General features: G+C 31.0%; 7 protein-coding genes across 9 annotated transcripts in view; 6 read left to right on the forward strand and 1 right to left on the reverse strand.

The window, feature by feature from the left end:
- LOC139491554 (uncharacterized) overlaps positions 1-15,197 on the forward strand; it is a 21,356-nt gene extending 6,159 nt beyond the window's left edge. Inside the window, exons 6-11 of the mRNA XM_071279303.1 lie at positions 5,964-6,089; positions 7,671-7,775; positions 11,409-11,525; positions 12,714-12,833; positions 13,247-13,278; positions 14,090-15,197. Coding sequence (XP_071135404.1) covers positions 5,964-6,089; positions 7,671-7,775; positions 11,409-11,525; positions 12,714-12,833; positions 13,247-13,278; positions 14,090-15,127 — 1,538 coding nt within the window. The 3' untranslated portion in view covers positions 15,128-15,197. The remainder of the gene's footprint in view (positions 1-5,963; positions 6,090-7,670; positions 7,776-11,408; positions 11,526-12,713; positions 12,834-13,246; positions 13,279-14,089) is intronic.
- An 8,994-nt stretch (positions 15,198-24,191) lies between these two features.
- LOC139492857 (uncharacterized) lies at positions 24,192-41,834 on the forward strand. Its single transcript, XM_071281009.1, has 3 exons — positions 24,192-25,268; positions 25,452-28,509; positions 41,812-41,834. The coding sequence occupies exons 1-3, from the start codon at positions 24,192-24,194 to the stop codon at positions 41,832-41,834; spliced, it is 4,158 nt and encodes a 1,385-aa protein (XP_071137110.1).
- Positions 34,062-47,709, forward strand: LOC139491556 (uncharacterized). Of its 2 annotated transcripts, none has more exons than XM_071279305.1 (5): positions 34,062-34,145; positions 41,812-41,931; positions 42,479-42,823; positions 43,838-44,310; positions 46,577-47,709. In XM_071279305.1, the coding sequence occupies exons 2-5, from the start codon at positions 41,839-41,841 to the stop codon at positions 47,547-47,549; spliced, it is 1,884 nt and encodes a 627-aa protein (XP_071135406.1). In that variant the 5' UTR covers positions 34,062-34,145; positions 41,812-41,838; the 3' UTR covers positions 47,550-47,709. The 2 variants fall into 2 exon arrangements, with proteins under 2 accessions (XP_071135406.1, XP_071135405.1); XM_071279304.1 differs by lacking the exon at positions 34,062-34,145 and adding an exon at positions 39,349-39,479.
- Positions 47,710-51,762: 4,053 nt separating this feature from the next.
- On the forward strand, positions 51,763-62,154 carry LOC139491557 (sulfotransferase 1E1-like). The gene is made up of 7 exons (XM_071279306.1): positions 51,763-51,815; positions 54,600-54,676; positions 56,120-56,314; positions 56,587-56,904; positions 57,629-57,738; positions 58,808-58,997; positions 59,756-62,154. Exons 1-7 carry the CDS (start codon positions 51,796-51,798, stop codon positions 59,866-59,868), a joined length of 1,023 nt encoding a protein of 340 aa, XP_071135407.1. The 5' UTR covers positions 51,763-51,795; the 3' UTR covers positions 59,869-62,154.
- A 4,443-nt stretch (positions 62,155-66,597) lies between these two features.
- LOC139492858 (sulfotransferase 1B1-like) lies at positions 66,598-70,957 on the forward strand. The gene is made up of 3 exons (XM_071281010.1): positions 66,598-66,646; positions 67,937-68,254; positions 70,878-70,957. The coding sequence occupies exons 1-3, from the start codon at positions 66,598-66,600 to the stop codon at positions 70,955-70,957; spliced, it is 447 nt and encodes a 148-aa protein (XP_071137111.1).
- A 4,444-nt stretch (positions 70,958-75,401) lies between these two features.
- LOC139491570 (baculoviral IAP repeat-containing protein 3-like) lies at positions 75,402-87,153 on the reverse strand. The gene is made up of 8 exons (XM_071279324.1): positions 85,667-87,153; positions 82,655-83,461; positions 81,424-81,462; positions 80,283-80,416; positions 78,392-78,437; positions 77,659-77,781; positions 76,830-77,057; positions 75,402-75,962 (listed from the first exon to the last, which is right to left on the reverse strand). Exons 1-8 carry the CDS (start codon positions 87,018-87,020, stop codon positions 75,760-75,762), a joined length of 2,934 nt encoding a protein of 977 aa, XP_071135425.1. The 5' UTR covers positions 87,021-87,153; the 3' UTR covers positions 75,402-75,759.
- A 12,590-nt stretch (positions 87,154-99,743) lies between these two features.
- LOC139491571 (uncharacterized) lies at positions 99,744-112,971 on the forward strand. 2 transcript variants are annotated; one of them, XM_071279326.1, is made up of 10 exons: positions 99,744-99,841; positions 101,440-101,483; positions 102,369-102,454; positions 103,060-103,131; positions 103,607-103,748; positions 105,710-105,804; positions 106,307-106,375; positions 109,093-109,186; positions 110,092-110,196; positions 111,681-112,971. In XM_071279326.1, exons 1-10 carry the CDS (start codon positions 99,834-99,836, stop codon positions 112,214-112,216), a joined length of 1,251 nt encoding a protein of 416 aa, XP_071135427.1. In that variant the 5' UTR covers positions 99,744-99,833; the 3' UTR covers positions 112,217-112,971. The 2 variants fall into 2 exon arrangements, with proteins under 2 accessions (XP_071135427.1, XP_071135426.1); XM_071279325.1 differs by lacking the exon at positions 99,744-99,841 and having other exon boundaries at positions 101,395-101,483.
- The last annotated feature ends 1,689 nt before the right edge of the window (positions 112,972-114,660 follow it).

Below are 114,660 nucleotides of genomic sequence, written 5' to 3' on the forward strand. Positions count from 1 at the left end.
AGACATAAATCTTAAACTATTCGAAATATTATTCAAACAAAAGGGGGAAAATGATTTTTAAAATATAGACGAATATATTACATGTATAACGTAAATGTTTAAATCACTATTGCAAGCAGATTTTTTTTTATTTAAAAATTAAACCTAAATGAGACACCAAAAACAAACACGATTTTTTTTTGGTTGATGAATTGGAAACTTTGGGAGTATATTAGATACACATTTTGGAGAAATTCCTACATTTTAAAAACAGACACGCACCATCGCACATAATTATATATAACTATGAATAATTACATTTTGACAACTATAGCAGATGCCATAGTTATCAAAGGTACCAGGATTATAATTTAGTACGCCAGACGCGCGTTTCGTCTAACCTAAGATGCAAAATACAATGTATATGATGTTTTGAAGTTGAGCAATGGTGTTATCATCCATAACCACTTTTATTAAAAAATGAATGACATACAGCTAACATATAAGACACAAGAAAGTTTTAAAAATTTCGACTCGTATCAATACCGCTGCTTTTTGATGTTAGTCGATCAATGTGACCAGCACTACAAACTGCTCAGATTCTGAATTGACCAGTTTTTGTGCTCGACCAGTAAAATCGAGCACACATTTTACTCGACTAGTCTCGACATTGTCTCGACTGTACTTAACTGTACTTAAGTGTACTCGACTAGTCTCGACATTGTCTCGATTGTACTTAACTGTACTTAAGTGTACTCGACTAGTCTCGACATTGTCTCGACTGTACTTAACTGTACTTAAGTGTACTCGACTACGTCTCGACTTTACTTAATTAGTCTGATTCAGTACTTAATGGTCTTTGTGTAGTCTGAAATGGTCTTGACCAAGGCTTGACCTGTCTCGACCTGTCTTGACTAGTCTCGACCTGTCTCTACTAGTCTCGACGCAGTCTCAACCAGTCTCGACCTGTCTCGACTAGTCTTGACCTTCAAATTTAGTTTTGACTGGTGTAAATCAGCCCATCTAACTCAATTAAATATTGATCTTACAAAATTCAAGCTTATAAGGTAGTTTGATTTATTGCTGTTAAATGAAAGAATTTAATTTTACAATTTGTCAATATAAAAATTATCATATAAAAATTCAGATAGGCATCTTTAATTTTTTTTATAACTTTTTCAAATCAACTTGGATTTTCATCAAACTATGCAGCTATCTTAGATATATATCAAGCTCACTGAATCCCATTTCATTTAGTTTTTTGTTGTATTGCTGTAAAATTTAAGAATTAAAGTAATCTTGGTAAAAAAAGCTAGGATTTTCCATTTGGACAAAATAGAGATAGTACACTTTAATTTTTTTTATAACTTTTTCAAATCAACTTGGATTTTCATCAAACTATGCAGCTATCTTAGATATATATCAAGCTCACTGAATCCCATTTCATTTAGTTTTTTGTTGTATTGCTGTAAAATTTAAGAATTAAAGTAATCTTGGTAAAAAAAGCTAGGATTTGCCATTTGGACAAAATAGAGATAGTACACTTTAATTTTTTTCATAACTTTTTCAAATCAACTTAGATTTTTATCAAACTCTACAACTGTCTTTGCAATATATTGATCTTACTGAATCATAGGGTGTTATTTTGTTTGGTGTATTTCTGTTAAATTTAAGAATTTAATTAATCTAGGTCAAAAAGCTACAATATTAGAAATATATCTTTCCTCATAATTTCGGAAAAAGTATATATAAGATAGTTATATAATTCCTTTAATGTTTTATTCATTTTGATATATATTATATAAATATATCAAAAAGGGATGAAACATTAAAGAAATTATTAAAATAGTTCTTCTGATTTGTGGTGATTTATAAAGCAATACCTTCTGCTTGGGGCAAACTTATTAAAATATCACATCTACCAGAGAGTTTTAAATTCTAAATAACATTTATTCAAAGCTGCAACATCCTGTTAAATCTAAATCGCAAGGCTGTTTTAATTCACTAGATAAGTAATACACGAGTTTAAGAAAAGTAGGACTTTCTTTTTACCTGTTAAACTCACGTGTACTGATGTAATTAAATCATGTATAGTGCCATGTCAATTAAATATTTTAAGATTTGATTAAAATAAATTTATACTGTAACTTTGGAACACATTTCTTTTTTTAAAGGTTATCAAGAATTGTCATGAAAGTTCATGATTTTAACAAAAAAAGGTGTTTATTTTGTTTAAGCTGATTTGAAAAAAGTTATGAAATCTTAAAAAAGACACCTTTTTTTTTTGGTTAAAACAAACATTTAATATCATTTATATATGAGGAAAGATATATTTCTAATATCGTAGCTTTTTGACCTACATGTAGATTAATTAAATTCTTAAATTGGACAGAAATACACCAAACTAAATAACAACCTATGATTAAGTAAGATCAATATATTGCAAAGATAGTTGTAGAGTTTATTTGAAAAAAGTTATGAAAAAAATTAAAGTGTACTATCTCTATTTTGTCAAAACTGCAAATCCTAGCTTTTTTTTACTTAGATTAAATTAATTCTTAAATTTGACAGCAATACACCAAACTTCATAACAACCTGGGATTTAGTAAGATTGATACATCACCAACTTAAAGGTAGCTATATAGTTTGAATAAAATCAAAGTTGATTTGAAAAAGTTATTAAAAAACTTAAAGTGTACTATCTCTATTTTGTTCGAAATGCAAATTCTATCTTTTTTTACCTAGATTAATTTAATTCTTAAATTTGACAGCAATACAACAAGAAACAAAATAACCTGGGATTCAGTAGGCTTAATATATATCTAAGATAGCTGCATAGTTTGATGAAAATCCAAGTTGATTTGAAAAAGTTATGAAAAAAATTAAAGTGTACGATCTCTATTTTGTCAAAACTGCAAATCCTAGCTTTTTTACTTAGATTAAATTAATTCTTAAATTTGACAGCAATACACCAAACTTCATAACAACCTGGGATTTAGTAAGAATAATACATCACCAAGGTAGCTATATAGTTTGAATAAAATCAAAGTTGATTTGAAAAAGTTATTAAAAGTATTAAAGTGTACTATCTCTATTTTGTCCAAATGGAAAATCCTAGCTTTTTTTACCAAGATTACTTTAATTCTTAAATTTTACAGCAATACAACAAAAAACTAAATGAAATGGGATTCAGTAACCTTGATATATATCTAAGATAGCTGCATTGTTTGATGAAAATCCAAGTTGATTTGAAAAAGTTATAAAAAAAATTATAGATGCCTATCTGAATTTTTATATAATAATTTTTATTTTGACATATTGTAAAATTTAATTCTTTCAATTCACAGCAATAAAATAAACTACCTAATAAGCTTGAATTTTGTAAGATCAATATTTAATTTAGTTAGATGGGCTTATTTACACCAGTCAAAACTAAATTTGAAGGTCAAGACTAGTCGAGACAGGTCAAGACTAGTCGAGACAGGTCGAGCCTTGGTCAAGACCATTTCAGACTACACAAAGATCATCAAGTACTGAATCAGACTAATTAAGTAAAGTCGAGACTAGTCAAGACAGGTCGAGACAGGTCGAGCCTTGGTCAAGACCATTTCAGACTACACAAAGATCATCAAGTACTGAATCAGACTAATTAAGTAAAGTCGAGACCTAGTCGAGTACACTTAAGTACAGTTAAGTACAGTCGAGACAATGTCGAGACTAGTCGAGTAAAATGTGTGCTTGATTTTACTGGTCGAGCACACAAACTGGTCAATTCAGACTCTGAGCAGTTTGTAGTGCAGCTAAATAGTTAGTGCTTTGAACATGATGAACCTTACGTGATTTGTATCATACCTTTTTTTAAACAATTATCCCGTCCATAAATGAGAAAACAAATTGATTGTCCAACTGAGGTTCTAACTACAACCAAATATACATAAGTAGTTTAGGTCCCTTTGGTCATGTGCATATTTCGGTACCTAACGTATTATATGTACGATGCATTTGAAAATGTCGTTTGTTTCCAGTTCGTCTGATTTGATCTTGATCAATACATGCATAAAAGTAAAACAAAGCTGTTTAAAACTAAATATTATTTTAAACATCATGAAAAGTTTTTTTCCGGCTGTATGCGCATGAATTACATGAATATGTTAATATGCATTTAGTTATAAGAATCATTAGATTATAAATGAAATTTTTCAAAATTTGTATGCAGGATATTATAATTTATATAAGATTTAGTCAAAGATAGATGAATCAATCAGTTAAAATTCTTATTAATTTTAAAATATAAATAAAAAATTAAGTTAAAGTCAGGAATATGACAGTTGTTTTCTGTTCGTTTTATGTGTTTGTGAAGGGACTTTCCGGTAATCGTTGATTTATCATAAGAGTTCTGTTTTTTGTATGTTTGTTAGTTTTCATTTTGTAATACTATTTTGATATATGAGCAAAGTTTTTATTTGTACAACCATTAAATGACTGACAAAAAAAATAAAGTCATGTTTTGTTTTCATTATAAAGAATACTATACCAAATTCATCAATGTAATAGAGAAAATTGAACAATTTGTATTTGCTTGTAAAAACAGAGAGAATTCACAATGTTACACAGACAGTTGGTTTTCAAGGTGATATGTAAGTGGGCGATAGCAGATTACAATCTGAGCATGGTGCGTATACCGACTGCGGGCAGAGAAGGGCAAATCTTCTTCCAACTTACTATACATTGTTATATGAAACCGCGATTTACTATCTTTTCTATATGTTTTAATGCTACAGTTAAATATTGTTATCATGTGTATTAAAAATGAAATCCTCAAAAGTTCTGCAATAGAAAAAGACAGTACATAAACTTTTAAACATACAATATTTACATGTTGTATTGAACTAATTATAAGAGGGGGGTTAGTATGAAGCCTGTAATTGGTTGGTAATCTAAACTTCTAAACAATCTAAAGATTGACATAATATAAAATATTTACAGAAAAGATGTATCGATGTAATAAAACACAGGTAAGCTTCGAGCTATAAATCATTGGTATGTTAACGAAATATGTCACAAAATCAGATATCAGATACAGTATAGCCTTTGATTTAGTCAGGTTTCACGAATTCTGTCATTTTTTCCCTGTTGAATACAATATTTTGTTAATACATTTTTAATATACAAAAAAAAGAGTTTGGCATACTGTGAAATATGTATCTTCCTATTACAGACAAGCCAGGGCAATAGCTTCATCCGGCTTTAAACACTGCTGCATACAACTTCAAATTAAATTTACAAATTTAATAATGATAAAATAAAAAAGTAAAGCAGTAGTTGAAAAAGCTTACCATCGCTACAGCTTTTTCATTGCGAAGTTTACGTTTTTCTTGTTGTTTTCAAGATTATTGTCAGGATGTCCAAAATACTTATAACATATATATTTTTGAAATACTTAAGATAGTATTATAACTGTGGTAGCAACAGGAACTTTCTTAATAATATTGATTTATTTCAATCCGGTTACATTCTTTTATGTTCCCTGCTCTAGGATAAGCTATATACAATAATAAATTAAGTTTAAGAATAGCAAGGAAGGACTTCAGTCTTTTAAAGTATTTTTCTTTGGTATGCCTCACCAGGATGCTCTAACTTCAAAAGTGTTGTAACCAGCAAATTTTAAAGCTGGTGTACATGTTTTACCAAAATGAAACTGCAAGAAATAATCAAGTCATCATTGATCAATCATACCAATTTTGTTGGAAATTTTTCAACTTTAGAATAGGAACAATATCTAATTTTGATTCACGCATTTGGAAGGTTTATCTACAATTAAGTTAGTACCGCAACAATTCACAGCAGCCTGGTACTACGTGGACTGTGTTGAACATGTTCCTAAGAATAAATATAACTTTATTTACCGCTTTCATCTATTATTTTTCACCTCCTTTTTTTTTAAAAAGGAACTGAACAAATAACGATGTCCTTTCTTGTTATAGAAACATATGCACCTCATACACACGAACAGTCAACCGTAGAACTTTCGAAAGACGTAGAAAATCTAGAAAATCATGTTGAGTTGATTTCTGAGTTACCACCTAGTGATAGAAGAGGGGCAAAAAATAGTATGTATACATCGTTTAACGTAGCGTCAGATTTTCTTAAGCCAGTAGTAATACATAATTTATAGTACCGCTTATAATATTCTATAAAATTAAATGATTACAAGTTCTTTTGTAAATTGCACGACTTATAATCTTATTGGAATAGTCAGTATGACTCCGTTTTCGATAGATCATTTGTTACTTTATCGAGAACTTTTATCGTTCAGGTTCGTCATTATGTCTCAGTAATTTTATTTTGTATTTTGAAATGATCAACACTAATAAAGGTAAAAAAATAGGTTAAGAGGAATAACAGGAATACTTTGTATAATGTTGTTTTACTGTCATTATCTAATCATCTTTGTGGTATTTAAATACCTATTGCCTGACCAGTATAAAAAATTATCAACACAATTTGTCCATTGAAATTGTATAATAGGTATTGTGAGAGCTCATCAACAGGTGGTCATTTAACTACCCAGTAAAAAATCTTCACTATTCCTACTGTAAAAGTTAAAAGTTAAATGACTGATAGCTAGCTTGCTTCTCTCATGTATCATGACCAATGTCCTGAATAGACTATTCTATTTAGATATGGGACATTTTAAGCCATTTCTTTTTGTGTCTCTAAATAGTCAAGATGGAAATTTCAATCAGTGAATTTAGTTTAGAAAAAAGTTGATATATGTTTGCTTCATGGTGTTTTTAATGTTGGATGTATTTTAAGTTTCTGATTCCTGATATGGAAAAAAAGTGTTTTTGAAATGGACTTTTTGGGATAGCCCATCTAATTGTGAATAATTCTTCAAGATGAATTATGTGTGGCTTGGCGTTTTCTAATGGGATATATTTTCTTGTTATTATACGATTCCTGAAATTTAGTAGTAGTGATGCGAAGTTTCATTTAATATTCAGGATCTACTTGGAATTACTGTTAAAAAAAATATTTTCAATATATCAAAAAAAAGTACAAATGGCTTTAGTTAGTGAAAAGAAATTTCAGTGCTTTATTCTTCTTTATAAAAGTGGGATTTACCAGCAATGATTTATTTGTGATTGTAAGCGAAATAAATAATTTTACAATAAATATCGTTATTAAAAGAACAAATAGTGTATTAAATGTAAAATGTCCCATACCTAAATAGAATAGTCCATTCAGGACATTGGACACGAGGAAAGCAAGCAAGCTATCATTCATTTAAATAAGCTCTGCCAAAAACAAACCAGGTAAATCTACAGGTAGTTAAATGACCACCTGTTGATAATAGCTCTCACAATACCTATTGTACAATTTAAATGGACATATTGTATTAACATTTTTTTGAACTGGTCAGGCAATGGGTAATTCACTACCACAAAGGTTATTAGATAAGCACAGTAACTGTTTTGATAAATATTTGCTAGTAATAAACATGATACTGTTTTCCTCTACCAATATCAGAAGATTTATAAGATTTAACTAAAGAAAGGAATGTTCTTTTCTTGTTTTAAGAATAATACAAAAAACAGTCGAAGATCAAAATTAATTAGCGAAGATCAATTTAATTAGCAGTGTCACCAAGAGTTTTCAATTATGAAGTTTCAGATGTTTATTCGTTTCAGATATCAACGCAAGCGCCCAGTTACAATTAATTTCTAATCACATCGCCGATGCAACTTATCAAAACCAACTTCCAGTTTTAGATACTGAATATGCACAATGTAAAAGTATGTATATATATGGCTAGTGTATACCCTTCTATAGGAAATTGATTTCTCATAGCTAAAGTGGTATTAGGTGTCAGATTCGGGTTCATTGATTTTACTCGTAATATCGTATTTGGTTTATAACATACTAAAATGTATAACGAAATTACAATAAGGCTAAAATTAGTAATAACAAATTCGTGGAATCAATTCAAGATATACATTTATCATATGTAGTAAATACAGTAGTTTTGCATATTTGATAATTAGCCTGCTGTTTAATCCATATCGCACAACTTTGATGCGCACCCTTTATCGCATACCCTTTATCACACCCCTACTTTTTTTTATTTACCTTAAGTCAGTTTTGTTTGTTTTTTTTTGCTTAAGATGGTACCTAACACTACAGGGAGATAACTCTGTTAAATCAGCAGAACGTTTTAATCACGTTGTGTTCATATGGGAATATTAAGCTTCTCAATGATCAAAATAAGTGTTTGTCAAACTGCTATATAATCAGTGTAATTTTTCTGATTAAATGGTTGGTTCAAATTTTTTGAAATTTTTATATTTTTGTCAAAGGGTCAAAGTAAATACTTTGTCAAAATTTTAAGAAAATTAAACAATGCAAATTAGTTTAAGTTAAAGTGATAGGTACCACCTTAAGAAAAATTTTCCTCAAAGTAGGTCAATTTTTTGAATGACGTCATTGTTTGGGATGTGACGTCACGAACGTCAAGTTTTCATATTATATGTGACGTCACGAACGTCAAGTTTTCATATTGTATGTGACGTCACAAACGTCAAGTTTTCATATTTTTTGGCACACTAAATGCAACTATAAAAAATGCAAAACACACAAATAAATACAATAATACACAAAATATTTTTAAAACAACAGCACTCAAATTGTAAGGTAACCCAGGTGCTTCGGATAAGTAAAAAGTAAAAACACAAAAATACTGAACTCCGAGGAAAATTCAAAAAGGAAAATCAAAAATCAAAAGGCATAATCAAAAGTCCAAGCACATCAAACGAATGGATAACAACTGTCATATTCCTGACTTGGTACAGGCATTTTCTAATGTAGAAAATGGTGGATTGAACCTGGTTTTATAGCTAGCTAAACCTCTCACTTGTATGACAGTCGCATCAAATTCCATTACATTGTCAACGATGCATGAACAAAACAAACATACTCAAAGAGTAAAAATGTCAAAAATAGGGGTACAACAGTCAATATTGTGTTATCATCTTAATATCACTACATAAACAACAACTGTAACAAAGTAGCACAAAAAGGCATACATCAAATTTAACATTCTCATTTTGCTTTTCCTATACGGCTGAATTTATCTATGTAAAGTCTACCCATAAATGAAAGAAGGTTTTCATTACTGGTGTAAAATTACGCGTTTGAAATTTGCACAGGTAGACATAAAAATAATTTTGTCGTATGACGGCATACATAAATGCAGACTCACGTAAAGTAGATATAACAAAAAACAGACTTACAGTAAAAATAATAAATAAAATAATGGTGTGGTTCAAAGTATGACGGGATACATAAGTACAGTTTCACGTCAAATACGGTTGAATTTATCTATGTAAAGTCTACCCATAAATGATAGAAGGTTTTCATTACTGGTGTAAAATTGCGCGTTTGAAATTCGCACAGGTGGACATAAAAATAATTTTGTCGTATGACGGCATACATAAATGCAGACTCACGTAAAGTAGATATAACAAAAACCAGATTTAACAGTAAAAGTAATAATAATAATAAATAAAACAATGGTGTGGTTCAAAGTATGACGGGATACATAAGTACAGTTTCACGTCAAATGTATATCATAAAAAACAGACTAAACAGAAAAAGTAGTCTTATTGAATAAAATAGTTTTGTCATTCATAGTATGTCAAGATCCTTAAGTAAAAGTAATATCAATAAATGAAATAATTTTGCCGTTCAAAGTATGTGGTTTTACATAACCACAGAGTCACTTCAAATGAATATCTAAAAAAGACATATACAAGAATACTATAATACGTAATTAAGATGATAACAAACGTCAGTACGCAAAATCTATACTTCAAGACCATCTTGTATTATTTGTGAAGTTGATACGGAATATTTATCAACAAGTTCTGGGTATCTTTCGATGAACTTTTTTAGAAAAAGGACGAGACGTTCTTTGACATATCCCTGGTTCATCAATTTTCTGCTCAGACACTGGTGACGTTTTACAAAGTCTGAATAGGAGCTGCAAGCTCTTGAATACCTAATAAATTGGAAAATGTATATTCCATATGCAGGTGAAGTTGGTATATTACTACTAAGGTGGGGGAAATTGATAATTTCAAAATTAAAATCGTCTCGCTTGTCATAGATTCTGGTACTGAGATGACTGTGTATGTCAAATTCGAGGTATAAGTCTAAAAATGAGGCAGAGGAAGCCGTGTCTGTGGTCTCTTTAATTTCTAGTTCTGGTGGGTATATTAATGGAATCCAATCAGAAAAGTTCGGATTGTTAATGGAAAGAACATCATCAATATATCTGAAAGTGAAATTAAATAACCTGGCTTCTTTGATCTTCTTTTTTTTGACAAGTGTCTGAAGGAACTCCGATTCATATGAAAATAAGAAGAGGAAGAGGTAATAATTGAGCAGTTCTTTTAAGGCCTTTTAAATAACACAAAAGTAGAACTGAAGGTAACCCGGTGCTATGGATCAGAAAACAGTTCATATAATATAATACTCTTCTGTTGAAATAGATGATAAAGTGTATAATACATGGGAAAATCCGGGCCTGAAGGCCCTTGGGCTGATATTGATGTCTCGGGATGATACGACATATGATACGGATTTTGCCATGTTTTATTCTCTATTTATCAGCCTTCTGTCTATATTTTAGTCTATACGCCATCTAATAAACGATATAGATGACATCCGATTTTTTTCAAATGACACATATAGTACAAAAAATGTTGTTTTTTTTCTGATAAGAATGCTTGCAGATATTTTGAAATACTATAATAATTCTTTTTTTTTATATGAAACGCAACTATTGGCGTTAATAATTTCGAATTCTCTGTTTGGAATTAGTAAACTGAAAATTACAATAAATCAGTTGTGTGTGTAATTATTCAGGTGCCTTATGGATACGCACAACGCAATATGATGATGGAAGTGATTAACGACCTTGACTGGCTATACAGCCTTCGCACGGTCGCAACGCAATATAATTAAGTTATTGTGCCTGGCTTCTTTATTTTATGTATCAGTGAAATCATTTTCTTATACATGTTATACCTTCGTCAAATAACAACCTTATTGCAAGTAATTTTTTACATGGTGCTTATATGGTTTTTTCCTTCAAATTCTTAAAAAAAGCAAGCATGATATGAACCCAATTTTAGAATTCGTTCATACGTTTTCGTATAATCCAAAATTTATCAGTTAATATGTGTTCTATAAGGATCACTCATCTTACACGAATGACTAACAACTTTAACATTTCTGACTTTGTATAGGCACTTTCCAGAAAAGAATGATCGGTCGAACCTAGTGATATACTCGTGAAACCTTCAACATACTGCAGTTGTTAATTATTTCGCAATGATAACATAATAAGTACTTTTTTCTTTTAATAGAATATTTCTCTGATATTGAGTCAGAGTCAGATATAAAAGATAGTGAAGACTTTTGTAATCAGCAAAATCAAAGGATACTACTTCAAAGAAATGCGACCGCAGAAAGAGTTCTAAATGGTATGTATAAAAAAAAAGCATAACCAAGTATACTAGAGGTTAAGTTTCAGAGGTATATTGAATATCAGGAAAGAAACAATGATTGTCAATTTATGTAAAAACGTTCAGCAAAAACAAGCCCGATCAATTACCATAAGGCCTAAAAAACAATCTGAAGACCTGGATACATTTCAGATTTATACGTGTTTGATTATTTGAATCGAGTATCTGACAGAATAAAGATATATTAATAATATATCTAATTAAGCATTAATCCAAATTAAGAGTTTCAATTATAATCCTGGTACCTTTGATAACTATCATGTATAGTGTACATATATAATTATTCATATGTTCAATAAGAACATAATGGGTGGGGGCTTCTTACTTATTAGAAGCATCTGCAATCAGCCGTGGCTATTTGTTTGGTTAGTGATGCTCTATTACATGTATAAGTTTAAAAATTGACTTTGGTAAACTTTGTGTCGTTTTGTCCCTTTCGACTTTTGTCATTGAGTGGTAAATAAATATTATAGGTCAAACTACAGCCTTTAACACTGAGCCTTGGAAACTATAAAGGACTTCAAAAAGACTGGTGTTAAACCATTCAAACAGGAAAAACAACAGTCAAATCTATATAAAAATGAGGACCAAAAACATTGATGAACCCACCAACAAACGACAACTTAACGAAAGGGTCCTGACTTAGGACAGTTGAAAACAAATGCAGCGGTAATTTTGTTTTCAATTGATGAGTTTAAATTTCCAGTTGGTATCTTCCACCTCCTTTTAGATACCAAAAAAAAAGTATTAAAAAGGTGGAATCGGATTGCTGTAAAAGTATTTAGATGAGTTGAAGTCTATCAACAGAGTATCCCAAAAGTCACATGTATCAACTCAACTACAATTCAAGCTTCTGTTTCCACCTGTAACTAGTTATGATTTCTATTTGCTAATGAATTCTGAAGATGTAATACCAGATTAAATTTTATTCTACATTCATATATCATGTATATGGTATGAACAATAATAGAAATGTTGAAGTTGATAACCAATGAATTTAAAGGTAGCATTATATATATTCAGTAACTCTTACATCACATCTGGGAACTAATATCTACCTTCGTTTTAAATGTTGTAATTTATTTTATCTATTTTGATCAATCTTGATTTAACCATCAATATCGACGTTTAACTATGTTCCTCTAGATTCTATCAACCTCAATGTTATTGACGCTGTTAACCATACACAGTTGTTAACCAACATGGATCTTTATCGTGTTGGTTTGGAAAGCGAAGAACAGAGAAGCAGCATACAATCGGATGATAGTAATTATTTTGTTTTGTTTGTCATAAAAATATTGAATTAATAATTGATCGATACCACTTTATGTTTTACTTCCTCTTTCTGCTGCAAAATATCATTTCTTTAAATTGATGAAGTCTGACCTAGACACTCTTACAAAATTCTGAAATGATCTGATCATGAGGATAATGTACATCGAAAATTTGATACATAACATTCAAAGTTTTAAGAAGTTAAACACAAAATATCCAAAAAGCCAAATCAAATTAACAAGCTTTGAAATAACATAAAGATTGATAGTTAACAAACTGTAATTCAAATTAAAAGTATATTGCATATAATAAAAAAATGGTACATAACTGAACCAAGCAAAGCTAAATCATCATCTTATCTTAATATTTAGTATGACATAATGCTTATATTTTATATTTTGTAGATACAGCTTCAGCTTTGACTGAGTTAATTAAGGTAACATAGACTGCCTGAAATTAATCGACGTTTAATTTTGTCTCGTCAAATTATTACACATTTTCCCAATTCAGGTCAAGTAAGACTTTAAAAACAAAATACACACCAAGGATCACAAAGAGAATATACATACCGTACCAAACAACAGACAATTTTAACCTCCACAAAACAAGTACATACAAATACACACAAATACAAACGATAATAAACAACACCTTTTCTAGATAGCCTTTCATTAGCACATGTGATGACTTTATCTGAGATATAGCACATTTCCTTACTGTTTAATTTAAGTTTGATGCGACTGTCATCCAAGTAAGAAGTTTAGCTACCTATAAAACCAACTTCAGTCCTCAATTGTCTACATGAGAACATGTCTGTTTCAAGCCAAGAGTATGGCAGTTGTCGTTATTTCGTTTGATGTGTTTGAGCTTTTAATTTTGTCACTTGATTCGGGATTCTGTTTTGAATTTACCACGGAGTTCAGTATTTTTCGGATATTGCTTTTAACAACTTTTACATTTCAAAATGGCAGATGCTTTGTTTATATGCGAATAACATTATATTGTTGTTCTCTTTTTTAAATATCATTAAACTACAACTATAGTAGATCACCATTATACAGACACGCACTGATGTATCTTTGTAAAAGGACTTACTTCTTCATATAATCACTTTTGATATAAATTTAATTTATTTCATATGTTAATTATTTGATTTCGATTATTCAGCTTTTAGTGTTACCGATGAAAATTAATCAAAAAATTTACTTCGAACGAATACATCTTAGAAATTGTTTTTCTCATTTTAGAATGAATCAGATTTATACTCGCCGGTCACCAAAGTTCATTCCTTAAGCAAAGAAACTTGCGTTCAGAGTGGAATCCCTTTAAAGAAATCAACGTTTGTTTTTAAAAGAAATACGAAGGCAACACAAGAAGTTAAATTTTGCCTTTTTGGAAATAATTGTAATCAGTTGTATACACGCAGTGCTGCTCTAACTAAATTCCAGAATTATGCAATATCAACGAAAGACTTTAAGATAATGAAGTTTTTAAGAAGAGACTTTGATGACATCGTTGAGATTTTTGAAAATCAGGAACCATATGAAGGCAAAATAAATGACCTGATACAAATCTTAAAGCAGTTAGAGTCGGAAACATCTCAGCAGATACAGGTTAATGTTCCATTTCAACCTTCTGAGTTTGATTCTAAGTTAGGATCAAGTTCATCTCTAACTGTTGATAAATGGACTGATAAGGTTCTTTCACAGTCCACCAATAGTAGTGAAAGGGCAGAGTTTACTTCCTTTGCAGAAAATAAAACTGAATCTCTGGGAACTACATCCTTAGGTAAAACAAACACTTCTATTTTAAAAGAAACAAATCGATTTAGTGGAATCCTGACAAAAACAGAACCGTCGGAAAATATATCTAGTACGAAAGAGTTAACTTCAGATTCTGAGATTAGAAAATCAATTTCGAAATCAAGAAAGGTTTCTTCTACACATCGAAAATCTGATCCGATGCTGACATCTAGAACAAAAATGGTTGATGCAAAAGTGAAGAAGACTTCTAAATATAAAGCTCCGAAATTTAATATCTTTACAACATTAGATGATGACAAAACTGGTATATCAACTGTTCTGAGAGACGACATAGTGAGACAGGCCATGTATGGTTGGTTTAATAATGAAACGAAAATACAGTTGCAAAGACCATCTATACCTTGGCCTTCAATGCATCCATTATTACCATATAAACTGAGGTACCTAGACGAAGGCCTTGTGGATACTCCTGTAGTTAAGACAAGTTCATCTCCAAATGACTCAACAGATGAAACTGAATAGATATATAACTTTAAATTATTTGTTTTACAATATGTCTATGCTTAATATGAAATACAAGACGTAATATTCATGTAATTGTTGAAGTTCTTTATATTATGTATCATATGCTTTAGTTGTTTTTTAAGAGAAAGAGTGAAAGAAGCGACGTTCAACAGTATTTTGTTGTTCTATTTGTTAAAATTATGTTATTTATCTCGCCAAAAATACAAAGGCAGAAGATACCACAGCCACATTTGAAACTTATAAGTCGAGAGAAACTGACAATGTGGTGGTAAAAAAATAAATAAAATTCACAAAAAAAACATGTCTACCAAACACAAAAAAGACAATAATGTTATATTTACTCTAAGACGCTCAAACTTTACCTGAAATATGAAAAATATGCCATCCTATTTCACTTTCATCAGTGTTTACTCTCAACCTTAATATATATACTGTAATATTACGAAATACAACTTACATTTAAATATTAAGAATGAACACAAATTCGACTACTCCATTTAAGACAGGAACCGTATAAAATGTAACTCTTATGCTAAAGTTCTGATGATTTCAGTAATTAAGCACTTAACTGAACTTAAGGATGCTATGATCAATATATTTGCATTGTATTGTACAAAAACAGCCCATATGTATGTACATGTAGCAGAAGTATTCTACTATCCAATAAAAAGCTAGAAGTTCTTTTGTATAACAACTACATTTGGGGCCAAAAAGGGGTCTATATTTCCTATCGAACAGTGCCAATTGAGGGAAACACGATAACATACATTTTTCGATGTGTCAAATAATTATTAAGTTAATAAATCATCCGGAACATGTATAGTGTATCAACGTATCAGACAGTGTAACAACGATACACTCCAAGACAAAAGTAATGCAGAACGAAGCACTTAGTATGATTTCCGATACGATTTGGTTTAACAGTTATATATTATAGGCAGTGTAAAGAATCGATTATAAGATGTGTCAAAATTGCCCACGTCGAGATGAGCCACTAAATAAATCCATAAATAATCCTACGACAGTCCTTTGTAGAGTGATTTGATGGACCACCTGATATGACAAGTTTAAAACAGCTAATTTTGAAATTTAAGGTCAGAGTTATGTAAAACAAATAAAGAAAGGCAAAATACGACAACCAGTGAATTATATACTACTGATTTTTAACTGGCATATACAGCATTATGCCTTGAAAAATTTGTTTACTGTTGCCAAATATCGTTTTATACATGTTTAATATGTGATTTATTTTACATATATATTGTCCCCAGTGATAGTCTAGTCATTTACCTCTTCAAATATATTATCTGAAACAAGATGACAGATCTAAAATACTAGAATAGATATTCATAGACATGCAACTAATAAATATTTCAATAATGAATTATAATTCCAGTTTATCATAATAGCTATTGATTTTGAGAATGCCATCCTTATTCTTTTTTTCCTTTTTTGTGAATATATTGATATTTCTCATCAAGTATTCATCAAATTATTGGTTAATTTGTTTTCATATCATATTGTATTTGCTTTTGTCATTTCTAAACGTGAGAGTTTTTATTTTGATAAGTCTATTTAATGATATTTGCATAATATATATATATTTAGAAAAACCGTACACGTACACAATTCTCTGATTGGTTTGTTTCATATCCGTTTATTTGACACGTACTGTAGAATGGTATTGTTAACAAGTAAAACTTGTATTCGTTTCTTGAGAAAAGCCTTTTGGAAGTACATGGACATCCTCGAATGGTTTATCCGTCGTATGTTCGAGAAACATTTAAGTAAATTTATTGTGATGTGTGTCCTTAATGTCCATTTTAAGACGAGATATGACTTTGAAATTCATTAATTATGATAAGACTAAACACCAGAAAAATTAATACATAACAGTACATGGCTCTTATGGTGTTAAGTCTACAAAAGCAAATTCCATGCAATGTTAAGTTATTGCTTCACATCAAAGTATTGTAAATAATTTCGTAGGTAAGTGGCCTTAGAGACAAGCCTACACATGGAAATACAAGTACTAGTATTTAAAATATAATATGTAAGATATCATTGTTTCAATTTAAAGCTACATTTACAGAACAGTTTGCTCCCTTCATTTGTAAGTGAATATTTAATTTCAGATTTCGAAACATTTACCAAGAAATATTGTTGTGTACCGATATTTAAAATGAAAGAGCTGTATGATTGACAATGAGACAATAAAAATAAATGGATGTAAAGAATTGTAGGCAACCGTGCGGTATTAAACAAAGCGAAAAACAAACAACGTACAGTCGACTATAAGAGGCCCCATAAAGCAAATAACAACTAAAAAAGAAATCATGTATCGAAGAATTAGATATCAATATAATCAGTATACATCAAACATCCAATGGATTAAGTGTATAGACAGTCAATGTACGTTTTTGATAGTAGATATTGAATTCAGTCATCTGTCCTCGGATCGGTTCGATATCAGTCGTTACTACTCGATCATCATCGTAACGTGTACAATACCACTTAGTATGGGTCTTGCATGAATGGCAGAGTAGATACGATTGATATTGATATTTGTTACCAAATACTTATATTTAGACACAAAACGTAACCATCAATCTGTCAAACAGTAAAAGAGTAAAGAGAAAAATAGGTCATTACTCTGGTTTGATAGCATAGTATCGGGCTGATACCAATGGCAGGGTTGATAAGGAAAATGAGTATATGATAACATATAAATCAAATTATTAACAAACGCTGTAAGGAATATTTCAAATACATTTCATATTATATATAAAGAATGTTAGATAAATGAATAGATTATTGTCCGTAATATATTTCTACCAACAGTAATCAGAAGGAATTTTGTCATACGATGACTTGATTTTTTATTATTGATTTAAAAGTCATAATTGTGTACTTATAAATATTACATACTTTGTATTTAAGTGATCATTTTACGTGGAAAAACATTTAATATCAATCAAGAAAATTGACAACATTCAACAAACTTCACATGAAGTGTTTATAAATTATATATATGTAAGTATATTTGATCATTGTTCTTAAAAGTCCCTAAAAATATGTATATACCAAATGAATATCGTAATGGTTCATTAATATCAAAATTAAAACCTATAACATAATTCTTTTATATAAAAAGCAATCCGCTAGAGTGCAAAACGTTTAAAGTTTTCAATTAATTAAATTGATGTATGAAAAAGCTGAAATACCTTTTTAAAAATAATTGTGAAACGTCAATGGTGTTCGAAAACAAAATCTGTGCATTGTAATTGTTTTTTTTGTTTTTTTTGTACATTTAACTAAATTCGAATCGTATTTATTAATTACCACTCTTGGCATTAAATGGTATACTACTTTTACATTTCATTGCTTATAAGAATAATCATATGAACTAATTTGTGAAGTTAGTATAAGCAATAGGCACAGGCATAACGACAACGAGAACAATCAGAGTCTGGACTCACAAAGAAATTCGACATTTTGCATAAGAAGGGTAAGCATTTTTTTTTTAATTTTCTCGCGTCGCCCTTTCTATGGTTACATACTATAGTAAAGCTGCTTAAAATGGCTTTATCTTTCCTTTCGATTTTAAAATAATAAAATAATACTTAGTCAAGTTAGAACAGAGTTACACAAGTGCAAACTGATATATATACTTATTCTGACTTTAACCCTCTGATTTCTTGCTTTTTGTAAGGTTCGTCTCGCTCACTCTTTAGTTTTTGATGAAGTGTTGTGTTGACATCTTTTGTAAAATAAAAATTCCAAAAGTGCTACGAACTATGTTTTATCTTCATTGCCATTGCCATGGCGGTCGAGTTACATCAAACTTTCTGGTCAGGCCGGGTATTATGAAATCACAGAAAATTCAAGAACAAAATAATCCAATAATCTGTAGTCTTGTTGTCAAAGAAATATACAAGTAAATTCACTAATATATTTATTAAAATTCCATTCCAGGACACTATTTACCATATATATACAGTTTACGAAATGTATAGTTCAAATATTCATTAGCACATTACTTTCACACGGTATCATAAACGGCACTCTGTATAAATTCGACAACAGTGTCCAATACTGTTCACTCATAAAAACCACGCATAGTGTCCAATACTATGCGGACAAAACCACGCAACAGTGTCCAATACTGTGCGGACAAAACCACGCATCAGTGTCCAATACTGAGCGGAACCACACAACAGCGTCCAATACTGTGCGGACAAAACCACGCATCAGTGTCCAATACTGAGCGGAACCACGCAACAGCGTTCAATACTGTGCGGATAAACATATAAAGAAATAATAATAATTCCAAAGCTATCAGTAATCTGCTAAGATGTATCTAAAAATATAGTGGGGGGCAGAATAACAAAAAATCCTTTTTAAATAACTTTTCACATTGTATTGTTCTTAAATGTCTTGCCTTCAATCCTTTTTAAACACTAAAACAGAGGGCTCTTATATATACCAATGATCTCCAAATATTCTCCAACTGACCTAAATAATCTTCAAATATTCTCCAACTGACCCAAATAATCTCCAAATATTCTCCAACTCTTTGTTTACAAAAATAAAACATATAAATCATATAAAAGTATTTACAATGTGACATTAGAGAACATTCCATGTTAATCTCGTATAGAAGGATAGCCATTTGACTTAATGACTTTAACAGACGATAACTAAAACGTTAATATGACAAATTTAATTACAGTGGACATAAAATAACACTTGTACATTCCTTCCCCTCTAAATGATGACTGGCCTCAGTCATCGAACTCTACTTCTATAATGTCTATAGTAACAAAATAAAACTTAAGTAATAAAACAAATTAATTGTTCAAATAAAATCCAGCATAAACACCATTATAAATTGTCTGCACTTGTAAATCTTTTGTCTTAATTTTTTGAATGTTCATCGACGCCAAGGCGGAAAAGTCTATTTCTTCTGAATTCAATCTGTTTGAATATTGGGTACAGCTTCCACACACTGTGTCTTTTACCCCCATTGAAATAAGAAAAGTCTCTTTGTTAATCCATGATAATAGTTATAATTGTTTCATCTATAATAACTTGAGAAGAACTATTCATATCACCAAATGTCAAAGTATCTGATATAGAAATAATGTCATCACCAGTGTTGTCTTCTTTGTCTTCAGATTTGTTGGCACTGTCCTCAACAAGTTGGAAGTCATTTGAGATATCACAAAACCTTTTGTCCAAATTATCTAAATGTTCCTCTTCATCTATTAAAAGTTCATTGTCCGAGACATCACTATATAGAATTAGAGAAATGTTGTATAAGGGTCTTCTGGTAGTGGTTCCTTATCAGAAAGCTCATCAATTTCCTCAAATGTACCAATGTTTGTATCCTTGAATAGTTTAATAACTGGTTTTGAAGTTATATTCAACACTTTAAACACAATATCTTTGTCACAAACCAAACTTTTGCCAAAACTTTTGCCGGTAAAACACTCTATTTTGAAGTTGATTGACATTTGGTTCAACAGTTCCAATCATTCCATCTACATCTTCGTTTATATTTCGAATTAAATTCACCCTGAACACACACTTGATTTGACACTATTTTGATAACCACTTCCTGGCTATGAACTCTACATACATATTATTCCAGTTAGCATTTTCATCTTTCATATCAATCACTATTCGAAATAATTCCATAATATTAGTTCCAATGAAAGCATCAGGAAGCAAATCCATGACTACATATATATTGTGCACAGACACTAAACACTAATTTCACATTCAAGAATTCCAATAATATTAAGAGGCTGGCCAGTTGCCGAAACAATGTGTTTATAATTCGGTTTAACATTTAAAAGTTCAATATTTGGCACCATATTTTTGTTGACTAAAGAAACAACTGCTCCTGTGTCAATTAACAAGGTTGCCTCTCGCATGAAAACTTTTCCTCTTATTTTAATTCCTTGCACATTATCAGGAATAATAGAATTAATTTTAATTGTATCATTAAAATCTACATTATCTACAAAATCACCTTGGAAATGTTGAACATCAGTCCTATTCAAAAACGAGGGATTTTTATTTACACAAGTGGCCGCCTTCCCGTCTATGAAGGAGGGAAGTACCGCGCAATATGGCCTATCTTACGACAGTAATGACATATCGGCTTTCCATCTTCTGACCTTAAACCACTTCCTCTAGGATTTCCTTGTGCGACCTGGGTTGTACTACCCTGCCCTGGATATGATTGAACACTTACACTATTCATTTATCTCTCCAGCATATCTAATTATTTAGTTACATCTTCAAGTTTTTGAATAACACTTGCATCAGCGGACACTGCATTTACAGCGCTAGCAGTACTCACCTCTTCTATGCGTGTAAGCCGTTCATTACACTCTTTCCGTTTGGCAATTCGAAACGCCTGCTCAAAGCTCTGGGGGTCGCACATCATGATAAATCGTCTAAAACTAGGATGAAGTCCTTGCAAAAAGTGTTCCATAGCTAACCTGTCGTGCTCGTCAAGTGACACGCCTCCATGTGCCCGTCTTGCCAGTTTTAAGATTGCATTTCCGTAATCTTCAACACTTTCACCAGAAATTTGCTTCCTCTGAAATAACTCACTATAGTACATACGTTCAAGTTCTTTTGGGCAAAATCTTTGCTTTAACTTTTGCACAGCTGTATCAAAATCATTTTGAATTTCACTATCCAAATCCTCGAAATAGTCAGCAGCTCTGCCCCTCAGGTATGCCGGCATCATTTCTCCCTTTCTGCCATCACTCCAACGATTGACTCGGCTGATCCTATCAATTATTTTAATCCAGCTTTCAAAATCTCCCCCAACGTCTCCAAAAAAATTCGACGGTGTTACTTGTGATTTTATTTCAGGCAACTCTCTGCGCTCATGAGGTGTAGATGAAATTGGTGTTCGCACTACAGACACAAATGGAGCAGGTTAAAGACTTCTATTTCTGGTTTTCCTTGTACGGCCCATAATTACGTATTTAAATAATCATCCAATAATAAAAAATGTAATGACGAAACACTCATAGTTCAGAAATATTTATAAACGTACATCCAAAAGTTATATCTAGTAGTCCATATGTTGAATATTATAATCCACTAGTTGTTCTTGTTGTATCCTACTTCTGACACCAAAAATGCCATGGCGGTCGAGTTACATCAAACTTTCTGGTCAGGCCGGGTATTATGAAATCACAGTGTCCAACACTGAGCGGAACCACGAAACAGCGTCCAATACTGTGCGGACAAAACCACGCATCAGTGTCCAATACTGAGCGGAACCACGCAACAGCGTCCAATACTGTGCGGATAAACATATAAAGAAATAATAATAATTCCAAAGCTATCAGTAATCTGCTAAGATGTATCTTAAAATATAGTGGGGGCAGAATAACAATTAAAAAATCCTTTTTAAATAACTTTTCACATTGTATTGTTCTTAAATGTCTTGCCTTCAATCCTTTTTAAACACTAAAACAGAGGGCTCTTATATATACCTATGATCTCCAAATATTCTTCAACTGACCTAAATAATCTCCAAATATTCTCCAACTGACCCAAATAATCTCCAAATATTCTCCAACTCTTTGTTTACAAAAATAAAACATATAAATCATATAAAAGTATTTACAATGTGACCTTAGAGAACATGCCATGTTAATCTTGTATAGCAGGATAGCCATTTGACTTAATGACTTTAAGAGACGATAACCAAAACGTTAATATGACAAAAAATTAATTACAGTGGACATAAAATAACACTTGTACATTATGGTGTTGTGAATTTTGTTCTTCAAATGACTGTTTGTAAATGTCTTTTAATTTGTTTTCTTGTTAATATGCCTGAGAAATTTGCCACTAGTATGCGACGATCTCTGAATTAAATTACCAACATGTTTGGGAAAAAAATAGCACATTTAAATGGTTGCATCATATTATCACATAAAGAAAGAAAAAATATTACTTCACTTTGGTTAGTTTTTATTTTATTACCTGCTTGTAAAATAAAATTTAACATTTGAATGGTGGGTTATTTTAAGTGGTACAACGTTAAATAAAAATAAACAATGAATTTTAATATCCTTTGAAAAATTTAAGAACACACAATCTGAAAACGTGATTTGATAAAATATAATTTAACACAGAAATCATTTTTTTTTAACAAAAACGTACCGGTATTTTATTTGATCCAATATATTTGTCAATGCCATTCACTGGTAAGAGAGATTTTTTATAATATCATGAATATGTTAGTCTGAAGAAACGATACTTATAAAAGGACACGAACATGAATGAGACAGTTCAATATATTGGACAATTAAAATTAAAGACTGTCTTGTGCTATGACGTCCATTGAAAATGATCATAGTTAACAATTCACTTAACAATAAACACTAAATAGAAGTTTGATGTTTTAGCAATAAAGTGAACAGTCTTAAGTTTCGAATTAATAAAATGAAATACTATTATTTACTTTTAAATGTACATTATACAATTTTAGACTCAATGCAATTTATTTATAACACAATTAACTAAACTATAATTACACATTGAAATGTATTTTATAAATGATAAGAAGGCTATAAGTTGATTCATTCATGTTTCATTTGATATCTTTAACATTTACAGAGTGGTTCTTGGTGTGTGTTTCACCATATTGGTAACATTGAATATACACATATATATATGTTTGTTGAATTTTTTGATTTTATTTTTTTTTACCTTAAAAGAGCATTGACGAAAATTTATAACACCTACAACTCATTTGAGTTTAAGTCATTGATTAAATAATCTGAATAGGGTAAAGTGCATCATGTTAAAATGGCGGCAGGGGTAGGAGTCATGAAATATTGTGTAGAGACTAAAAGTATTATAAAGAAGTTATAAGTGGTGTTATAACACAATGATTGGTTATTTTGTGAGAAACATTGATCAAACTAATGATCCAACTACATTATGAAGAATTTTTTCGGGTATGAATACTAATAAACGAAAAACAACAGATACTCCTTCCCCAAACAAACCAAACAAGATGGCTGACCTGAACGACTCAGGTTCAAAACAGTACTCTTTACCTCCAACACTAATGCAAGCATGTACTAATCAATATTCAACACAGTATACACCGAACTTAAATGATACTCCGCTATCTAGTAATGTTATTTCTTCATCTAGACAAATACTTTATGGAGCAGACAATGGCTATGCATTTACCCCATATCACTTACAAGCTCCACATACAACACCAGCTCAGATGGGACATCAGACACCATCAGTGCCAATCCCTATGCACCCTATATCAACTCCACCTCATCCTGATTTATTAATGTTTATGCATGAAGTCAGAGAAAAGTTACAAAAACTTGACATTTTGGAAGATATATTATCAAGGCTAGTAGATATGGAAGAACATTGTAATAACCTGGACAGTGAAATTTGTGGCATCAAAACTGAGTTAAAAGCCCAAACATCAAATATTGTGTCATTAGACAAGGGTCTTGGTGGTCTACATTCAAAACTACAAGAAATAGAAACACAAAATATAACATTAACTGATGAAAATTATAAACTGCAGGAAAAAATCATTGATCAGCAAACAAGGTCTATGAGAGACAATCTTATATTTAAAGGCATTTATGATGATCATAATCCAACAGAAAACACAGAAGAAACAGTAAAAGACTTTATTAAAAGAGAACTGGGACTTGAAAGTAAAGATATAAATTTTCATGTTGTGCACAGGCTTAGGCCCAGACAGGACAGAGGTCCACGCAATATACTTGCAAAATTTGAAAGGAGAAAAGACAGAAATAGAGTTTTGGAAGCAGCAAAAAAAGAACTTAAACAAAAACCTCAATATTATGTACATGAACAATTTCCAGTAGAAATAATAGAAAGGAGGCGTGAACTTATACCAATTCTGAAAGATGCTCGTGAAAAGGGACATGAAGCAGTATTGGTAGAGGATAAATTGTTTATCAATAAAAGGCGTTTCGATCCACGTCAATGTGTGCCTCAGATAAATCCACAACATCAACAAGGACCCCGACAACCACCAACTGATCATGGACCTCAACAGCCACCATCTGACCAACACATTCCGATGTCTGTACCTGGGAACAACAACAGGACCATGCCGAAGAATCCTATAGAGTCTATACCACCACAGAACACCACAGGACACTAGGACAGGCGTACAAGAGGACAAAGGAAACGAAACAATATTGTATTGAATCAAAATAAACACTTATCTGGACTGAATGTTTATTATCTTAATGTATGTGGTTTACAGTCTAAACTAAAATTTACTGAATTTTCAAATATCTTTCAAACATATGATGTATTAGTTTTTGTTGAAACTAAATTAGATGATTTAGATATAATTGATCTTCCTGATGGTTTTTCATATGGAACAAAGAATAGAAAGGGTGCAACTAAAAAGTCAGGTGGAATTGTAATTATATACAAAAATATTTTGAAACAGTTCATCAGTTTTATTGAAAGTGAAAGTCAATATGTACAGTGGTTTAAATTTCAAAAATGTCTACTAAACTGTGAAAAAGATGTTTTATTTGGTGCTGTTTATATACCACCGGAAAATTCTAAATATGCAAATACTGATGCATTTGAAGAAATTGAAATTGAATTATTGACATTTGCTGATAAATTTGATTCATATGTCTCTCTTATTGGAGATTTTAATGCAAAAACGGGAACACGAGATGATTTTATTGTTCCTGATGAGTCATTGATTGGTATTTTTGAGTTAGAAAGTGATGATGAAATTTTGTCATACATGTTAGATTATGAACAATTGAAGCTTCAAAATATACCGTTATTCCGAATGTCAGAGTGTCATTGCAATATTAATAATTATGGTCATAAACTGTTGGATATGTGTAAAAATCTCAATGTTTATATAGCTAACTCCAGACTTGGTTCTGATATAGGTATTGGACGTACTACATGTAAAGATATCAGTGTTATTGATTATTTGCTTTTATCATCCAAATTGTTCTCTATAGTAGATAAATTTGAGATACTTGATTTTGTACCACTTTTTTCTGATGTTCACAATGCAATACACATTGTTTTTAAATCAGTATTACCACATGATCAAATTACACATGATACATCACAAAACTCAACTTCAATCAAGTGGAACGACAATAACAGAAACGAATTTGTAAATACATTTCACAATAGTCAAGATCAGCTGACCAATATAATGAATGACCTTGAAAACATACACACACGTGATACATGCACTCAACAAGACATAGACAACATCACCGGAGAAATAAATGAGCTTTTCCAAAATACTGCAAAGGCGACTCTTTCAAAGCCGCACTACAAATCACGAAAGAAACCGAACTCAAAACCATGGTACACAAATAAATGTCTCACTTCGAGAAAAAAATTTCATAAAGCCAGAAAACGATATAACATTCATAAAAATGAAGTAACACGCAAACAACTACTAGAGACAAGTAAATCATACAAGATGGTTACAAACCAAGCATACAAAAACTATCAATTTGACTTTGAACAAAAATTGAGAAATACGTCAAAAAAACAAGGGAAAGAGTTTTGGAAAATTTTGAATAAATTTGTTAAAAATAAAGATGAGAAATCTGAAATATCTGTAGAAACATTACATGATTATTTTAAATCCATGAATGAAAATAATGTACATGATGAAATTGATATAGATATTGATGTTAATAATTTACCACCAGATATAGAAGAATTGTTAAATTCTCCAATAACAGTAGAAGAAATAAAATGTGCTGTAAAAAAATTAAAGAATAATAAATCTGCTGGATATGATAATATATTAAATGAACATATTAAATGTACATTAGATGATATGATTAATGTGTATGTAATGTTATTTAACATTGTGTTAGACACTGGTATTATACCAGAATGTTGGACCAAAGGAATAATGGTTCCAATTTTCAAGAACAAGGGTTCCAAATCTGACCCGAATTCTTACAGAGGTATTACTCTCAATTCATGTCTTAGTAAAACATTCACTGCTGTGCTCAATAATAGATTGAATAAATTGTCAGATGAAATAGGCTTAATTACAGGAGCACAGGCTGGGTTCAGAAAAGGGTTTTCTACTATGGATAATATTTTTATTTTACATTCACTTATTTCTCTATATTTTTCATTTGGTAAAAAATTATTTTGCTCGTTCATTGATTTCAAAAGTGCATTTGATACAGTTTGGAGAGCTGGACTTTGGCAAAAGATGCTACAATATAATATTCAAGGCAAAATATTGAGAGTTATACATAATATGTATCAGAATATCCAGACATGTATTAGAATGGGAAAGGATATTTCTGCATTTTTTAGTTGTAATATAGGAGTGAAACAAGGGGAGAATTTATCCCCCTTTCTGTTTTCTCTCTTTTTGAATGATTTGGAGAAATTTTTACTAGATAATGATGTTAAAGACCTTGAAAATATATCTGATAAATGCAAAGAGACCTTATTATGTTATGTAAAAATATTTATAATATTATATGCAGATGACACAGTTATTTTATCTGAGTCAGAGGAGGATCTGCAACATGCATTGAAAGTTTTTGAGCAATATTGTAATGAGTGGAAACTCACAGTTAATACAAGTAAAACTAAAATTGTAATTTTCAGCAAAAAGAAATTCAAGGTTAAAGCAGATTTTGATATCTATGGTAAAAATATTGATGTATTAGACTCGTATACTTATCTGGGTATTGTATTTAATTATAACGGCTCTTTTTGTTCAGCTAGAAAGAAATTATTGGAACAGTCCAATAAAGCACTGTATGCACTATATAGAAAGATAAGAAATATTGCAATACCCGTAGATATACAGCTAAAGCTTTTTGATTGTCTTATTCTACCTATAATGATTTACTCTAGTGAAGTATGGGGATTTGAAAATAAACAGGGATTGGAACGGATGCACTTGCAGTTTTGTAAAAATATTCTGCGCGTGAGGAAAAGTACGCCAAATTTTATGGTTTACGGGGAACTGGGTCGTTATCCCATTGATAATACTATTAAGCTACGTATGGTTATGTTTTGGAATGATATGCTCTCAAGTGAGAATAAATTATCTAATACATTATATAGACTTATGATACAACTTCACCAGAGTAAACCCACACATTTTAAATGGGTTACGTACATTAAATCCATTTTTGATGAATGTGGTCTTACTTTTATATGGAATGATCAAATACCTATGAATAGAGAAATATTGAAATCTCTTGTCAAACAAAAACTTGTTGATCAGTTTATACAACAATGGTTTTCTGTAATTAATAATTCTTCTAGAGGAGAATTCTATGGTAAATTCAAAAGTATATTTGAATTAGAACCCTATCTACTTCGATTGGGAAATACTGATAGATTGTATATGGCTAAATTTAGATGCTCAAATCTTAAATTCCCAATTGAAACGGGAAGATGGAAAAATATTTTAAAAGAAAATAGGATATGTCATCTATGTAATCAAAATATTGGCGACGAATATCACTATTTGTGTGTTTGTTCACATCCTAGTGTATCACTTCTTAGACAAAATCTTGTACCTAATTATTACCTACAATATCCTTCAAGGCAAAAATTGATCGGTTTACTTTCATTTTGCAACATAAAGGTGTATAGGAAAGTATGTACTTTCCTTAGAAAGATTACTTATTTTTTGTAGATGCAATTTTTATACATTTATATATATTTATGTACTCACAATCACTGAACAATAAGAAAGAATTCTGTATATATGTAATCCTCTAAACTCAATAGGTAATGTATATAATGTATATGTCTCAATGTCATGAAAATCACGTGCTATTATCGTACACTACTCTGCTGTCGATTTATATGTATACTTTATTATGTTTTGACCTCTTGTACACGTTTGTGTCTGAGGAAATAAAATATTTTGTCTTGTCTTGTCTTGAAATCATACATATTGCTTATACAGATTTGCGACTAAGTACAATCACGCATTGATACAAAATATATTTTTATTGAAATATAATATTTCAAATATGCACTACGGAAAAGACGATTCGGAACATAACATATAACTAGAACAAAAAATACTACACATATAAGGTTCGTTATAAAAGACATGCATGGGGACACACATAAGGGGTTTGTTAAAACGGCATTCATGGGGAAACACATAGGGCTTGTGTTGTTTATATATCATGTAACATCAGAATGCATGAACGGCATACAACAAATCTGGCTGCTCGTTCTACGTAAGATTCTCAGTACATAAATACGAACAAGATTAACATTAAATACCACTAGTGAAAAAAATATCATTAAACAAAGTTTGATAATCATAAGCTTTTCAAAAGAAATGAAGAACATCACTTAGAATGAATAAACATTGCTCACTTGCTACTCCCAATTAGCATTACCTTTTTGCAATTCAACAAAAGAAAATATCGAGGCAGTGGCAGTCATTTTTCTTGCCAAACAATAATTGGAAAAATAAAATACGACACTTATTTTATAGATTATAGAGTTTCAGGTTCGGTAGTTGCCGTTTGTTGATGTGGTTGACGTGAAGGACGTGAAGGACGTAATTTGACTAAGAATACTTTATTCTCACAAATTGTGACTAAAATGGAGATTTGTCACATTGACACTCATATAACATCTTCTTATACATGTATTTATATAGTATTTTACTAGTTCATCAATACTAGTACTTACTGTATTCTCCAAAATATATGTTTACTCGATATAAATTTGATATTTGTAAAAACCTATTAATCAAGATTTATAATTAATTCACTTTTAACACCAGGCTAAATAACAGATGCATTGATTTGTGCTCACCTGACCAGTGTTTTGTCTACTTGCATTCTAGTATCGAGCTATCAATTTCCTCTTTTAGGGTTTAAATAGACATTCATATATTTATAAACAAAACATATTGTGAATTTATTCTCATTCATATTTTTTTATATTCACTGTTTTTAATGTCTTCTTGATTAATTCTCAAAATCGGTGATAGATATTAACAAAACCAACGTGTTGGACGTAAGTGTATATTAAACAATTGTTCTGCATCTTCAGAACTCAAATGCGTCTTAAACAAGTGTTGGTAAATTGGTAAATATATATCATTTGGAATTGCAGTTTTACAGATAAAATAAAGTGTTATCTTAGAAAGTATTGACTTAACGTTCATGCGTACCATTCGTCAAAATGTAAAAAAGTACGTAACGGTCTACTAAATACTAAAATCAAATCAAACATGTACACCATATAGAAATTAAATAAAAAAAATTCTGTTTCGTTGCAAGCAAAATCAATTTACTTTTTCTCGAAAATATTTGTATAATATAAAAGATAATGCAATGACGGATTTAGTATAATACTATTGTTCACAGTGTAGATACTATTCTGTACGCTATGCGGAAGTCTCGATTTTCGAAGCGAGGATTTCCAACTGGCTAACAGAACGGTTTTGTTTTGGGGCTTTTTCTCATCATTTGTTTACTCCTATATCTATAAAGTGCTTTGCACATCTTCAATGTATGTATAGCATCATAAATATGAGTAACTGTAACAAAAACATGCATTAGAATATCAAATATACGATTGCATCACACCAACTTCATAGAAAAAAGTAAAACCGATGGACAATTTTTCTCTCGTAGTACAAAGCAAATAATCTTTTATTGCAAATATTTGCATCAGTTTACAGTTAAATATATACTGTTTCAATATTCTTACCGTATTTAAGTAGAATGTCCGTATTTCAAATAAAAAATATGTTTTCCTTGAGGATCCCAAACTAAATTACTGTACGATCAGTCTAAAACTGACTGTATTCTAGAAGCGATTTCAGATTTTTTGTCTGTATGACCAGTCGTGATTTTGCAGAAAAAAACCAACGGCAATTTAAAGATATATTCGTGTCTATGTGATATTATGAACTGTCTATGGAACTATAACGTGTAATTTCTTTCATCAGACAATACACATATATTTCTGATGATTTTTGTAGACGGCAAAATAAATATATTTTTGTTCCGTCATTCTTATTTGAAATCAAGTGCCTAAAAAGCAATACATGGTTCGCTTGTAGACTTTGTATTAGTGTGTCGTTGCAGTTATCTGTTTAACTATTACATTTTTAAAGACTATTTACACCGTCTGCCGTTGACCAATTGGTGATAACATACATCAAGCTTGTCTCTTTTAAAATTTCAAAAAATATATAGAGAAAGCTTTGTTTAAAAACTTTAGGTATTGAGGAAAGAATTAACGAAATTATACCCCACCACTTCTATAGTCCATAGATTTTGGGGAAAAAATAAACCATAAAAAAAAAACTAAATTATAGGTGCACAGGGGCATCATTCAATAAAGAATATGAGGAAGTTTTATTAATATATGGTAAGTTTTTGAAAGTTGCATATAGTAAATGGGTACCACCTAATAAGGTAGTGGAAAAGTCCTTATCATGGAAATAGAAAACTGCTGAATTTTCGAAAAATCAAAATAAGAGGTGCACAATTGAATTAAATGATAAGGAATCTGAAAAAGATTCATCAAGTTATGACAAGTGTCTGAAGGAAGTTGTGGATACAAAATAGGTACGCCCAATATAAGGCTATGACAAAGTCCGTATTTTAGATATAGAAACATCAAAAATATGTTTACCAAAAATTCGAAATAGAAGGTCCATAAATACATAATTGATAAAAAAAAATGGAGCAATTTTAGAAAACTTTAACAATTGGTTTTGGAGGTCACGGTTGGAAATACCTGATGGGTGCCCCCATATAATGCAATGTTCAAGTCCGTATCTTATATAAAGAAACCCCATAAAAGATTTTTAATAAAATTCAAAATACATTCCTTTTTTTATATAAATAAGGCCGTTAATTTTCTCGTTTGAATTGTTTTACATTGTCATTTCGGGACCTTTTATAGCTGACCTTGTGGTATTGGCTTTGCTCATTGTTGAAGGCCGTACGGTGACCTATATTTGGTCCGAGTACACAGTTATCGTCCTTTGATTTTCGTTGTCCACGAATATAGACCTTAGTGTGGACGGTGTGTTACTTGCCAATTTTTGTTATACCCCTTCCAAATTTATTTCTCCATGTTTTATGCCTCATATAGCAAGTTAGGGGGGGGGTGAAATGACATTGTAAAAAAAATTGGGACATAAATATTAATGTTAAGTAGTGATTAGGTCCAGCTGAAAAAGGTAAAAAATTAGCACTTCGGAAGCTGTCAAAAGATTTCAAGACTCCCTTAACATAAAATTGTCCATATTTTGAGTTAGAGCTGATGAAGTTTTCTATAATTTTGATATAATTTGTCCCAAAAGTAGTACAACACACTGTAAAAATATTATTGAGAAAATGCATGTGGGATTTTTTTAATTTTCATTTATTGTCTAAAAGAAATGCACTACGAAATAACTGTGTACTCGGACCTAAGAAATGTATGTGCTCTTTGGTCTCTTGTGGACGGTTGTCTCATTGGCAATCATACCGCATCTTCTTTTTCATATTATCATTCATCATACGGAATCCGAGAAAAAATAATTAACAGTTATATCAGTGACGGATTCAAGAAAAATGGGATCCGGCGGTTTGAAACCCTTTTTTAACTATCAATGCATTTGTATGGGAACATATATTTGGAATCCTCTATTCTCCTGGATTAGACCCCCTCTCCATTTAAAAATGTCTGGAAACCCCTATGTATATTAAGTGGTTTATGAGGAGATGCGCTTACTAAACCGGCGAAACATGTTGTACCGGTCCAACGGACGAACGGAAAGACGGACTTCATTATCACTATAAACCACCGCTTTACAAAGTGGTGTACAATTGAGTGTGAAAGAGACAGATCTACATCCAAAACAAAGTGAAGGAACTGTGATCAATTATAGGCTACAGTACGGCCTCGAATGTTTGTAAATACATGCATTTTTATATAACAATTAAATCTGAGTGTTTGTACAATTTTAAATATAACATGGGCCATTTCTGAAACTTATATAAACAACAAACCTTCCTCTTATTTTAGCAACATTCAAACATCCTTATACTTAATGTAGTAAGTCGAGTACACCCTATCAAGCTAAAACATGTTTGATAAGTTTTCAGGACGTGAATTTATTGAAACACATTTGTGCTACTTAGAAAAAATGCCACCTTCTAATGTATCGTAAATATCTTGAAATCACCACTCGAATACAGTGAAATAAAGACTGATCATACAGTTTCAAAATATACAAGCGAGACTGATCGTACAGTGAGAAATTCAAACAAGTGTAATTTTCTTATTTCTGGCTTCAAAGATCTGGCTGAAACTTTTATCACCACTTAAAATATACTTTATTTAGTTAATTAAGTCTGGTTTTTACGTTAATTTGCACAGTAAGGGTGCAAAAAGATTGTTTTTAGGTTCACCGATTGATTTTGCTAAGTGATGCACTAGAAAATCTCTTGATGAAGGCAAAGATACGAATAACGAATGTGCTAAATTTAATTATAAACCATTTGTGAATATCGATGTCAGCTGAATTAATCATTAAGCAATGTACAGATGAACATCTCACCGTTTAATTCAGTATATCCATCAAATTTAAAATGTGATCCAAAAAGTTCTCGCTTCGAAAATCGCGACTTCCGGATAGCGTACAGAATAGTATCTACACTGTGTTGTTGGTATAAGAAGAAACATTAAAAATATTAAGGTTAAGTGGATGTTACAGTGTATGATCTTTATTATTTATATAATGTCATATGTTATAAGGAGATTGATAACTAGATATAAGTTCATTTTTCAAGTGCAATAAATTTATGTTTGTCAAACAATTATAATATAATATTATTAAGTAAATATGTAGGCAGATGTTAAACAGGTTAAAATATATGTTTACTACTTTAAGCTAGATACCTTGGCATTTCGGGCTGGTTTCCAGAGATTTGTAAGTAAATTAGCTCATGGGTAGTTAATAAAAAAAATTGGAATGCTAAATTTGTTCTTAAAAAATACAAATGCACATATGAGAAATAGTATCTTCGAAAAGATAGTTGATGACAATTATTATTTAATCATCATTTATATTTTATTAGATTATGGACATTATAATATTCAAATAGGCAAGTAAAATATGAATGAATTTTTTCTATTTACATTAATGCGGCTTTTCAACACCGAACAACAACACAGTCATATTGACATTTTTGCTTATCCGGAATACTTACTTTTGGATAGAATCGTTCTCTTAACCTATAGTTCTTGCAACAATAACAACAACAAAAATTGGTTCATGCAGTACTTGGACAGCAAATGTTGATAATGAACATTTACAATATATGTTAGTAATATGACAGTTGTTATCCATTCGTTTGGTGTGTTTGAGCTTTTGAGCTTGCTATTTTAAAAAGGATTTACCGTTTTGAATTTTCCTCGGAGTTCAGTAATTTTGTGATTTTACTTTTGTGATTAAGAGAGCGAAATTTACAAAGGTTTAACTATATCACATGTAACGGAAAGATTCCTCATTTGCTTGAAGATTAAATTAACTCATATGATTAAAGCATATAATGTATATTACTAAAGCAGTCTACGAGCCTCGGGGCGAAAAAACGAATATTGTAAAATCACGAAAATACTTAATTTAGAGGAAAATCTAATCGGAAAGTCCATAATCACATGGCAAAATAAAATGACAAAAGACATAAAAAAAGAATGGACAAGAACTGTCATATATCTGACTTGGTACTGGCATTTTGAAATGTAGAAAAGGGGTGGATTAAACCTGGTTTTATAGGGCTAAACCTCTCACTTTGATGATAGTATTTTTATTTTTTTATTACGACCTTTATTAAGGTACATGAACTTCTTTTGTATTGAATAAAAATAAGCCAAGATGTGTTTGAATTCAAAGTTTTAACAGATACATTTTATAGTGTACGAACTTAACTTTATATTATTATTGTGTATGACGTCATCAAGGTATAATAAGCCTGAATAGTTACTTTTCTATAGCTTCCGCTATTGGAGTTTTTGAATCGAATATCAAAATATAATCAATACAATAACTTTTGGAAGTGATGAATTATAGCCATAATCACAGAAATTAAGCCCGAATTGTGGGATTGGTTTATGATTAGGATCAAACATTGTTAATATTTATAACATAAAACTTATTTGACTACAAAAATCAGATCAAATGTAGTTTTTTATAACGTAATTAATTGAAAAGAATAATTTATACTTTTTAATCATGTAAATGATAAATGAAGAATCTGAAGCAATTGGATTCTTTATTTACCCAAATGTATGTTAAATTTATCAAACATGTAAATATCTAAACTTATCATAACAATTGAATAAAACGTAAAAAAATCGATCCAATTTGTAACGTGTAGATCTGTCATGTATTTTATGTTTTCTTGGATAAAATTAGTTGAAAACTATTGTTTTCTTCTGATATACCAAGAAAACTCGAATAGCATATAAATCTGAGAAAATCTATAGAAGGGAATAAAACCTTGGCTGATATTCGGTCTTCTTGACTCATTATATGATTTGTCTGCACGTAGACTATGATTGTTTTTGCTACTTATAAAATTAATGTAAAAGATTAACATCTTGACACAATGCTTCAATAGGACTGTCGAACTGTCAAGTGAAATGAAAGTTGTTGTTTGTTTTAGTTTTTTTTAGAATAAGTGTCATTTAATCATTCAGTCAAACAAATTAAATGGAAAAAATAAATTATTTTGGATTTAGAAAGGGACGATTTTTTTACAATTTTAAGTTCTTATATTTTGTCCACGAGCATCACTGAAGAAACATGTATTGTCGAAATGCGCATTTGGTCGGGAAAATTGGTACCGTTAATGTTATTCTTATGACTATCAAATTCAGTCCATTTAATTTTTCGCTCTAAAAGTAAATGAATATGAATCAATAGAAAAACGATGAGATATTTTGTTACCATTTAAATGACAAACATTAACACAATTTCATATTAAATTCATTTTTTACGAAATGACAAAATATCTGCAGAAAATCTATAGAAGGGAATAAAACCTTGGCTGATATTCGGTCTTCTTGACTCATTATATGATTTGTCTGCACGTAGACTATGATTGTTTTTGCTACTTATAAAATTAATGTAGAATATTAACATCTTGACACAATGCTTCAATAGGACTGTCGAACTGTCAAGTGAAATGAAAGTTGTTGTTTGTTTTAGTTTTTTACCATTTAAATGACAAACATTAACACAATTTCATATTAAATTCATTTTTTACGAAATGACAAAATATCTGCATGTTGGCCAGACTAGTTAACATATCTACTGGTCTTGTAAATGGAATTATTACTTTGGAATTAAAAAGGAAACGATTAAAACACAAGTAAGTTCTTTTAATTGAAATAACTAATGTTTTGTTCGTTGAGTTTTTTTTTTTAATTTTCTTCTTTTAAAATGATATTTTTCTTCCTTGGTTGAATTTGCAATATTTGGATTTGAACTTGATTGACAGAAAGCATGTTGCAGACATTATGTTAAGATACGTATTTCTAATATCAAAATTGCTTTTTGTCAATATTTAGTTTTTAAGTTCACACTTAAACAAAAAAGTTTATTTGAGAATTGAAATAAATGAAGCATCTTAAACACAAACATTTTTAACAGTGTATACAGTACAGGCTTATAATTTAAGCACAACATTAAAGGCAAAACAAATACCTTATTTAAAAGTGTTCACGTCGTAATGCCAATGAAACGTCACAAAAATATAGACATATACTCCCTTTTGTGTTTAAAGCTAGTTCAAAGTAATGACGTTGGAATCTTAACTTTACGGACGCCAACACGAGTTGGTTGACCGTTATGGAATAATTGTTTTGCAGATGACAATGGGTGTAATCTTATACTCGTAATCATTATCAAAGCCTTTTTTTCTAATATGACCTACCGAATTGATTATTTACTAGTTTGTTCTTTGACGGTTGCTACATATTGAGCAAACTTTACTTACTCTTACGCAATGGCCGATTTATGTCTTTAGCAATTTACAGAACAATATGTTCTCTTTCATAATTATTTCAAGTGTTTTAACATTTCAAATATATCTTAGAACAAAAAAATTGATTTTAAATTTATTACTGATTCCATTTTTTTTATATAGCAATGCCAAATATCGCCTTTTGGCTAAGTCATTCACATTTTAAATTTGCAATTGTTCCATCTATTACGAAAATTTTAAACATTATATTAATATAGATATATAATATGTTAAATATGTTTTATTAGTAACCGGTCTAAAGGTAGAGTATGATAAGCTGTATTCCCTGGGTATATCTTCTGTAGTTTTAAAAAGAAAAAGTTAGTATCTATCATGACTTCGTGATACATTTCTTCATGAAAACATCAATGAAGTTAAATCATCACTAGACAAATTATTAAATAGATATACAATTTGGACGTGAACATTGATAAAATAATATATACAAGTTGTTTGTTTGATCAGGTAAAATTAAAATATAGCAACACAAATATATTAATACAAAAAGATATATTTGAATTGAAATTTATCATTTTATTGATTATTCCATGACATTTATTTTCAAAGCTCAATAAATGCGATGTCATTTACCATTTAAATGCTTTTATTTGTGTGATATTTAAAATATTTTTAGTCCAAGATTATTTTTTGAAAAGATGTTTTATTATTGATCCAATAGTAAAATCAATATTGATAGATATATATTATTTAAACCGAACTTGGCACGTATCTCATTGTGCACTACCAATGACACATCAAATTTATAATTTGAAACCCGTCATTTTACCTCTTTCATTATAATTGATCGAGGGGTAAGCTTAAGTTTACATTTATACAACAAAGGATATATCAGTCAGTTATTGTTTTTCACATCTACACATTCGTAAATAGTATCGGATGCAATTTCTCAACTTCTAAAATTAACAGCATCAAACTATTATTAAAATAAACACATATTGTCTATTGTGACACCCTTAAAAAAACAACACGAACTGCGTTTAAGTAAACATGTCAGAGCTGAAGTATATTCATTTAGCTCATGTACTCAGATAAAAGCATACATATATATATATATATATATATATATATATATATCAGGTTAGATAATCCGGGTGTCAGCAGTCAGGTTAATAGCATAATTCATTACAGTTTCAGGACATTTTCTTGATATCTGGTAATTAAAAATTAATTAAATTATACATGTTGAATATAAAAAAAAATCGGTAAGATAATGCAAAAATAAGAAAAATATATATTGAATACAATATTGTGGACCGTCTTTTCTATTGGAGCTTAATCGTATCGCAACCGAAGTAGTTGAACAATGGTATTGTGGGTTCGTTTACTTGTTACATTTTTATTATTCCGCACTGCACATATTTGAAATAATTTTGTAATTGATTTGACCTTTATACTATTTTGCAAACAACAAAAACTAACATGAAATAAATGACACAAAGTGTAGGTCAAAGAATATTCGCATTTACTATGATTACTAAAGTCTATTTCAAAGCCAATAACTAAGTATCAATTGGCACATTTTCACTTGCTTTAGGTTTAAAGACGACACATACATGTTTAGTATGTGAAAGGCTGAACACTTAAAAAAAAAATTAAACACGTGTAATCAGAAGTGACGACAAATGATCATCATCTGATTAGCATAGTCAGAGATGTTAATCGGGTATGTAACATATCACTTGAAGAAAAAATACGAGAAGCTTTTGCTGATATATTATATGTACACTGCATATCATTTCTCTATGTTCATGTGGTGATACCTACATCTTGATCTGTCCGTGACTTGAAAAACAGTTATTATATGTGGCGGACACTAACATTCACGAACAATTTTTGATATCTTGATTTCCCTCATGCAAAGGTCTGGTTTTGGGCCCACTTAGGCTAAACTTATTTTTAACTATCTTTTTTTTTTATATCAGATCGGTAGTTATAAAACACTTTAATATTAAAATATATTGGCTTCTGTCATCGCAAGAGAGAGATTTTAGCCGAAATACACATGAAGTAAAATTTGTAACGTTAATTTTGTTAAATCAAAATTATATATTTAAAAATATATTTCATTAGTTCCGGGTGTTCTTTTTATCATGTTTAAGTACGATTAAAAATTTATACGTTATAACAAATGTATGCGCACTATCCATAAGGACATGTTTCATTCGACATTTTACGGAAAAAAAAACGTTTTCCGACTGATCAAATTACTAAAAGTAAGTATCTTAGATTACATAATATGTAACAATTATTTAAAGGTTTCAGGGTGATACAATTTTGTCACTCGGATATTAAATTACTACAACAATATCATTAACACCGACATATTACTGCATTAAGCAATTCAGTCGTGAAAAATTACTGCGTGCATTTCGGAGGATTTCCAGTCCAGTTATCATCAATGACCACTACAACTATATGACACATTATACTGTACGATTATGAACGTAGAATTTTATCTATTACAAAAAAGCCTCATGCACACCTATTTAGTTTAGCATATTTATTTATAGTGGATTGGGAACAAGTTATTGGAACTAATATCAATCCCTTTCCGACTTTGCGGGTGCGAGTGATGCATTGTGGCAGCATTAACAATGATCAACTTGCTCTCTTTCGAAATCTACAAGGGTTTCTTTTACGAGTAATAGATATAGTTCACCTATTTAAAAATCAAACAAATGTATGGCTAAGGCTTTATGATAACACAATGTTATAGGGATAACTATCAACAGTTTCATATGTTTCTTGTTAAAAGCACATACTAGTTTAAATGGAAACAATTTGAATTTCTTTAATTAATAATTGGACCAATACTAAACCACTAAATGATCTGTAGTCTATAATCTGCAATAATAAAATAGTCTGACCATTGATAAAGTCAAACACAACAAGGTGTATGGTGTTAAACGGAATAGGTTTATTTCGTGTCGCTAAACAGATACAACTTTCTAATTCTATACTTTTTGAAACAAATAAAAAGTCCATATATCTGACTATTTATTTTGAAAAAAAAACGAATGAAGTAGAATATTCCAAATTATCATGTAATATAGGATTAACCGAAAATGTCCGAATGAATCAGTACATGTACCAAAGCAAAATATTGTCATTGACATTAATTTTTAAAAATCGATTGGTTTTAAATCATAACATCATATGAATATCATCTGACGAATACCTTTTATTTTCATTTGATAATTTTACAAATAAATTAAGATAAACTTCCTTGTGATGTTGACCTCGAACGTATGGTTTAGTTCTGATGAAGTTTAGTATGTCAAATTACGGAAGAATCAAACAATGAGAAAAATATTAATCATAAAATTTTCAAAAACAATTTAAACCTTTGACATAGATAGAATTATGTAATGAGGAAATATTCTTTTTTGTTCGTTCTACACATAAAAACCCACGAATTATCTAATGATGTTGACCTTGATAAAGTGAAAACAGTTGCATTTGTTTGCCAAGATTAGAAGGATAAAACACGGAAACGTTGTTATCCAAACAATGATAACAATTGTAACCATTTATATAACAATTGAAATCTTCAAAATACATAAGTAGTATATAATACGAAACATTTCTTAATGTTTGGGGTTTTTTCCCCGATGCATTACATTTCTCACGTTATGATCAAATTCCAATCATCAACTCTATGAATAATCGAAGCAGGAAATATATGCTATGTGAAAATTAAGAGCAAAACAAAATATACGTCTGTACGAAACAATCTTAGTTTTTTTCTAAATGTGTTCCAGCCATAGTTATGGATTATTATTTATTAGAAATTATGATTATCGCGGTAAACACACCATAGAGAAGTTTTATATAGAAAAAGAATTAACCTAGCTGAATGTTAACTATTTCTATCTAAATTTAAGCACTTGCAAATGGTTGACTATACATGTGCATTATGGCTGTACCGCATTTATAACCTGGCAATTGGTAACATATTTGGGGTTTCGGTGTTTTCGACGATAGTTGTTAGATCTGTCCCTTGTATTAATTTCTTGTTTTATAATGACACTAGTCAGCTGATGAAGGTCTAAATTGTAAAGACTTCTAAAGGAGTAAATATTTCTACAAATGACCTGACCACACAGATTTCCGTTATGAAGTGTCGATCTTCATTTCAAGTTTGCTTGAATCAACTGAGAAAGTCTTCAAAGCAAAAAAAAAAAAAAACACAATTTACAATAAATTTAGTAAAATGTGATACAAACAATAGGATATTTGGAATATAGCTGATATTGAGAATAGTACGTAGTCTATATTGGTTTCTATGTTTACCACCTACACTGTATGAGTATAGAAATAAAACTTTTTTACTGTTATGTTAACACGTTTAAAATCTAAACAGATAAGTGTAATATCACACATAATACAAGTCCTTTCGAGTATGATTGGGTTTAATTCCCAAATTTACGTAATCTTATTTTCCTCCTAATGTCCATATACTTTTGAATGATGAGCTCACGATTGATAAACCTGTGCGGGTCCTGAAATGTGTATCTTTTTTTACATTTGTTCTTCTTTTTGCAGGTTTCTTGTTGGTAGACCTGTAACAGTATGGCGACGGTAAATGTTTTGGATCAAGAACGCATTTTCAAGGGAACAACATATAAAGCTGCTGCTGCTGATGATGAATCTGATTATATACAAGTTAGAAATTAAGTGTTATGCTTTTTTTACACCCAGTTGCGAATTAAAAAAAGGAAAAACAGATAGTTTTGAATGTTAGGACATAATAATAGATACAATTACACTCAAATCATATTTATAGAAATTAACGTGTAATTTCCTTTTCTGTCCGGGTATACTCAGAGACTCCAGTTTGTTTTTAGAAAATTGAAAGGATGAAGTAATTTCATCTCTTTGGTTGAATGTTATTTCTTTTACTTTTGTTTGTCTCTCGTTTTTATTTACTGTTTCAATATTTCGTATGTCTGGTCGTTTCATCATTTGAAAGGAGGGTCTATTTGACGAGGTATTGATAAGTAGAGCAATGTCAATAGTGTGTTTGTGCATTAAAAGAAAGCACATATATGTACAACACATTTAGCTGCTTGGCTTTCGTTCATTGCCATTACGAGTAAGTTGATCGTTATGGAACATCTGTCTCAAAAATTCTATTCCAATTTCATGAGAAGAAAATGAGTTTGAGTGACGAACGATAATCATACAAGATATATTTCAAATATTTTTTCAGGAGTTTGTTTTTACACCAGAAACATTCCAATCTGTATTCATATCACAACAATCTATCAAACAGTTTGAAGATTACCGCGAGCTAATTGATCCAGGCGAAGAACATTTTAAAGAATGGGATGCAGTTGGAAACGTGGTCGAGTCAATATTTGCGGATCCGCACTTAATTATAGCCAGCCAAGGCCGACATTTTGACGACATTGAATTCATCAAAGACAAACGGTGTCATTTGTTGCGTATTGGCAAAGACTATTTGGGATTTCAAAAGCTTTCTCACAGACCATATGCAGTAGTCTTTCTTATTCAGATTTCGAAATTAGGAGGAGAGATACGTATAAGTCATCAGGTAAACAAAACACAATGACAAAGTATTTGTGACTCTAGGTAAAGTATATTGCGATTAAAATATCTACAAGTATGAATTAACTCATCAAAGATACTATTGTAGAAGTGACAAACTCACACAGTTTGAGGTTGTTCAAGTTAATTTTAAGATGTGCCATTACTTATGTTTGTCAATCCTTCTTTTAATAAACCTGCTTTATCACACAAAATGTTTTATCTTTTACACATAACAATTAACCTCAACATGGCCAACAATTTCACTAGACACGTTTAAAAATATTCATATTGATATTCATGTTCTGTGACAAGTAATCAGTATGATAGAGTATAAGTTAGACTCGAAAATCAAAAGCAATAGATCATTAGTAAAGCACATTAACAATGATTAGTATGCCCACAACTTACTTATTAATAATAAATCCTTACCTTAACAGTGAGGTAGTATGGTTTGACATGTGTCTTGAATTTTATTTTAAAGTAAAGTGTATTATCAAATCAGGTATAAAACAAAATGGTTGATTTGTGTTGCCTATTTATTCTTTGATTTTCTGTGAAAATGTGTTGTTGTGATTCTTGCTAACTTTATTTAAGTATTGGGTAGAAAAACATTTTTATAAACTGTTTTATTACAGAAAATGATCGCATCAATTTCATTTCAATGTCGTAACATTGATATTGAATTATTAGGCTGGTCATCACTCGAATTGGAACTAGTAGTTTCATTTACTGAATTGCTGTAAAATACCAGTAGCCAATTTCATCATACAACCTCATCAACGATTCTCATAGCTAAACAGTTGAGTAATCAATTCAAATACAAAGAAGACAAGAGCACTGGAAACCAAATGTTCCCGAATGTTTTGAGAAATCCGAGTCTAAAGTTCATTAAAATATATATATATCTTAATGGTCTTTTAGAAATATCATTACTGTGTAAAATGGACAATAAACGAATCAATAAACATATAAGATTATTCGTAATATTTCTTTTCGTATATTTCTTTCTATTCAACAGGACGCAAATTTAATGGAGACATTAAAAAAACTCCAACCAGCATATGATTCGGTTGTATATGTGATACAAAATTCGCAACATAAGTATAATTATACAACGAATGATTTGTTGACCATAAGTACTGAAATAGAAAAGGTTTTCAAATTAGAAAAGAATAGCGCCTATAAAAGTACTTTCTTCGAGACGGATGTTGAATGGTTCATTCGTGTCGGACTGATCATGCAAAACCACATCCTAACAGGAATGAAATCCTTACAAGATATCTTAGAAAAAGTCAATAAGCAACACGAATATAGTCATCCCCATGTTATGCAGACCAGAGCTAGCAAAAAACTCAAAAACGGAAAGACTCGTCATGTACAAAGTCCACCATGTACTAATCAGAAAACAGCTTTACAAAATATTTTGATAGAAGAAATGAACAAGATAACATTCAATGTTGCACTTCACGTTTGGAAGATTCTATCTTTCAGGTACTATTATTGAAATTTTGATAGCTTATTTTCATTATAGTTATACGGTTAAACTATTAAAATGATCGTCATATACAATTGTCAAACTAGCTCGTTCCACGGGCGATTTCGTGACTGTATGTCAGTTCTTTCATCTCTCTGGTTGTCCTAAACACAACAATACTCAAAGACCATTGAAAATAACAGTTGCATACTAGGTTGGCTTATTTGTCATCATATGTTGTTTTTTCATATTAAAGGAAAATTGACTATTTTTTAATAATATGAGATCTTTGAATCAAACTCCTATTTGACTTGTACCTTTTACTTACATGGTGTTTGTCATTGTTGTGGATTCTACGTTGATCTTTAGTTGCTAACTTGTTCTGCATCTTGTCTTTGGTAAGAGTTGTCTCAGTGGCAATCATGTCACATCGTCTTATATTTATAGAAGACTATAGATATATTGTTTTTTCAGTCTCAATTGTTTGCCTAATCCAACTCTGCAGTCTACTCCCTAGCAACTGTAGTGTTGAAGGACACACAGAAGCAGAGACGGGCTTTTGTAAAATTCTGTCGTATAAAAACTATTCTGTCTTATTCGTGAATTCTTTATTTCTAAATATTAAGAATATAAGTAACTTGAAAAAGAAAGACAGAATTATGTTGTTACAATTAATTGGTAAATGAATATGGAATATCAAAAAGTAGAAATAAGCAAGCTCAGCTTAGACATTAAGAATTTTCATTCAAGCTGTAAGTAAAATCTATAAATGACAACATATAAAAAAGCTTGCATTAACCTTTGGATTGTGTTTTCAAATTTTTCTATCAGTGTAGTTTCTTAAAAGTAAGCATGCTCGGTTTTTAATCTTCGGCCATTTGGTTTTCTAATAAAATCATTCAGAAAAAGTTTAGTTATATAAATCGCATTACCTTTAATTCACATATTCAAGTATCGATTGTTTTAACTTGGATTATTATGCTTAAGAAAGATCAATATGAATCATATAAAAAAGAAGACGTGGTATGATTGCCAATGAGACAACTATCCACAAAAGACCAAAATGACACAGACATTAACAACTATAGGTCACCGTACGGCCTTCAATAATGAGCAATAGTCAAATATAATAGGCCCCGATAAGATAATGTACAATTCAAACGAGAAAACTAACGGCCTTATTCATAGAACATTTTCCCCCCAAAGACAATTTTGATAACAATGACAACATTTTATTTGTTATTGTTAGAAAAGTGTGATATAAAAAATGAGATTTTTAATTCTTTTTCACAGGTTAATTTTTCAGGTAGCAACATTACACGATAAGCATGAGATGTTCAACTTGTTGGTGCCTTGCTCCGAATTGTTCTTGAAATATTGTTGTTTGTACACTAACACTTAATACAAGCAATGAACATTGACTCTTGTTGATTATACAAAACAAAATCTTACAAGAGGGACGAAAGATTCCAAAGGGACAGTCAAACTCATAAATCTAAAACAAACTGACAACGCCATGGCCATTTCAAGCTGTATCAACAACAAAAAAGTACCGTTACAACTTTTCATTAACTCATTGACAAATAAACTCCATTGTGTCTTCTGCTACATGTTTCAAATTATAAAGGAAAACGGCAATTATCTCGGCGGGAAAAAAAGTTCTAAAGTCTTATATCTGCTTGTCTAGATTTGCTTATGTAATCGTCTAATACATATATAAATACGTTCAATTTTCTTTCTAACAACACTTTAATTTAGTTTTCTGTACAATCTATAATTTTAAGTGGCCAAATACAAATGTATGCTGTACATTTGGATTGATGCAACGGAAGATTGACTTACTATATCTTTTTAATATGGAATCATCAGTGGTATACCACTTAAATTATTCTCAATATAAACCACTGGGCATATACCAGTAGTGTTAGGAGCATTATGTTGATTTCGAACACACACACGAACTAGAAATGTATGCCTTGTAATTCCCATTATCAAATGCGTGTAAACAACAAAACAGATCACAAAGAATAAGAAAACCATGATAAAACATTTAAAGGCTATTAGTTAAACAAGTTAGTTTATCTATAGTTACCAAATGTATCAACGCTATAATATGTTACGTTTAATAAATATTTTCTTGTTAGTATATTAATTTTTACTATAGCTGCAATGGTGGTTATGCAATTTTTACTAAAAGAAAATGACAACTTCTTATTATTAGAGGCTGAGTTGTAGTTCCCTAGCGAAAACTGGTTGACATTGTGTTATATGTTTGTATTGCAGAAATTCCTCTATTCAAGCTTTTGGTTTTGTAAAAGGTGTTGTTCGCATCTACCTTAAGGACATATCAATGGAAGCCGATGCAATGAAATATTTCAAGAAGTTTTTCAAGACAAACAGTCTCCACGTAACAATGCAAGTATGGCCTAGTAATCGTCAAATGACAAAATATTCTTTTGAACAAGGGAGTCGCATTGATGTTTCGAATGTGCCATTAGCTAAAAATGAAGAAATCAAATATGGTACTTTGGGAATGTTTCTTGAAAACAGAAAGAAGGATTTATTTTTTACTACGTGTGCTCATGTTATTGAAAAGGGTAAATATGCATTTTGTCCAAAAGATCATTCAATTCTTGGAGAAAGTGTTTTTACCTGCGAAGGACCATCGTCAACCTCAAAACAGTGGCTTGATTTGTCATTGGTAAAAGTCCATAATAGCAAGATTCACGAATGTAGATTTGGTCTTAAAGGTGATAGTGACTGTTCTCATTTATCAGAATACACAATATTTCCGGGATTCCTAGATGATATTCGTTCAAGACCAGTTTATAAGTGGGGAGCTCGGACAAATTACACAAAAGGAACGATAGATGACTTTGTCATCTCAAAAGATGAGTCAGACCAGAAATACTTTCTTGAGATACGCGTGTCAGGTTGCGGTAAATTTGCGTTGCCTTCTGACAGTGGGTCCTTAATATGTATGAACTATCCATCACGTAATGATAGTGATCCGACTGCAGCCTTTGTGATTATAGGTGCATTCCAAATACCAGTTGAAGATCAAAAGATCACTATGCTTTGTTGTTACAGCGTTTTAGATGCTATTGAAGAAATAAGAACATGTGGAACCATTGGAGAAGGTATACAACCTTGTGCTGTAATAAGACAATCCCGTCGAATCGCCTCTGTATCTGGATGTAATCCAGATTTAAAGACATCTGTCAAAAGACAAAAAATGTTACCACCGCGAAAGTAGCCGAAACTTATTAGAAGCAGTAACTTTCTGAATTAAGATATAATATTAAAATATGATAATTTTACTGTAAATTATTATTTGTTATTGAAGTATTTTAGCAAATTGTCGATTTAACAATGCAAACCAAAATCATTAAAAATAAAATACTATGCTTGATTGATATTTGATATTAGTTTTCATTTTATGTTCATATCTACTGTCAATGAGAAGAATTACGGAAGTACGATCATATAATTTTCTGTCACTTTTTAAGCGGAGAGTTTTTGGTATTTCGGATGGCATAAGATGAGGTTATCAGTCAATGAACATGATATAAACAAGGGTAGTCAATGAAACCAAACAAAACATACAGATACCATACAAACATTCTGGAACACTTTACAAAATTAGGAATGGAGATGGTTTAAACACACAATGGCACTGTCTTCCAACCTCTTTACCAATATCATGATACGTATTGCTTTGCAACACCATTATATAAGTAATTTAAAAGGATAAAAAAAAATACAAAATCAGACAGACACTTCTATATTTTTTCATGAAATAATTATATGAAAATGTGTATTATGGCCCTTAAAATAATTCAGTATCCTCGAAATGTCAAAACATATGAGAAAAAATCAGATGATGAACAAAGATTTTCTAGATTTCAGGATGATACAAATATATCAAAGTTCAAATTGTTACACAATGTATTTACAACATAAAAAGTCTTTCTTCACATCCTTATCAAGCTTGTGTTAATGATGTTGGAAACTCAAGGTTTAAAGTAACCGTTATGGTCGAAACAAATTGTGTCAACTCCATGCGAAAACTTTGTCTTTGTAAAAGGATCATATTTTTTCTAATATTCGATAGTGGGCGGTTGTGGTTTTGTTAACGGTTAGTGAAAATAATTCACACCTCTTCACGACAAAAACGTAACAACAGTTGATGCAGTTGAAAGGTTCTATAAAGTAGGTCGACCAGGTTCAAGTTAAAGGGCGGGACATTGTTACTCCAACTGTTACATGAGGGTTGTTAGATAGAGACATTTAGTTGTTAATAGAAGGTTTCGTTTAACTGAAGATATCTCGTTTGCCTAGACGAGGCTTTTGATTTTATATATCCACCAGACTTGTTTGGGTTATTAAGCACGAATCAAAGTCAGATGGACGAGCGCTTTAGCAGGAATGTTACTGTCAAATAGTCATGTGAGTTAAACTTGTTATCACATAGTTCAACAATTTACTGAAACATGTAAAAATAAAACTGATCATGAAGCAAGGTAAATTACAAAAAACAATGTGAAATTCATAAGACCTGACAACACAAAATGATAGACTTTATCAACCAACAGAACAACTTAATACATTTATTATATTCATGACTTAGTAAAGGTACTTTTCGAATAAATAGTGGGATAAAACTTATTTTACAGCAAGCAGCTTAACTTCCCATTAGTATGACAATTGTTTATAGTTCCATCTTGAAAAAAATCAATTATACAAGTAATTTAAGGGATAAACTATATGAAAATCTAAATAATACTTAACACCAAGCGCTAAAAGTCTAGTAGAAACAATATCATGACTAGTCATTCAGTCCAAAAGTGAAATGAATAATTTAAAAATTATCTTAAAAAGAAACGGGTAAATTGAAATATTGGATTTTAGGATTATGCAATTACTGTAAAAGAGAATGGAAGTTTCTTCCCTCATGTAATTACATTGTTTAATGAAACAGAAATCCAATCAGATGTGACGATTAGACTATCGTTGATGAGTATTCAGTAGGAGAAACGCGCAATTTAAACCCTCGTCTCAATGATAACTTTATCTTCTTTTTTTTTATCTTTCTGAGAGTTGGTTTCGTATTTCATGCTTCTAGTACTCGATTGATACTGGATTTGCTCAGTTGAAAAGAAAACAAATATATTCAGTTTTTTACGTTTCTGTCTTCTAGCTTATCGGAAGGTTAACGTGTTTTTTGATAATATTCATCGTCGTTGATAAACGGGAATTTGAATGTGAAGTACTTTTTTAAACAAGCAACAATTTAGGATTTTTTAAAACTATAAACTTGCAAATCAACGCCGATATCTTAAAAACTTTTAAAAAAAAATGTTGTAACCACTTTGTTTATGAAGCAGGTTTTCGATTTCTACACAGAATGAGGTTTCTTTTTAAGCTGTTTTGTCAAATGAAAAATCTGTGGCTTGCACATACAGACTTAGCATGCTTAGTAAAAGATAAAATAATCTTGAAAAAAAACTCCGAGGAAAATCCAAGATGAAAAAGCCATAATCAACTGGCAAAATCAATAGCTTAAACACATCCAACGAATGGATAATAACTGTCAAATTTCTGACTTGGCATAGGCATTTTCCTATTTATACCTGGTTTCATATCTAGATAAATCTCTCACATGTTTAACAGTCACAACTTAGTGCATTATTGTCAAGAATGTTTGAACAAAACAAACAGATAGAATATATATTTTTTGCTGTCTTATTACAGAATGATATAATATTGACACCCTTATTATGTAATATGTGTTATAATTTCAATTGCTATGAAAAAGGAACAAAATATGTCAGGAAAGAAAAACAAAAAGGCATATACACAAAGCACATAGGCAAAACCAAACGACAAGAATAAAAAGGTTTATTATACATGTTATAGCACACTAACACAATCAATATCGGGTTGTTTGAGCTCCAAGACACGTCACATGGCTATGGCAAACACATTAAAACATATAGTTCAGATAAACAGTTTTCTCCTAATTATCAAAATACATTTTTATACGTGTGGTACTCATATTGCTGCATAATGTATCAAGCGTTTCACCTACATGACCTATTATTTTATTTTTTTTCATGTTTATTGGAGTTAAAAACAATGTTAGAAAGAATGACAGCAATAAAAAGGTCTATTCTTATATCCAGAGGCATACGAGGATGTAAACAAAACAGAATACCTTCAACACCAAATACAAAAAGCACAGTGTACATTGTCAATTTCATTGGTGCTAAAGGAAAACCTAAAACTTCAGAAAAATGGCCGTGTAATGTATATAGTCGCTGTCGGTGTAAAATTCAATTAAAAGTTCTTTTCAAGAATCTGTCTTTATTAGGGACAAAACTAGTGGAAGTGACTTTAATAAAGATTTTTAATAAATCGTCATTCATTTTATATTCAATCTTATTTAATAATTGGACACTTTAAGCTATACAGTAAAACATATTCCATACATTTAGCCTACTTATTTAACTCGTGCAACATACAAACCTGGAGCAAGATAGCCATATCCCAAACACGGACATGTAAAACAAAATAGGCATACATCTCTCTTCTTTAATCGTTTCTCCATTGAAGACCGTCATTATCATATTATTTTTTGGACTAGTGTTGTAAAATGATTGTCACGTTTCATATAATTGTATGAATTTCAAGATTATAAATATATATAAATACGTCAAAAAATTCGTCATTGTTTGAAGAAGATGTTTATTGATATTCTGCGGTACACATGTTGAAGTGTACTATTATATTATTTATTTCAGCGTTTCTCAGTGCTGAGTGTTCTTACATTTGTTTGTACTGTACTTATTCCGTTGTTTTCCTCTTATACATGTTTTTGACCTGTTTCCCTCGGTTTCAGGTTATATCTATGTTGAGATTATATATATATGTTTGACACATTTCCATTCTCAATTTTATTGATCAGTATTTTTTTTAATTTGTATTAAAATACATGTGGTTATTGTAGAATTTTCAACCTAAACGCAAGCTGAAAGACAAATGAAATCTACATTTCTGCGTAGGCTTAAGTAAAAAACAATTGCAATTCATGACTATTGTTTTCCCTCTTCTTTCTCTCCTCTATACGTTCTTCGTATGCATCTCCTGTTAACAACAAGCACACATTCATAGTAGAGTACATTTAACATATGAGTAATGTCCATTATTCTTCAGTTTAGACAGTACAGAGGAAAATGAAGATTATTTTGTTGTTGGGTTGTTACAACCCATCAATACAGTATATGTATACAAATACCATTAAACTATGTTTCTATAGGATTTACTTTTTAAAATAAACGGTTAGGATTTTATTTTTCTGTCAACCATCGGTAGCTTCAAGCAGTTTTATACCTTTGAACTTCTATATGTATAGCTTAATATCCATAAGGTCATAACAGGTTTGTGAACTATATACTTGTGTCCTACATGTTAACCATAAACGTGTTAGTGTGTGACATTTGATGGTATATTTTCATTTTTGGTAAGTTCTACCGTTTTTATTTATATTTCTAAAAGAAATACCACAATATGTAACATCATATCTTAAATGAAGTAAACTTTAACTATTGCTGATATATTAAAAGATATTAAAAAGAAGAATATAATTTACTAAACTACGAATTTAGTTATCCATGTATCATGTGTATTTCTATTTAAATACAGGTACAAGTAAGATCAAGTAAGTAATAAATGTCAAATCATTATTTGTCTATGTTAAGTTGTAATGTTACGGTACATGTAACAGTAAATTGGTAGTGTTTATGTTTTTTCACATCATGCCGTATACGTACAGATGGAGAAAATAATCATTAAATTAGAATAGAGGATATTGTATCTAAATGAAAAAAAAAAGAATTCATTAATAAAACAAATTTTAGTTATTTTCATAACGAATTAATGTAGTGTTTGCTGAGCTAAATACATACAAAAGGTCATGAAGAAGGTCGTAACGTTTATAGATGTTTAAATCACAAGTTTAAAGTTAGTTTTTGTTTAATGATTACATCAGACAAGTTGAACGCAGAAAAATACATTATGATATGTCAGGAGCATGTTCAATGTTATTGTAATTGACCGTGTAAGAATCTGAAAAACCATGGGTTATGTCATTGTTCGTACCCGAAAATAAAAATAACGTTACGTCATTGGTTGAATTTTCATTGTTTAGAATGTTTTTTGACTAATTAAAAGGTTTTTGTGTACACTATTGAAAATATTACTGTGTACCCAGAATGCATTAAATCCTGAAACAGCGAATTGGTTGCTGTTTCACATATACTTTTTCGATCTTTGTTATGTTAAAAAATCATTAAGTTAGATTACTCTTACATTTTTTACTCTGGGACCTTCTAGAACTGACTATGCAGTATTGGTTTTTCTCAATATTGAAAGCCATTCGGTGACATACTGTTGTTCATTTTATGTCATTTGATCATCGTTGAGGAGTTTTCTTAATTATGTTATTCATACCATATCTCGTTTGTTATATGAACATATGTTCGATTGAACCCTGTATTAAATTACCATCAGCCAACTAATAATTGCAAATGCGTATGTTTGTCGACTTTTTGAACTCAATAACAGTTCATGCTTGTGTCAATTTATTTTTAATACAGCCATGATTTTGTACCAATGTGTTCCACGATTCTTATGCTTTGGAAATCATTCACAGTCCAACATTCCTGACACAAAGTAATTGTATAAATAAAAAAATCCAAGGTGGTTCTCATCACAAACATTTGTGACATACCGCGGTTTGTGTTCTTGGACACAGCATAACACTCGTAACTCGAATATGTCATGCCCTTCTCGTAACCGATCTTTATTCTAAATATATGATGTTGTCATCATAGAGCAGCAGAATATGTTGACTTAATAATCATTTAGTAAGATTACTCTAAGAAATACGAAAACCGTAATTTGAAACAGGAAGTTTTGAATTAAGCTGGTTCTCGGCTAACTACGACACTTTGTTCATGTTTGAGAGTAAATGTAGCGTAATACAATCAGATTCCAGTTTAGTTTCGATTGTTAGCGTTAATATAAATGAAATAAATCCGGAAATCGTACATTTTTCAACATATAAAAATCGTGGTGAAATTTTTTGAAAGGGGCGGGCTGGGATGAAAATCTTTCAATTTATTTTAATTTGCCTAATACCTTCAATTTCTTGAATAACAAGTTGATGTTTAATCTAATAGACAATTTCAATAATTGGTCCATCAAATATACTGTTGTGATGTTATCCTATTGTTTCAGAAAAGGGAGAAGGTTTGGTACCTTTTAAAACGTTTAATCCCGCTGCAAATGTTTGCACCTGTCCTATGTCAGGAATCTGGTGTACAGTAGTTGTCGTTTGTTTATGTAGTTCATACGTGTTTCGTGTTTCACGTTTTTATATAGATTAGATCGCTGGTTTTCCGTTTGAATGGTTTACAATACTAATTTTTGGAGCCCTGTATAGCTCCCTGTTCGATGTGAGCCAATGCTCCGTGTTGAAGTCCGCACCTTGATATATAATGTTTACTTTTATAAAATGTTATTTGGATGGAGAGTTATCTCCTTGGCACTCATACCACATCTTCCTATATTTATCGTATTAGATAGTTCATTATACGTTGCAAAATATGAAACTTTATTTAATAAATATTGTTTTATTTAAATACTTAATCAATTCTGATAGTTCATCAAAACTAAAATATGAACTAGATACATACAGGTCATGTGTGCATTGCACTACTTGTGTAGATAATTTACTGATAATATAAACGGTACCATTTTTTTTTAACCAGATGCACATTTCGACAATTTATGTCTCTTCGATGTTGCTCGAGGCTAAACTATTTGAAAAGGAAAGCTTTTTAAAAACATGCTATAAATTAAAATATACAAACAAGTATAACCAAAGCCGAACTGAACTAATATCACCGGACCATGTATGATAAGATATTCATAAAAGGTGTAATAAATTATTTTACATGTTATAGGTCATAATTATCTACTTAAACAGGGACGAAAGTAGCAGAGGGACAGTCAAACTTATAAATCGAAAATAAACTGACAACGCCATGTCTAAAAATGAAAAAGAGAAACAGACAAACAATAGTACACATGAAACAATATAGAAAACTAAAGAATAAGCAACACGAACCCCACCAAAAACTAGGGGTAATCCCAGGTGCTCCGGAAGGGTAAGCAGATCCTGCTACTAAAATGATGACTTCATGTCAAAATAATTTTTCTTCCTTGTCTGCTTTTCTTTTAGGTATAAGACGATGGGAGACAAAACTTTAGATGGTAATACTTCATCTGAATGGAAACCTGAATTAAAATATGACTTTGGTAAGCAAGACTGGTATAAATGATCCCTTTAAAAATATATCAGACCCCTTTTTTCTTCGGTTGTAAAAAATCTAAAAGGAAAATTATTGTCGAACTAGCACTTTTCATAATCAATAGGACAAGTGCTAGTTGTGGAACAGGATCAGATCACTCTTCTGGATCACATGAGATAAACCCGAAAGTTTGGTCAATTCGAATTGCTCTTTGTATCATCAATTGTTTTTTTGGTTTTTCATGAGACGTTTTTCTTTGTCCTTTTGAACTTTCTTACTCTTTTTTAAGGAGGTAGATCTTGGTTCAGGGAGATAACTCTTTAAATTAGTTAAGCGTTTGTAAAAGTCAAGTTCATTAATGTTTTTTAAGCATTTACCTGAAACAGATTGAAAATAATCTATGTAACCTAGAAGCTTAGAATATGTTTTTGAAAATGGTTGACACAAACGTACTGATGATTTTAAGAGTTATTTCCCTTAACCTAGGTCTACCTCCTTAAATCATTCAAATCATACGCAATATATTTGCTGTTAACTTTTAGCATTATATTTCGAATATAGTTCTAGACGTGTTAATCTTGACAATAGCAGGACTCTGTCTCTCAAAATACATTTTTCAAGTAGAGTTTATAGAAAAAGATAAGTATAGTCATCTGTCAAACTCCCTTTCTTAAATAAAACAAAAAACAACTAATAAGGAGTTTGGCTTGCCTGCACGAAGCTATATATCCAGTCTGGTGTCAAAATATCTTTACTAGATGTCAAAATTCCTATCATCATCCTTGCCAGCTCCATTTACAGAGCTTCATATCGGATATATTGCAAAATGTTTAAGCAACAAATATTTCCATGACAAATCTCTCAGGAATACCTGAACGCAATTTCTTTATATTCGATCAGCCTCTTTATATAAATACACTTTAATGCGTTGGCTGTTTGCAGTTTTGTCCGACACATATTTAATGCTTGACAGTACTTTCAACGTGTTCAATTTCTAAAAATATGTTGCATCTGCTCATATCTTACTCAATAAAGATCTAACAGACGTGGAATGATTCTTTATTTAGTCCGTGGCTTCACAGTTTTACGTTGGAACGTGTCAGCACTACACAAAATGTAACACATACATATATGTCGGTAACCAACTTGCTGTCTTGCTTTTTTAATATGTTCAACAGAGAGGCGAAAGATACGAGGGGAACAGTCAAATGCATAAATCGAAAATAAACTGACAACGCCATGGCTAAAAATCCTTTTAAAATTTGTGTTGCACTTTTCTGCTAGATTGTATTTTTTCATATGTGTTTAGTACCTGAGGAGCAACGTTAAAATAACAACGACAAACAGTAGACAATAGACCATATATACAAATACTGAACTACTATAATAACAATTTAAAATACTAGAAACAGGTTATAAACATTACAGAACCATTCAACATTTATTTCAGATCCGATTACTAGTGAGGATGAAATTGTTACCGTTGACTTGGGTGGAACACCAATACAATGTTTGAAGATAGGAGATGCATTACAGAATTTGAAAACGGCTAAATTATTTCCAGATTACAGAAAACACATACCGAGTATCAGAAATATGGAAATGGATGATGATGATGTCATAATATGTGCATTTGCAAAATCAGGTACTAATTATAAGTATACCAATGCATATTTACAGCATAAAAAAGTATTACAAACGATGACCGACAAAGCTAGCTCTTATACGCTGAAAATGCACACAATTATCTATCCAAGCTCAAAATAGCATTTCAAAAAAGACTCTGCACTTCTCTATTCTTGACAATATGAAAAAAATAATACTACATATAATAAATGTAATAGTAAATCGAACGATTTTTGGAAGGAAAAATCACTTAATATATTACATGTAATAACATATATTCAACTTTAACAGGGACACATTGGTTATGGGAAATGGCTTCCATGCTAGGAATCGGAAAGGCAGATTATCATGGAAAAGAGAAAACTTCAGCCATGTTTGAATTCATTCCTGCAGAAGCGTTAAGGGTGTCACCAAAACCTCGTATTTATAATACTCATTTCGCGCCTCAGTGTTTACCAAAGCAGGCTTTTGACAAAAAGTGCAAGATTCTGTTCCTTCAAAGAAATCCGAAAGATGTTTTAGTGTCACTTCTTCCGTTTCTCCAGGGTTATAACTTCATAGATTCAACGATAAAATGGGACGAATTCATCTCCAAATATATGGAATTAGGTAAGTTGATAGAATATGTTAGTGTTTGGTTTTTTTTTTCAAAATAATCTGTGTTAAGTCAAGTTTTCAAGTTTTGTTACACATATCACAGTTTCTAAGACAATATTTACACTTTGGTATTTTAACATAAATTGCTGTTCATTTATGATACACATTGACCAAATAAAAATTATGTGTCTTAATAATATCAATATTCCGGCCAAGTTTGCATATTGGAGACCGTACTAACCCTAAACTATAATGGTTTTACTTTTACAAATTGTGACTTGGATGGAGAGTTGTCTTATTGGCACTTGTACCACGTCTTCTTATTTCTAATTGTGTCTTATGTAGACATCAATAATTGAGTTTTTCATTATCTGTAAGTTTAAGCTCACGTTGGGTCCATAATAAATGAGAAAAAAAACAAGGAAAAGAAAGGCGAAGATGCAGAAGAAATTTCTGTAAGCCCAAAGATTTGGTTACCGTTCCGTAATTTTAATGTTGACATAAGGTTTATTAAATCTTTCTCATCTAATATAGTTGAACATATATTGTTGTTTTTTTACCAACATTTATAAATGCGACTAAATACTATCTAATTTCATGCCGAAAGGTTAAGTTTTCTTTACATAATTTTAATGATGACATTAGGTTGTTTCATTTTTTTCAATTGTAACAATCAAACACATATCATTATTATTCGAGTTATACCTATTTTTCCGTGTGATTTTACAAATTGCAGAAGTGGAATCTTCGTTATTGAACTGGTTTTACTATACAAGACAGTGGTATGAGTTCTTAAAGGAAGGACATGACAACATTTACTGCTTATCATATGAAGACATGAAAGACGTATATAATTTTTAGCTTATATTTATTCTTTTCAATTCTAAAATTCAACACTTAACATGAACATACTTGGCATTGACTATATACAATATCTTAAATCTATTAAATAGGGCATTATCTACGAGATATATAAAAAAAATAATACGTGCATATTTTTTTGTTACATCATTAATGAAAGTGAAAAAATTATATACTAATTGGCTTTTTGAAGCCAGTTCGGTTCAATTTTGTACAAAGAATCTAATAATCATCGCTGATGAATTGTTTATTTGCAAGTGATTTATTTGACCTGATTTAATCCGTATGCATGTGACTTATTATTAAAACTTTAAGCTAGAGATGGCTTACGCATGAATTATGCCTGTTCAGTTTTAAAAAAAGAAACGAATGACAAAATTGAAAATAAAGCAAGGGTTAATTATTTGATTGTCTGGTTTGATCCACAAACACTCAATCTCAAAGCGGTAAAAACGATGGTTAACATATATTTTTAACCTACAGTATGAAATCAAACAGACTTGAAAAAACCAAATTGCATGATGGTGCTATCTATTTATGTCTATGGTTATGATCAAGTCGTGTCATTGACAGTCATACGAGGTCACCTTGGTAGTTAATTAGAAAGCATCCAGATACACACTCAATCTAAATTAACACAAAATCCTCATACAATTATCGAGCCAATACGTTGTAAACTGTTTATTCTAGACATCCTATAATCTTATATTAAGTGTGAATTTCTAACGGTTACATTAAAAATGCGTTTATTTATTTTTTTTCCATTGAAATGAAACCAAAACAATATAACAATCAATAATTGGCCCTTTCTGTAATTTCAGCTTTAAACAATTCAGATATCATTTGAATTATCATCAACGCTAACAGAAAACACAAGTGATGTATTAGATACCTTAAACGAATATACAGTAAGCAATACACATACATTTAAAGATATTACACATAGTTTTGCTAAAAAAAAATTGTTTTTATTTTTTTATTTTTTTATTTTTTTTAATGTGATTAAAATCTCAGCTGAGGGTCATTGAGTAAACCAATATGTTCTTGTCTACAGGATCCAGTTACGGAAATATCGAAACTTGCTAAATTTCTAGAAGTTGAAGCAAACAGTGAGTTGGCAAAAGATATAGCAGTCAAATGTAGTTTCCAAAACATGAAACAGGCAGCGAGTTCAAAGCAGGAAACATTTGCAATCAATAATAAAGAACTTGCTAAGAAAATTACAAACTTCACATACAGAAAAGGTATAAAACTATATCTAACTCTTTTTTTCTTTTTATCTAAATTATTTTTATTATATTTGTTTGAGATACATAAAGTACTGGTACCTTATCCCGTCCTCGAGTATTTAATATATTTTAATATCAGTGGATAGGTAAGTAGTTGTTAATGCACAATATATAATAGTTTAGATAATGACATATATGCAACTGAATTAAAATGAAATAACATGATTTATTAAAAATTCTAGTTCAAGACGATAATTAATTTTTTTCTGAAACAAGATTATAGAATGTATATCACATATGGAATATTTGACGATTATTGCAAGGAAACAATAGCAGGTTTCGGAGTTAATTTTCTAGCTCGATCGCACTTACAGTGTATTGATACATAAAGCAAAGCTATTCCGAGGCTTTCAACCTTTTTGGTTTTAGGTCAGGACAGAAATGATGATAATTTCTATATCAAAATCAACACCTATGTAATTTTTTTTATTATTCATATGATAAGTTGACTGGTGGTTTGCGCATAAAACCACATTCTCTTTAATTAACAAAAAGTTATTATCAGAATATTCGGTATATATGTGCTTCTTTCTCCTTATTTATTTTTGAATAAGTGTTGGACAGTTAACCAGTATTGAACGTGTTCGCAGAAAACATAATGCATTATTTGCTTGGCACACTTCATATTTTAAACATAACTTCCGGTTTTTCATTTTTTTACTACTAATTTTTACAATCGTTCATGTTATTAATCTTTTTTTTCTCTTTAACAGGTGAAGTTGGAGACTGGAAAAACTACTTTACCGTTGCTGTCAATGAGAAATTCAATGCTCGGTTTGCCAAAAAGATGAAAGGAATTGACTTTAAATATCGCTTTTCTTTGTAACATGTAACATATGAATTCTCTCATAATAACTTATAACCAAATTATATTATATAAGGATCTCATTCGATTCGTATGTACACTCTCTTTCTGTAACCTTTAAATGTAATGTGATGTGTTGTGTAAAAGAGAAGATGTGGTATGATTACCAACGAGACCGAATGACACAGAAACTATTAACTATAGGTAACCATACGGCCTTCAACAATGAGCAAAGCCCATACAGTATAGTCAGCTGTAAAAAGCCTTAGTCAATAATACGGATGAAAAATGAAGTAATAAAAAAAGATAAAGCACAAATTCAATTCATGTTTAGGCAATGGCACACGCGAAGGACGATGGAAACATGAGATACAATGTATCTTAATGATATAAAAATATAATGTAGTCACCTTTTATAATTTGCTATGATTTCGATGACATAATTTTACAAAAATATAGTAGTGCTATATACACTGCTGGTGAAAGTTTCCTTTCGATGGTATCCCTATGTCATTTAAAGCTCTGATTTTCTTTCTCGGCTTTTGTATTCCCTCTTTATTTGTATTAATAAGTTTTGGATGTTTAAATGTGTTGGCTATAAGAATCATTGAAGAGACATTTCAATGCGCTTCTGGTGCATACCAATTTGTATTATCTGTGCCATTATGTAACCTCTCGTATTGTTGTCAGATTTTGGTCATTCATTTGACATGAAGAACGCTATTCGAAAATCAAGACATAATTCAATGATAGGTAATTTGTTTATTTTCGTTTTCATCATACTGCCTAATCCGGATAACAAAGAAATGAAATTATGAAATGAAAAAAGAATTATTCAAACTCATTCAAAGGGTATATACATTTATACATGTCTCAAAATCGCTGATATAAAAAAAATTACAATCGCTAACATTTTTAATAATAAAAATCGTGGAAACCCTTCTATTGATAAATGTTATACCGTAAAATAAGTTACGTGTCTCCGTCTTTCCACTAACATTACGGTAAGGTCTACGTCTAATAATTGCATAGTTTCCTTAATTTTGAAACTGGTAATAAACTGAAAAACTAACAGTGTTATTTATTAACTTACATGAAACAAACATGAAACATGAAAACTTAATTAAACGCCTATTTCTACATATACAATATGTATTCAATGGCGTTGTACATAAATGACATATAAAGTACAAAAATACTATACAAAAATACAATATGTATGTACTATACCAAAAATTGAAAATATATACTGTGATACACAAGAAAAAAGTCAGAAAAGTTCAAAATAATTTTCGAAATACAATGTTTTCAACCGACATTTAAAAGTATCCAAAGATTCAGAGTTTCTTACATTTGTTCCTAGTTCATTCCACAATTTTGGCCCAATAGTACTAAAGCTTCTATCTGAAAAAAGTTTTCTTTTTGTTATATGGGACTGCATAACAACCAATAGATGACTATGACGACCTTAATGAACGTTTCGACACTTGAGGATTTAACAAATTGATCAAATATGACGATGCATTACCTACATGACAGTTGTACATATATGTTAAGATTTTGAATGTAATTCTGGCTTTGATCGGAAGCCAGTGTAAGAAAAAACAATGCCTGCTTGGCACTATCATACTAAGAACGGTTTAACACAAGTTGCAATTGGACGCAGTGCGTAGATAAAACTATACTTTATTTTATCTTAACGCACGCATGTACATCTTTATCGTTCAAATTATTACTATAAAAGTATCATTTATCAACACACTCATCCTACTAAATATTTAACAATTCAACCTTTAGAAATTGTAAATAAGCAGCTTAGGGAATCTCATTCAAAGTTTGTACGATGACTGAAAATAATTAGATCAAATTGGATTGAAAAGTCAGCAGTCTGTCCTCTCTTTCTAAATGAGAATATCATGGGGAGCGAAAACTCATGTATATCAAGAACCGATTATGTTTACGTAACATTTTGATTATAGTTTCTAAAACTGTTCGTAAACACCGCTCTTGTTGGCTTAAAATAAATCGCATTCATAGAAAATGCCGTACCAAGAACAATACAATTATTTCTGACATAATAAGTATTTCAAAAAGTCAACGGCAGACATGTACATTTTCAGTAAACCAAGCTCTGTTCTTTACCAGTTAATAAATTACATCAAATTCCAAATTGCAGTCCATAGCGTGAAATCGTCCAAATTGCATATTGTTATTCTCAAATGTTTCCCAATATTGATCGCCCTCAAGATCATAAAAAAAAATTGATTAAGATCCAATATGTCAATAAAGATTTTATCAAAACTTAAACAGACTTATTCTGTAGAGATTTAGTTAGTGTTGTCAGATCATAAAAGATGGCATATTTTGGTATTGATATCGATTAACTCATATGGTCTTTTGTCTTGTTCTGAAACTAGTTGTTGGCATGACACGGGTAGTGTATTTCTCATTATTTTTTTTATCTATGATACAATACATCTAACGGGATAAACTGTGTTTGATTTTCATACGTGCAAACATCATCTTCAAATCAGTTCAGCCGAAGTCTGCAGCCATCATATCAGTTGCTGCTAGTAGTCTCTTGTTAATTTATCGTTGTTTCATTGTCTTTTTGCCTTGTTTCTTTAGTTACCTTTTCTGAAATCAGACTAAGACTTCTACTAAATTGATTTTTACAGTGCGTTTTGCTGTGTGTTTGTTTATTCTACATTGTCTAGAGGAACAGCAGAAGGTTGAGAGATAATTTATTTACTGTAAACCAATTTATTTTCGCAAGATATTTATTTTCGCTACTGTTTGCCAGTAGAAAAATAACGCGAATAATAAATTGTCGCCATCTTGTAAAACTTTTTTTTAAAGCGTTTTCCTATACATCAAGTGAATTTGAAAATTGCAAAATTAAATCGCCGTGAAATGGGCATGAAAGGATTTAACGCAATAAAAAGTATCCGCGAAATATAGTATTCAACCCCATCGCTTTTTTGCGATTGTCGCATGTCAGGAGCCTCTGGCCTTTGAGGGTCTTGTTTTTTTTCAAATGTAGTTTATTTGTATGTTTTGGAGTTTAATATTTTGATGTGATACCAATTTTACTGAACTAGTAGATATTTTGTTGAGGGGGCGGCTGATTTTCTTGCTGTCTTGAGGACAATTGGTGGCTTTTTTGTTATTGTTTTTTTTTAGCTTTTGGTCGCGTTGCTGTCTTCTTCGCACGTTGCTCATTTCCGTTCTAAATTTTAATAATTTTATGGATAGGACTTGAAGTTAAATAAAAATATAAGCCAATGTGTCAGTGCAGCAAACGTCATGTGTCCAGTCAATCCATCAATTCGTCGATGAAATGCACGCGATTCCAGTCATACAACTGAACAACTATTCCAACATTGTGTACGCGTCAAAGTAGTTTAAGTAACTATTTCATCTTACTTCATATTTTCAACCAAATCATACTGTTAAGACAAATAGCGGATAAATATAATAAAGTGTCCTTTTCTATTTTGAATTGACTTGACTTTATGAGTTCGAATATCAGCTTGGCATAACAGGCTCCCTTGATATTCTTGTAAAGAAGGTCAGATGCAAAAAGTAATAAAATTCATTTTTTCTATATACATGAGCTTATATAAAAACCTTGCTTTATTCATAGTATAACTTTAAAGGGGGGGCGAAAGATACAAAAGACATTCAAACTCATAGTTTGAAAACAAACTGACAACGCCATGGCGAAAAAGGAGAAAGACAAACAAATAAATAATAGAACAGAAGACACAATGTAGAAACCAGATACTAAGCAACACGAACCGCATCAAAAACTGGGGGTGATCTCAGGTGATCTGGAAGGGTTAGAAGATCCTGCTCCACATGTGGCACCCGTTCAAATGTGTTTTTGTAGTTGGTGATTGGTTTTTGTATATCATGTTTACGTTGAACCTGTTATTGGTGATTATTCATTGTGTATCGTAGTTAAGTTGTCAAGCAAGCTTGTCAATATTTTAGTAAATTAAAATCATCATTCTAGCTTTTCATGAATACTAATTTACCCATAATTAAAGAAGAAGGTATTCTGCAAGCAAAATGTTTTAAACTAAATACCTGCAAAGTAGCTAGAAAAATTAGGAACAAATGTACATACTGTAAAGCTTGTATAAAACATTCTTCTTTGCACATATTTCATTATGAGCCAGTATCACATACCCTTTCAATGTTTCAGGACTATTAAACATAAAATATTATTCTACGAATCATGATAAAATAAATCTAAAACGTTTAATCAACGAATTGTGCTTATTGCGAATATAAACAAGTGCGTTTTTTCGTGTATAAACATGTGATGTCGTTTGCCTTTGTGTTTCTTTTCCAAATACATGAATTTTATTAAATTTAAATAAATCATCCTCAATCGTTGTTTCGATCAAATATACGTATCTTGTGCATGGTATTTATATTTTTTGTTATACCTATTTTAACAGTATAAGTCTATGTTTTATCAGTATTGTTTAAATTTGTTTTGTTATGGTAATTGTAAAAATTTACAAGCTAATTGTGAGCTGATAGATAAATGAAGTCTACATTTCCCCTTGACCTTCACGAATAACAATTGAATCTCCTGACACATGTTTTCTAAAGATTTCTCATATCACTACGTATGTATCTTCTATCAGAAACAACAAGCACACATGCATAGTAAAGAAATGTTCACTCGTGTTTTCTTCAGTTTAGAAAGTGGAAAGCACAGATTATGTTGTTGTTGTTATTAATATTTGAATTTAAGTAACTTCATAAATTAAGAGGTACAATGTACAAAGTAAAGTCACAAACATACTGAACTCCGAGGAAAATTCAAAATTGCAAGTCCCTAATCAAATGTCATGATAAAATGATAAAACACATCAAACGAATGGAACGAATGGATAACAACTGTCATCGATAAAGTATATATACTACACTTCACTGTTTACAAATAAAGTTAAACTGTATCCATATGAACTATCTCTCAAAGAAACAGTCAGGTATGTTTAGCCCTATTAATCGTTTCAAGCAGTCTTAAACGTGTTACATTATTATTCATATGTGTCGAGTGGTTCATAAGGTCATATCGAAATAGACTATGAAAGGACTATTGTACTAGATTTCAACCCTTAACACGTATATCAATGTATGTTTTCTTTTTTATGTAAGACTATTATGATGGGAGACAGAATATTAGATAATGATACCTCCTCTGAATGGAAACCTGAATTAAAACATAATTTTGGTAAGCAACATATGTCGGAAACCGTTTAAAATTAATAAAAGGTACACTTTTCCTTGGTTTTGCGATTTCCAAAATGAAAATTATACCCTTTATAATATTCATAATAAACACGAATAGTAGAAGTGAAACTTATCTAGCTTACTTTTCTCGATCATGTGAGATTAACCTAATTTTTAGTCAGATTCGTGATGTTTAGTCCTTTGTGTGGTCAATAGCATGCATGAATAGTGCTACCTTGACTAGATTGTTTTTTCGTCGATTTTGTTTTCATAAGTTTTGATAATGATTTTTTTCTTTCCTTTAGAACGTTTTGATTCTTTATCTAAATCAATTAATTCACATGAAATATATTTCATCTTAAATATCAAATAGGTTTGTCTGATAATGACATATTAATATGAATCAGCAAATATAGTTTTGGACTCGTACAACTTGATAAAACTATGTCATATTTAATGGTTTTTTTAAGTACAGTTGGCTGACGATGAAAAGTATAGAAATCTGGCCAACTCCATATCGGAAGTATAACCAAATTCTACAGGAGGAGTCAGGCTGGCCTCGTTGTTTAAAAACCAAGCCAAGTGCTGTAAAAATATTTGCCTCGATCTTATGACGAAACTCCTACCCTCATTCCTGCCAACTAAATGTACAGATCATATTTATTAGATATATTTGTAAAAGTTAATGCCAAATAAATTTCTGCATTCGCAGTTTTGTCCAACACAAACAATCATTTTCACAAAGATTCAATTTCTAGAAATATGTTAGATCAATAAAACATTTTTTCCAAACTTTTCTCAAGTTCAATTTAACAGAATGACCTCGAAAATGATCTTGCAGAGTCGCAGTTATATGCTGTAACTTGTAAGCACTAACACATTATATATGTCGGAAAGCAACTCCTTTTCTGTAGATTTATGTTTTACATGTTGAATCCATTTTAATTACAATATTGTTTCACATTTTTTCTAAAGTACTGCCTAATTAAAGGACTTTTGAATGTGTTAAAGTGCTCAACTGTAACATAAACAACTACCACAAACATGTACTTATAGACAACAAATATTTACAACTACCGAACATCTATGATTTCAACTTGAAATACTGTGAATTTATTTATTTTCGTGGTTATAAATTTTCATTGAGAAAGGAAAACTTGCATGTTTGTGGACATTAATTTCGATGTTTTGCTGATATCTTCATACAAGAATTTAGGAAATTTGTCATCCGTTGAACATTTAGTCGTCCACCTATACCCACGAAATCCACGAAAATTGGTATCCAACGAATAATAATGAATCCACAGTACTAAATCCTGGTCATGCATTAAAAATATGTTACAGATCCAATTACTAGCGACAATGACATTGTAACTATTGATTTGGGTGGTACACCGATACAATGTTCGAAAAACGGAGACGCATTACATCATTTCGTCACGTTCAATGGCCAGGAAGATTCTGGATTACTGAAAACACATACCGAGTATCAGAAACATGGACATGGATGATGATGATGTCATAATATGTGCATTTGCAAAATCAGGTAAATGATAAGATTGATTGATTGATTGTTGGTTGCTTTACACAAAAGGTAAAGGTAAAAAGATATCACAAAAAGGCTATATCGCGGCGATGGTAAATGATAAGAGCGCTAACAAACACAATATATACATATGTCTCAAATTTTTAATGCTGTGGGTTAATTTTTCTTTGTTTTTGTTGGAATTTTTTTTTTTTTTTTTTTTTGGGGGGGGGGGGGGTATCAATTCTCAAAGATGGATGTGGACTTGGGTGCAGTTTATATACTAAGATAGATGTTAAAGATGTTTTACGACTGTTTTTCGGTAAACTAAATAATTAATAAAATGTTTAGTCAACCAGCGAAGCAAGAATTAACACGTCATAGATGAAGAGTAATAAACGCTCAAAATAACATTTTAAAGAAAGGGTAAGCACTCTATATTTGCATATTCGAAGATGATATCCATAAAACTTTTAATCTAAAACTGTGTATTAATGTGTGAAAATCGGATTGCTTGATATTAAAAGATAAACGATTTTTAGTACTACAATGGGTTGATTTTTAAAAATCGATGTTAAACATGTGAATTCAACATTATATGTATCTTATGTTCCCGTTTTTGGGGTTTGATATCATATTTTCGATCAATCTCGCATATCAGACCAAAATGTTCAGTCCAATTTTACCTACTAGTAAAGGTAACAGTCTAATTGCTGACTTACACTGACTGTAAGTAATAAATTTTTGCTAATTCTTTTAAAAGATGCGCACTTTTATAAAATGCTGCTTAACGTATATATGTGATTTAACAGTGGTGGTATTAAAAAGCAACTTCCCGCCCTATAGGCGAGCGTGCAATACAAAGTCATTTATACATTTGATTACAATACAGCTCGTTAGTAACATCGGTTTCTCATTTTAATGTAACATGTGTAATAACTGCTTTTTTTTTTTTAATTAACAAAATATTCCAAATTAAAATAATTGATTTGCCTTATAGAAGATTATTTCTATAGCACAACTACTGTTTTTTCTAAAGATGGATATCTTAATGAGCTGTATTTCATATTGTATCAAAAAGCAACTCAAAAGTAAATCAAAAGTAAAAGTATGCATGCAAAACAAATGAAACAATACTAGTTTTTCATTGGAAAACAGTTCAATTGCTTACAGTTACAAAATACTAAATGAATAAAGTGCTAGGCTTATCCTATTAACTGGATAATGTCCAGTAAATAACATCGCATACGTATTTTGAACATCGGTGATCGACATTTTTATATGGGTAACATTAACGTTAAACTTAAATAGGGACACTCTGGTTATGGGAAATAACTTCCATGCTTAGAAGTGGAATGGCAGATTATCAAGGAAAAGAGAACGCTCCAGTCATGTTGGAGTTCTTTCCGGCAGAGATGCTAAGAAATTCGCCAAAACCTCGTATTTATAATACTCATTTTACACCTCAGGGATTACCCAAGCAGACATTTTACAAAAAGTGCAAAATTCTGTCTCTTCAAAGGAATCCGAAAGATGTTTTAGTGTCAATGCTTTCATTCCTACAAGGTCATAAATTCATAGATTCTACGATCAAATGGAATAAATTTATCTCAAAGTATATGGAATTCGGTAAGTTGGAGAATAAACTGTTGCCTCTGATAAACATGATACAATGTAAATAAGGTTCTATTTTAATTTTTCAGTTTTTCTGATTTGGTCAAGTTTTCAAGTTATTATACACATTGCTAAACAGTTTTAATTTTGTTTTGGAATGTTAATATCAATTACTGCTGTTATAAAATAAACAACGCTGCATTGAAGACCTGTTGGTGACCCTCTGCTGTTGTTTTTTTATTTGGTCGGGTTGTTGTCTCTTTGACACATTCCCCATTTCCATTCTCAATTTTAAAGAACAAAAGTAAAATATGTTAAAAAAAAAACATCAAGTCAACAGCTTTGTCTTGAAATCATCAAGAATCCAGTTTTCGATTTAAAAGCATAGCACTGAAAAAGCCTCAGACGGAATGCCAACTACACAAAATATATGGTATTACATATGTTTGAATAAGTATAAAGGAAAAGAGACCGAAAAGATGAAATGAAATCGTTTAAACCCCTTAGGTCCAAACGTTTACAAATGCAACTAAATATCCTTTAATTTCATGGTCAAAGCTTTCTCTTCACATAATTTAATTTGAGACTTCTGGTGATTTCTTTTATTTCATCTCAAAATATTGAAAACGTGTTGTTTAATTGTATAACGCTGTTTACTTAATTTTTAACAAATTTCAGAAGTGGAAACCTCGTTATTGAACTGGTTTTACTATTCAAGACAGTGGTATGAGTTTTTGATATGATATGTTTATCTTTATTCCTTAAGTGTAACACGAAAGATGCATATTCAAGAATAAATAATATCAATATATATTAAGTCTGAATTTTAAAAAAAAATACTTCGAGAATAATTGTGTCTTTACTTTCTCCAAAAATTCATGTAATTTATTGTGAAACGAGAAAAACAAAAACAATGCAACAAATTATAAGCCTTTACTGTTATTGATGATTCGATTGATTTAGCCATTCAAGCTTAACGATAAGTCAGATATTTTTTCATTACATATCAAGGCTAATAAACACCAACACTTACATTTACTGATATAGCACTAAGCTTTCTAGTTTTTAAAGAATGAGGAATAAATAGTTATCATAAGTACCAGGCTTTTAACGTGATTCCCCTGACGCACGTATCATCTACATTAGACTAATAAGGGACGCCCAGATCAGAAAATTAAACAAGTATATAGTTAAAGATCATTGCGGACCCAAAATTCAAAAAAGTTTTGTACTTAAATTTTTAAATTTGCTTAAAACTGTTCAATACATTAACATTATCAGCTTGTTGTAATATATAAAACAAATTTGTTCTTTTCTACAGGATCCAGTGACGGAGATAACAAAACTTGCTAAATTTCTAAAAGTTGAAGAAAATAGTGACCTGTTTAAAAATATAGCTGTAAAATGTAGTTTCAAAAACATGAAACAAGCAGTGACTTCAAAAGTTGAAACATCTCCAATCAATAATAAAGAAGGCGAAAAGAAAATTACAAACTTGACGTACAGGAAAGGTATAAATGAATATTACACCTTATTTTCATTTATATAAGTGTATATCATCTATCAAATACTGCAATATATCCAACTTCACATTATTTTTAATAATAGTTGTTTGTTTAACGTCTAGAAACAAACATGTTTTACATGTTTTGAACGAATTTGAATAGAAAAGTGCGGCAACGGTTGTTTATATTGAATAAATACTAATCGTGGGAAAGATGTAAATTCAACAAAAAATCAAATGTATGTTCTTGATGATTCGACCTTCAACTTTAAAAAAGGACATTTTGGATAAAGTGGTAATTCTGCATTGGAACAGTTCACTTACGAAACCTAATATAGCTATTGAAAGGATAGGGAGAAAGACATTCCCCTGACAGTATGTTTCAAATTTACCTACCCAGCTCAATCTGACCTGACAGTCCATTTGTACAGCATATCTAGTCCGGCTCAAACCACTTCTTTGGTTATTTTTCAGAAGATAATGAATAATCAAGATGACACTTTCTATATCAACAGCAACACCTATATGTGAACATGTGCTTATTTAAAATTATTGGAAAACTGGTTGTTTGCAAATAAAAAATGTATTTCTAGAAAATGCAGAAAATGCTTTTCTTTCCTTCGTTCATTTCAGTTCCAGACTCTTTCATTAGTATTGAAAAAGTAGGACGAAAGATACAAAAGGGACAGTCAAACTCAGAAATCTAAAATAAACTGACAACGCCATGGCTAAAAATGAAAAAGACAAACAGACAAACAATAGTACACATGACACAACATAGAAAACTAAAGAATAAACAACACGAACCCCACCAAAAACTAGGGTCGATCTCCGGTGCTCCCGAAGGGTAAGCAGATCCTGTTCCACATGTGGCACCCGTCGTGTTGCCTATGTGATAACAAATCCGGTAAATAGTCTAAATGTGTTCGCACGAAACCTGACTGCAGTGTGTGTTTGTCACAAATTATATCTCGAACTCAAATGCTAGTATCATTTTTTTATTTTTTCATTACTGATCTTAACAAATGCTTTTATTGCTCATGTTGTTGATAATTAACTGTTATACCTTTTCATGTGTTATTTGTTATATGTTTAACAGTGAATATATACATATATACTCATACTATTCAACAGGTGAGGTTGGAGACTGGAAAAACTTTTTCACCGTTGATCTCGATGAGAAATTTGATGCTCTGTTTGCCAAAAAAGATTAAAGGAATTGACTTTCAATATTGCTTTTCTTTATAACTTGCAAGTTATGAATGCAATGATTATACCAGAAATATATGCAAATGGTTTTACACTAGTCATCTATGGGGGCCTTTATAGCTTGCTGTTCGATGTGAGCCAAAGCGCTGTGTTAAAGACCGTACTATGACCTAAAATGGTTTATTTTTATAAAATGTGTCTTGAAAGGAAAGTTGTCTCATTGGCACTTATACGACATATTCTTATATCTATATAATCAAAACATAATAAATACGTACACTGATTTAACTACTATATTTCTTCTCCTTTGTTGATCTCTAGATGTGTGTAGTTCGTTCGAAGTCTTGTTAACGTATACACTACATATATAATATATTTCTAATGTATTAAAGTTGACCAAACTATTGATAAAGACGAAAGATGCAATCAAATTACGGAGATAAAGCATAACAAATTATTGCTAGGCCAATGGCATACACGATGGTGAGATATGATAGCTTCCAGGTTTGAAAATAGGAGTATTATCACTTTATATATTTTGGTTTGACTTTTAAGATATACAATGATATAATCAACAAAAATGCAGTGTAAAACAAATATGCGCTGCTGGTCGGAGTTTTCTCCCTGAGGGTTTCATTGGTTTATTAATAATATTTATAAATTAACTGGTTAACAAATATGTGTCCATAGTACACGAATGCCCCACTCGCACTATCATTTTCATTGTTTAGTGGACCGTAAAATTTGGGTCAAAACTTTAATTTGTCATTAAAATTAGAAAGATTATAGCATAAGGAAACATGTGTACTAAGTTTCAAGTTGATTGGTATTCAACTTCATCAAAAACTACCTTGACCAAACACTTTAACCTGAACATCGCACTATCATTTTCTATGTTCAACGGACCGTGAAATTGGGGTCAAAACTTTAATTTGGCATTAAAATTAGACAGATCATATCATGGGGAAAACTACCTTGACCAAAAAATTTAACCTGAAGCGGGACGAACGGACAAACAAACGGACAAACAAACGGACGAACGGTGGCACAGACCAGAAAACATAATGCCCCTCTACTATCGTAGGTGGGGCATACAAACGGTCATAAGCTATTTCAATACATATATGTAACATAATTATTGTGTTTGAATTGGCTATAAATATTTACAATCATGCTATTTTAATAAATTTATTTCTGATTGATAAGGTATTGATATTTACCAGGGACATAGAATGGGATAATGTTCCATTGAATCCTACTCTTGGACCAGTACTCTCACTCACCCTCCGTCGGGCAGTCTAAAAAATGGTTTGTAGTTTTTATGGCTTATAACAAAAGGTATTTACAACATGGAGCTCCATTTGTCATTCTTATCTTCCTGTAAACTGTTTGTTCCCTAGAACTTATTTATGATCTTCAAAGGATTACAGGTTCATCCGATTTTCACATCTCCAACTTGATGTCTAAAATTCATGATTGCCTTTACAAAGTGATTCAGTAGAACAAAAATATTTTGTCAAAATCTTTAATTTGCATGCATTGAGAACAATGCTGCATAGATAACTTTGATTCCAAGACAACATATGCTTGTTTATATAGATTAATCATGCTGCAATTGTTTACACCTGTCCTCAGTCAGGACTAGGATGATCAGTAGCTGTCGTTTGTTTATGTGGTTCATAAGTGTTTCTGGTTTTTTATATAGATTAGACAGTTGGTTTCCAGCTGGAATGCTTTTACACAAGTCATTTTTGGGGCCTTTTATAGCTTGCTGTTTGGTGTGAGCTAAGGCTCTGTGTTAAAGACCGTACTTTGACCTATAATGGTTTCATTTTACAAATTGTGACTTGGATGTAGAGTTGTCTCATTGGCACTCATACCACATCTTCTTATATCTAATTATTCTATATATGAATCATAATTTGTCTTCATCATCATATCATGGGGAAAACTACTCTGACCAATAAATTTAACCTGAAGCGGGACGAACGGACAAACGAACGGACAAACGAACGGACGGACATAAGACCAGAAAACATAATGCCCATCTACTATTGTAGGTGGGGGCATAAAAACTTGGAGTTGATCGAAATGTATTATATTTTTTACCACTGAAATAGATAACCGTTTATAGTTGCTAAAATAGATAACCGTTTATAGTGGCAGAAATAAATATGCTTGAGTGCTCAACCCTTCCTAAACTTGGATAGTGGTGAAATGAGTAACATACGAACAATCTGTAAAAAAAGAATAGTTGGCATCACCATATCGATCTCAAACACCAAAACAACTGACATTGAAAGACAGAAAGTACCGATCTACGCTTACCTGCAACTAATGAACACTTATGCAAAGTAAAAAACAACGAATTAAGAACTCAATTTCTTTCCAGTCTTAACATGTAATGTTTTACCGCTTTTGTTTATATTTATGAGGTTTGTCTATTGTTCTTTAACGAATAAAGGAACGATTTTTTTAATGTTTTGAATTCCTATTACATCTTCCGAATGCAAAGCTCGCCTTATATGTGTTTTTTTTTTTTTTTTTTTTTTTTTTTTTTTTTTTTTGCTGTTCCTCCTATCAATGCCTATTTTATACGCTCTTAGTGGGTTTTTTTTTTTTGTATTGTTTGAATATTGTTTGGCCATGAGTATCATTGAAGAGATATGTATTAATTAAATACGCATCTGGTGTATAAAGATTAGAACCGTTTTTTGTAGCTATATTGCTACTTAAATTATAATATTATCATTTGGGATATACATGCATGCTATGAGTTTATATCTTTCGGAGCAATTACATTCATTCAGACAGAATAGTAACATGCGCAGAATTTCTTTTTCTACACTATTATATAATGCAGTTTTGCAATCGTTTATTTTGGAATATTTGTACACTTGTAAATTCCAGTTGCCTATGCTTTCATCTATTTGTATCTAAAACATTGATATTGAAGCATTTTATAAAGAATTCATCATTTTGCAAACAATTTGGTCGTGATTAAAGTGGTTTTCACATTTGAAATGCACTCAAGCGTAAATAAAAAAACCCAGCTGAAGTCACGAAACAACTATGATTAGAGAAACCATAGTTTAGTTAAGTTTAAATATTTCCCTTTTGCTAGACCTGTTATACTGAAGCATTTGGTTTGGCATGGTTAAGTGCAAAACATAAATGTATATGTAAGGTGGTGTTATATTTTGTTAACTTTTGAGTATATTGCGAGCAAATGTTGTGGTGAAATTCTTGCTTATTTAAACATAAGCTCTGCTTTGGGTAGCAGAAAATTACACAGCTAGGACTTATGGTGTTAACAATTCGTGAGAGTTTTACCTGAACAATATGCAATTATCGGACACATTAAAAGATATGTTTGTTCTACTTTCCTATTCGTCTGTTAGTTGTGTTGGTAGTTTAATTATCTGTGAACAATATTTTTCTTCACTTAACATGCTCAATATAATGCTTTTTGATATTTGTAAAATAAAGTCATTGTTCTTTTTAGAAGTATCGTTGAGAAATAAACACATCTATGTGTAAACCTCAGGTTTTCTACTACTGTGTTCGGTTATCGATATGCACAGCTAAAAATTAGACCAATCGCAGCCATTGGATGTTTAACTCCGAGGAAAATTTAAAAAGGAACGTTCTTAATCATATGGCAAAATAAAAGGCTCAAATACATTAAATAGATGGATAACAACTGTCATAATTCTGACTTGGTATATGAACTTTTACAACTTTTCTATGAATAGATTAAGAATGTGTCAACGTAAATGAGGGTAGGTAAACGACACAAATAGCCATTGAACAACTTAACGGCAAAACATATTTATAATAATAAACGGGTGTCCATGATGTATGCAAAGCTCTGTATTGTCGAAAATAGTTTGAATTTATTGTTTTTAGCAGAAAGCCTTGAAAATCTGTTATATGACAACAAGATCATGTTATTTTCATAAATGGTGAAAGCACGAAACAGTTATGCAAACAACAATTACAAAATCTTAAATATTTTACAATAGAAAAAGGATATAACAATCAGTGCTTTGTTCCAAGTATTATTTATATCAAAACTATCTTGATGATGATTTGCTGATCAATTAGGAATTATTATGTGTTTTAGTCTTATAGATCATTGGATTTCAAATGATTTGGTTTGATAGTTCTTGACTTAGAAAGGGCGCCTCTATTGCATGACCTTATTCAGTAGATTTTTTTTATCATATCGAAAATTTAACATATACAAACGTATTGCCATAAACTATTTATACAAACGTCTTATGTATATTATGATAGCTTTCTGATATCATTTATAGTATTGCTTAAACTGCCATGAAAACAAAATCGATGTTCCAATAGTGTATCTAGTTGTTTTTTTTTTGTTTTTTTTTAACTTTAACGTTAAACCTTACTCTTAAGCAACTAATGGCTTCACGATTGTAACACATTACATTTTTTCTTAGTTTAATAGTAAACATTTTAATTTTTTTTTAATAAAATACTAACATCACTCATGCAGTATTCATATCCATGTATGTTATCAATTGAATATGAGAACAATATTACCATAAAAGCAAATAAATATACAATGTTAAAATGCAAACGTAAAGAAACAACAATAATATGTACATAATAACAGAGACATAAAAATATTAGTTTTTCTTTTTCATTTATCATGTTTATAGTATAATCAAACCTGAAATCAACTATTAATAATACATTAATGACGTATCAAAGTAATACCAGTATTATGATATTGCTGACAGCTTTCTTCAAAATGTACTACACGATAGTGTCATTTGCACTATATCTTAGTTGTGATTGTACTACGGATGAATTTTCGGCAGAGAGGGCATTTCCGTAGTTTTGGAGAACACGATTTACAGGTAACTAAATGTCCGCACGGTAGAAAGGTTACCCCAACCTTCTCGTCCAAACACATTTTGCACGTGTATAAATCTTCCAGTTCTTCATTCTCCTTTTGAAGTGTTTCAGGATCATCATCAGCTTTAATATAAGAGATTTGAAATGATCAAAGGTTTTTATTTTGTGTCAGACATTTTGTACATGTATATGAGATTTTCTGAGTTTCAAGTACATTTTCCCACAACTAACATACCTACATTATTGTGTCTAATTTACTGGAAATCTCCTACTAATGGACTATGAAATATATATAGAATAATAGGTAGTTTCGTTTTTGATACTGACTATATCATGTGGAATATCTTAACCCGTTAGGCGAGTTAAGATATTCCACATGATATAGTCAGTATCAAAAACGAAACTTCCTATTATTCAGTTTATTGGTAATTATGACGTCACAAAATGTATTGCCTAATATTTTCAGTGATACAGCCAGTACGTTGATACTCGAAAATATTAGGCAGTAAGATCAAAGGGAAAATATACGAATTACCGATAATTACGTTTAATCTCTTTGTCGAAATTTGATGTTAAACAGTATACATGTATATTACAATTTGAATAATATGTGCCATTGTCCATAAAATAGACTTATTATAGAGACCAGAACCGAAATGTTTTACGCCAGACGCGCGTTTTTGTTACACGAGACTTTTCAGTGACACTCGAATCAAATGAAGCATACTTTTGCATATTGTATGATACGTAAGTATTTATTACTAATTATTAAAGGTAGCAAATATTTACGTCTCTATAGTAATTTTTTTTTTTACATTTTAGTTGCTACATTCTATATTTCCTACGTTATGTTGGTCTCTAACAGATATATGTTTCATTGGCAATCAAGTCACATCTTTTTGTCTTAATATAATGGTAAATAACTATTGATAAACAATATCAAACCATGAATTAAATGTCAGGTAAAACATTGATAAATTATATACATACCTTTACTCTTTCTCTCAATATCTTTGTCTATTGGTTTAAAATCTTTAGTTGGTAATGTTATCTCTGGTTTATCTAGTAAACCATTTTCGTCGTTTTCGTAGACACCATTCCATGAATTGTTAACTTTGTCTGAAGCAATATCTGGACCGCTACTACTTCCAGAAGGGATAGTTTCATTTTTTTCAAGAATGGAAGTAACCAAAATGTCTGTCGTAATAGAATGCCAATCTAAAAAATAATTCAGTAAATCATGTACTTAAAGCGGTTACTAATTATTCGTCACGCTAAAGAAAATACGCATATGTATTTTGAGTGTAATACATTTATAATTTTGATGATCGTTCGTGGAATTATATTGAAACCAATGCTGGCTAATTAATTTTCAAAAAGAAAAAAACAATACTGCATTCTAAGGAAATTTTAAGACGGAAATCCCTTAACAAGTTACCAAACAAATGCATTATGACGATAAATATATGTTTTTTCAGTGCTTCTTATGATCACAGGATGACTCAAAAAAAGGATATGCCGTCACGAAATACTTGAAAAACATAGTTTAATTAAACAAGATAAAAGTTATTCCCATGTGTTTATCCCACTACTTTTTTTTTAAATTCTAAACATAAGCAAATGAATTTATTGAACTTGAGAATGTTTACTTCTAACTATAAACACATCATTCTAAAGTCTGATCAATAATGCCAAAAATCATCAGACATTTAAATTGATCATAATCATCAACAAACTGTTGTCTATAAAACATATTTTAAATTGAAATAAATTATCTTGTAAAACTAAAAAGCAAATGTTTGAATATCAGGAAACTTACCATGTGTTTCTAGTAGTGAAGTCATGCATTCCTGAACAATTTCTCTGTTATCGAATATTCTTTCAGACAAAACATATATGGCAGCTTTGTGCTCGAGTGGATTTCTTCTAGGAGTTGTAAATTCTATAATTGATGCATGCACATGAAATAACTGTTTTGTTGCTACCACTACCATTTAAAATCGAATAAGGATAATGTTTGTGAAACGTATGGACAATCCATGAAAGTATTATCATAATAATTATGATAATCATTTTTTGATGGTGGTTGTTGTTTTTATTTGTCATTACATTATTTCAATCCAATAATTAAGTTGCAATGTTTGGTTTGTTTATGGTATCAATTAATTTATTCGAATTTCTTGTCAATATACAGTATAAATGACCAATGAAACAATACATGTATATATTTCTAATGATTTTGCAAACATCCATTGTTTCAGAAATGTTACCAACGCGTGTTTGTCGGTGATCTCAGTAGACGGCTTAAGTTTATAAAAAAATCGATAATTCAACAATTTGTATTTGATAAATCTGATAATCCTCTTATACCACTGTAAGGATCCGTTTTTATCTTTTTCGACGAAACCTTTGTCATTTTCGTGGGAATTGATGAAATCGATTGGGGTACATTGGAGTACATAATGCACACCTTAACACGAGCTACTGGTTATATCCTCCAATACAGTCATTAAGAGCGGCGGTAAGACACATTCAAACACATGTTAAATTACCTGCTAGGTTAAGTTGAGGTGCTAAACTTTGTGCAATTGCTTCATCCTTAAATAAAACAAGTGCATATGTTGTAATTGACATACACAACTTATAATGCTATTAAAGTATATTACATGGCTGATCTCATCTTCGCTTGCCAAGGGTTACGATCCACTCCCGCTCTCTTCACCCTTGGCGGATTGAGATAAAATTTCGGAGACACAAGGTAAGGATTTTTATTGGTTGCAGTAGAAACTCGCTGCATCCAATCAAGAAGCGCCTATAAAATGATCACGTGTAGATGTAGAAAATGTTTGTAAACATTTGCCACGTGTTTATTGCGCAACTAGTTTTTACATCACTTAACATACGACTATATTTAGTGACAACTGGAATGTTTTAATCAACTAATAGAAGTTCATGTGTATGTTTCATGCACAAATGCATGAATGTTGACGTATATTTTCGTTTCCGGCTTTACCAAGTGTGTAGAATCTAGACGCTACAGTGTTTTACCTCCAAATTGAAGAGTTCAAGTGCTACCATTGGTCAAGAATAATGTATTCGGAATGGGCGTGACTTTAATCTTCCGATAGATGGCGCAACATTGATATCACAAATGTTAGCTCAATCTGCCAAGGGTGAAGAGAGCGGGAGTGGATCGTAACCCTTGGCTAGCGAAGATGGGCTGATCTACTCTGGGAAAGAACTAAATTGAATGAAAATATTACTAAGTAGGCCTTCAAATATGATTAATTCTGTCGCACATTCTTTGCGTGTCTGTCCAGAGTCACGAGCCTATTGTTCTTCAGTGGTTGTCGTTTAATCGTTGAAGGCCGAACTTTTGTCTAAAATTGCTTACCTCTACAGTATTTTAGCTTTAGTGGATAGTTGTTTCTTTGTCAATTATACAATACCTCCTCATTTGTATGTCAAGTGTTGTTTAGCAAGGTGAATACCAGAAAATATATTGGAAAAGGGTAAAGGATTTTTTCAATAAAAAGGGTATTGAAGGTTATGAACAATATATTTGGTTTTATAACCATAAACTTCTTACATGTCGCTAAATTATCTTATCCGCTTATAACTGTTTGGTTCCAATGAAATATTGCATCAGGTTTTTGGTAATTGGTAACCTTTTGTTATTCAACTTAAGAGAAGTAAACTTTCCTAGACACGGGTTGCGATTTAGTCCTCCTTCGTCAACCCTTTGCGGACTAAAGTAGAATTTTGAATCCACGAGGCAATGATTTTCATCGGTCGTAGTTGTAACTTGCTGCATCCTATAAAAAGTCGCTTTAATGGCGATCACGTGTTAATACAGAAAATGTAAATAAATAATTGCCACGTGGTTGCTTGTGAAATAAGTATTTACCCGGGCATGTAGTTACAATTTCCAAAATTCAAATCAACTAATTACAACTATCTGGGTAGGTTTATCGAGTAAATAGTTATCAAAGGTACCAGGCCAAAAACTTAGTACGTCGGACGCGAGTAAATCTTGAAAAAAGTCTAGTTTCGGTCCCTGCTTTTGTACACACTTGACTCAAGACTTTTACATCTCCACATTGAAAAGAGTTCAAGTGCTGCAATTGTTTAAGAATGATGTGTTCAGAATGGGCGTGACTTTTGTATACCGGCATAAGGCGCAGCAGTATAATTAAAAGTGTTTCCTACACCTACAAGGGTTGGCGAGGATGTAACTTAATCGTAACCATTGGCTAGCGAAGATGATAATAAATAAGGTATTTTTGGTCATTTGTTTCAGCAAATAGAAAGATTATTTTTAGATGATTTCAACTGCTCATCTAGCTACGTTGTTCCTCTCAAGTATTTCGCATCATTACATTTTTGTCAAATTTTACGAGTTTAAACAGACAAAAATTAACCTAAAGGGCAAGGAAAACTTACTGTTTCTAATCCCAACAATTGTACTACGTTGTCAATGAATTCTTGTCCTTTCCTTCTGATTAAATACTGACATTTGCGGGACCACCGTGCATGTTCAACCCATGGATTGTCATCTTCTTCCCAGTTTCTCAAACCTTCAGTTAGTATTTTAACATTGTATAATCAAACACAAATCAAATACAACAATGAACATTTTACAAGAGTTGGTTGTCTTAAATATGCTTTAGCTTTCTAGTACTTAAGATATTTCTAGAATATATATCCTTCATATTCAACCAGTGACTCACTTTACTTCAGGGTCAATTACGATGCATTCCATAAAATAATGTAGATTTTTCAAAAAGTATTCAAAAAATTAATACTTGCCATTCTTAAAATTGAATCAATTGTTTGTTTTTATATGGATAGAGCTAAATTAAATTGTCTCCTTGTAAATCAATGTGCGCACTGTTGTATATTATTCTATGGTTAAAATCTATTTAACAATATATTTTTTAACAGAAGCTTTAAAGCTCCTCAGTAATACTATGATAACATTTTATCTTAAACATTATCTGTTATCTTCGTCTGTGCTGTTCGCCATGCTCATGATCTATATAAACACCCCTAAGAAAACGCAAAATATAAAATGGATAAATACCAATATGTACTCTTAGGGAAGTAACTGACAGTGAATCATTAAACTAAAGTTTCTTATTAATAAAGACACGTATAATGGAGACTCAAGATCAAAATTTTCTGATAATTTAGAAGTTCGGAAATAGTTGATGAGTATTTCTATCAATAGTTTATTCGCAGCTGTAAACAATAAAACAAAATTGTTATGCACGTGTCGTACAAGTGAATTAGTTTTACACAACTCGGTATTAAATTGTCTTTCAGCTAAACGTTGTTATTCACTTGAATTCGAGATATTTTTCATGAATTTAATCTGTGTTAATGTTTGTTGATCAATTTTTGTAGAATAATCTGTTACCAGCATCATGTGTCCATTGAAAAAATCAATATAAAATTATACTATATTCCGTATGACTCTGTGTGTTCAGTAAATCAAAAATATTTCTTTTGTTTCTGTTGGGTTTTTTTTTTTGGGGGGGGGGTACGGGAGGAGTGTTTATTTGTTTTGTTTTCTAAAACTTACCAATACCACACTGAAAACATCTAACACAGTCTTCAAAATCTGCAAAGGAGAACAAGTAAAATTGTTGCAAAGTGGTCAATGATCAAAATGATAATAATTAATATAATACCGACATGGGAATAACAATTAGGCAAATGTAGAAAAGAAAACAATTGCCAATATATTCATTAATATAACGACAAACAACAGACGACAAAACACTTCTCAGAATACATAGTTCCAAAAGAATCTAATACAAACACCATGTAAAATTGAGTGCCCCAAAAGGCTCCTTCCAGATCCAACATTAATTTTAATAACCGTCATACTAGTAAATATAGAAAAGATTAGAGCATGCGCCATTGAAGTTTCTATACACAATTAAATAGCCCCCACGATATTTTCGATTGAAACTAAATTAAAGTAATTGAATTGCCGATGCAGTTTGTTTAATTATTGAAAAAAAAATCATCAATTTAGTTATCAGTCCTACCAGAACTGACCACATGATCCAATACAATTGTTTCGTACATTTTGAGCTGATAATTAAAAAACGTAATATGAAAAAAGGGTCTAGGTCCCTAAAGCAAAATTGAAGTTCGATGAATTGGTTTCAACTCGCTCATGACCTTCGATGAAATAAGCTCGGTTTTGTCCCTTTTTTGTCATATAGCCATTCATGTTGAGATTTCTTATACAACTAGACCAGCCAATTCTAGTGTTTGATCGTTCCTTAAAATATTGATTCAGAAAACATTTGTAATGCACGAAATAAATAAAGTGTGGTTTTAATGTACTAGTACCTGGTTCGATATCAATACTGGTAAACTGTTAGTAACCGGGTGTATCATCAACTCAAGAAATTATTAAAAAGACACTAAGGTTCCACTTCCCTAAGACAAGTTTGAACAGTTGTTTCCCATTCGTTTGATGTATGTCAGCTTTTATTTTAATTTAATTTTTTAAAAGGTCTCTTGGTTTTGAATACCCCTTGGTGTTCTGTGTATTTGTTATTTTACTTTTTACAGAAATAATAAAGAAACTGAGATTAGAATTCCTTGAAGAGATTACTTTAGATGAATTGGGCTATTCTTAGGTCCCTGTTCTTCATATCCTCGGCAAAAGATGTCGGTAACAACGCAATAACACTCATCAGTAAAAGAAAAGAGCAATAATCTTCAAATATTCGCCTTTGAAGTTTCTACGAATTTAAATTTGAACATTCCAAACAAATGAAAACTTATAAACTTACGAGTGAAAAATAAACCACACTCAGAGAGGTCAAAGGGATGTAAGGAACTTTTATTCGCTGGCCAATCAAAATACGTATCTTTTCTGCTCTGTAATGACTCATAATTAGGGTATTTCAATGGTGATGGTCTTGCCGCACGGTGTGCGATGGAATCTGTACTTAGTTTTTCGTCAGAACATGTGTATGGTATATTCTGTTCAAACGTGTCTGGTAATCTCTGTAATATCGGTGGAGATGGTAAATATAGTTCTGTATCTTGGTAATGACTGTTATCTCTAGAAAGTAGTATCTGTTCTTCAGACATTAGGGGATTGTGACTGAAATTTTGCTCACCGTCCACTGATAACTGCCGCTCTAAAAAAGATGTTCTAGTTGGTGTCCTACCATTTATTGAACCTTTGAATAATTGAGGCATATTGCTTGAAATAGAGTCAGAACATGGATTGCATAACAAGGTATCTTGCCTTCCATGACCACTATCAGAAAGTCGAAATCGATCAGCAAAATAATTTACTGAGTCATTTGAGCTTGGATATTGATGATCTCCGAATTGGCCTCCCATTTCTGACTTCGAAGATGACACATGATTTGTCATATTTGAAATTGATCTTTTTGACTGTTGACTAAAATTGGTTGAAGCGCAATTGTTCGATACTCTACCCTCCATACTCGACGGAAATCGTGCATTTTTGGACGTAGCGATTAACAAACTATTGAAGCTATCTTCATGTCTTACATCGGTACACGTGATTTTCTCACATGTAATATCCGCATTAGATACATCTGCATGACTGCCTTCTGTTCTGCCTGAAGAAAATGTTCATTGTCAGATTTCAATTTAAGTATAATAATAGGAGATAAAAAGTTAACACAGCTGTTTAACAATCCTCAAGTCTTTAAATTTAAAGTAAGGATAAAACATTTGTAAAAAAAAGTCATAAGATTTCTTTTGCAGTTTTGCCTTGCTTGAAAGCAACAGTTTTGCATCCTTAAACTGCTTAATGCAAATATATAAGATGAAATTCAAAAAGAGAAATTTTTGAGAGACTTGTATTTTATGGACATCTGAAAAATTCTTTTTTGATTATTTTACTGTTTTATTTTCAAATTTCAGGTCCCAAAATGTGGCCATACCATATGTTTCCTGTCACCAAATACTATCCACGATTTACAATTGACATTTTTCGAAAAATCAATGAAAATAGTTGTCAGCCATTGTCAATGTCCCTTTATTAGGACAAGTACATAAATATTTGGATAAGTTGAATATGGTTGAGCATTCAGCCTTGCAATATACCTGATCAAAAACCTTTTATTAAAAATGACAATTGTGATCTTATTCTTTTTTCTTGCAATTGAAGTATTGTCCTTTAAAACTTGTAAACATTTTAAGTGCCTGACTGTGCAAAAAAATATAACAAAAGAAGTATTGCATTATTGGTGACACGATTACAAAAATAAAACTGTCGTTCAAAGAGCCTCAGATACTTTTAATACCAACAAAACTATCTAAAGTTGTTACCAAATAAAAAATCTCCAGATGAAAAAATCTCCAGATAAGAAAATCTTCAATTACATGCTTTATATTTATACTGAATATTTAAGTTATAAAGTAGAATGTGTCTCAGTTTTGTCCCTTGATGAAACAGAACTTTTCTATTTTTTGTCGGAAAAGGAATTTCAAATATATTTGAGGATTTGATATCATGTCATTAGATTATAAAACTGACAGTTTGCATCAATAATCATGATAAATAAGTTTCTTGGTTATCTAAAGTCAAATATTTAGACAATTTTCAATGATACTACAATAATAAAAACGGTAGCAAAAACCTTAAATATTGATAATGCAGTTGCCTCTTTTATTAAAACAAATGTTGATAAAATATGTTTGTTATAAATATAAAATTGTCCCAGCTAAAAAAAAAAGCTTTCTCTAATGTACATATAAAAAAGAAGATGAGGTATAATTGCCAATAGGACAACTATCCAAAAAAGACCAAAATGACACAGACATTAACAACTATAGGTCACCGTACGGCCCTCAACAATGAGCAGAGCCCATACCGCATAGTCAGCTATAAAAGGCCCGATAAGACAATGTAAAACAATTCAAACGAGAAAACTAATGCACATATTTCCTAGCATCCCAATCTATTCACCTTAAATAGTTAAAAAAAAAAAGCAGTATTAGCTTATTTAGCTATACAATTAAACAGAAATGCGTCTTTCTGAAGGTATCATATAAACATAACTTCTCTATAGTCCATAGATACATTTAATAAGGCCAAGTCGGAAGAACCCGGACTGACGGAAAGTTGTACAAGTTACAATCGTTCGTTAGTTTTCTACGAAATTGTGTGTTTGTTTTCTTCATTTATTATAGAAATGAAGTATGTCTAATGGTTCTGGTTTTTGCCTTCAAGTAGATAAATTTTCTTCACCATTTTTTTACTAATAATTAAAAAAAAAACCATGCAATTTATAAAAAATTGAAAGTGAAAAACAGGTGTTTTAACCAATTACTTAAAAACAAATTATCTAGTTAAATATAAAATGTTGATCCACGCCTAATTGAATAATTATATACAGATATGAGTAATAAAATCTAAAAGATTATAATGCAGATCGATATATCATGCATAGACAAGTTCAGTATATCGATATATGTATACATCTGTCCTGAATGATCATGAAGCAGCTAAAACAAAGTATTCCTACTTGTAAGGGTGCACATAACACCTAATGGAGATAACACTTAAAAATCAGCTGAGCGATTAGTAAGGAGAATTCAAGCTTTTCAACGATCAAAATTATTTTTTTGTCAAACTGCAATGTAGCCAACCAAATTAGTCCTGTAAATTGCGCTGTTCAAATTTTTTATATTTTTGTAAACAGGTCAAAGTAAATATTTTGTCAAAACATTATAAATATTAGACGAGCTTATCTATTTTATGTATGTGTTGAACACCCCCTTGAAGGTGAATTTTTATCATGAAAAAATACACAAACCATCAGTTGCAATTGAATTTCTGCTTTCTGATAGTTCCACTGGATCTGATTTCTTTTCTAGAATATGTTGGCAGTTTGGAGAATACTTTAGATGAATATCTGCTGGGTTGCTATCAGCCCTCCAACCTTTCAAGCGAAGTCCACATGAATAACAAACTAGCTCATCTCCATTTCCTTCGAAAAAAAATCCGTTTTCCGCCAATCTTATAAGACTTATTTCATGTACTGGAAAATTGGATAATGTTGAAAGGCGCATTAGTTCATTATTCATTCTGCCTTCAGACAAAGATCCCAAACTTTCTTTATCTAGAATATGAGTCAGTGACAATCGACTAACTGGATAGGCAGTTATATCTTGGCACACTTTTAAAGTTTTAAGTTCGCGTAAAGACTCGAGGATACGTCGATCCTTCTGTATCTTCGAAATTGATGATTTTTTGTATAAGAGTGAAAATAATTTCTCCGATATTTCTTTTGTCCTATTAATATTATCATTTCGTCTTAAGCTTTCATACGCCAAAACACAAATCAAAGAGAACGTAAAAATTAAAGGGCTATGTGAACTGGAAGGTTTAGTTGTTTGTCTAATATTGCAAGTATCTTTAATCACTAAATCACGGTTTACATTGGTCTTACCTGGAGGCAGTAATAATGGGAATAAACCCACATTTGTATTTCCAAGAAGAAGAAGCGGAAGCACAAACGTATATGTGCCTTTCAAACTAAACAGTCTGTAAATGAATGAATCAGTGACATATCTGGCTTTATCATCAAAATTATATCCAAAAGATCTGAATATCTCATTTAAAATTCTAATTAAACGATCGCGAAATAATGAATGTATTTGACATACAATTTGACAATCACTTTTACGGTAACAGGTGAGGATATATATAACGTGCTGGCTGTTATAGCAAAATATTTTCACAACCTCGATGGCATCTTTATGTTGCTTCTTTGTAGGGTTGGAATTTGTCCAATACGACATTCGATAATTAAAACATACGGTAGTTCCAAAACCATTTATAATTGTCTGACGGTTTGTCCTCTCATAATTAAATTTGTTAAATTCTGAAAATTTTACTATAAACATATGCAGATCGTGTGAAATTTGTTGAAAGAATAAAGCATACTCCTCTTTGTTTATATTTTTATCTATTGATTTCCAAACAAAAGTTAGTTCTTTGTCGTGACAGATATTTTCATTTTGAATATAATTCACATATTTTGTTGAACTATGGACATTATTTCCAAATTTTAAGATCACACGATGTATGTTTTCAAAACAACAGCGTTCTGATAATACTGAACGACAACTCGGTCTATACAAATCATGCCACGTTGTTTTGTGCATGACTACATGTATATCGATTGATTTATGTCTGATGTATTGTTTTCCTCGATAATTTTGCAAAGTCAAACTTGCTTAGCTTCGGATAAATCAATTAGTTTGTGTGTGTCTAATGGTAAGTATAACAACACTCCAGTTTACAAAATAGCCGCAATAATTCATATGACTGCTATCTATCAGATTGTGTCACAGTTTGACAGATACCTTTAATCTTCTCTATTCAAATTAAGTAACTTATTTATAAATATAAAAATCCAGTTCTATTTTAAATAGATAATGGAATTTTCGATATCTTTAAACTTCTTATCATATTATACAACTTATGTTTAGTGATGTCTTTTAAATGTTGTATTCATAATAACATAACAATAAGTAAGTACGATGCAATTGTCATGCATATAATATTACATGTATTTTTTCTGAAAATAAGGAAGGACGTTTTTACTTGACACCTATCTGTCATACTTTGAAACTTTCAATATCGATTTCGTGTAAACCAATTTGACATTTGTATTTCGCTAACGTGATATTCTAATTTTAAGTATATCAAATACGTAAACTTTCACAAGTTCGTGTTGAGGTAGTATGCATACTTTACTTGAAAATGTTGTGTATTATTTATCAATGTTTATCCTTTAAATATGTGCATGCATACTTTTTAAATCTTTTTGTGTGCGTTTTGATGTGTATAGCTAGTGTGGTGACAATTATGGTAAATGGTTTTTTCTGTAAATTTTACTTGCTTTTTGGGGCATTCGTTTGGGAGCACAGTTTTTAACTGACTTTCTTTAAAAACCTTTTACCAAAATGTAGCAGGATTTTAGTCTCTCAATTGTTGAAAGTCAAGCACTGAAATGTTAAAGGACATTTACACAATTTATTTTAGGGAAGAAAAAAATAAGGTGTATAACTGCATAGGACAAACCTATAATAACGTTTTTTATAGCTGTTATTGATTGCAAGTCTCATGTTTTACCATGTGTGTCAGAAGTTTATTTAACAAAGTACAATGTCATAATTTGGAAATTTCCAACGCAAAAGAACGGACCACTTAACATTTACATAAGGTGTGTTGCTTACTTTTAATATATATGTATATATTGTACTATATTAATCATGCGGTAGAATCATTGGGAATTTTAGAAATATACGAGCAATTTAATTATATTGCTTATATTCATGTACAAAAGGTTTCAATTTGGTATCAGCAGGTATTTAAACACGACGGAAATCCGTGATATTTATAAATTGATTTTACGTCGATAATGTTTACATTGAAACATCATGTTCGTGGCTACAGATTAAGAGTGATGAAACAAATTATATTAAAACCCACATAAAACATACACTTAAAAGTTTGTGTTCTGAATATTACTCAAATAGAACAACGAACAACGTGGAGAAGATAACAAGGAAATAACTAAACCACCTAAGTGGCAAAACGTCATTGCCAAAAGAAAAAATCAGACAGACAAACAACAGTGTATGAAACAGATTGAGCAAAATAACTCAACACCAAACAGACAAATAAAGATAAAAAAAAATGACTTGTGTATATAAAATCAAATATTGTTTGATTATGGAACGCCAACACTGTCTTGTTATGACCATTTTCTTTATATGATGTGCATTTACCTTTATATGATGTGCAATTGTCATTATATGATGTGCAAATATCCTTACATGATGTGCAAACATCCTTATATGATGTTCAAACATCATTATTTGATGTGCAAACATCATTATATGATGTGCAAGCATCATTATATGATGTACAAACATCATTATATGATGTGCATGTATACTTATATGATGTGCATATATACTTATATGATGTGCTTATATACTTATATGATGTGCAAATATACTTATATGATGTGCATATGTACTTATATGATGTACGAATGTACTTATATGATGTGCAAACATTCTTATACGATGTGCAAACGTGTCTTATATTATGTACAACGATCCTTATATGATGTGCAACTATACTTATGTCACGTGCAAATATACTTATATGATGTGTACATATCATTATATGATGTGTACATATCATTATATGATGTGCAGTTACCATTATATTATGTGCAAATATCTTTATATGATGTGGTTGTGTCATTATATTATGTGCTTGTAATCTTATATTATGTGGTTTGGTTTACTTCATTATATGATGTCGAAACGTCATTATATGATGTGCTTTCATCGTCCTTATGGTCAATGAACATGATTACGATTAGAATGATTACTGTCTACGTCATAACTGATTCCGATCAGCTTCTGTAAACTATAAACCCGGCTCAAATATGTGTCCATCGCTAGCGAGAGTGCAATTAATAGGAAAAATGAGACAATGCAATTTAACAAAATCAACGTTTTAAACAGTTCATAGGGAGATAATTTAAAGATCAATTAATACAGGAGCTAATTGGAGAAATTTGCGGCTGTGGCGAAAATATGATAAAACAAATTTTGAGGCTCTTTATAGGTTGCTATTTGGGTTTAGCAAAAGCTACGTGTTGCAGGTCGTACCTATAATGGTTTACTTTTTAAATTGTTATTTGTATGGAGAGTTGTCTCATTGGCACTCACACCACATCTTCCTATATCTATTTGACCTATGAGTGTTTACTCTTACAAATTATGACTTGGATGGAGAGTTTTCTCATTGGCTCTCATACCGCATCTTCTTATTTCTATTCATTGCAAAATTCATCATTGAACTCACAGTCAGTTTTAAAAATATTTCACAACAATAGCTATAGAATTATCTACTCATGCATAATATGGCGAGATGGTTTGTTTTATAAACTGTTATTGAATAATATAAATGGTAAGATGTAGAATGTAATAATTACATTAGATGTATTATGATACTTTATTCTGATTGGCTAACTGCACATCACGTGATATTCCGTAAGCAATTGTATTGCTCAATATAACTTTTCATTCATGATAACACGTGGTCCCACAATAAAGGGCACAGGTGAATTAAATAAAACAATAATAAAATTTGTATTTTCATGATAATTGCTAAAAAAATGTAATTAATAGTATTGAATGCTTCTTTTTGTAACTTCATAGGGTTGTAAAAGCGTTGACCGTGTGCACATTTTTAGCAAAATGTACTTCGGTCAACGCTTTTACACCCCAATGAAGTTACAAAAAGAAGCATTCAATTCTTAAGTGTTACTCCTCCAAAACCATACAAAGTCGGATAGATTTGTGATATGACGTATACATGTAGTGTTTTGTACTTTCTTTATTTGTCTTTGAAACAATCTTTTTTTTCCTCAGAAAAAGCCAAAATATCCAAATTCGGAGACTGCATGCTTAATCCACGTACTGCCCGCGAAATGCAAAATGGTCAGGTTTGGTAATGTTCACATATTTGTATATACAGATTGTTTATTTTCAACTTATTTCAATGGAGATTTTTTTAACGTATTGAGAAAGGTGTGTGTAATTGTTCTCTTGTGGTTTTTTTTAGAGGAAAAGGGGGGGGGGGGGGGGGTCGTGAAAAGTTTATGTCTTTAGAATGATTGTTTTTTTCCCTATTTGACGGTAATAACTTGGAAAATAAATTAGAGGAATTCCCATCTTTCCTACGCCGTCCCCACCACCAATGATGAAAATGACAATAATTATAATTTACTTACTTTTAAATCTGTTCTTATAATATAAGAAAAGAAGACGTGGTATGATTTCCAATGAGACAACTCTCCACAAGAGACCAAAATGACACAGAGATTATTACTTATAGGTAACCGTAAGGCCTTCAACAATGCCCATACTGCATAATCAGTACAAAAGGCCCCGAAATGACAATGTAAAACAATTCAAACGAGAAAACTATTTTGCTCAGAAAAGGTTTCCCTATAAATAAGTATCAAGATAAAAGGCAATAAAACAACAAAACTCATAAGAGCCAAAATTGCCCAAAATGGGACCTTAAAATTTACCATAAAATATATTCAGACACATTGCAGTATTTTTTTTAATCTATTGTAGTTTTAAAGATAAACCTAAAATATTAAAAGTCAACGCCGTAAATCTTCACTTAGAAAAAATAAAACACAACTCTCTATATGTCAGAGACCACCAGGCCTCAGTAAACAAAAAATAAATATAGTATTTTTATTTTCATTCAGACACAAATCTAATTAAATTACAGCTATTGTGTGTCCAAGCTATGCTTACGCGGATCTGAAAACGCTCCATTTTATTTTCTGTTTAAAGACCATTGGGATTCTCGGTTTTGTCGGATTTATATACACCTTCAAATATGTGAAGGCTGAATATCATTGGCTTATGTAATATTTACTAGAACAGAAAGTATCAAAGGACTGAAGTACTGAACATCGGATGACCACAAATTTTCGTTGATGGTAACACGCACTTGTCTTAAAGAAAAACACATCACAATACCTGAAAGTGAGGTTAACTTACAGAGACATATTTGTTCTGAGACAAGTTCGTGCATGGATGATGTACGGGCTCGTCTAGATATTCAACATGATATAGTCAGTATCAAAAACGAAACTACCTATTATTCTATATATAACAGTTACATGTATACATAATTTTTATCCAAATGCTATAGCATTCTATTCTACTATTCTAATAATAGTGCAGTGCAAGTGCATGGTGAAAACACTTCTATAATAATTCGGATTTTCTAATAGTTTGGATTTATGTAGGCATTCATTTTTCCCGTATAAACGTTCTTGAGATGTTCTTCCGAATGCGTTAACACAATTGTCCTGTATGTGTGCCTAGATATAACTTACTTATAACTTAAAAATAAATTTCTAACGACGCAACATTTTCATATAATTAATTTAATATGTTCTAAAAAAAATAATTTTTATTAGTATTACTTGAAGCGACAATGAATGCTATTTTGCACTCGGTTATGTCTGCGTTTTTATACGATCGGTAACATGTACCAGTCAAAGTCGAAAGTCAAATCTCTGTTGCGACAATACATCGGAATGCCCTCACGGTCATCGTGATGTAAACATGAAGTGTGGACAGGAGGACGTGTGCTTCCTTGTTCCAGGACAAACACTATTGTTTTATTTTTTCTCTCATTTTCTCATATTTATCAGAATAATCTGTCCGGGTAAGGTGAAATGGATTTCTGTGAATAGCATGTTAAAAATCCGACTCAGGGTGTTGGTCTATTACAAAACAGGGTTGATACTCATTTCACATTAATATGTTCCCGTACGAATATGCACCTGTCCCAAGTCTGGAGCCTGTAATTCAGTGGGTTGTCGTCTGTTGATGTGTTAAATACCAGTTTTTGTTTTTCGTTCATTTTTTGTACATAAATTATGTCGTTAGTTTTCTCGTTTGAATTGTTTTACATTTGTCATCAAGGGGCCTTTTATAGCTGATTATGCGGTATGGGCTTTGCTCATTGTTGAAGGTCGTACGGTAACTTATAGTTGTTAATTTCTGTGTCATTTGGTGTTTTGTGGAGAGTTGTCTCATTGGCAATCATAACACATACTAGTAGTCTTTTACATATATTTCAATTTTCCGCTGGACGTCAAGCTTACATTCATAATCATGTAAGTGTGAAATAAATGCATGAAAACATAATAAAAAGATGCAAGCAAGTGTCATACACCGAGTTGAAGGTCATCCCATATCTCCTTTAATTTCTTTTTTTGTCGGGTGGGGTTGGTGGGGGTGAGGTTGGGGAAGGGGGGCTCGGTTGGCGAGTAGTCCAAGTATCTAGTCTGTCAACACTTACATGTAGGTTGTGAGTTCGAATCCCACACGTGGCAGGTATCTTAATTTAATAGAATTATTAGTTTTTCCTACCGAAAGTCGGTGGTTCTTTCCGGGGACTTCGGCTTCTTCCATCAATATAAACTCACCGCCACGATATAGCATGATAGTGTTGAAAGTGGCGTTAAAAAGCAATCAATCAACAAATTAATTAATCAACCAATCATCCATACCGGTACAATTATAAATGCAAGAGAGGATAAATTTGTAGCTATCGTTATTAAATATTTTAAAAATTGACTCTGAGTTCATTGGTGTCTTTTGCAATGAATAGAAATATAGACAAGTGCGTGTTACAATCAACGAGAACTTGTGGTCATCCGATGTTCAGTACTTCAGTCCTTTGATACTTTCTGTTCTAGTAAATATTACATAAGCCAATGACATTCAGCCTTCACATTTTTGAAGGTGTATATAAATCCGACAAAACCGAGAATCCCAATGGTCTTTAAACAGAAAATAAAATGGAGCGTTTTCAGATCCGCGTAAGCATAGCTTGGACACACAATAGCTGTAATTTAATTAGATTTGTGTCTGAATGAAAATAAAAATACTATATTTATTTTTTGTTTACTGAGGCCTGGTGGTCTCTGACATATAGAGAGTTGTGTTTTATTTTTTCTAAGTGAAGATTTACGGCGGTGACTTTTAATATTTTAGGTTTATCTTTAAAACTACAACAGATTAAAAAAAATACTGCAATGTGTCTGAATATATTTTATGGTAAATCTTTAGGTCCCATTTTGGGCAATTTTGGCTCTTATGAGTTTTGTTGTTTTATTGCCTTTTATCTTGATACTTATTTATAGGGAAACCTTTTCTGAGCAAAATAGTTTTCTCGTTTGAATTGTTTTACATTGTCATTTCGGGGCCTTTTGTACTGACTATGCGGTATGGGCATTGTTGAAGGCCTTACGGTTACCTATAAGTAATAATCTCTGTGTCATTTTGGTCTCTTGTGGAGAGTTGTCTCATTGGAAATCATACCACGTCTTCTTTTTTTATATTATAAGAACAGATTTAAAAATAAGTAAATTATAATTATTGTCATTTTCATCATTGGTGGTGGGGACGGCGTAGGAAAGATGGGAATTCCTCTAATTTATTTTCCAAGTTATTACCGTGAAATAGGGAAAAAAACAATCATTCCAAAGACATAAACTTTTCACGACTCCCCCCCCCCCCTCCCCTAAAAAAAACACAAGAGAACAATTACACACCTTTCTCAATACGTTAAAAAAAAAATCTCCATTGAAAAAAGTTGAAAATAAACCATCTGTATATACAAATTTGTGAACATTACCAAACCTGACCGTTTTGCATTTCGCGGGCAGTACGTGGATTAAGCATGCAGTCTCCGAATTTGGATATTTTGGCTTTTTCTGAGGAAAAAAAGATTGTTTCAAAGACAAATAAAGGAAATACAAAACACTACATGTATACGTCATATCACAAATCTATCCGACTTTGTATGGTTTTGGAGGAGTAACACTTAAGAATTGAATGCTTCTTTTTGTAACTTCATTGGGGTGTAAAAGCGTTGACCGAAGTACATTTTGCGCTTCATACTAAAAATGTGCACACGGTCAACGCTTTTACAACCCTATGAAGTTACAAAAAGAAGCATTCAATACTTATAATTACATTTTTTTAGCAATTATCATGAAAATACAAATTTTATTATTGTTTTATTTAATTCACCTGTGCACTTTATTGTGGGGCCACGTGTTATCATGAATGAAAAGTTATATTGAGCAATACAATTGCTTACGGAATAACACGTGATGTGCAGTTAGCCAATCAGAATAAAGTATCATAATGAAACATACATCTAATGTAATTATTACATTCTACATCTTACCATTTATATTATTCAATAACAGTTTATAAAACAAACCATCTCGCCATATTATGCATGAGTAGATAATTCTATAGCTATTGTTGTGAAATATTTTTAAAACTGACTGTGAGTTCAATGATGAATTTTGCAATGAATAGAAATAAGAAGATGCGGTATGAGAGCCAATGAGAAAACTCTCCATCCAAGTCATAATTTGTAAGAGTAAACACTCATAGGTCAAAGTACGACCTGCAACACGTAGCTTTTGCTAAACCCAAATAGCAACCTATAAAGAGCCTCAAAATTTGTTTTATCATATTTTCGCCACAGCCGCAAATTTCTCCAATTAGCTCCTGTATTAATTGATCTTTAAATTATCTCCCTCTTAACTGTTTAAAACGTTGATTTTGTTAAATTGCATTGTCTCATTTTTCCTATTAATTGCACTCTCGCTAGCGATGGACACATATTTGAGCCGGGTTTATAGTTTACAGAATCAGATCGGAATCAGTTATGACGTAGACAGTAATCATTCTAATCGTAATCATGTTCATTGACCATAAGGACGATGAAAGCACATCATATAATGACATTTCGACATCATATAATGAAGTAAACCAAACCACATAATATAAGATTACAAGCACATAATATAATGACACAACCACATCATATAAAGATATTTGCACATAATATAAGGGTAACTGCACATCATATAATGATATGTACACATCATATAAGTATATTTGCACATGACATAAGTATAGTTGAACATCATATAAGGATCGTTGTACATAATATAAGTACGTTTGCACATCATATAAGAATGTTTGCACATCATATAAGTACATTCGCACATCATATAAGTACATATGCACATCATATAAGTATATAAGCACATCATATAAGTATATATGCACATCATATAAGTATATATGCACATCATATAAGTATACATGCACATCATATAATGATGTTTGTACATCATATAATGATGCTTGCACATCATATAATGATGTTTGCACATCAAATAATGATGTTTGTACATCATATAAGGATGTTTGCACATCATGTAAGGATATTTGCACATCATATAATGACAATTGCACATCATATAAAGGTAAATGCACATCATATAAAGAAAATGGTCATAACAAGACAGTGTTGGCGTTCCATATTTGATAGTAATTATAATATTCATGCATATTGTGTCAGTCTACCGATTTGATGCTGTTGCTTTATTCGACAAGTTTAAGAAGTGTGCGTATTTGGGACGTCTATTTACCTTTTAATTCCAACAATTTACACCACAGCGTCTTGTTCTACTTGCAGAAATTCTAAAAATTAAATTATAATACACAAGTCATTTTTTTTAAATGTAGATAAATGAGACAATAACGGTACTAAGAACGACTTTTCAACAATTGAGAGACTAAATCTAACTACATGTTGAAGTAAAAAATGAATTAAAAAACAAAACATGTAAGTATACATATTCTTTATTTAGAAACTAAGGTTTTAAATCCCTCAGACAAATTGGCTTTAGATGAATTTGGCTTTTATTTTAGGTATTTTTGACATATAGCTCTTCAACGGTTTCAATACTTATACATCTTCGAATTTCAAATGTTTGGCTTTGAAATGTTCAATTGTTTGTGGTTCAATGTAATGTAATACAGATATACGAACAATGTCCTTGTACTTTCTTACGGTCATCAACACAGAAATACGTTTCGCTGAAAATTTCCTGTTCAATCAAGGTTTACATCGGATTTAAAAATAGAATGATTCATAAATAAACTGTATGTATATTTAAAGTCTAATTTATGTCATTGCACTGTCTGCACAGTACTTATTTATGTATATAAAGATAACCGACATTATAAGCTTTTATCAATATAAAAAAAATATAAAACTAGCCTTCAGTAAACACTATTTATTTTAAACAATAATATCTTTGATTTGATTTAATTTATTCTTTTCTACGTTTACAAATAAAGCCATGTTGATCGATTGTTACATTATTTCTTGTGAATCTTATAGTGTTATATATTTCTGCCTTTGATGCAATTGAAGATAAATATATACATTAAACTAATATTATATGAGACTTCTACACCGTCCGAGATTTTCTGTACACTCCCTTTGACGTTTTCATCTAGTAAGTTCACAGAAAAATATGTGTACAGTCACTGTGTTGTATCATCTCTATTTTTTAGGTATTTGTGCTCTAGAATAATTGTTATCAAAATTATCTTAGTACTGCTATGTTTAAATTGTTTGCATGATTTGAACTCATTCATTGAGCAGTTCTTAGCAGAGAGGGAGAATGGCACAGTTTAATAATCCATGGTCTAAATCCAATAGATATATGGGGACAATTCTTATTTCATGTCTATTACCATTGGTATGTGTGAACTGTTGTTCTTTTTGCAAAAGTAGTAACATTTAAAAGAGGTGCAAAAGATACAAGAGGGGCATTCAAATTCATAAATCGAAAAGAAACTGACAACGCCATGGCTAAACAAAACAGACAAACAGACAAACAATAGTACATAAAAAACAACATAGAAATAAAATGAATAAGAAACACGAACCCCACCAAAATCTGGGGGTGATCTCAACGGTAAACAAAATTAAATTTAGAATGTAACGGGGAATTTGTCAATGTTATAATAACCCGAACAAAAGGCAGAAAACGTCCACCAATTGGTCCTTTATACAGCGAAAAATCCAATATCTGCAGTCGGGTTTTAGATGACCCCTTAACAAAAGTATATACTAGTTAATCGAGAACGGACGTCACACTGAGCTCTAAAATATATAAATAAACGAAAATTAATTAAAAACAACATACAACAATAACAAAAGCAAGAGATGCTGACCTGGAACAAGTGCAAACATGCGGCAAGGTTAAACATGTTACGTGATATCTTAACCCTATCCATATACCTGTAGCTTACGTAGAATAAGCAAACAAACAGCAATTCGAGGTTCGTGCTTTGTATAGAATACTACCATAAAGGGTTGGATGAGAAGCAGCTGAACGTTTAATATGTTTGCTCGTTGATTTATATTTACGAATGATGTCCTTGTAAACACCATTTGGTAAATGTTTTATCAAGTTTGTCATATCAAAAACCCTGGCGTAATAATTTTTCAGCAATTATACAGAAAAATTGCAATTGAAATCAAATACGTTGTTATATACACAAGTGCACATAACAAATTTATAGATTTTGGTAGAAAAGCAGTGGAAAAGAGTTGAGGGGTGGTGAGATATATTGCACATTAATACTCATGTCTGGTATGAAAAAATGAAAACAATTACTCTTACTTATGAATATGCAGAACATAATCATTATTAAAAGAGAAAACAATAATAAGAAGGAAAGTTACTTGAAAATTCAGTCTTAGTTTGATAATTTGTAAAGGCGTTATTGAATTCGATCATATTCTATACAATTAATACAACTTTGATAAGACCGTACGAGACAACGCTCTTATACTTAAAATCTTGTCATCGTGAAAATGATAAACAGATTTCTCGATGTAAATTTCCAGCTACATAGGTTCTATAAATAGAATGGATTTATTATGTATACTTTATTTCTTCTTTTGATACAACATGTATACTTATATAAAAATTTGTATGTAAATACCGACATTTAAACCTCGAAGCAGTTTTTTAAGACGCATATAGCTAGTCAAAATTTTCGTAGTTTTTTTAAATTGTTATTATTTAGATTTAATAACAACCTGCTGAATCCTGTTTTCGTTGAATGTTTTGATTTTACATACAAGACTAATTCGTAAAAGTATATACTAGTTCATCGAGAACGGACGTCACACTGAGCTCCAAAATATATAGATAAACGAAAATTAATTAAAAACAACATACAGCAATAACAAAAGCAAGAGGTTTTGACTTGCAACAGGTGCAAACATGAGACAAGATTAAATTATTTTTATCTGAAAAAATAATCAGTAAGTAATGTGTGGTTATTGCATTTTGAATTGGGTAAATAATCATGATCATGGCTCTTGTTATACAAACCGGTTTTTGTCCAAAAAAAATTATTATTTTCAAATGTATGCTTTAAACTGTAAACATCATATCTGATTCACTAAAAAGATTAGAAAGTTGAAGTCCGCAGAACAAAAAGGGACACTAAATGCTGCAGAAAAAATGTGTTCCATAGACATGATAGATTTCAAAAACAAAATTGAGTTTTACCGGCAATTGATAAAAAAAAGTATTAATTCAAATTGATTGTTCAAATTTGTTCAGCGGTGTTTGTGAATAATTTAAGATAAGCAATCACACCATTAAGGTTATAACCCCAATAGATCACTCCTGTTGCGTTCGGTTTCATTTAAATAATTTCGACAAGTAGATTTAGTGAAATATCATGAATGTGGAACATTAGTTATATAAATACATTATCAAGTACAGGTCATGTACATTTGTACGTGTATAAATAGAATAACTAGGTTTAACATGCATATTTTTTTGGCAAACGTCTTCATAAATGCATAGGTAATAAATGCTTACATCAATTAAATTGAGAATGAAAATGGGGAATGTGTCAAAGAGACAACAACCCAACAATAGAGCAGACAACAGCCGAAGGCCACCAATGGGTCTACAATGCAGTGAGAAACTCCAGCACCCAGAGGAGTGTTTCAGCTGGCCTTTGAACAAATATGTCACTAGTTCAGTGATAAAGGACTGCATACTAAACTTCGAATTATACACAAGAAACCAGAATTGAAAATCAAACAAGACTAACAAAAGCCAGAAACTTCATTTAAACTGAGTGGATAGTTGTCTCACTTGCAATCATACCCAATCGCCTTGCTTGCAGTACTGTAACACTAGAATATTTTCAACGAAGCCATAATAATAAGAGAGCACTTAGTACTAATGTGTATCTTGAATTTAATTTCTTTTATCAATGAACATGTGCTATAAATAGTTCCTTCTTATTTATATAATCTTAATTCGATTATGATTGGTTGAAAAACAACCAATACCGAACACTTATTATGTTTCCTGTAATGTACGGTGTCAGATAACCCTTATGACAACATAACGTGTTGATATTCAAAGACATTTTGAGATCAAACGGATGTTCTAAATAAGTCCATTTACATGTATTGGAGAAAAAATGCAATTGTAAGTAATGAAGATATCTAGATTATTGTTGATGCATTTCGTTTAACTGATTGGCAGCATTATTTTTACAATATAAAAAAGAAAATATTCATACGGATATTCTTGTTTGCCGGTGACTTGTACACAAGATAATGACAGCAGTAAAACTTTCTAAGAAATCATTTAACTAAAAAAAAAAAAAATTACTCGTAAAATGTAAGCAACTACCCTCTATAAGAGACAGGCTAGCATATGTGTGTCATCACATATGTTTATATATGCCGGATTTGTTATAAAAATAAAACAGAAAGAATATAAAAATATTAAAATTTTTATCATCTCGTTTGTTTAAATATTGTATTCTATTTGTAAATTGCATGATACACGTCAAGATATGAATGCATACTAATCATTGTTCAGTCTGCCATCACCCAGCATAGTCTATATATATGATTATAGGTACTTTAACATTTACGGTCTTTGGTCAAAATACAGATAATAACAAATAAAGAAAAAATGTAATTTTATTGACATCACCAGGGGACCTTGAATAAAACCACAGACATTCAGTAGGAAAACTGATATTTCAATACTTGAGTCGAGCGCACCGGCCAACTGTGGATTCTAACCTCTCAACATGAGTGCTAACAAGCTAGTTATACATTAGTTCGATTAAGTACACCAATAGTCCACCAAATTTCCCATGTGTTTTCTGAAGAGCATATAAATTAATCATAACATACACAGTATAAACAAATTATCAATAAACTAATAACGGAGCAACCATCAAACTTCAAGGGGGAGGAGTTGGTGGTGTTTTGTCTCGGTCAGAATTTGTTTAGGGAACATTTTTGTTTTGTTTTGTTTTTCAGTCAAATTCTTTTTTTTTTTTTTTTTTTTTTTCCAAAATTTAACACTTTAAGGAATGGAGAAAATCTGAATTCAGAATAACTTCGTTTGTCATCTGTTTTTTTTTTTTTTTCAATTTGGGGATCAGAATATATTTTTCAGAAAAAAAAAACACCCCACCCACCCTTTTTTTAAATGATCGTTCCCTATGAAAAAAACGTTTTTATAATATTTGTATTGATTGCATTAGTACCATACAATAGAAATTTTAACATTTCATATTGCTTTTTCATTAAATTACTTTGCTTCAAGCATATTGCTGAATTACGCACTATTTGACTTTCCTACGTAATAAATGATCGGCTGATGCAGAACAACCGTGAAAGATATTTAAGTAGTGAAACTAAGTGTATGGACACACGATTTTGGGTAACGCTTCTGTTCTGTATTTATGGTATTAAGGCAAAATGTTCTTTCTTGATATTATATATTATTTGTATAATAATCGCATGATATCTCTCAAATTACGACACAGACAAATGGCGTAAACGTGGCTGTGTCAATATTTAGATTTCAAGAATGCCCTTTTTCGTATGCTTCAATTATGAATGATTAATTGTAGCATACAATGACGTCACTGTCTTCTTTACGCGTTAAATTTGCCTAGTTAGCCATATCTTCTCTTTCTCATGTTGAAATTGTTGTTATGTTTGACTATGCATACATGTTTTAATACATATTATGATTTATGTTCCCATATTCTCTTTCAGACAAACTTTTTTATATAGTTTCTACATTCTGCAACATACATGTAGTAAGTGTTGTCTTGTTCTATATTTAATTCTTGTACTTGTATTGAAAGATAGTATTGAGGGTTTTGAACAATATATGTTGAGGCAAATAGAAACGCAATCGCTTCGTGTATTTTCTATTTTAGGAATTTGATATTAAGGTTTTCAAATTCCACATTAAAAAGTGTAGCTTAGTTTGCTAGTATAACATGTAAATAATTTACCCAATTTTAACGAGATTGCATCAATAAGTGCATATCAAAACTTTCATTTGGATTCTGCCTAAATGTGGTTATATTAAGAAGAACATGGAGGAGTTTTTAACATAATTTTGGCATGATGGAAAAGTTCAAACTGCTATATTCAAATGTTAGCCAATTATTATGCGAGGAATTATGAATTGTAAGAACATTTTGATGTTTAAAGGGACAACAAAATACGATGCACTGTGTTTCTAATAATAAATAAATAATCAGTTTACTTCCTACCACAGTAACTATTATTTTTGATTTCTTGGCCATTTTCAGTATTGACATTGGTGTTTGTATTATTAACTTTTGATATGGATCCCGTTAAAACACGCCCAATTGTTAAATTGCGATAGGCCTACTCACTCTTCCTTCTCAAGTTTTTAAACTCACCTCACTTATAAGAAATGAGTGTCTTCTCCTCGTTAAATTCCCTTACTTGCCCATTGATGCAATATTCCTTTTGTTGAAGTTTTTCAAAAAACAAATTATTTCTTTTATCATATTTTTTGCCGAGTTTGATCATCCATAAACCTGAATAGGTTTGAAGATAGGTGAATATGTGACTGTTGCTTTTTAAACTATCTTACATTAAATGCCTACGTTTAAAAAAGTGTTCCTTTGTTTACCAAATTATTAACTGTTTGTATTTACTAATAGGGGTTGCAGCACTGACCTGTCTATCTTGTGACGATGTAATTCAGCCACGTCATTGTAAAACTATTGAGCGATGTGCTGCTAACGAGGTTTGTTTGTTTTCTTTATTCTCATTAATTAAACAACATAAACCGAGTATCATATGATTATTATGTCAAACCTATAAAAGTTTGAACTCAAATCAGATTTAAACACAGCATTGGCAAAACCAGTTAAAAGTCACGTAGAGCACTTAGAGCACTTGATAAACGTAGATAAAGAGTACATTGCAACATGTGTAATAAGCTGTTTTAATCTTGGTTAAAACGCTATTCAATTATTTCGGTTTCAGAATATGTTAGGGGTGAACAATCTAACCTGAATGTAGTGTCTGAGAAGAAGCAAAAACAAGGAAGCTGGTCATCTTCTTTTAACAATATAAACAAACCCGCAAACCTATCTGTGGGATTAGTGTCACGTAATTTATCTTAATTGAAGATGCTTAATAAATCATTTCTAGCATGTGGCAATTAAATAGCTACAATGATACACTTTTTTATTTAGGATGAAGACCGCTGTCTTATTATACCACACTGTTAAATATTTGTTTATTCTATCTGGAAGGTTTTATTTTCATATCATAGATACATGTAAATTTGAATTGCGCAAAAATTCAGATTTTGATGTTATAATGTCTGCTTTGTTCACGTTATAGGTTTGCATCATTGAGAGATTTAAGTATGATAACAGCCATTACAGCTACAGGACAGGGTGTGGTGTAAAGCAGGTTTGTATCATATTTTTTAGCGTTGTTGGGCCCAAAATATATATGATAATGTTGCAATGATAATGAGAATAATAATAAAGAATATAAATATAACTATTAAATAACGACAACTAATGACATAAAAACAAAAAACAAAAAAATTACATAATTGATTTGAAAAAAAAGATATTCCGATCATTGTTCATGTATTCGTTTCTATTATTTAAATTGAAACGAAAAGTATATAATGATTAAATGAAAAATGCCTGAAATATGCATCTTCTTGGAAGTAAAAAGTAAATGTTCGACCCGAAAATCTGACAAAACTGTTAAAAAAATAATAATTGACTTTACCTTGACTCCTTACGCTATAGACCAAACATTATATACGATTCTTTTTTTTTTATCTTCTATGACCCGTTCTAATAAATTATAAATTGATAATAGTTCTTACATTTCCTGAAATATACATGTACATGTGTCTATGCTTGATCAGATTTGTGGAACAGCAAAGAGATCAACGTCAAGAAACAGTTCCGATTTTGAGTCAGACTTTCACAGTGTTGATGACCTACCGATTGACTGTACACATTGTTGCCAAGAAGATATATGTAATTCAGTTGGATGCGGGGCACCAGGTACTGATGAAAACCAATGATTGATTTATATATAATTATTGGTAAATTTGCATAAGTTATTTTACGGGAAATGATTTTTCTGATTTTTTTTATAAAAATGTCTGGGTTATCCTTTCTCTTTTATTTAATTATTTAAATATCACTTCAGTGTTAAAAGTTTACAGGAGAGTTTGATGTGCAGAACATTTTTGTTAAATAAAAAGTAATTACATGTATTGATAGTAAATCGTCAAAGATTTTGCTGGTAATGTGATAACTTCTGGTGTTTGATGTTGCTTAAACTGATGCGTGTTAAAGGATGACCAGGTATTATTCTTGTTGAATTAAAGATGTTCGAGTCAATTGATGTGTTATTTTATTCAGTGCCGACTATTATATTAATGTATGTAAACAATGACATCTAATATTCGACTCGGTATGTCAATCTTAATGTGCATCAAATTAAAACCTAAATTATGTACAAATTAAACACTCGTTAGCTCAAGCAGTTTTTACCGTATTAGAGTTTCGGCTTTAAAAAAATATGTAAAAAAATTACTAATCGACAGGTTAACATTTGACGGAATATTGCTAAATAGTGATAGTTAAATATTTCAAGAACACATTTTTTATTGATATCCTATAGGTCCACGGTTGATATAATTAAATCAACATACATATATGTAACTTACCTCCAATATATTTATAGAGATATTATTGGTTAAAAGTAGCACGTGGGACTATATGTATATTTCATATAGGTTGTTCTAAAAAATATTGGGTTAGTTACCATATATAGTTAGTTCCCATATGGGTTTAGAAGGTGCTACTTTTCTTTCAAAATACAAAAGATACCACAACCCTAAATAAATCCAACACAGTGTTGAATAAAAATCTGCAAAGATTCAACAGAGAAAATGATGATAAAAGGTTGAAATAAGTTCATAAAACATTATTCAAGCTAACAAGTTATTATTGTTGGCATAACGAAGTTACTTCCCTTTCAAAACAAAAAACGAAATCTGAAAGGACTCAAAAGACGAAGAAATTGGTACATGTAATGAACGATTGAAATAAATTCATAAAACTAATTTAAAACTAAAAAGTTGTTATTGTTGGCATTTGTTTATTGTATCGACAAAGGGATGTAGGAACTTAATACTAAGTATTGAATTATTGATCGCTTTGATAGGCCGCTAGTCAAAATACCACATATGAAGATAGTCGGTAAGAAAAATTCGTTACACGGCTTCGCTCTTCCCCCAAATGGAATCTCTGATCCCATATATATCGTATTAGATCACTAACACACCATGTTAGTAATTATAATATATTCGCATATCAACAAAATTTATGAATATATGATTATTAGTTAAAATAATGAATAAGAAAATCAGAGTAAATTTTTCCACTTAATCCAATGATGAATGTAACAAGCATGGGGTATCAACTGGTTTTTTTTCTCAAAGACTTTTAAAATTGCTCCTTGAAATGTTTAAATACTACATATATCATCTGCTTTTGCTTTCCTATCATTTATAAGGGAAATGTTCAACAAAGTTGAATACAAACATACACCAAACATAAGAAAAAAGAATAACATTACACGACATAAATCTGAGTGTTATATTTATGTTTACGGTACATTTTGTAGCATTTCCAAATCTTTTATATTTCCTGCGGAGAATATAATATATTATCTAAGAAGACTCAGTATGGTTTTAGCTAATAATGATTTTTTGGGGGGTTATCACATAATATTGGCTTGTTTATACATATACATTCTAGCAGGGTGTCTATCGTAAACAGTTTTAAATTGAACATACTACAATTGTATGGTTATATACAATCTTACGCTCTATTGTAGATATTTTGGGTTTTAAATAACATGTTTAACTTAGCAATTGATACTATAAAACAGTTTAAAAATCATTCTTATTCTTGAGCCATTATGTAATCCCTGTATACATATCATTTGTTAGATTATCCTACAAACCGAGGACCAGTATGTGTGTCGTGTACATCAACGCCAGATCCGTCCATATGTCATTCCATAGTTGTCTGTGACACTAACGAGGTGAGTTTTGGTAAAGATATATTACCCATGTTTATTGTGTCTTATGTACACCAAATTATAAGTGAGAGGGTCAATTTAATCATATGTTATCGAAAAGCATGGTAATTGCAAGTTTCATTGATATACATCTTGCTGTAAGTAAGTAAATCTCTCCTTTGATATTAAGCGCCACAATTATCTTATTTGATATGATAATAAGATAAGTAATAGTTTCAGTTGAAACGATACTTATCATGTTTATCTTGCATATACTGAAATGAGAAGATATAATATAAGCTTAACTTGGTTCAAAAATTAGATTTAGCTACAACTGCTAGTCAGCCAGTCAGTGGAACGAGAGTGTAGCTTCCAATGAGGCTACCGAGGTTTTTCGGTAAATTTAAGTAGAGCAACAAGAAACATTTAATGTCACACTGATTAACACTTTTTAATAGCTTTTACTTCTTGTCGAGTTTTTGAACTCCATTTATATAATTTGTTATCCATATTTATATTCTTATAGGTATGTTACATAGATACAGTAACAGAGTTTGGAGACACTTTCTTTTCCACTGGATGTAGACGTGCCTCTGTAAGTAATTAAATCGTCTTTATGACTCGAATCAGGGATGGTGTAATTGAAAATGTAATGGTAATTAAGTGTAATGCATTACAATTTTCCATGTAATTGAATGTAATGTGTAATTGAGCATTTTTTTCAATTACATTTAATGGTAATTTAATTAATTACATTGAAAAAAGCATGTAATGCTCAATTACTTTTGAATTACATTTCAATTACATATACTTTTATGGTGTTGAAGATAAGGATTTGTGTTTAATAATGTAAATTGTAAAATAATTTATACTGAAGTTACAATGTATATTAATATTTATTTGACCTACAGATAGTTTTTTTTTATAATTATTTTTTAATTATAAATTTTAAAAATGTGAGAATCATATATTACAAATTTATTAGTGTTAAGTTTTTAAGAAAGATCTTTTAACTAAATAGATTGATAAGTAATTAATCACCTTGTTAAACAAAAACCAAATAAAAAGTGTCACTGTGAAAAATCTTTCTTAGACAGTTCATTGAGAATTTAAAATCACTGCACACAATCATTTTGTCAAATTAGTATACACAAAAGGATTATAGAAATAAAAATTAACAGCTGTAAAAACAAACAGCAATTAATCAGATTAAAATGTCCAGGGGCAATGCCACTGTTACATGTATTTTTATCTAATTAGCAAAATATTGCTAATATTTAGACATTATATATACATTATTTGTACTAAAAATTATTTTCAATATTGTGACAGGCACACTTTTTGATATTTATAATGTAAAAAAAAATATTTATGATTTATGAATAATATCTTTATTTATATTAAGTTTAATTTAAATTACTTCATTTCTGAGATGTCAAAATACCTCTTGATGTATTGGCAAGTTAATAGGAACCAATTCCCCCTCCTTTCAATATGATGATCTTCTGATCATAGAACTTCCATGTTCTGATCAAGCAATATCCTCCACATTAACTCCTGTCGAAAAGCTATTTAGAATTGATGTCAAAGTGTTCAGACCAGAGAGATTCAGACTAAATGACAAAACATTAAAATAGCTAATGATTATCAAATGCAACGCTTAACTATGCTTACATGAATATTTTACACATGCATTATTTATACATGCATAATATTGATAAAAAATACCATGACAAAATGTAATGTGTAATTTAAGTAATTACTTTGGTAAAGTAATTGTAATTTAGTTTATTACATTTCAAAAACAGTGTAATGTGTAATTGATGTAATTGGTCAGTTTTGCAATGTGATGTGTAATTTAATTAATTACATTCCAATGTAATTGACCCCAAGTCTGACTCGAATCAAATATGTTTAACCGAAGTAAACATATTATTAAAAAAAAAATATATATATTCAAGAGAAGCAAACTGAAACAAGAACAGATACTTTAACATGCTCCTATTTGTCAATAATCAAAATGAGCTATATTAAATCAGAACATTGTCAAATAGTTTAAGGAATCGGCACGTGAATTAGGAGTTGTGTTATAATTGCCAACGAGAGAACTTATGTAGTGTTCATATGTAACGAAGATAACCAATTCTATGTTGCCGTGTGGTCTTTTCACAATGTGCAAAAGCCTAAACACTATAATATGGAAAACATAATAAAAAAACAAACGAATTTGGAATAACAAACTTTAAAGCTTGCGCTCTGAAAACAATTGCAAAATATCTTAAGCTTATAACTAGACAATACGTTATCCAATCAAGTTGCGCGACGACATACAAAAAGATATGCATATTTTGTGCATAAGAACACGAGCGTGTATCCCAGTAATTATGTTAGAACGATCAATTGGTAATTGAAATAGTAAAAGCAATAACAAAACTATTACTTCAGGAATTAAATTTGAAACTATATATTTGTAGCCTTATTATAACGATTTAAAAATAGTGCTTTCCTCCTAAAGATATTTGTCGATTCAGAATGGATAGTTTTTGTTTTTCATATTGTTTCTTTACTTGATGGAAATTCTTACGTGCATTGTAAAATGTTTTAATTCGAGCGTCAATGATACATGCTATGTAGATGAAACCGTTTAAGACGTACAAAGCACTCCAACAAGTCAATTTGGTTTTACTAATGATTTTAATAGAAGTATCAGCTAACAAATCAAATTAAGTTATAGAAATAATTCATCATAGATACCAGGATTAAAGGGGCACTAGCTGTCAAATTCATGTTCACCGATTTGACCCAAATTATCATATTTGATTTATAACAATGTAAAACATTTATCAAGAGTCTAAAATAAACATTTTACAGAGCATGGGGTAGATCATATATAGGTTCGTTTCGTGTGTATTTTAGTCCAGACGCCATCTAATTAACTATCGATTTGACCGTACAAGCGATGCAAACATAAATAAAGATATGAATAGATTTAACCAACACGTGCTATTGGATTTTTATAGGTCTGTTTGATTTTATTTTATAGATTAAAAATAGATGTTTCTCATTGTTTTTAACCGTATAAGAATGATTTTATGTGCATCGAATTAGTAATCAAATGATTTACCGTACTTCCACCTTTATTGTTGACATTCTTTTTCTTTAAATAACCGGTACACGTACAATGAATGCGTTGCCAATCTCTAGCTAGGGGTTAAATTGAAGTTCACATGAATACGAATTTAAAGAGGTCGACTAATTCACTTTTCTTTTAGAAAGAATAAGTTACGTTATTTTTTTGTTTGCATTTTAAAGGTGTGTAATCCATCAGTATCACATGGTTTCGGGAGGCGTGACTTTCACTCATTACAACATATCACTGATTGCTGTTCTAAAGACCTATGCAACCGTACGTAATGTCTACTTGACTTTTAAAATATCACATTAATTAGGTATCTTGCATTATGATTTTATCTTTTGAGTTTCAAATGGTGATAAACAAAGGAAAACATAAGCTAGAGTTCCCTGATTGATATTTTCACAATAGCATGCAACGGGTTTAAACGAAACCTCAAGTATTTAAAAAGTTTCCGTTGCTATCGTAGTTTACGGAGTAACAAACTGGAGATACCCTGCAACAAATACACCAAAATAAGAGTCTCTTCAAACGATTTTGATCACTTAAGGTAAATACGTCGATAAAAATGCATATGTGAAATTAATCTCAACTGTACATTTACAGCACTGATTTTCTCTTTTTCTTGTCAATATTTTTCTTTCTACTTTTGGTGTGTCTGTATGGTAATTGTTTTCATACTTTAAGACAGAAGATATAGCTTATTTGAAAGGCATGCCTTCTCATGGTACACGTACAATAAATCATCTATTGTGAAAAGCAGCTGCTGCCGAGGAAATACAATTCTAAACTGAATAAAGCTATAGATATCTTTACAGCCTGGTTGGCGTAATAGTTTAAGGGGCTAAAAACAGTGCATATACTGTCGCCGTAATGTCCCAAAAACATGGATGCTTACTCAACAAGGGTCAATCAGGCAAATTGTAAATCGTATTGTATTGTGCTGAATACCAGTCAAAGTATATATATACAGTTGGTGACGCGATTTCAAATTCGGGAATGAAAGACACTAAATTAAATAATTATGAACACAGCCGAGTTCTTTCTTTATTTGAAAAAAAATATGATATGCAGTATATGCGGTATCCTATGACAGTTATCGAATATAGCTATTATGCCATGTCGTATCTACGTACACTGACTTTACCGTCATACATTTACAGTTTTGAATTTTGTAGATAATGTCACTACAACAAAAGATTCTGATGCAGACAAAACAACGACCGTAACAACAACGACAATAGCAGCAACAGCAGCAACAGATGGAACGAAGACGACGCCGGGTAACTACCTTGTTTACTTTTTATTCGCATTATATGTTCTAGGCACAACGACTTTGAGGATAACTTGCATTAAGATCAAAGTCGCAAATTAAGTTTGGGATTTTTTTAGTACTATTCTTTTGTTTGACAATGTCTTCCTGACATTAAAACCCATAAGATATTATAGCCATCTTTGTTTTATTTGTTTTCTTTAATTTTGTGATTCAACACAAACTATAAAACATGAGCAGCATAAGAATTCCACTCGTCGTGTTATTCATGTGGTATCAATCGATTAGACCGATTCGAGTTGCTTCATCTTTAGTATTCTGTTCAATGTTTTCTCCTAGTTTTTGGTGTGGTTCGTGTTGTTTATTCTTTAGTTTTCTATGTTGTGTCATGTGTACTATTATTGGTCTGTTTGTCTTTTTCATTTTTAGCCATGGCGTTGTCAGTTTATTTTAGATTTATGAGTTTGACTGTCCTTTGGTATCTTTCGTCCCTCTTTTGTACACTCTGTTGTTTTTGTATTGTCTGGCAACACTGTAGCATCACACATTGTTGTATGTGTTTTTTAAACCCAAACACATTTCCTATTAATATACATTCTGTGCATGTTACTTCTCTAATCTTAATACTAAAATATCAACAAAAGTATAACAGGCAGACATAAAAACATAACTAGGAATAAATCCTTACCATTTTTCAGAAGTCTAAATTTACGAGTCTGTATCAAACATGTACATGTATGTTGAAATATTTTTCAAATATCTGTATATTTCTGTTCCTCTTATTCCGTGCCACATCCTGCTGCTGTAGGCATGATGCCATAACAAATCGAAGAACAACATTAACAATAATTGAATCATTAGAACACAATGTCTTTGAAAGACAACACATATTATGTATACTAGAATAAGATTCATCTTAAACCTTTTTGAACAAATACTTAGTCAAAACTTGTTAATAACTGCGTGTATCTTCATAGTTATTCTGAAATCAACCACAACATTGTTAAATTATCAAATTCAGGAAATTATATTTGTTAACTGTAATTATTATTATAGTAAGTGAATATTAAAAGACTTTACAAAGCAGATCATAGTCTGAAGTTTTGGTAAATTAGTCCTCTCCTTTTTGAAACAAATATAACCAGATTAATAATAAAAAGCACAAACAAAAAGCAATAAAAAATATAATAAAGCATTAACTGAACATAAAAATTTATAAATAAAACCAACCAAATATAACGCACTCTAAAATTGTATGAGAATCTTATTTATTATGCTGAATATATCGATGCAAAGTGTTCAAAACACTAGAAGGTCTTAACAAATGCTTTTATATAAAACAAAGCATCGAAGGTCATATAAAATTTGTACAGAAAAAAACCAACAATTATATCAAATGCATGAATTCTTCTTGTATCCTATTGAAAAGCAATTTCGTGTATAGTTGTTTAATGATAATATCTGTTTTCATACATATATTCCTTTTATTTTTAGATTTGAATAATGACTACTGGCTGATGTTTCTACATATGAAATACGAAACAAATGAAGGAAATAGATCTGAAAGTTATCGACATATATACATCCTCGTTGCAGCAGAACAAGAAGGGTGGATTGTCATCGAGAGTCCAGCGTTAAAACAAACTTTAAATAAGACAATAAATCATGGACAAACGGTTATAGAATTGCCGCAGTCATTGAAATCATCAAATATAACTAAAGTAGAGAATAAAGGAATCTATGTAAAAGCCTCCGTACCTGTGTCTGTATTTGGATACAATGAGGAAGCAGGTAATAAGGAAGGATTTTATGTTATTCCTGCTCATAGCTTATCTACAGAGTATATGGCTACGACATACACTCCCATGAGAGGGAGTTTGGTCGGCATTGTTGGGACTGAAGACAATACAAAGTTGAATATTCTGCTGAAGATGACTGGAAGCTTATTTTACAACGGACATAACTATTCTAACACCGATATTCTTAAAGTAGAACTCAATAGAGGAATGACTTTCATTTTATCACATTAACGTGATTTGACAGGAACATATATTAAAAGTTCAAAACGAATATCTGTTATTTCAGGCAATCAGTGTGCGTTTTATACTAATGACATCCATTGCGATCCATTAAGAGAACTTTTAATTCCCATTGACAAATGGGGTAATGAATTCATCGTTCCTTTCTTTAATTTCAAAGATCCTAAAGGTATTTTCCGAATAGTAGCTAATGATTCAAACACTCGCGTGCTGATAGCTGATAACACAACAACCACGTTAAGGTATTTGTCTCACGCAGATTTCATTGACATTAAAATGACAACCGATGGTCCGTTTTATGTGAAATCAAATCGACCAATACAGGTATCAATTATTGTAAACGAGGCATTTTCTCTAAGTAGGAATGGATTTATGTCGTTAGTGCCTTCTTTTAGGCATTATGATCATAACTACATGTTTGTAATACCTCATACGTATATGAACGACATTCATGAAAGTTTCTATGATTGCGTCGATCCATGGACAACGAAAAAAACACGTTTCATTGTCATTACTGCTGAATCAAATGTTATAGATAATATAACGTATGACAATTCTAAGTTACCAGTTAATAGCACTTTAAGAAGCATCCAAATCGGTAATAAAATGTATTCCACACTAGTATTTCGGGAAAAAGAAGGTTACCATACTCTACATAGTTATTCAGAAATTCAAAAGTTTGGAGTAATCGTTTATGGTGCATGTTATTCTTACGTTTATGGATATGGATTTCCGGGTGGGCTCAATCTTAATTAGGAATGAAACAATGTTGCATTGTGTACGTACTTTTGATTGATAATTACATTCAAATATGTCTTCTGACATGTTTTATCTTCAAACTTCAAACTTTATTAATCAAACTCAGACGCAGTAACTGTTCTACAGGAGCATCAATAACATATAGTATATTATAATTACAGATGACAGAATGAGTATAGAAATTATCGTACATGTATATATTAAGAGCCAATCTGCCAGAAAACCAATGCCATGCAATATTCAGGAAATCGTCCAAATCGACAATCCCAACTTGACAATTTTTTATATATCATCTCAATCCTTGACATAAAATAAAAACATTGGCCACTTAATTTTCGCCAGAATCTTATCTATTTTTATTAACAGCCTCATTTGCATAATTATGTAAATTCATTAGAAAACCAAGGAAAAATCCAACTTTTAATGCCTTTTAAGAACTACACAGAAGCATATTAAATGGGATAGTTGGGTTTTTAGAGTAATGTCAGCTGGAACCCATTCATTTTACTATGTTCTGGTCAATACAAATGAAAATTTAAACCATTTGGCACATTGTCAGGAGCACGGACGCAAAGGCTGGATTTTTCATACATGAATTTTCATGGTTTTTACTTGCTTGTAACTTGCAAGACCCATTCCGGAGATGTTTGCAACTTACATTGGTTTTAATTATGGTGTATTTTTTTATATTAAAACAAAATATTAAGCTTGGCAAATGACTTTTACATGTTAATTTATGCCTTGGAAGAATGGTGATTTTAGTCCCGAATTGGCACATTTTAATTTTGATTTTAATTAAATTCCTTAACACAATTGGTCCTAATATGGCTCATAAAATCATTTAAAAAAGTAAAATCAATTTGTCTTAAAAATGAACAAAGACGTTTTTGTAATGCAAGTGCAAAAATCAATAAATTGTCTGAAACCTGGGATTCCATCTGTTATGCTCTTCCATTGACTTATCTCCCTTGGGTAACATGTCAGCTCCCGGTGATGGTTTATCAGACAAATGTTTACAGTGAAGTTTGTGACTTTAATAATCTAGGAGAAGCATGTTGGATATCCAAGCATTATACATCTACATATAACAAACTGTTTAAGATATCTGAATGCACTAGAGACCAAAATAGCATTTCCAAAAAGAATATTTACTGTCAAGAATCTGACAATTATTTACCAGACAATAATTTAGGGAATAAAAAATGATTGGAAAAACAACTGAAAAGATGTTCTTACATTTCAACTAGCAAAACAAAAATATTCAAAATCATTCTTAGTAAATTAAAGTGAGCAAGTGGAACCACCTTGAAGACATTGCATATGCTTGCACCAAACTTGAGATTGAGAGTGTTTAAACTGTCCGACGCATTATAAATAAATAAGACACTCTCTCTATCGTTGTATTGAAACCAGCAGTGGTAACCAAATATATTTGTACAGATATAGACTACCATTTATCTCAGATGTCTGATAAATACTGAAAACTATGGTGTAGAATTTCCAACAAGACTCCTTATTTTATATAAGACAAGGAGTGATTTATTTTCCTATGGTTGTTATGTCGTCTCGCCTTAGACATGTTAAAATATGCCTGAAGTACAGGGACTTTTATGGAATTCATTGACATTATTGTCAAGTAAGATGTCATCCTGTCCAACTGTCTTCCAGCAAAGCCA

Source organism: Mytilus edulis, chromosome 10, assembly GCF_963676685.1.
Source record: "Mytilus edulis chromosome 10, xbMytEdul2.2, whole genome shotgun sequence".
Taxonomy (NCBI): Eukaryota; Metazoa; Mollusca; class Bivalvia; order Mytilida; family Mytilidae; genus Mytilus; species Mytilus edulis.

Excerpts from the sequence above, each read along its gene's own strand:
- LOC139492857 (XM_071281009.1), top strand. The coding sequence starts at position 24,192 with ATGGCTGACCTGAACGACTCAGGTTCAAAACAGTACTCTTTACCTCCA. Across the intron at positions 25,269-25,451 it reads ACCAACACATTCCGATGTCT|TCTAAACTAAAATTTACTGA; the intron begins GTACCTGGGAAC and ends TGTGGTTTACAG. Across the intron at positions 28,510-41,811 it reads TTCTAGAGGAGAATTCTATG|GTTTCTTGTTGGTAGACCTG; the intron begins GTAAATTCAAAA and ends TTCTTTTTGCAG.
- LOC139491556 (XM_071279305.1), top strand. The coding sequence starts at position 41,839 with ATGGCGACGGTAAATGTTTTGGATCAAGAACGCATTTTCAAGGGAACA. Across the intron at positions 41,932-42,478 it reads ATGAATCTGATTATATACAA|GAGTTTGTTTTTACACCAGA; the intron begins GTTAGAAATTAA and ends ATATTTTTTCAG. Across the intron at positions 42,824-43,837 it reads AGATACGTATAAGTCATCAG|GACGCAAATTTAATGGAGAC; the intron begins GTAAACAAAACA and ends TCTATTCAACAG.
- LOC139491557 (XM_071279306.1), top strand. The coding sequence starts at position 51,796 with ATGGTATATTTTCATTTTTG. Across the intron at positions 54,677-56,119 it reads TGAATTAAAATATGACTTTG|ATCCGATTACTAGTGAGGAT; the intron begins GTAAGCAAGACT and ends CATTTATTTCAG. Across the intron at positions 58,998-59,755 it reads AAACTTCACATACAGAAAAG|GTGAAGTTGGAGACTGGAAA; the intron begins GTATAAAACTAT and ends TCTCTTTAACAG.
- LOC139492858 (XM_071281010.1), top strand. The coding sequence starts at position 66,598 with ATGGACATGGATGATGATGATGTCATAATATGTGCATTTGCAAAATCA. Across the intron at positions 66,647-67,936 it reads ATGTGCATTTGCAAAATCAG|GGACACTCTGGTTATGGGAA; the intron begins GTAAATGATAAG and ends AAACTTAAATAG. Across the intron at positions 68,255-70,877 it reads CTCAAAGTATATGGAATTCG|GTGAGGTTGGAGACTGGAAA; the intron begins GTAAGTTGGAGA and ends ACTATTCAACAG.
- LOC139491570 (XM_071279324.1), bottom strand. The coding sequence starts at position 87,020 with ATGCACAAAACAACGTGGCATGATTTGTATAGACCGAGTTGTCGTTCA. Across the intron at positions 78,438-80,282 it reads AATTGTTGGGATTAGAAACA|GATGAAGCAATTGCACAAAG; the intron begins GTAAGTTTTCCT and ends GTTTTATTTAAG. Across the intron at positions 77,058-77,658 it reads TTCACTACTAGAAACACATG|ATTGGCATTCTATTACGACA; the intron begins GTAAGTTTCCTG and ends ATTATTTTTTAG.
- LOC139491571 (XM_071279325.1), top strand. The coding sequence starts at position 101,411 with ATGATTTATGTTCCCATATTCTCTTTCAGACAAACTTTTTTATATAGT. Across the intron at positions 101,484-102,368 it reads CATTCTGCAACATACATGTA|GGGTTGCAGCACTGACCTGT; the intron begins GTAAGTGTTGTC and ends ATTTACTAATAG. Across the intron at positions 110,197-111,680 it reads TGGAACGAAGACGACGCCGG|ATTTGAATAATGACTACTGG; the intron begins GTAACTACCTTG and ends TTTTATTTTTAG.